This window comes from Tasmannia lanceolata, unplaced genomic scaffold (genome assembly GCF_043159265.1).
Source record: "Tasmannia lanceolata isolate RefF3 unplaced genomic scaffold, GAP_Taslan_0.1 ptg000024l, whole genome shotgun sequence".
In the NCBI taxonomy this organism is placed as follows: domain Eukaryota; kingdom Viridiplantae; phylum Streptophyta; class Magnoliopsida; order Canellales; family Winteraceae; genus Tasmannia; species Tasmannia lanceolata.
Genome location: NW_027518701.1, coordinates 231160 through 341239, shown reverse-complemented (window position 1 = coordinate 341239; position 110080 = coordinate 231160). Strand labels below are relative to the sequence as shown.

General features: G+C 41.8%; 4 protein-coding genes across 8 annotated transcripts; 3 read left to right on the top strand and 1 right to left on the bottom strand.

Moving 5' to 3' along the window:
- The first annotated feature begins 15510 nt into the window (after positions 1-15510).
- LOC143857403 (uncharacterized) lies at positions 15511-22371 on the top strand. Its single transcript, XM_077367831.1, has 2 exons — positions 15511-18520; positions 18689-22371. Exons 1-2 carry the CDS (start codon positions 15511-15513, stop codon positions 22369-22371), a joined length of 6693 nt encoding a protein of 2230 aa, XP_077223946.1.
- A 22951-nt stretch (positions 22372-45322) lies between these two features.
- On the top strand, positions 45323-65038 carry LOC143856930 (Leucine-rich repeat protein kinase family protein). Its single transcript, XM_077367210.1, has 4 exons — positions 45323-47687; positions 53795-53923; positions 63548-63570; positions 64059-65038. Exons 1-4 carry the CDS (start codon positions 45745-45747, stop codon positions 64610-64612), a joined length of 2649 nt encoding a protein of 882 aa, XP_077223325.1. The 5' UTR covers positions 45323-45744; the 3' UTR covers positions 64613-65038.
- A 2481-nt stretch (positions 65039-67519) lies between these two features.
- LOC143857184 (plasma membrane fusion protein) lies at positions 67520-89853 on the top strand. Of its 5 annotated transcripts, XR_013238500.1 has the most exons (8): positions 67521-67808; positions 67894-68001; positions 68079-68209; positions 73360-73460; positions 87646-87705; positions 88464-88540; positions 89484-89579; positions 89685-89853. XR_013238500.1 is itself a non-coding variant. In XM_077367572.1 (7 exons), the coding sequence occupies exons 1-7, from the start codon at positions 67619-67621 to the stop codon at positions 89507-89509; spliced, it is 693 nt and encodes a 230-aa protein (XP_077223687.1). In that variant the 5' UTR covers positions 67521-67618; the 3' UTR covers positions 89510-89683. The 5 variants fall into 5 exon arrangements, 2 of the variants coding, with proteins under 2 accessions (XP_077223687.1, XP_077223688.1); XR_013238501.1 differs by lacking the exons at positions 88464-88540; positions 89685-89853 and adding an exon at positions 86204-86469 and having other exon boundaries at positions 67520-67808; positions 89484-89683; XM_077367572.1 differs by lacking the exon at positions 89685-89853 and having other exon boundaries at positions 89484-89683.
- Positions 89854-91551: 1698 nt separating this feature from the next.
- Positions 91552-93733, bottom strand: LOC143857348 (Leucine carboxyl methyltransferase). Its single transcript, XM_077367778.1, has 2 exons — positions 93142-93733; positions 91552-92254 (listed from the first exon to the last, which is right to left on the bottom strand). The coding sequence occupies exons 1-2, from the start codon at positions 93536-93538 to the stop codon at positions 91629-91631; spliced, it is 1023 nt and encodes a 340-aa protein (XP_077223893.1). The 5' UTR covers positions 93539-93733; the 3' UTR covers positions 91552-91628.
- Positions 93734-110080: the final 16347 nt, after the last annotated feature.

The window sequence follows — 110080 nt, the reverse complement described above, 5'->3', positions numbered from 1 at the left end:
CGTTTGCTTTGGTACAAGCACATAGCAAACACAACCAAACACTTTAAAGTGTCTAACCGATGGCTTCCTACCAGTAAGCTTTTGACAAGGCGACTCATAACCAAGTCGTTGTTGCGGAAGACGATTAGTTACATACACGGCTGTAGACACCTCCATTTTGCTCCGCTTTAATCAATGAAGTGGTTAGTGTCTTTCTATCGGTTTTCTAGTGTTTTTTATTTTCGTGTCCATCTCTTACGATCTTTTCGGTCGTTTCCGTCCTAATATGCATTTTTTCGCTAAGTGTTGAGAAAGATTATTCACAAGAACCTAAACAAGAGAAAATTTGGACTTATTTGGTGGGCCCACATTGGACGGATCGGATCATCCTACAAAGATTGCGAGTCGCGCCGAAGTTACATCGTGACCCACCGAATAAATAGTTTGGATTATCATGTGAAGTTAATTTGAGAGCACAATTAAATTTACCATGGGGTCCCATCAATCGCATGATCCTATGAAAATGGTTTGCGGGTACGAATAATTGCATTGTGGTCCATCAAATGAACGGTTTAGATCCTGATTATGAAATTGGTTTTGGGTGGTGGATCATCAAATTAATGGTCGAGATCATTGTAATAAGAATTAATTTTGAGAGGCACAACCAATTTACATATTGGACCACCATTTCAATGGTACGGATCATTCCACTAAAGCAATTCGGGGGGTGCAACCGGTTTACATAGTCCCCCATCGAATCGATGGTTTGGATCAGCCTATGTAAATAGTTTGGCGGGCACCATCAATTTATGTCAAAGCCCATCAATTGGACCGTTTGGATGATCTCATTGGACTGATTTAAGAAGGGGCGCAACCAACTTATATCGTGGTCCACCAAATGAATGGTTTAGATCATCCAATGGGAAAAATTTAGGAGGCGCAACCAACTTATACTATGGCCCAATCATTTGGACAGTTGGGATCACCTCGAAGAAACCAATTTGAGAGGGCCTTGGTCGAATGTGTCATGAGGGGTAGTTTCGCCATTTAAGGTAAATAAGGTTTTTTTTAATCATGTGAATGTGCTGTTGGTTCGGTTCCTTTCTATACCCAAGTTGATCTCCATATCATTTTTCAAATAAAATAATAGAAAGAAGAAGAATAATATATATTATATAAAGAAAGTTGATGTGAAAGAAGTTGGTCTTTCTCTTTTTGGATTTTAGCAAGGTTCTATTTTTCGATAATAAAAAAAGAGAAGAATAGCAACGATCTTTTTCCATGGACCGGCTCTCTCCACCTAAAAAGCAATATATATTATATAAAGAAAGTTGCTGTAAAAGAAGTTGGTCTTTCTTTTTTTGGATTTTAGCAAGGTTCTATTTTCGATAATAAAAAGAAGAAGAATAGCAATGATTTTTTTTGGGGGGATGGACTGGCTCTCTCCACTTAAAAAGAAAAGGAAAACCAGCAGCCGGAGGGGATAGATGATCCGAACCATCCTTCTTCATAGCCGTTCACCCCATCCATCCTTTTTCTCTTGGTTCACACTCAGACGACTCATTCCCATGACCTACATGCATCATGCTCCATCCCTTTAACTAATCCAATCCCATGGCAATTTGTTCATACCCCACCATCTAATCCTATGGTCATCAGTTACACCCCCATGCACCCCATACATTCATACACTCCATATCATCATGCCCATATTCCTATGCACAACCGACCACTTATCATCATGACCATACCCATATAGATCCCATCAATTCCATTACCTATTTAACTAAATCCAAACCACTTTGTCCCTATTTACCTGGTCTGAATCCTTGGTCCAACTGTCTGGGCCGAGACTCATCCCCTTACTTCATCAATTTGTGGTCAATTTGATCAAAAATCCTAGAAGGGTTCAATTATAACAAGGATCTCATCAAAGCGGCAGGATCGACATCAAATTTTGGAAAGAGGTGCGGCATCAATTGTTACAGGAGAGAATCCTCTCTCATCACTCTCATCACTCGGTTCTTGGATTCGAAGAGATTTTCAAAGCGTCATCAAAGGGGTTTTCTAGAGCATATAAAAGGGTGCGACAAAGCGTATACCTCGGATTTACGCACCCTAGAGACAAAGAGCGCGATCAACGGTAGGTTCCTCCATTTTTATAATATCAAAGGTAAAAAAGCATGTTTATGGCCGTTTCTTCTTTGTTTTCTTCATGATTTTCATAAAAGCTACCATGCATGATCTAATATGATTTTGGTGGGTCAGTTTATTTAATTATCAATTTTGGTGAAAAAAGAAATTGTTATATGAGAAAATTGGGTATTTAACCGATTGAGATATCTAGTGGCTTTTGAATCGTTTTACAAAGTGAGTGTTTTAAAACCAAGGGGTTTTTGCGAAGCTATATTTTCTGAGTCTTAATGTGGTTAAAATAGCACCAAAAATCTAAAAATTCCAGTAGATTTTATTTGTTTTGATGGCTCAAAAATTCATTTAAATATTACCCGGAAATAGGATTTTGATGGTTCTAAAAATCGTTCATATAACAAAACAATTCAACACTAATTGAAATTTGGTCTTTAGTAGATTTGTAATGTTTAAATATCCTACAAAACTTTTCAAAAGATTTGGAGTTTATTTATTATTTTTACTGGAATTGTTTTGATAAAATCACTGATTTTCATTTATATGAAGGACATATCATTAAACAACTCCTTAAAAGCTGAAACTTGGTAGCAAGATGAACTGACCAGTAAGAATCATATTTTGAATTTCTCAGGAATTTTGGGCATATTTTAATTATTTGTTATTGATTTTTAATTTCTCTGAGCAGAACATTAATATATCTGTTAAAAATAGACAATTATCGAAATAATGTCTGAAAGTTTCCTCATAATTTGATATTTGTCCGAGCATATTCTAGTAAAAGTTTGGTTGGATTTGGAATTAATTTGCTATATTTGTTAGTGTAATGTCATCAATCTGACCCGAAAGTGGAAAATCAATTAAAAATTGAATTTCAAATCTAAAATCATGACAAATTTAAGAAGAATATATTTTGAAAGAATACATGATATCCTAAAGTTTCTGGAACAGATAACTTAATTAGCTATAGGCTTCTTTGTAAAATCATTAATCTGATCCAATTGTGATAAATTCATTTAAAAATTCAAATTAATTCAAAGCACCTTGAAAATTTTTAGAGAACTCTAACTTTTCATCATATATTCAAACACTAAGTCATCTGAAACATAAATCTTAGGAGTAATAGATTTTCTTTGTAAAATAACATGCTAGGATAATTGAGATGCTGAGATCGTAACCATAATCGTATACTAATTGCGATCGATCCAGCATAATTGGAGTGCGTAAATTATAGTATGTTATTGGCTCCGAGGTCCCCTGTCCACGGAAATCCTGAGAAATATGCCAGGCAATAAGATACTATAACTTACGTGCTAAATTATACAAGGGTTGAGAGCACGATTCCCTTCCATGGTTGCGATTCGAGGCCGAAACTTGCGAACCATAGAGCCTTTGGTATTCCTTAGATGTTTAGGAATCGAAAATTCTCAAAAATCGAAAATCATTAAGTTCAACTAATCAAATTAACTCGATCTGCGTCTTAGGAGCCGTTGGATTACGGTGTCCTATCGTAGGAACCTTTAAGGCCCCTTAGGAACACTTACGTCACGTTGTGTCCTAAGTTTTAGGGAGTCCTAGAGTTAGGAGTCTAGCCTCATCACGGGCGTTTGCTATGGATAGCAACCGTGCCATAGATCTAGTTACACTAGTCACCTCACTTTTCTCATAGGACAAGCCTAGTTACCTAGGATGTAGGTTCACCTGTATTAGTCTAAAGGGTGTCTTGCACTTAGATAGGACCATATAGCATCTTAGATGAAGTCCTAGGATAATAAAATCTTCAACTTGAATTAAATAATTTCTCTTAAACTGTTAAAACAGTCAATCCAGTCTAGGTCGGTATCCTAGATGAGTTAGGCATAAGTAGCTTAGTTCAGGTCCACCGAACTCTGATTCCAGTGAGGCTGTGATACGTAGGCAACTTGGATACTTGAGTGGCATGCCAAGCCCAAGTCGGCTCCACACATAAGTGGTGGGTTTTGTATATTAATCCTTAAATTAAAAGTAATTAAATCACTTAGGACTTTCCATGAAATTAGAATTTTAGAAGAACTTTCACTTAGATTGAATTCAAACAAATTAAGAAAATCAAGATACATATTTAGGAATTACACTGAAATTAGATCTTATGATGCATGTCATGTAGTTCGCACATTAACATAGAGTTAAATGAGCCATTTAAAAGAAATTCAAAATAGTTAACTTTTGGAATTGAAGACCGATTATCGGGCAGGAATGATGCATGTGGTGGTAACTTCCCATACCTTCCATTCTCGTAACCAGGTAACGAGTCTAGATTTCTGGTCAATTATAGGTCCTAGATCCCTCATCTAGGTGGCGACTCTGTCACTCTCTTTTGCGTGGAATTCGGATTGCCTTAGTGATCCCAAGTTCACGAAAAAGATGAATTAAATCACACCTTGCTAGGCTCGGCGGCTTACCCCTGCCCTTATGGGTACTGGGTTGTACGTTTGATTGCACCATATGGCTTGGGTGCTGCCTGCTTGGTTGGGTAATTAAAATCAATAATAAAAAGCACACGTCATTCGTGTGGGTACGAGAGACCAAGAGAGAGCGTGACGGCTCGCGCCTCATCTCTCTCGCGGGATCAGGTCCCACAACGGCTACGCTTATACACTCTGCCCAATATTGAGGACAAACATTCCTCCCGTGTAACATACTCCGGCAAATCTCAACTAAGTGCCTGTTCTTTCTTTAGGCAACTCCGTTCTGCTTTGGAGTTTCAGGACAAGTGAATTGCCTTTTGATTTTGTGATCCCTCAAATAAGTGGAAAGAATATGAAAAGTGTATTCTCCACCATTATTGGTTCTCAAACAACCGATCTTAAATCTCGTTTCGGTTTCTACACGTGCACGGAAATCTTTGATCTTTTCAAAGACTTCAGATTTCTCCTGTAGAAAATATACCTAAACATATCTCGAAAAATCATCAACTAATATAAGAAAATAACAGTTTCTACTTACAAACTTCTGCTTCATTGGATCGCATACATCGGAGTGAACCAACTCTAATGGTTGTTTTGAGTGAAACTCCGACTGAGGAAAAGGTTGATAGTGTGCTTTTCCAAACTGACATCCAGCACAAACCGTGTCTCCCCCGTTCTCGAGAAGTGGTAAACCTCTGACAAGGTGTCGTTTCACCATAATTTTTAACTTGTCATATGCAACATGAGCAAGGCGCGCATGCCACAATTCTGGAGTTTCATTACGGCGAGCTTTATCAACATAAGTTATTCTTGCTGATAATACATACATCGTCTCCATCCGTTTCCTATGCATGATCGGATTGCCAAAAACATCCACTTTCTCGAACACCTTTACATCATCAGGTCCAAATAGTACATATCTGCCTGCTGATGTGATCTGTGCTACAGATACTAGATTCTTCACCGTACCTGGTACGTGATACACATCTTTGAGGATACTATTTCCCTCACCACACCGTGAGGTAACCGTCACATCGCCCACATTCTTCACAGCATGGATAGAATTATCCGCCGTGACAACTGCATGATTTCTATCATATTTTCGCAACCGCATAAACTTATTTCGATTTCCAGTCATGTGGTGCGAACATCCAGAATCAATCAACCAATCATTCTCGTAGTCAATCGTCTTCTTTCCAGAAGAACTTGTTGCACACGCTTGACTTTTCACACTATGAGATTCTGCAACATTCAGTGCAAAAGAAATATCCCCCTCAAAGTCATATTCCGTAGCAGTATCTTCCACTGCCACATCACCTGCAAAAGAAGCTTGCATGTCCCATCACCATCATCATCCTCCTTGTCTTTGGATTCGATGGCAACATTCCCATCATCGGTCTCAATCCTAGCCCGACAATTTCTTCTAATATGACCAGGCTTGGCACATCAATAACAATAAAAATCACATTTTTCTTATGATTTTTCATTGTTATTAGCCCGATCATCTCTCTTATAACCATCCTTCGGCTTTTTATTTTTCCGCCACTTTCGCTTACTATTCACCGCAAGCTGTAGACACCCCATTTTGACTAAGCCCTAAACCTTTCCGGCTCGTGCCAAATCCATCCGAATCTCAGCATTAGGGTCCCAAGCTTCGCCCTAGGCTGGATTAGGGTCTCTTTTAGCCCCCTGCAAAATTTCATCGAGATCGGGACTCGTTTGCCCAGCAGTCAGGCTGAAATAGTGTGTGTAATGCAAATGAAGGGAAGACCCACTAGGTTTTCATTTTACCCTAAAAACCTTGTATTTTAGGGAAAATTCAAGTTATCCAAAGACCCCAAATATCCATGAATACATTTTTAGAAGCCTTAGGATCTCAGAATTGTCTCGGCAAAATTTCAGAAAAATCCGCCAAGAAAATTCGAAAAAGACAAGTTGAGTTAGTGCCGTTATCAAGTATAGGGGGTGCCTTATCCCAGAGGGGTCGCGCATTTGTGCGCCCATCAATTTTGGTGCCAATATCAATTTCATATTTTTCCTATAAATACTCACTTAAGCTCATTTTTAAGAGGATCTTAGCTTTTTACTAATTTCTAGAGAGAGAGACTCTGAGGAGAGAGAAATTAGATCTGCAACTCGAAACTTCTTTTTTTTCCTTTTTTTTTCCGTCCAATCTCTTCTTCTCCGGCCAAGATTCCGGCCGGGATCAGGCACATCTCTGACCAATAGCAGTGTTGTTCTTGTCTGCTTCCTTTTTCTTCTTAATCTAGCATGTTCTCATTCCTTTTGAAACCCTAACTTTCAATTGAACCATAGATTTTTTTTTCTTCTAAAATCCGAGCCTTAACCTGATCTGATCTTCCTATCATCTTCTCCGATTGAAGCTCCGGCCATTAAAGTTCTACCAGATCTGCCGGATTCTGACCGTGTTTTGATTGGCAAATTTCAAATTGCTGAGAGAAAACAAGAGAGCTTGAGAGGAATTCTCCCAAACCCTAACCATAAATCTTTGCCTCTTCTCCAATAATTCTCCTCCTCCTCTGGCAAGCTCTGAGAAGAATAAAGAGAAGAGATCAAAAGCGGCAAAGCGTGGGTTTCAATCGGCTCTTTTCTGAGCGGATCCAAGATTTGAACCATTTCATTGAAGATCTTTAGTTCTAAGGAAGGAAAGATAAGATCAAGGATCGAATTTCAGGAAAAGATAATAAATTGCTAAGGTAAGTTGATTTCGTTTTCTCTTTATAAATACCTCTGATGATTCTCTTTGAAAAATGTTGAATGAGATGAATGTTTAGCCTCTAATTTTGTGTAGAGATGAATTGATTTGGAATGTGTAAGCCTATGATAAAAAAAAATTTAGCCTTATCAATTATTTTGATTCTTTGATTTTCATTTCAAACAAATTAGAATTTCTTTTTTACTTATTTGTTTCTTTTAATCATGGATCAGTTCATCTGTGTTCAATTCATAAGCACAAATTGGATCATGATGTTAATAGTCACATGAGATTTGGTTGTTGCTCTGTTATTCTTGACAATATGTGTTATAGGCACAAACAGATTTTTGATGAGTCATATATTTTTACATTTTTTTTATGCTTTTCCTTCTTTTAGTCAATACATGAGATTTTTTTTTTTTAAGATGGCAGGAGTGAATGTACATGAATATAAATAGAGCTGTTTGGACAATTTTTTGTATCATCATTCGCTAACCTGAACTGGATTGAAAAGGACTTTGTAACCTTTGCTTCTTGCAATAAAATTGTGACAGGTTGAGGAGAAGTATGATTTAGTTTGGGCGTAGAGTTTCAATTAGAAGGCTAATTCCCGCCAAGTTAAATAGTGATATAACCTTAGAGTTTTGAACCTATATCTAATTCCACTGTAAAATATCTTTTGTCTTCTAGAAAAGATTTCAGAATGATGGGTTTCTCTTTCTTATGGAATGTCTAGTGCCATGAATGTGGGTCATGTGGCTACAGTGGATGAGAGAGTATTTAAGTCAAGAGTAGCGTGTGTGAAGCTCTATGGGATGTTCATGTCAATGTAGAGTCCATAAGGGCACCTTATGCACAGTGAAGAGTTTCACCTTTGGCCTTTATTTTTGAAACACTTTTCTGTAGAGGAGTAAGGAAAGATCATAGGATGCATGGTGCGAAGAGATGAGAGGGAATGTTACATCCACCATTTTAGAGGTTAGGAGTATATGTCTAGTGTGCTGATCATGTTCTGTAATGTATAGATGTAAGCATAAAGGTAATACAACTCTTAGGCATTTTTTTTTTTATAAAAAGTGTGGCTGAAGATGCATACGATCCTTCATGTGATTTAATTTGTTGCTTTGTGTCTTGTATGTTCAGGTTGATCCCCAAAAACTTTATTGTCATTTGCATTTTTTTTTTTTATCTTATATTTATGTATATGGGCAGCCTCCACTTGGTTGTGACATATGTAACTTTACTTTGTTTTGACATGTGTTCCCTCATTTGGCTTGAATCCGTGCAACCTTCACTTGGCTGTAACAGCTAACCCTCTCACTTTGATAATGGCAGCCACACTCTTTTGATCATTACAGCCAACATTCTCTTGATAATTGCAGCCACATACCTTTTTGATAAGAGCAGTCACACGCCATTTGATGATGGCAGCCCCCGCATATATATTTGTTTTTTTTTTTTTAAATGACAGCCACGTTCTCTTGATCATGGCAGCCTACATGTTGTTTCACTATTTATTACATGTGTTTGGTAATTTTATTTTTTATTTTTTCTTTTTTCTTTTTTTTTCTCTTTTCAAATAACTAATGCGCCAGCGCTGGGATATTTATGTAGTTATATAAACTTGCTTGTTTTTTTTTCATTCTCTTAGTTTATTAATCGATGTGCACATTGGAAATATTAATATTCTTCTGAAACTAATTTTTTTTTTACTATATTTCAATTGCCATAATATGTATCTTGTCTGTTAGTATAAGAAGGTTTCTTGTAAGATAAGATAATCGGTTACGATAGAATGTATATATATTATAGAGTATTCTTTTCTATTACTTTGTCAACTGATGCATAGTTAGTGTAAATATTATATGCCCAATTTATATATATATATATATATATATTGTCAAAGGTTTATTTCATAATGAACATATTTTTATCCTCTTTGTATAGAAGCTTTGAACATTAGGGTAGACAACTGATTTTTTTTTTATATAGCAACTCATTTTGAATCACGGGACTGCTGAAATCTTAGCTTTACCAATCCTCATGCTCTTATTAAAATGGTGTTGCTCATTGGGCATGTGTTGAATTGACTTTCACTTTGGTTGGATCGTTATAGGCTTATCATTTTATTTTTTATTTTTTTATCATATTAGAGACATACCAGATCAAGGTAGTACCTTCTATTTTTCTTCTTCCCTCCTCTAGGTAGAAAGTTGCTTAGACTTTTAGATATTAGTATCCCTTCATTGCGAGGGCGATGAAGGAGTTATCCCAAGCCCATCTTTTAGGGTGATGTAAATATCATTTAATGTGTTCCTGTAATCTGTTGGAAATTTATTTTTTCTTTTATCTTAAGTTTTGAGTTAGATTCTGAAGATGAATGGATTGTTCAGGTGAGATTATCTCAAAGCTTATTATATTCATTCCTTATTATTTAAATGAATTGTTAATAGGAAGAAGGAGATCAGATGACTACTCTATTCGATATCATCGACATGAGTACTGTCTGATCTCAAGGCGGGATTAGAAATATTATCATGTGTATATGATATCAGATGATTACTTTGGCATCATCTGATTTCATTGGAGTCCCCGTATTGGGGTTTGTGGTTGGTTTAGAAGTGTTTGATATTGTTTGTTTTTTACTTTATTAGGCTATCCAGCGGCTGGTCTGGACTAATTAATGATGTTTATCATTTTATGATTGCTTTAGATTGTGTATTGTTTTTTTATTGAGAATTCTTCTTTGCTTAGCACTTGATTTATTTTTATAAAAATAGAGTGAAATTTGCAATTATCTGGCAGCTTTTTCTTCTCTCTTTGATAGACTAACACAGTCTTATAGATTGCTGTTAATTCTCTTTAGATATTAGAATCCCCTTTTCTTGTAGGGCGATGAAGGCGCTAGCCCAAGCCCATCCTTAGGGGACTTGCTCAGTCCAAGTTGCATACCTCTCCTTTGTATATAGGAGACTTGCCTAGTCTCATTCTCTTACTAACCCTCCTCTTTGTGCGTCGTTTGGTTTTGGGAGAACACCCTACTCGGCTTGGCTTCATACCCCTATCCTATATGGGTATCTGGTTGCACATTTGTTGCACCCTAGGGCTAGGTAGCTGTCCGGCCCGGCTGGGTGTTTTACCTTTGCCAAATATGCACAAGGTCTCTTTTTCCTTGTTAGTATTTTCTCTATCCTACCTCTGTGTCTAAGAGACTTACCTAGTCTCATTTTCTTGCTAAACCTCCTCTTTGTGTATCATTTGGTTTTGGGAGAACACCCTACTCGGCTTGGCTTCATACCCCTATCCTATATGGGTATTTGGGTTGCACATCTGTTGCACCCTAGGGCTAGGTAGCTGTCCGGCCCGGCTGGATGTTTTACCTTTGCTAAATATGCACAAGGTCTCTTTTTCCCTGGTACTTGTGAGTTTTATCTTAGCTTGATAGTCTCACTAGCACCCTTCTTTATTTCTTTTTCTTTTAGGAGACAGGCTTTGTCTCATTAGCACCTCCTTCTTAGAATCCTATTTTCAGAGTCAGTCCTTAGCCTAGGAGTCTGTCCTTAGCTAGAGAGTCTGTTTTTCTTTCAGGAGTCAGTCCTATCATCATTAGGGGTTAGGATTTTGTCCAACCTCTCATCAAATCTTGTGTTTTCTATCCGCTCCTGCAAGGTATAGGATGCTGTCCAACCCTTGCAGAGCTATGTTTCTGTTCTTTTCCCTCCGCAAAGCATAGGATGCTGTCCAACCTTTGCGGGATATCGGGAGTCTGTCCTCCCCTTATGATGATAGGATTTATTCCCCTCGAGTCAAAAACACTTAAAAATAACAAAAACATCTGAAAAACCAAAAATCTCAAAAATCTTGAGTCATTAGGAGAGTAGTTAGGAATTCTGTTTCGAACTACGTTGGCTTGATCCTCTTCCACGAGGTACGTAGTGCAGCTTGAGATTCTTATCTCAGGTCCAGCCAAACCTTTGTAAATAAATCATTTACCCATTTTAAGAAAAAATACCAAAAATCTTCAAAACCTTGTTTTCAACAAGATCTTCCTCTAGAGTTAGGAGTTTGTCCTAGTTAAAGAGTTTTAGAATTTTGAGTTTGTCTTTGATGTGTTGTGTGGTTTGTTTGTGTTTGTGTTAGAGTTAGGAGTTTGTCCTAGAGTTATAGGAGCGCCTCCGTCCAGTCAGTTGGCGATTCATATCGCCGAATGATGATTAAGTCTTGGATACGCTAGTGATCCCATTGTTTCCCTTAGGGCGTACAGCCTAGCTACACATAGATTATAGGAACCACCTGCATTAGCTTAGGGCTAACCTGCATTTAGTTAAGGCATATAGGGTGTCTTAAAATCTACAATCCATTGGAATTTAAATAATCACACAAGAAGCTTTAAGAACTAGTCCAGTCTTTTAGATCGAGTCTAGGATAGAGGTCTAGATGTCTTAGGCATCATATCTTAGAATAGGTGCGAAGAACTACGTTGCCTTGATTCTCGTGGAGGCGGGGATACGTAGGCTTCTTTGGGTGAACATCAGATCATCTAAAGACTCGGGCCTGGGTATAGATTAGAGTCTTAGGGTTGTATAGTATCGAGTCATTTTTCTATGTTTTGCAGTGTTTTCTTACTTTATTGCGCAGACCTTATACTTTTTTGGTGTGTCGTGCATGTGTTTGTTCATCAGAACTTAGACACCCATTAGGCAATGTCACTTATAACCTAGCTATGCTTAGGTGACACATGTTTCTTTTATTTTATCTTGTGTACCTTTGATTTCATCTCCGAGACATGCATGATTAGATAGACGTCTTCTCGGAGATATTCATTCCCATTCCATATGATTTTCGCCCAAAGCTCTTCAAAATTATTAAGTAAATGGCATAAGAGACCAGGTGTTTGCACTTGGGCGGATGAGGTGCTCTTTAGACCTTCCGAATTCGTAACCAGGCACGAACCTTATTTTATATCTCTGGTTATCCGTTGCAACAGAGCATAGTATGGGATCCAGGGCCCATTTGCCTTTTTCCTTGGATGGCGACTCTTCTTTGTTTAAGGTACGCCTCGAATCTGGGCTAGTCCCCGAATCGAGAGGTATCTCACCTTTGTATCGCCACTCATGCTGTGAGGGGCACTTCTTTCGAGAGTTCCTTGGTAGAACTCTCCATTCACGTGGATGATCCTGAGACTGACTCGTGTGGGGGCACACGTCCTCCACCGCCGCCACTCTCTCGGATCGGGGTCCACAGGCTGGCGACTCTGCTGGGGAGTTCTTGGAACATTGCCTAACTCTGTTAAAATGCCATTTGTTATTAATTTTGAAGAATTTTGAGCTAAAATCATTATAAATGGGAATTTAATCGCTTAGAATCCAGGGGCACCAGATAGGTGTTTAAAACAAGGGATTCACACATTGCACAGCATACATCATTTTGTTCTTTATTTTCTTTTATTGATTTTCTTATTATTGGCTCCACGGGATAGATATAATGCGTGCCTCATGGGATATCACTATCCAGATGGTGCTGTTGTATCTATTACCAAGCTATGCGCCAGTGCTGCAGTCGTAAACACTCGGTGTACTTGTGTTTACAGCAGCCGGTGAGCAATGAAGCATACTGTATATAACACTCGGTGTACTTGTGTTATATACTTAAAGTATGGATCATATGCATAGTACCTGATAGAGTCCGGAGCTCTACTTTCATTTTACATATATTATGTACATGGATATATATGTTGATTTAGTAAAACCCAATTAGGATCTGCATATGCTTATATATATATTGCATTCATATAAGGACGAACATGTGTTACTTACACATGTTGGAGCTTAGATTTAGGAGCCATGTCCTATCCATAGATTATTGCAGTTCACCTTATGTGGCTACAGACGCAGTCCTAATACACTCACATGTCTGTCTTGAGTCAAGCTTCTTGACTCTATGGGATCATCTTTTAGGGCTGGTGCCCCTGGTTAGGATATATATGTATATATCTATATTTTGATTATCAGATTAGAGCCTACTCATTAGTGAGGCTTCCTTATCTAATCAAATTAGTCATATCAGTCTGTTCTTCGGATCTAGACCCGACCAGTGGCTTTTACTTGCCCTCTCATGGTCGTGGCCTATCTTTTGCTCTAGTCATGGAGATTTTGTCCATATATCTTTTGATTATAAGATTAGGACCTACTTTCTAGTAGAGATTCCTAGCTTGAATCAATCAATCGTGTATATTCATTTTCCAGATCTAAACCTAGCTAGTGGCTTCTACCTGTCACACTCATAGCTATGGTTTATTCCTTGACCTAATGATGATAAGTATTACCTGTGTTCATCCTTCAAATGCAAACCTCATTTATCCATTCTTTGTTGTATTGCTCAAATTATTGGTCGTCCTGTCTTAGATATGGTCGATAGCTTGTCTGCTGTCTCTATGACCATAGTCTATCATTATTGATCTTCTTGATCGTACATTTTTATCGTCCACCTTTCAGATTTAGATCCGGTCTATGATCTACTTTTGTCATTTTATGACCGTGGTCTCTTCCCTGAGTTTCTGATCATCTTTGATCATCAATGGAACATTTGATGTCGCCAATTATATCCTTCTTGTGATTATTGGTTAAGTCCATCTTTATTCTTTGTTTATTCCAAGTTATTCTCCATTCCCTAATTATCCCATCCTATTCTTTGTGTTTAGGTTAAATCATGGCGAATAATTTGTTGAAAGGCTGGATAAGCGAGACTATTGGGGCTCTTCCGCTAGAATCCTCGGATAGGAGTATGGCTGATCGGTTCATCTGTGCCTTCAGTCATTTGAGTGTTTCCGATATAAATTGGAAGTTTCTCCAAGCAGCCGCTAGATTCTGGGATCCTAATCTTCATGTTTTTCGATTTGGATCATTCGAGCTTTGTCCTATATTCGAAGACTGGTGTGCTTTATTAGAGCTCCCAACAGATGGACTTTGGGTACAATCTTCGAACATAGATTCCTCTCATTCCATTTTTTGCAAGCTATTCAAAAATCAAACCGTTGATGCACTTTCATGCTTAACGGATACGTGTGTGCAAGTTCAAAACCTCATCACCCTTTTTTCTGAAAACGTCGATCCTACTAACTCTCGTTTTCAGAGTTGTCGACGCAATGCTTTGATTTTTAGTGTCTTTGCGCGATATGTCATTCGGAAAAACCCTCGTGTTGCTCCGTTAACCTTGTTAACTGTGGTAGACCAAATTAACAAAGGGAGGAATCCCATTCCTACCATGTTAGCAGAGACCTTTTTGGGACTAGATCTTATTGCTTCCCAAAATATCAAAGACAATTTCTGTGGGTGTGTGAAGTTGTTGTATGTCTGGCTTGGTGAAAAATTTCAAATTCTTCAGCGACAAAAACAAAATCCGTATACCCTGAAGAATTTCCATACATGGAAACCAATAGCCAACCAACCTCAGTCCATTGATGAATGGCACAATTGGTTACAACATGTAGAGGAGAGCCAATTTCGCTGGGTAAGTCATTCATGTTTCCATGTTTTTACTAGCACTTACCCACATTCATTTGTTTACCTCATGGGTACCGAGAAGTCTTCTTTTTATGCACCCATTCGAATTCTCCATCAGATTACGGGAATTCCATGTCCTCCCGGAATCATAGTCCCTCCTCTTTGTGAAGATCTTACTCCTGATCTCGTCCGATCCATTGTGGCTGCTTGGGGAAACAAAAATATAGAAAGGAGGTTAGGTCTATCTCGCAAATTCCGACGTGGAGAAATATCGGAAGAGCCCGCAAGCCGGAGAGCTCGGATTGAGGAACCTTGAAGATCCATATCATGTTTTGTTATTCCGATTTCTGCATTTTCCATTCTTGTCAGTCTGTTTATCCAGCTGTGATCAGAGATTAATTTTTTTCATCCGTTGTAATCACAATTTGGATTTTATTAATGAAAGTGTGTTTTTGTTTTTTTTGTCATTGTTTGATCAAGATAGTTTATCTCGATTATCAAAATTTTAATCTAGTGATTATACTTCCATTTCAGGATTCTTGATTGAGCAGCCATTGCTCCTAAGAAAATCCTCGTTTCAAAACCAACCTGGTCCCGTCAGACATCTGATTCCAGGCTGAGCCGGCAATCCTTGTCACCTTTTTCTTTTACTTCTCCTTTATCGCCTTCCTTGAATTTTCAAGAAATACTTTCACCAGTCCAACCAACCCCTGAAATGATGGCAGAGAATGGGCAAAATAGTATGGACACCAATGAGATGATGAAAGCTATAATGTTACAATTGAGTACCATTAATGAAGAAATAGCCCGATTAAAGAATGACAGAGAATCTACTACCAAGAATCCTGCACCTCAGCAAACCCCAATCATGCCTCGCCCACCTCCTATGATGGCTCAGCCTCCTGTGTTGCCAGTCTTTGACCATTCTGATGACGAGCAGTATGAAGAAGAGAACTGTCTCCCCCATCTGGATAAAGGCAAGGGGATAGTCGATAGGTTGGATAAGATGGCCCAGGAGATGGAGAGCATGAAAATGCAGGGTCCGAAAAAATTAAACATGGCCGAGTATATGATAATACCGGGAGTTGTGCTACCTCCTAATTTCAAGATGCCGGATCATGATAAGTATGATGGGACAGGATGTCCCAAGAGTCATCTGAAAGCCCTTATTCCTCTCTTACAGCAGCATGGGCTTACTCCAGAGCAGATTGCTCTTCTTTTCCCTAGATCTCTTACTGGAACAGCAAAGAAATGGTTTTTAAGCTTGAAAACCGAAGAGATCAGAACTCTGGAGGATATTGCCAATAGATTTGTTGAGCAATTCTCCATGGAGGAGGGAATAGATGTGACAAAAAGAGATCTGAAGGCGCTGAAACAAGGGCACAATGAAACCTTCACTTCTTTCATTCGCCGATGGAGGCGTAAAGCGGCGCAGATGACACATCGATTATCAGATGCCGATCAAATTAAGATTGTTGTCAAGAACCTATCCCCGCAATACTATCATCACATGGCTATTCAATATTTTCTGGACTTCAATCATCTGATAAAAACAGGGACTCAAATCGAAGATGCTTTGTCCAAGGGACTAAGATCAAGATCTTCGTCTGATGTGAGAGAGGGAAAAAGACCTATTGTGGCACCGAAGGAGGTGCACAATCTTAACTATACCAGGCCTTCCAGTTATGCCAGACCACCGGGTTATGATCAACCACCATCCAGAACGGTGACTGAAGTCAGGAGGCCTATTGAAAAGAAGGTTTTTCGTCAGTTTGACCCCCTCCCTTACTCCTTATCAGTGGCTTTGAAGAAGTTGCTGAGAGATAAAAAGATTACTTTGTTGGAACCTAGAGAGCTTCCTAACCCTTTGCCCAAGTATTGGAGGAAGGACCAATACTGCGATTATCATCAGAATTCAGGGCATTTGACTGACAAATGCATGGCTTTAAGACACAAGATCCAAGACATGATAGAAGCAAAGGATCTTGCCGTTGAAGCACCGAACGTCACTCGAAACCCATTACCTACACATGCAATGCCTCCCCCAAACGTGTATGCCATTTTCACTGAAGAAATTCTCTTAGATCACTCCCGTATTTGTGCGGTTATTTCTGATAGACCGTATGTTCTGAGATGGGATGATGAAGATGAAGCGATCGAAAACAAGAAACCTTATATACTATCCCCTCTAGATGAAGGATTAACAGGATCCTCTGAGTGTTCTTGTTCTTATGTCCTCAAGAGTGAGGAGGAGGAAGAGATGAAAGAAAAGATCCCTTATGTTTTAAGATTGGAAGAAGAAGACTTGTTGCTTCTGGAAGATCAGTGTGACGAGCTCCGCCATGTCACACGAGGTGGTCGTGTCTTCAAACCTGCAGAACTCAGAGCAGAAAATCCTGCCGAAGTTGTAAGAGCTGCGGAGAATCTGAAACAGAAGCAGACTGTGGATGAAGAGGAAGAAAATTTGTTAAAACAACTGAAGAAGACACAAGCTAACGTGTCCATCTGGGGTTTACTAATGGCATCACCGAAACACAGACAGGTTGTGCTTCGAGAATTAAATGCCTCTCAAGTATCAGTTGAAATTACCCCCGATGAGTTGGTCAATCTCGTGGCAATGGCCAGGGTTTCTAGAACATTGTCATTTACTGATGAGGATCTGCCTCAAGAAGGAAGAGATCACACAAGACCTCTCCGTATCACCATACTGTGCAACAAGAAGAGGGTCCCCGAGGTATTAGTGGATAATGGGTCAGCTTTAAATGTATGTCCTTTAAGCACCGCCACTACCCTGGGATTCGGGCCAGCCGATTTTATCCCGTCGGAACAGGGGATATTGGCATATGACGGAACCAGAAGAGATGTCATCGGGACACTCGCCACAGAAGTCGAGATAGGAGGTGAAACTTTCGAGATAGAGTTTCAGGTTCTTGATATCAAAACATCTTTCTTTCTCCTTCTTGGCCGGCCGTGGCTTCATAAAGTTGGAGTCGTTCCTTCCACACTTCACCAGAAATTGAAATTTGTCCGAAACAATCGGGTGATCACAGTGCGAGGCGACCCTGAGCCGGAAATTGGTCAAATAACATCTGAACTGAGCACTGAAAAATCAAGAGATGTTAGTTTAACTGGCTTTTCATTAGAAGTCTCTACTATTTCCTTTGGGGAAGCAATGAATGAAGAAATAATGTTTCTCTCGAGCACGAACACTCAAGTGGTGAAGATAATGCGAAAGTATGGTTATGTCCCGGGAACTGGTCTGGGAAGAAATCTGCAGGGCCCAACTGAGTGGCCGGAATTGAAAGCAGTCGGCGGATTATTCGGGTTAGGGTACGAGCCAACTCCGAAAGAGGTTCAAGAAATGAAGCGTTATATGATGAAGTGGGCTGAATGTCGTCGTCGGGGTACAGAATTTCCGACAGGACCGTACAGCATGATTATGAATGGCCGATTCAGAAGAGAAGGGGCAGACTGTCCGTTCTATGGTTTTCCTGAGACCTGGTGCGATAAGACTGGGAAGAGGCTTCCAGGATTAGAGATCTTCTTCACAGATGAGTTGTCAGAAGATTTCTATAGTGAGCAGTTTGCCTTGGCATCGATAGCAGAAAAACCAGCTGCAGATTGGGCAGAAAATATTGAGCCGCATCTCCTAGACTCCCTATATCAGGTTGAGGCCCCAATCGTCGCTATGATTGGAGGAGATGTGCCCTTCACGAGCCCAAGGGATTGCATTACTCCAGCCACTGGACCTTTAGACAATTGGACCGCACAGGTTATACCCCAAGTAGTCCTCCAGTATAGTCCAGTCCTTTCAAAAGAGTCAGTCATTTCAAAAAATGTGTCAGTTTCTGAGTTCAACCCAGAGTCTGTCATTTCTAACTTTTCTTTTGATGCAGGTACCATAGAGGTCGGAGTAGTTCTCGGAGGTGGTGAAGAGTCGGTTCCTGTCGAGTCTCGGTCAGAAGATGTTTTCACTGATTCTTCATTTGTACATAGTCCTGTCTATGTTGATACTGATGTCAACATGTCATTTCATTTGAATTCAGAGTCTGTAACGCCCGATGTGGGTGAATCATTCGATGTAATCATCAATTCTGCAAAAGAAATAAAAGATTCATTTGTGTACGATCCTGTCTTTATTTCTAATTCTGTTTCTGATTCTGCTTCAAAGCCTGATCAAATAACTAATAATAATAATAATCAAGACTCCCCCTCAAACGAGGAAGCCGACGAAACTCCTTTTGAAATCAAATACATGATTCAACAAGAGGAGATTCGCCGAGCAAAACCACTCGAAGAAGAAATTGAAACCGTAAATATAGGTGATGAAACTTTAATTCGGGAGATTCGGATTGGCAAAACTTTATCTCCTGAGGAGCGCGAAGAATTAATCACTTTGCTAAAAGAGTTTAAGGAGGTTTTTGCTTGGTCTTACGATGACATGCCGGGATTGAGTGAGGACATTGTGCAACACAAATTACCTCTAATTCCGGGCATCAAGCCGAAGAAGCAAAAACTCCGAAAACTCAAGACAGAATGGGAGTTAAAGGTTCATGATGAGGTGAAAAAACTACTTGAGGTAAAATTCATTGAAGTAGTGGAATATCCCGAATGGCTTGCAAATATAGTTCCTGTGCCCAAGAAAGATGGAAAAGTCAGGATGTGCGTTGACTTCAGAGATCTGAACAAGGCCAGTCCGAAAGATGATTTTCCTCTTCCGAACATCGATATCCTGGTAGACAACACTGCTGGACATGCTCTGTTATCTTTCATGGATGGGTTTTCAGGCTACAATCAGATCAAGATGGCGCCTGAGGATATGATGAAGACGGCATTTATTACTCAATGGGGTACGTACTGTTACCGAGTAATGCCGTTTGGCCTCAAAAATGCTGGAGCTACCTATCAGAGGGCTGCGACTACTCTTCTTCATGACATGATTCATAAGGAGGTCGAGGTCTATGTCGATGACATGATTGTCAAAGGCAGGACTCGGCCAGAGCATACAGTCGCTTTGAGAAAGTTCTTTGAGCGAATCCGAAAGTTTCAACTTCGCTTGAACCCAAATAAATGTGTATTTGGGGTCACGTCAGGGAAGTTGCTGGGATTCATGGTCAGTGAAAGAGGAATCGAAGTGGACCCTCAGAAAATCAAGGCTATCCAAGAAATGCAACCACCAAAGACAGAAAAGCAGATTCGTGGATTCCTTGGCAAAGTGCAATACTTGAGGAGATTCATATCCCATTTAACTATGACATGTGAACCCATCTTCAAGTTATTAAAAAAGAATTCCTCCAAGAAATGGAATGAAGAATGTCAGGAAGCATTTGAAAAGGTCAAGCAGTGTTTGTCTTTGCCTCCTGTCTTATCCCCAGTCATTCCTGGTCAACCATTGTTGATGTATTTGTCCATCACAGATACAGCAATGGGTTGTATGCTTGCTCAGCAAGATGTAGGATCTAAGAAGGAGAAGCCTATCTACTACATCAGCAAGAAAATGCTAGAGTACGAGATAAAGTACACTATCTTGGAAAAGACTTGTCTAGCATTAGTCTGGGCGACTCAAAGGCTTAGACATTATCTATTATCGAATAAGGTATTTCTGCTTTCACGGATGGATCCGTTGAAGTACTTATTCGAGAAGCCCGCCCTTACAGGAAGAACTGCAAGATGGTTGCTATTGTTATCTGAGTTTGACATCACATACGTCACTCAGAAATCTGTCAAAGGACGGGTTATTGCTGAGCAGCTAGCTGATGCTCCTGTTGAGGAGAATGCTTTTCTGAAAGTTGAGTTTCCTGATGAAGAGATCATGGAACTTGAAGAAGAAATTCCAAGTACCAGATGGATAATGTACTTTGATGGAGCTGTAAACAATCGAGGACAAGGAATAGGAGCAGTGCTTGTATCTCCCAAGAAAGAATATATCCCGATATCCATCAAGTTACAATTCGAATGTACAAATAACATGGCAGAGTACGAAGCTTGTATCGCAGGACTTGAGGCAGCTTTAATTTTGAAAGTCCAAGAGATTGATGTATTTGGAGATTCAATTCTGATAATTTGTCAAACCAACGGTAATTGGAAGACAAGAGAATCAAAATTGATCCCGTATAATTTCTATCTCGAATCTCTGGCCAAGAAATTCAAGAATATCACATTTACCCATCTGTCAAGAACCAAGAATCATTTTGCAGACGCCTTGGCTACCTTAGCCTCGATGTTGGATATTTCTGAGACAATGGAGGTCCAGCCTTTAGCTGTGAGGTCGCAATGGGCTCCAGCGCATGTAAATGCCATTGAGATATCAGCGCGATGTCCAGATGGAAAACCGTGGTATACTGATATCCGAAATCTCATTTCAGGCAATGGCCATCCCCCTGAAGCTTCCAGCAAAGAGAGAAAAACTCTTCAGAGATTCGCCGCTAACTTCATCATTTGTGGTGAAGAATTGTATAGAAGATCCTTTGATGGGATTCAGCTTCTGTGTGTTGATGAAGATCAGGCTGCGGAGCTCATTGAACAAACACATGAAGGTGTTTGTGGTCCTCACATGAACGGTAAAATGCTATCAAGGAAGATCCTTAGACTCGGTTTCTATTGGCCCTCAATGGAAACAGATTGTTTCGCATTTGTGAAGAAATGTCATAAATGCCAAGTCTATGCGAATCTTATTCATGTGCCTCCGTCAGAGCTGCATTCTATGACCTCGCCATGGCCGTTTTCAGTATGGGGGATTGATATCATTGGCAAAGTCTATCCTAAATCGTCAAGTGGGCACGAGTACATCTTGGTGGCCATTGACTATTTCACGAAGTGGATAGAAGCTGCTTCATATGCTTCCATAACTTCCAATACAGTTGCGAAGTTCATCCGTGCAAACATCATTTGCAGATATGGAGTACCTCATGAGTTGATTTCTGACAATGGATCTCACTTCAAGAAAGAGGTAGTGCACCTGTGCGAAGAATTTAAAATCAAGCATCACAAGTCATCTCCTTACAGACCGCAGACAAATGGTGCTGTAGAGGCGGCAAATAAGAATATCAAAGTCATAATCAGCAAAATGACTGAAACTTATAAAGATTGGTCGAATAAACTCCCGTATGCTTTGTGGGCTTACAGGACGTCGATCAGATCCTCTACAGGTGTAACTCCGTACTCTCTAGTTTACGGAATGGAGGCAGTCCTCCCTGTTGAAGTGAGAATCCCGTCTTTAAGAGTTATGATGGAAACGAATCTGCCAGAGTCTGAGTGGGCCAAAGCCAGACATGATGAATTGCAGATGATTGATGAAAAGAGGCTCAGAGCCTTATACCACATCCAAGGTTATCAGAGAAGAATCGAAAGGGCATTCAATAAGAAAGTCAAGGTTCGAGACCTGAAACCAGGAGATCTCGTCTTGAAGTCTTATCGAGCACCGGTGTTCGATCCCAGAGGAAAATTCAGGCCAAACTGGTCTGGTCCTTACATTGTTGATGAAGTCCTGCCTGGAAAAGCCGTAAGACTCCTCAATGAAAATGGTGAAAAATTAACAGAACCTACAAACCTGGACCAACTAAAGAAGTACTATGCTTAAATACACCAGGAGGCCATCCTTGATCGATCAGAGCCAAAAGCTAACAACCCAAAAGTCAAAATACCGTTTGCAAACCCTTTGGGCCTATAAAAAAAAAATCCCTTTTTCTTGGCAAACACAAACCAGGGGCATCTTTTATGACTTGCGTCATAAAAGATAGTAAGCTTGAACTACGTTCTGACCTGATTCCTTTTTACAGGATACGTAGGCCACCTAATTGATTCGGGTTCGGTCAAATTCTTCAAATCCTTCGAATCTTTCAAATCCTTGAAAATATGAAAGAAAGAACAAAACAAAAAATCCTTGAAACCCAAAAAATGGGCGAACTACGCGGACCTGATTCCCATTTTCTTTGGGGATACGTAGGCAGTCTGGAGGGCCAGATTCGGTTAAATACATAAAACAAACCAAAAGTTTAACCTGTTTGAACCCAAGCCTACCTAAAAGTCTTTCTGGTGTATTTTAGGTCCAGGTTTGTAGAGAAACAGAAAGAAAGAAAAAATGATGGAGTCTTAGACCCGCTAGACTGAAAACCCGAAAGGGCGGTCTAGGCAAAAATTAGGGTCATTCACCTGCTAAGTTGAAAACCTGAAAGGGCGGCTTAGGCAAAATATAAGGCAGGCGGTCCGCCAAATCAAAAACTTGAAAAGGTGATTTGGTCATGGCAGTGACTGCAAAAAGATAAAACCTCTGAATGCCAGCAAGACTTTTATTTCTTCTGAGGCATTACTCTGAAGTCTGAGTAAGCGCCAGTAGAGATTATTCTGACACTCTATAAGCTAAGGAGTTAAGACTAAGCAAACCAAAGGGATAATAACCATGACGGAAAACCTGAAAAGAGGAATGAAACACCTTTAAATACGGTTTTTGAAAGATTCTAAGAAGTGGTAGACTATACCATTTTAAAATACTTATCAGGCTGAAAAGCAGATTCAGTTTCTCTTAGAATCCAAGTCATGGTCGAAGTCCTCCTTTGTTGTTAGCCACAGTTCAGTCTTTGTCAAAGTCAAGGTTAAACTCCAAGGTCTTGTGTGGGGAGTCCTGTGTGGTCAATGTCTCTCCAAGGTTGGAGTGATAGAAAAGTGATGAAGTTGTGGATCCTTGAAAATGATACAGAGCAGAGCAGAGTTCAGAAGGATAGCACTCAGACCATTCGAAGTATTGGCAGCGGACAGAAATAGAAGAAAATTATCGGATTCAGTCTTTTGTATTTGAAAAGATTTGTAACTTCAAAAATTCAGGAAATGAAAACCTTTTCTACAATGCTCCCTATGTTTGTTCTCCTATGAATTTGTCATGGAAGTAAATTCGTACTAGGGGCATCTTTTATAACCTGTTCAGGTTATAAAAGATATCAAGTGAACTCTGATAATTGAGATAATTAATTTCATTAAATGAAGATAAGAAGAGCTTCAGTAGAGTTTTTGGTCAAATTCCTCTGAGAGTCTTTCTTATCATCTTATTGAAAATCTATCTCATAATCCCCAGTGGAGTTTCTATCCACAAAATGTAAATAAACCAAGCATTCAAATTAAATCATCTGCATCTGTACATAAACTATTTAGCCTCCAAGCTAAAAATCAAGCTTTTATGCATAAATTCCTTGCCTCTGAGCATAAATCCCTGCCTCCGAGCATAAAACCTTGCCTCCGAGCATAAACCCTGCCTCTGAGCACAAATCCTTGCCTCCGAGCATAAAATTCTGCCTCTGAGCATAAATTCCTTGCCTCCGAGCATAAAACCCAGCCTCCGAGCATAAAATCTTTGCCTCCGAGCATAAATCATTGCCTCCGAGCATAAATTCCTTGTTTCCAAGCATAAATATTGCCTCCGAGCATAATTCCTTGCCTCCGAGCATAAATTCCTTGCCTCCGAGCATAAAACCTTGCCTCCGAGCATAAATCCTTGCCTCTGAGCATAAAACCTTGCTTCCAAGCATAAATCCTCGCCTCTGAGCATAAAACCATGATTTTGAACATAGAAACGAGCCTCTGTGCAAAAACTCAGGCCTCCGAGTTAAAATTCCCTAGCTTCTAAGCTAAAATCTTTCAACCTCCATGCATAAACCATTTTGCCTCTGAGCATAAAACCATCCGCCTCTGAGCAGAAAACCAACATTCCTAACAAACCAATCCTCTTATAATCCAACTTTCACCAAGTCATTTTCTCCATCCCATTCTCTAAATCAATTTTGGGGCTAGTCAAAATGTGACGTCTGTTCAGCTTTGACATTCGCGCGACAAGCACGCTCTGCCAAAGAGGGGCATCTGTAGACACCCCATTTTGACTAAGCCCTAAACCTTTCCGGCTCGTGCCAAATCCATCCGAATCTCAGCATTAGGGTCCCAAGCTTCGCCCTAGGCTGGATTAGGGTCTCTTTTAGCCCCCTGCAAAATTTCATCGAGATCGGGACTCGTTTGCCCAGCAGTCAGGCTGAAATAGTGTGTGTAATGCAAATGAAGGGAAGACCCACTAGGTTTTCATTTTACCCTAAAAACCTTGTATTTTAGGGAAAATTCAAGTTATCCAAAGACCCCAAATATCCATGAATACATTTTTAGAAGCCTTAGGATCTCAGAATTGTCTCGGCAAAATTTCAGAAAAATCCGCCAAGAAAATTCGAAAAAGACAAGTTGAGTTAGTGCCGTTATCAAGTATAGGGGGTGCCTTATCCCAGAGGGGTCGCGCATTTGTGCGCCCATCAATTTTGGTGCCAATATCAATTTCATATTTTTCCTATAAATACTCACTTAAGCTCATTTTTAAGAGGATCTTAGCTTTTTACTAATTTCTAGAGAGAGAGACTCTGAGGAGAGAGAAATTAGATCTGCAACTCGAAACTTCTTTTTTTTCCTTTTTTTTTCCGTCCAATCTCTTCTTCTCCGGCCAAGATTCCGGCCGGGATCAGGCACATCTCTGACCAATAGCAGTGTTGTTCTTGTCTGCTTCCTTTTTCTTCTTAATCTAGCATGTTCTCATTCCTTTTGAAACCCTAACTTTCAATTGAACCATAGATTTTTTTTTCTTCTAAAATCCGAGCCTTAACCTGATCTGATCTTCCTATCATCTTCTCCGATTGAAGCTCCGGCCATTAAAGTTCTACCAGATCTGCCGGATTCTGACCGTGTTTTGATTGGCAAATTTCAAATTGCAGAGAGAAAACAAGAGAGCTTGAGAGGAATTCTCCCAAACCCTAACCATAAATCTTTGCCTCTTCTCCAATAATTCTCCTCCTCCTCTGGCAAGCTCTGAGAAGAATAAAGAGAAGAGATCAAAAGCGGCAAAGCGTGGGTTTCAATCGGCTCTTTTCTGAGCGGATCCAAGATTTGAACCATTTCATTGAAGATCTTTAGTTCTAAGGAAGGAAAGATAAGATCAAGGATCGAATTTCAGGAAAAGATAATAAATTGCTAAGGTAAGTTGATTTCGTTTTCTCTTTATAAATACCTCTGATGATTCTCTTTGAAAAATGTTGAATGAGATGAATGTTTAGCCTCTAATTTTGTGTAGAGATGAATTGATTTGGAATGTGTAAGCCTATGATAAAAAAAAATTTAGCCTTATCAATTATTTTGATTCTTTGATTTTCATTTCAAACAAATTAGAATTTCTTTTTTACTTATTTGTTTCTTTTAATCATGGATCAGTTCATCTGTGTTCAATTCATAAGCACAAATTGGATCATGATGTTAATAGTCACATGAGATTTGGTTGTTGCTCTGTTATTCTTGACAATATGTGTTATAGGCACAAACAGATTTTTGATGAGTCATATATTTTTACATTTTTTTTATGCTTTTCCTTCTTTTAGTCAATACATGAGATTTTTTTTTTTTAAGATGGCAGGAGTGAATGTACATGAATATAAATAGAGCTGTTTGGACAATTTTTTGTATCATCATTCGCTAACCTGAACTGGATTGAAAAGGACTTTGTAACCTTTGCTTCTTGCAATAAAATTGTGACAGGTTGAGGAGAAGTATGATTTAGTTTGGGCGTAGAGTTTCAATTAGAAGGCTAATTCCCGCCAAGTTAAATAGTGATATAACCTTAGAGTTTTGAACCTATATCTAATTCCACTGTAAAATATCTTTTGTCTTCTAGAAAAGATTTCAGAATGATGGGTTTCTCTTTCTTATGGAATGTCTAGTGCCATGAATGTGGGTCATGTGGCTACAGTGGATGAGAGAGTATTTAAGTCAAGAGTAGCGTGTGTGAAGCTCTATGGGATGTTCATGTCAATGTAGAGTCCATAAGGGCACCTTATGCACAGTGAAGAGTTTCACCTTTGGCCTTTATTTTTGAAACACTTTTCTGTAGAGGAGTAAGGAAAGATCATAGGATGCATGGTGCGAAGAGATGAGAGGGAATGTTACATCCACCATTTTAGAGGTTAGGAGTATATGTCTAGTGTGCTGATCATGTTCTGTAATGTATAGATGTAAGCATAAAGGTAATACAACTCTTAGGCATTTTTTTTTTTATAAAAAGTGTGGCTGAAGATGCATACGATCCTTCATGTGATTTAATTTGTTGCTTTGTGTCTTGTATGTTCAGGTTGATCCCCAAAAACTTTATTGTCATTTGCATTTTTTTTTTTTTATCTTATATTTATGTATATGGGCAGCCTCCACTTGGTTGTGACATATGTAACTTTACTTTGTTTTGACATGTGTTCCCTCATTTGGCTTGAATCCGTGCAACCTTCACTTGGCTGTAACAGCTAACCCTCTCACTTTGATAATGGCAGCCACACTCTTTTGATCATTACAGCCAACATTCTCTTGATAATTGCAGCCACATACCTTTTTGATAAGAGCAGTCACACGCCATTTGATGATGGCAGCCCCCGCATATATATTTGTTTTTTTTTTTTTAAATGACAGCCACGTTCTCTTGATCATGGCAGCCTACATGTTGTTTCACTATTTATTACATGTGTTTGGTAATTTTATTTTTTATTTTTTCTTTTTTCTTTTTTTTTCTCTTTTCAAATAACTAATGCGCCAGCGCTGGGATATTTATGTAGTTATATAAACTTGCTTGTTTTTTTTTCATTCTCTTAGTTTATTAATCGATGTGCACATTGGAAATATTAATATTCTTCTGAAACTAATTTTTTTTTTACTATATTTCAATTGCCATAATATGTATCTTGTCTGTTAGTATAAGAAGGTTTCTTGTAAGATAAGATAATCGGTTACGATAGAATGTATATATATTATAGAGTATTCTTTTCTATTACTTTGTCAACTGATGCATAGTTAGTGTAAATATTATATGCCCAATTTATATATATATATATATATATTGTCAAAGGTTTATTTCATAATGAACATATTTTTATCCTCTTTGTATAGAAGCTTTGAACATTAGGGTAGACAACTGATTTTTTTTTTATATAGCAACTCATTTTGAATCACGGGACTGCTGAAATCTTAGCTTTACCAATCCTCATGCTCTTATTAAAATGGTGTTGCTCATTGGGCATGTGTTGAATTGACTTTCACTTTGGTTGGATCGTTATAGGCTTATCATTTTATTTTTTATTTTTTTATCATATTAGAGACATACCAGATCAAGGTAGTACCTTCTATTTTTCTTCTTCCCTCCTCTAGGTAGAAAGTTGCTTAGACTTTTAGATATTAGTATCCCTTCATTGCGAGGGCGATGAAGGAGTTATCCCAAGCCCATCTTTTAGGGTGATGTAAATATCATTTAATGTGTTCCTGTAATCTGTTGGAAATTTATTTTTTCTTTTATCTTAAGTTTTGAGTTAGATTCTGAAGATGAATGGATTGTTCAGGTGAGATTATCTCAAAGCTTATTATATTCATTCCTTATTATTTAAATGAATTGTTAATAGGAAGAAGGAGATCAGATGACTACTCTATTCGATATCATCGACATGAGTACTGTCTGATCTCAAGGCGGGATTAGAAATATTATCATGTGTATATGATATCAGATGATTACTTTGGCATCATCTGATTTCATTGGAGTCCCCGTATTGGGGTTTGTGGTTGGTTTAGAAGTGTTTGATATTGTTTGTTTTTTACTTTATTAGGCTATCCAGCGGCTGGTCTGGACTAATTAATGATGTTTATCATTTTATGATTGCTTTAGATTGTGTATTGTTTTTTTATTGAGAATTCTTCTTTGCTTAGCACTTGATTTATTTTTATAAAAATAGAGTGAAATTTGCAATTATCTGGCAGCTTTTTCTTCTCTCTTTGATAGACTAACACAGTCTTATAGATTGCTGTTAATTCTCTTTAGATATTAGAATCCCCTTTTCTTGTAGGGCGATGAAGGCGCTAGCCCAAGCCCATCCTTAGGGGACTTGCTCAGTCCAAGTTGCATACCTCTCCTTTGTATATAGGAGACTTGCCTAGTCTCATTCTCTTACTAACCCTCCTCTTTGTGCGTCGTTTGGTTTTGGGAGAACACCCTACTCGGCTTGGCTTCATACCCCTATCCTATATGGGTATCTGGTTGCACATTTGTTGCACCCTAGGGCTAGGTAGCTGTCCGGCCCGGCTGGGTGTTTTACCTTTGCCAAATATGCACAAGGTCTCTTTTTCCTTGTTAGTATTTTCTCTATCCTACCTCTGTGTCTAAGAGACTTACCTAGTCTCATTTTCTTGCTAAACCTCCTCTTTGTGTATCATTTGGTTTTGGGAGAACACCCTACTCGGCTTGGCTTCATACCCCTATCCTATATGGGTATTTGGGTTGCACATCTGTTGCACCCTAGGGCTAGGTAGCTGTCCGGCCCGGCTGGATGTTTTACCTTTGCTAAATATGCACAAGGTCTCTTTTTCCCTGGTACTTGTGAGTTTTATCTTAGCTTGATAGTCTCACTAGCACCCTTCTTTATTTCTTTTTCTTTTAGGAGACAGGCTTTGTCTCATTAGCACCTCCTTCTTAGAATCCTATTTTCAGAGTCAGTCCTTAGCCTAGGAGTCTGTCCTTAGCTAGAGAGTCTGTTTTTCTTTCAGGAGTCAGTCCTATCATCATTAGGGGTTAGGATTTTGTCCAACCTCTCATCAAATCTTGTGTTTTCTATCCGCTCCTGCAAGGTATAGGATGCTGTCCAACCCTTGCAGAGCTATGTTTCTGTTCTTTTCCCTCCGCAAAGCATAGGATGCTGTCCAACCTTTGCGGGATATCGGGAGTCTGTCCTCCCCTTATGATGATAGGATTTATTCCCCTCGAGTCAAAAACACTTAAAAATAACAAAAACATCTGAAAAACCAAAAATCTCAAAAATCTTGAGTCATTAGGAGAGTAGTTAGGAATTCTGTTTCGAACTACGTTGGCTTGATCCTCTTCCACGAGGTACGTAGTGCAGCTTGAGATTCTTATCTCAGGTCCAGCCAAACCTTTGTAAATAAATCATTTACCCATTTTAAGAAAAAATACCAAAAATCTTCAAAACCTTGTTTTCAACAAGATCTTCCTCTAGAGTTAGGAGTTTGTCCTAGTTAAAGAGTTTTAGAATTTTGAGTTTGTCTTTGATGTGTTGTGTGGTTTGTTTGTGTTTGTGTTAGAGTTAGGAGTTTGTCCTAGAGTTATAGGAGCGCCTCCGTCCAGTCAGTTGGCGATTCATATCGCCGAATGATGATTAAGTCTTGGATACGCTAGTGATCCCATTGTTTCCCTTAGGGCGTACAGCCTAGCTACACATAGATTATAGGAACCACCTGCATTAGCTTAGGGCTAACCTGCATTTAGTTAAGGCATATAGGGTGTCTTAAAATCTACAATCCATTGGAATTTAAATAATCACACAAGAAGCTTTAAGAACTAGTCCAGTCTTTTAGATCGAGTCTAGGATAGAGGTCTAGATGTCTTAGGCATCATATCTTAGAATAGGTGCGAAGAACTACGTTGCCTTGATTCTCGTGGAGGCGGGGATACGTAGGCTTCTTTGGGTGAACATCAGATCATCTAAAGACTCGGGCCTGGGTATAGATTAGAGTCTTAGGGTTGTATAGTATCGAGTCATTTTTCTATGTTTTGCAGTGTTTTCTTACTTTATTGCGCAGACCTTATACTTTTTTGGTGTGTCGTGCATGTGTTTGTTCATCAGAACTTAGACACCCATTAGGCAATGTCACTTATAACCTAGCTATGCTTAGGTGACACATGTTTCTTTTATTTTATCTTGTGTACCTTTGATTTCATCTCCGAGACATGCATGATTAGATAGACGTCTTCTCGGAGATATTCATTCCCATTCCATATGATTTTCGCCCAAAGCTCTTCAAAATTATTAAGTAAATGGCATAAGAGACCAGGTGTTTGCACTTGGGCGGATGAGGTGCTCTTTAGACCTTCCGAATTCGTAACCAGGCACGAACCTTATTTTATATCTCTGGTTATCCGTTGCAACAGAGCATAGTATGGGATCCAGGGCCCATTTGCCTTTTTCCTTGGATGGCGACTCTTCTTTGTTTAAGGTACGCCTCGAATCTGGGCTAGTCCCCGAATCGAGAGGTATCTCACCTTTGTATCGCCACTCATGCTGTGAGGGGCACTTCTTTCGAGAGTTCCTTGGTAGAACTCTCCATTCACGTGGATGATCCTGAGACTGACTCGTGTGGGGGCACACGTCCTCCACCGCCGCCACTCTCTCGGATCGGGGTCCACACAAGCGCTTCCTCACTTTCTTTCACAGACAATCCTGCCATCTGCCTTGCCAACATCTCTACGTGGGGGTGCGTAAAGACCTCTTTGTCCTTGGTTTCCATTTGGTAACCTCAGGCCCATGGTCAGACTGGCACCACGTGTCATGCGCTTATAGGTGGACAGATTTTTTCCCCTAACAGTATGTGTTAGATATTGACAGCTTGCCTTATGTTGTATTATTTCTTGCTCATAGGTAATCTACTACATTTGAGGGCCTATTAAAATTGATCATGTAGGTACTGATTGGGTTTTATTCACTAGAATCCATTTTTTTGTCACATGCAGCCAAACGTCATTCTGCTAAAAAAAAAAAAAGAAGAAAAATTGATTCTTGCACGTGAGTTCGCCAAGCGTGATTCTATTGACAAAACTACTAAAAATATGCATTCTGACTGTTGATTCCAGAATGAGAATCAAGAGAATGGTTGCCGAACACAACCTAATTTTCTAAGGTAAGCAAGACTTGAGCACGAGCAGTAAGACTCAAATAGGGAATTCCTAGTGATGGGGTCCGGATTCAGCACTGATGGGTCCGAACTCAGCACTGATGAGGTCCGAACTCAGCAACCAATTGGCTGTTGACACGTGGCCCTCACAGGGACCGCTGCAAAGCCAACACCTGTCCCTGCTAGGTGTGACACCTGGACCAATCAGGGACTTCCACCTACCCTTCCTAGGTATGAGACCTGGTCCATACAGAGGCCACCACCTGTCCTGGACAGGTGGCTCAGAATCACTATAAATAGCCTTCACTTGTGCTAAGGTGAGGGATCTGAAAATCAAAACCCTAAGCTTTTGCTTTGACATTGCTCTGCACTCCTGCTCATACTGACTTGAGTGTCGAAGCGCCCGTCCGGAGCACCACTCCGGGTTGGTCCTCTGACCCTTTATCTTCTTGTCTGTGCCCTTGTGCAGCGCAGGACTCCACCAGCCCTTCAGCTGTGGTGTGTCAGATAAGCCTTTCTGGCCCTACCATAACCTGTTACCAATTTTAGACCTAACAGATTTGGCGCCATCCGTGAGACCCCGCAACAAAAAGCTGTTCGGAACTTCACTTAAGCAATGGTAGGAAAAAACGGAAAGCAGGTGCCAACCTCCCTGACGACCCGGGCTACAGCCCCCCGCGAAGGAAGAAACGAGCGATTGGCCTCGCAGATAGAGGTCGGGGCGCCAGGGGAGCGCAGTCCGACTCGTTCGGACCGTTCAGACCCTACCCCGACCCCGAGGGAGATGCGGGCCCTTTTCCAAGAAATGACTGCTGTGATTGCGCAGTTCAGGAATCCGGCCACCGCACTCCAGCAGCACCCAGCCGAGGCCTCTCAGCCCGCCCAGAGGAGGGGAAGCTCCCGCAGAGAGCACACGCCTCCGCCCCGGGAGCAGACTCGTCACTCTACAAGACGAGATCACCTCTCCCGGGACAAGCATGTGCGCCCCGAGCCTCGCCTACATCACCGGTCACGATCTCCCTCCGTACAAAGGCATGGCAGCAAGAGAGACGCCACGCACGAAGAGGGATCGTGGCACCGGCGAAGGAGTCCGTCCAGTCAGTCCGGATCGGCTATGAGCCCGCCAGCAAGGAGAGAGAGGCCCGTCCACCGGGCGGAGGAAAGAGAGGACCCGGTGTTGCGAAGGATCCAGCAGATCGACCACCGGATCGAAGAGCTCGCCAGAGAGCAGGGCCGGGCTGCCTCCCGGATCTTCACAAGCGCTCAACCATTTTCGGACAGAGTGCTCAGCGCAGAGGCCCCTGCGGGCTGGAAGATGCCGCAGTATGACGGGACCACCGACCCCGTGGACCACTTGGAGACTTTCAGGACCACAATGCTCCTCCACGGGGGGTCGGATGGATTCCTTTGTCGGGCATTCCCCACCACGTTGACCGGAGCAGCGCGGGATTGGTACTCGCGGCTTAAGCCCAGGTCCGTGGACAATTTTGATGATTTTGGGGATGACCTGGCCCGCCATTTCATGAGCAGCAGAAGACCCAGGAAGACGACGGCTTCGCTGATGGCCCTCAGGCAGGGAGATGATGAGGCCTTGAAAGTGTTCGTTGGTCGCTTTAATAGGGAAGCTCTCCAGGTTCCCAACCCGGATCCATCCGCGGCCACGAACGCCCTTCTGGCCGGCGCCCGATCGACTGACTTCAGGCGAGCAGTGGCCCGGCGGAACCCGCAGTCCCTCGCGGACCTGATGGCTGGGGCGGAGGAGTACATCTCGGTGGAGGAAACTCTCGCCGCCCTGGACTCTGCTAGCAAGAGAAGGCCCGATGAGAAGAACCCTACCAAGCAGCGTAGGGATGATAAGTCTCAGAAGAAGGAGAGAAGCCCTTCCCGCAGGGAGAGAAGCCCTTCTCGAAAGGGGAGAAGCCCCCAACCGAGAGAGCATTACACGCGGCTGACCGCGTCCAGAGCACAGATCCTGGCAGCCATTCGGGAAGAGGACTTCATCCGGTGGCCGGAGAGGCAGAACTCATCGACAAAAAGAAACATGTCCCAGTACTGCAGGTTCCACAAGGACCACGGCCACGACACCAACGCGTGCCTTCATTTGAAGGAAGAGATCGAGCAGTTGATCAGCAGAGGGTACCTCGGAAGGTACTTGAAAAATGATGACAACAAAAAAGAGCGCAAGGACAAGCCGAGACCCAGAGGCAGAAGCCCCCGGGGCGCTCAACCTCTAGGCGACCGCATTCAAGCTCCGGCCCCGGCCAGCCCCCCTCCTCAGGTACCTCAACCTCAACCTCATGGTGTTATTGGTACCATTTCAGGAGGGCCGACCGCAGGAGGAACCTCTTCATCAGCCCGCAGGACTTATGCCCGGCAGGTCAACGCCGTCCATACCTGCAGCAAGAAGGCCAGACTAGAGAACGAGATATCCTTTTCAGATGCAGATCTCGACGGCCTGATCCTCCTGCATGATGACGCCCTGGTCATCACCATGCTGGTGGCGAACTGGGAAATGAAGAAGATCTTGGTCGACAACGGGAGCTCCGCAGACATCCTCTATTATCACGCCTTCGAGCGGATGCTGATCGGAACCGACCGTCTGAAGCCGGCCAACGCTGATCTGTTCGGGTTCTCCGGAGAAGTTGTCAAAGTCGAAGGGCAGATCGAGCTTCCAGTTCTTATCGGGGAGCCGCCCTGCCAGTCCGTCGCCATGGTGAACTTCTTGGTGGTAAGGGCCAAGTCGGCCTACAATGCTATCCTGGGTCGCCCCGGTCAGAATCTCCTCCGAGCCGTTCCCTCCGCCTATCATCAGAAGATGAAGTTCAGTACACCAGGGGGCGTAGGAGAGGTCAGAGGGGACCAGCCCCAGTCGAGGCAGTGCTATGCAGCGGCACTGAAAGGGAAGAATGCGTCCGAGTCTCTGCCGATCGAGCTGTTTGATCTAAGGGACGAAGCCCAGATCACAGTAAACGAGCCGGCCGAGGACATTATATCTATCCCGTTGTATAGCGATGACGACCAGAGGGTTGTTCACATCGGCTCTGCCCTGCCAGAGGCCGCGCAGCAGGATCTTGCTCAGTTCCTTAGAGCCAATGCAGATGTCTTTGCCTGGGCTCCTTCAGACATGCCCGGCATCGACCCTGCAATCAGCACCCATGAGCTCGGGGTTGATCAGACCTGCAAGCCCGTGAAGCAGAAGATGAGGCACTTTGCACCGGAGAGACGAAGGGCCATTAGAGAAGAGGTGGAAAGGCTTCTGAAGGCCGACTTCATCCGCGAGATCCAGTACCCGGACTGGCTCGCGAATGTTGTGATGGTGAAGAAGTCTAATGGGAAGTGGAGGACCTGCATAGATTTTACAGACCTAAATAAGGCCTGCCCGAAGGACAGCTACCCGCTCCCAAAGATCGATCAGCTCATCGACGCTACTGCAGGTCACGAGCTGCTAAGCTTTATGGACGCCTTCTCGGGATACAATCAGATCAGAATGCATGAGTCTGACATTCCGAAAACATCATTTGTAACCGATCAGGGGACTTATTGCTATCGAGTTATGCCTTTTGGACTGAAGAACGCAGGGGCCACCTACCAGCGGCTCGTCAACAGGCTGTTCAAAGAGCAGATCGGCCGCAATATGGAAGTATATGTGGACGATATGCTGGTCAAGAGCAGAGCTGCCTGCAATCATGTTGCCGACCTCAAAGAAGCGTTTCAAGTCTTGAGGGAGCACAACATGAAGCTCAATCCGACCAAGTGTACGTTCGGCGTCGGAGCAGGCAAGTTTCTGGGCTTCATGGTAAGCCAGAGAGGGATAGAGGCAAATCCTGAGAAAATCAAGGCGGTGATGGAGCTGACTCCGCCCAGAACTATCAGAGAAGTACAGCGCCTGACCGGATTAGTAGCTGCCCTAGGGCGGGTTATCTCTAAGTCCGCAGAAAGATGTCTTCCGTTCTTCAACGCAGTCAAGGGTATAAAAACCGCGCCCTGGACTTCGGAGTGCCAAGCGGCATTTGAAGAGCTGAAGCAGTACTTATCCTCTCCACCGTTGCTGTCGAAGCCAGAACCAGGAGAAGAGCTGATTATGTATCTCTCAGCGGGACCTTTGGCAGTTGCAGCAGTACTGATCAGAGAGGAGTACCACCAGCAAAAGCCGATCTACTATGTCAGTAAGGTCCTCCATGATGCAGAGACAAGATATCAGCGAGTCGAGAAGCTCGTATACGCCCTCGTTATGGCGGCCAAAAAATTAAGGCCGTATTTCCAGGCGCATACGATCAAAGTCCTGACAGGACAGCCCCTGAGGCAGATCCTCCACCGTCCAGACACTTCAGGCCGACTTGTGAAGTTGGCCGTGGAGCTCAGCGAGTTTGACATCAAATATCTGCCCAGGCCAGCAATCAAAGCTCAGGTTCTTGCAGACTTCATAGCTGAATGTACCATGCCAGATTCAGACCCCGGGTCAGAAGCAGCGCTTCCTTCAGAAGCAGAACCGGTTATATCCGAGCAGCAGATCGAAGCCGAAGCGGTTCCGCTTCCCGGGCTTGAGAGTGCAGCTCCTCCGTCCAGCCTGCTTCCATGTTCTGAAGAGCCGCTCTGGGAGGTATATGTCGACGGGTCTTCAAGTAAAAGTAGCAGCGGTGCCGGACTAGTCCTCACAGGACCAGATGACTTTGTCCTGAATTATGCCCTGAGGTTTGGATTTCGTGCGTCAAATAATGAGGCAGAGTACGAAGCGCTCATCGCCGGAATGAACCTCGCCATTCAGGCCCGCGCTCAGAGACTGAAGGCGTACTGCGATTCACAGCTAGTCGTATGTCAGATCCAAGGAGTATATGAGGCCCGAGAAGAGCGAATGATAAAATATCTGCAAAGGGTCCGTGGCCTGGCCAGCAAGTTCGGAAGTTTTGAGGTCATCAGAGTCCCCCGGACTGAAAATATAAAGGCTGATGTGCTCTAAAAGCTAGCGGCATCAGGCTACACCGCTCTCAGAGAAATCCGTATGGAGTTTCTAAAGACTTCCAGTATTGATGAACAGCCCGTCGTAGTAATGCAGATCGACGATGAGCCGTGCTGGATGGACGAGATCATCAGATATCTACGCAGCAGAGAACTCCCCGGGGAGAAAAAAGAGGCCCGTAAAGTCGTACAGCGGGCAGCAAGGTTTTCACTTGACGGCGAGACTCTGTACAAGAGATCCTACACCCTCCCGTACTTGAAGTGTCTCCGGCCAACCGATGCCCTGTATGCCCTGCGAGAGACCCATGAAGGGATTTGCGGAGAACATCTTGGGGGCAAGGCCCTCGCCATCAAAGTCCTTCTAAGAGGCCTGTACTGGCCTACATTGAGACAAGATGCACTGAGCCTTGTGAAGAAGTGTCAGAAGTGTCAGAAATTTTCTCCCGCCGTTCACCAGCCTGCCGTGCCAATGGCTCCGATCATCAGCCCTCTCCCTTTTGCTCTCTGGGGAATGGACATCTTAGGTCCTTTTCCGCCGGCCTCCGGAGGCCGCGAGTTCGTCGCCATCGACTACTTTACTAAGTGGGTAGAAGCTGAACCTCTGGCCAAGATCACCGAGCAGAACGTCCAGAACTTTTTCTGAAAATCAGTGGTGTGCAGATTCGGGATACCCCGGGTTCTCATAACAGACAATGGTAAACAGTTCGACTCGAAGAACTTCAGAAAGTTTTGTGCAGATCTGAAGATTGAGCAAAGGTTCACTTCCGTGGCACACCCTCAGACGAATGGGCAGACCGAAGTGACGAACAGGACTCTGCTGCAGGGGATAAAGAAGAGACTGGATGATAAGGCCGGACGCTGGGCTGACGAGCTGTACCATGTGCTCTGGGCGTATCGGACTACCCCACGCATTGCAACGGGTGAGTCGCCTTTCAATCTCTCCTTCGGAACTGAAGCTGTGATTCCGGTTGACATCGGCATTCCTTCCCCAAGAATTGTTAACTTCAATGAACAGCTGAATGGGGACGGGCTCCGTGTCAACCTCGACTTGCTTGAGGAAGTCCGTGAGGAGTCACGGATCAGAGCCGCAGCGTATAAGCAGAAGGTGTCTAGATACCATGACACGAAGATCCGACCAAGGGAGTTCCGCACAGGCGACCTAGTTTTGAGGAAAGCGGCCGTCTCCCAGCCAAGAAGGGTGGGCAAACTCTCCCTGACTTGGGAAGGGCCGTACCGAGTCAAAGAGGTCATCCGTCCAGGAAGCTACCGCCTAGAGACACTTGACGAGCAGCTGCTGCCACACGCCTGGAATTCCAGAAACCTTCGAATATACTATCAATAGTCTTTTCCTTTGCCTTTGAAGGCCTGTAAAGAATCTCTGTAATTAAATTTCAAAGAGAAATAAAGTGGAGTTGTCTCTGAACTGTGTCCCTCACTTTTGAGTCACTAGTATATGCCAGCTCCCCCATAAAAAGACTCTAAGTGTCTGCAGACTTAGCTCTCATTCTAAGTGTTTGCAGACTTAGAGAGCGGTAGTGGTGCACTCCGGCGCGTCCAATTTGGTGTAAAGATCAATTCCGACCACATGGACCCGCCCTAGTGGAAACCACCTCAAAGACCTGCCCGGCCTGGCCGCCCTTAGCCGGAGCCGGACAGGATATGGCGCAATCGCTAGACGCCAAAAAGACTCTAAGTGTTTGCAGACTTAGCTCTCATTCTAAGTGTTTGCAGACTTAGAGAGCGGCAGTGGTGCACTCCGGCGCGTCCAATTTGGTGTGAAGATCAGTTCCGACCACATGGACCCGCCCTAGTGGAAACCACCTCAAAGACCTGCCCGGCCTGGCCGCCCTTAGCCGGAGCCGGACAGGATATGGCGCAATCGCTAGACGCCAAAAAGACTCTAAGTGTTTGCAGACTTAGCTCTCATTCTAAGTGTTTGCAGACTTAGAGAGCGGCAGTGGTGCACTCCGGCGCGTCCAATTTGGTGTGAAGATCAGTTCCGACCACATGGACCCGCCCTAGTGGAAACCACCTCAAAGACCTGCCCGGCCTGGCCGCCCTTAGCCGGAGCCGGACAGGATATGGCGCAATCGCTAGACGCCAAAAAGACTCTAAGTGTTTGCAGACTTAGCTCTCATTCTAAGTGTTTGCAGACTTAGAGAGCGGTAGTGGTGCACTCCGGCGCGTCCAATTTGGTGTGAAGATCAGTTCCGACCACATGGACCCGCCCTAGTGGAAACCACCTCAAAGACCTGCCCGGCCTGACCGCCCAGAGCCTTAGCCGGACAGGATATGGCGCAATCGCTAGACGCCAAAAAGACTAAGTGTTTGCAGACGGCAGTGGTGCACTCCGGCGCGTCCAATTTATGTGGAGATCAGTTCCGACCACATGGACCCGCCCTAGTGGAAACCACCTCAAATACTCTAAGTGTTTGCAAACTCGGAGACAGAAGTGGTTCACTCCGGCCAATGACATCCGGTTAACCACTCCGGCTCGGCAGAAAGATAAGGAAGAAGCACAGACGTCATAAATACAAACAACAAGGCAGCAGTACAGACAGTTAGACAAAATTGAATTTGTATTCATATCGCAAAAGTGCTCTTTTCGCCGAGCTGGCTTACAAAGAATGAGCCTCGTGGGCCATTACAAAAATTTACAAACAAAAATTAAGGATAGGAGCAAGAGGGCGGCCACTCAGGCCTCCCCGTCGGCCACCTCGTCGGTGACTGCCTCTGCAGTAAGGGCTGCAGCCTGGCCGACCTCGGCGGTTGGAGGGGTGACCTCGGAAGCCAGAACGACTTCCTGTTCTACCTCGATGGGTTGGGAGGAGTCCAGTTTGCCTTCTTCCTCCTCGTCCTCTTCCTCCTCTGGAGGTGCATACGGGACGTCCAGTCCGTCCAGAGAGATGTCGGGGTGAGCCTTCTTAACCTGCTCGGAGCAAAGAAGGAACCCCGCCTTATAGGCTTGGAGGCCCAGGTTGAAGAACTGTGTGTCCTTCCTCTCTTCGGTCTTCTGCACGGCCTCCCGCACTGCCACTTTCACGGCCGCCTCGATAGCCGCCTTTTCTCTCTGATCGGCTCTCTCCCTCGCAGTTAGGAGATCCTGCACGGCCTGGTTCTTGACCCTCTGCACCTCGTCCTTCAGGTTGTTGCATTCGGCCTCTTTGACCTGGACGGCTTCACTAAGCCCGTCCTTGTCCTTTTGGAGCTCGCCCTTCTCGGACTATATCTGTGTGAGCGTCTCAGAGAAGAGATAACTCTTCTTCGCCATATCCCTAGAGTACACTTGGAGCTGATAGAGGGCGGATGCGATCGCCTCTGCACAGGTCTCCGGCACCTCTTTCTCGACTTCCCGTTGGTCGCGTGGGAGGACGCCCTGGTACATCAATTCAGTGGCCACCCGGCTATCCCCCAGGCCGGTGTCCGTTTTCTGCACCGCCCAGTTTGGGCGGAAGACGTTGTCGCCTCTCGCCGCCGTGGCGGCAGGGATGCCCAGGACTGGCCCGCTGTGTTGGGGCTCTGTCACCCGTGCAAACCCTGAGCTCTGCCTGACGAGATTTGGCCGGCTCGGCTTAACTGCAAGCTTATGTGTCACCCGGCTGCTTTTGAGAGGCTCAGCCAGTGCGACCATTGTCGGAGTTGACTCCGGCACCTTTCTTTTCTTGCCCTTGGGTTGGGGCTGCTCATGCGTTGGGGACGCCTGGGAGCTCTGCCTGATTCTGTCCATCATGGACATCTGCTTCACCATTTCTGAACGTAAAAACAGAACAGAGTTAGAACTATATAAAAGAAAAGAAAAGAAAGGAACAGTTCAAAAAATAAGAGCTGATCTAAAAAAGTCTACGTACGTGCCGGGGTCGCACGACTGATACCGAGCTCTACCAGGACGGCCTCCTCGGAGAACTCCGAGCAGTCTATTTGACGCGCTTCAGCTCTTCTTTGATCAAAACGAAGGTCATGTAGTCATAGCCCTTAAGGGCTGGCTTCCGACTAAGGTTCTTGGTGTCTGGCGTTCTCCACTCCAATGAGAACGGCCAGTGGGAGCCCTGCTCGGTGTCCCTAGCGTAGAAAAACCTGTTCTTCCATGTGTGAATGGAAGTAGGTATGCCAGTGATCATTTTTACTTCGGGCCGTTGGCTGATGTAGATCCAACCGCCGTCCTTGTGCCTCTTCAGATGCGCACACATCCTGAAGACGGGCAGGGTGGGGTTCCTATGGAGCCGAACTCCCAAAAGGTGCAGGAAGCCGACCAGCGTCCTCCAAGAGTTCGGCACGACCTGTGTAACCGCCAGCCCATAATAATTCAGCACGTCGATAAAAAATGGATGCAAGGGAAGCCTGAGCCCGGCCCGTAAGGCTTCTTCGTATAGGCAGAGATCTGCACTATCGTTGCTGGCCCGGTCCCCTTCAACGACCGCCCTCAAAAGGTACCGATCAGGGATACAGTATTTGTCCCTGACAGCCTGAAGTTTGCCCGGCCCCAGATGATTCACCTCGTACAGGGCCCCGACGTTGTACTGTGGGTTGGCCTCCATCCGTGCCTCCGCTATCACCTCCACGGGTGCGCGCGGGAAGCAAGGAACTTCAACGTGTTCTTCGTCGTCGCTGGTTTCTACCCGGTGCGGTCCGTCCCCACGGACCGGGATTGTGTCTAAGTCCACAATCTCTTCCTCTCCGCTCTCCTCGTCTACTACGATTATTATCTCCTCGTCCTCAACACCGGCCTCGTCCTCTCCGACGCCCCGGACCCAGTACTACTAGTCGAACCGGACTCCTTTGAGCCGGAGTCCGACTCGAAACTAGTGCTAGACATTAAAAGGGAAGAAAAGAAAAGCTAAAAGAAATTACCGAACTGAGGTGATGACTGAAGATCTCCGGGCTCACTGATCCGAGGCGGGCAGAAATTTGACTAGCCGAGCAGCAGAGAAGGAGAGGAGAATGTGAAAAGTGAAAAATGAGGAGTAAAAACTCCGGTATATATAGGCTTGGAAGAGCGGGAAAAATCCCGCCCTTTTCCCACCAGCCGGAGTGCGCCACGTCACCTACCGCATTAAATGCGCCGCTCGCATTAAATGCACCGTCCGCATTAAATGCAAGGTACAAGTTCCAAAGTGCAAAGTGATGACGCCAGAAGACAAAAGATCTGCCCGGCGTAGCTGCCCAGAAGGTTTAGCCGAAGCCGGACAGGATATGGCGCAATCGCTACGCGACAAAACACCTGCCCGGCCTAGCCGCCCAGAAGGCTTAGCCGGACAGGATATGACGCGTTCGCTAGAAGACAAAAGATCTGCCCGGCCTGCCCGTCCAACGCCTTAGCCGAAGCCGGACAGGATATGGCGCAATCGCTACGCGACAAAACACCTGCCCGGCCTAGCCGCCCAGAAGGCTTAGCCGGACAGGATATGACGCGTTCGCTAGAAGACAAAAGATCTACCCGGCCTGCCCGTCCAACGCCTTAGCCGAAGCCGGACAGGATATGGCGCAATTGCTACGCGACAAAACACCTGCCCGGCCTAGCCGCCCAGAAGGCTTAGCCGGACAGGATATGACGTGTTCGCTAGGCGACAGAGGACCTGTCCGGCCTAGCCGCCCCGTCCAGGAGACGACGCCCAGGAGGTTTGACCGGCCAGATTTCTGGTTCAAATTTCGACCGGACTGGATTGCACAGGGGCTCCTGCCCGGCCATGCTCCTTCAGGCCAAGTCTCAAGGCCGAACCAGGCCGCCCAGAGGCCCCTGGCCCCTGCGGTTTTTTCTGGCCCCTGCCTGAGGCCGGCCTCAGCCGCCCAGAGGCCTCAAGGCCGGCCAGATACTGCTTTAACCCTCTTTTTGCTTCCCCTAGCCGCTGTCACGACTCGGAGAACCAGGGGGCAACTGATGGGGTCCGGATTCAGCACTGATGGGTCCGAACTCAGCACTGATGGGTCCGAACTCAGCACTGATGAGGTCCGAACTCAGCAACCAATTGGCTGTTGACACGTGGCCCTCACAGAGACCGCTGCAAAGCCAACACCTGTCCCTGCTAGGTGTGACACCTGGACCAAATCAGGGACTTCCACCTACCCTTCCTAGGTATGAGACCTGGTCCATACAGAGGCCACCACCTGTCCTGGACAAGTGGCTCAGAACTACCACCTGTCCTGGACAGGTGGCTCAGAATCACTATAAATAGCCTTCACTTGTGCTAAGGTGAGGGATCTGAAAATCAAAACCCTAAGATTTTGCTCTGACATTGCTCTGCACTCCTGCTCATACTGACTTGAGTGTCGAAGCGCCCGTCCGGAGCACCACTCCGGGTTGGTCCTCTGACCCTTTATCTTCTTGTCTGTGCCCTTGTGCAGCGCAGGACTCCACCAGCCCTTCAGTTGTGGTGTGTCAGATAAGCCTTTCCGGCCCTACCATAACCTGTTACCAATTTTAGACCTAACACCTAGGATGCTAGAGCCCCCCTATTCCTCTATTCACACTTGTAGGCCAAACAACAAGGCTAGAGGTACAAGTAATCTGAAGTGGAAGTTGACGTGGCGATTGGATTTTAGTTTCATTGGGGGTGATGGGCATTCCACGTAAGAAGACGCATGGGTGATGGGTATTCCACGTAAGAAGACGCGTTGTGCCGCGTAAGCTACCACCTTCATTTTCACACAATTTCTCTCTCATGCCTTTTTTTTTTTAGTGTTGGGGATGGACCCCTCCATCCAAAACTTTCTCAAGGATATTTTGTCATTTGCACATCTTCTCTTTTGGATCTTTGTGCATACTGATTGCTCTCTCTCTCTCTCATAATACAATACCCCGTACATTAGTAGTTGATCTAAGGATGAAATTTCAATCTCAAAGGATGGATGCCTCCATCTCTCTACCTCTTCTATTATGCATGTAACCAATACGCCAAAAGCCTTGGACTCATGGAAGGAGTTTTTCTTTGAAAACTACTTAGGCTTGTTACATTTAATCACGTTTAGAAGTAGATGTCATCAATAACCTTCTTTCTGATGGCTTTCACTGTGACTATTCCATAGCCCCTTTTACAAGTCATCCCTCATGTCGGCAGCTCATTTTGACTTTAACTCTAATTGCTGTGGATAGTGCTTTTCACAGGCCACCCAGTGGCCCAGTATGTGACTGAGTTTGGTTGATCTGGGTACCTTATTCAAAGTCAGCCCATCCCTTGGATGACTCAAACTCAAGACTTATGTAAACTCTAATACATAAACTCTAATTTCGGTTTCGGAATGCGTTTCGGTCGTCAGTGACACCGAAATTTCGGCTGAAATCCGGCAATACCAGTGAAATTAATATTTTATTTCATACCAAATTTCAGTCGAAATTTCAGGAAAATATTAAATAAGGGAGCGCGGTATCTGAGCTCAAGCTAAGAATTTCAGCTCAGACAGAATTTCTGAGGTAGAGTTTTTATGTGGAAAATGATACGGAGACCGACAAAAGGACCTAATAGGGGACCTGCAATGAGAAAACGCCATTTGTTGAAAAAAAAATTACTTTTTTCAGATTTGCCTAAAATGAAGGGTTTGCTCACGTCACTTGTGATGTTGTGGCATGAATCAATTTGTTGGGTCCCCTTCTAGGTCATATTCTCGGTTTCCCCAGCATTACTCTTTTTAAATAGGGCATCTCCCATGTTGTTTGACTCATCCAACCCATTCATTCCATAGAACCTGACATAGATAGGTTGTTCCTAAGAAACCATCTCCATAGTATCATCTTAACCGTTCGATCTGCAGAGGCACAAAATGGACTATTTTGTAGACGTCCATTTTAAACCTCCACAGATCAACGCTAACCATGATCCTCTGGAGATGATTTCTTAGGGACACCCTATCTATGTAAGGTTATAGAATCAATATCTAACATAACCTGAACAACATAGGCACCCACGCTATTTAAAAACTCTAGCTCAAAAATTTATCTGAGTTCTCAGAAACTCTATCTTAGCTTGAGCTCAGATACCATATATCTATTAAATAATTTAAAAAAATCGAGATTTTTGGTTGAATTTCCTTAAATTTCGGACGAAATTTTTGAAAAACCACAATCTCGACCGAAACTTCGAAATTTCGGGTGAAATCATGTAACGTTTTGGCTATTATAGATATCGGTTTCGGGGTTGACTGAAATCCAAAATTTTGAAATTTCAGATATTGGTCGAAATTTAAAACCATGCCCTAATATCAAGTGCTAAATTTGAGTTTTTATACTTCTTGTGGCTCTGTATAGGCCAATATTTTTCAAAAAGTACTACTATACAGTCCCAAGCTCCATCTGTTGGGTCACAGCGTTAATGAATGTATAGAGGGACGACGCATTATGAAAACCAGTATAGATGGCGGTAGGGGTGCAACTTTTTTTAAGCTTAAAATCTTGGGTTGGGCCGGGCCGGGTTCGGGTTGAGCAAATGGTTGCTCGGGTCGGGGTCGGGTTGGCCTCAACCCGACCCGAGTTGCACCCCTAGATGGAGGGTTAGGATCATCCTAGGCACATTATGAAAACCAATAAACCAATATAGATGGAGGGTTAGGATCATGAAAATGATTTTTGTGACAGTTGTGGAGTTGTGAGCCAACAGATGGCTAGGAATCAATCTAGTGCATACGAATCCAACTAGTGTCAGGATTAGACATAGTCAATTTGACTCGGGTAGATTCTTTCACCTTCTTCCTGAAAAATTTCTAAAAGATTGATTAGCTTATGGGTCAACAGATGGACGGTTAGGATCATCTATGAGCTGTACAGTGCATTTTGAAGAATACCGGACTAGACGGTGTAATTAAAATACGGTTAAAAATCTAAATCTAGTACACCGTGAGTCATAAGATGACCAGTTTGAATGAATCTTGTGACATGTGCAAGTGCAACAACCATCTCTTCCTAATCCATTCCTTTAGTTCCCGCTCTGTACACAAAATTAAATCCATCTCTATCAAAGCCAGATAAAAAGTTACCTTTTTCACACATTTATTTCTCTCTGAGTCAAAAAATGGAAACTAGAGAGAAAGGTTGAGACAAAGATTTATATAGACTTTTAAACACACCATACTTCATAGTTCATACACTCCTCAAGAAGAAGAAGAAAGAACACAGATCTGCTTATTAGGTAACGTAAAGACTCTCTTCCCTTACTTTTAATTCATTCATAAACCTACAAAAAACAAATCTATGGAATGTATTGTAGAAGAAAACCCTAGCATTTGGAGAAGAAGGAGAAAAAGATGAGAATAAGGTGCCAATATCATCTTTATTGTACTTGATGTACTAAAAATGGTGGATCTACAAAGGGTATTTCTTAGCTTATTTTTCTTGTCTCTATTACTCAAATTCTCATTCATATTAGGGCAACCCTTAAGCTCTAGTACTGAACTTTCTGCCTTATTTGATCTCAGATCCTCATTAGGGCTTAGGAGTAAGGACTGGCCTAGAAAGGCTGACCCTTGTTCAGCCTGGCACGGGGTCCGCTGCCAGTCGGGTCGTGTTGTGGGTCTCAATCTTTCTGGTCTCAGGCGAACCCGGCTTGGACGGATAAACCCTCAGTTCTCAGTTGATGCCCTAGCCAATTTAACTTCCTTAAGTTATTTCAATTCTTCTGGGTTTTTCCTCCCAGGCCCAATCCCTGACTGGTTTGGTAGCAATCTCAGTTCTCTTTCTGTTCTTGATCTGCGTTTTTCATCTATCATTAGCTCCATCCCTTCTTCTTTAGGTAACTTACCCAATTTGACCCATCTTTATCTGTCCAACAATGTACTCACTGGCACCATCCCTGAAACCCTAGGTCAGCTCTCCACCCTTTTGGTATTAGACCTTTCTCAAAATTTGCTAACTGGGTTCATTCCTCCTTCTCTCTCATCTCTCCACAATCTCACATTACTCCACCTCTCTGCGAATTTCCTATCCGGTCCCATTCCGCCTTCACTTGGCTCACTCTTGAATCTGGCATCCTTACACCTCTCCGACAATAGCCTTACTTTATCGATACCCAATGAGCTTGGTAACCTTACTCTCTTGCGCGATCTTGATCTCAGCCTCAATCTCCTGTCAGGGACATTGCCTAATGAATTGGGTGGGTTGAGGAACTTGCGGAGAATCGCTCTAGCAAACAATTCGCTTACGGGTCCTTTGCCACCCAATGTGTTTTCGAATCTCCAAAAACTACAGTCCATAGTCTTGAATCACAACAATTTTAACAGTGCTCTTCCAGATGTATTATGGTTTCGATCTGAATTGCATTTCCTCGATGCATCCTACAATAACCTCACGGGTACCATTCCGAATCGTACCTCAATTGCTAATGCTAGTGATGCCATTTTCAATCTCTCGTACAATCTATTATATGGGTCTCTCACATCTCAGCTTGAGAGGTTCAGTTTTATCGACTTGTCCGGAAACTATTTCCAAGGCCGGGTGCCTGATGGAACTAGTTTGAATGCTTCTGTAAATGACAACTGCCTCCAAAATGTGTCGAATCAGAAGAGTTTGCAGGACTGCCAATCATTCTATGCTGCGAGAGGCTTGAACTTCAATGGCATTGGACCTACCCATGACCCCACTTCACCACCTGCCCAAGGAGACAAGAACAACCAACACTTGAAATTCATATTGCTAGGTGTGTTTGGGGGTATCGTGTTTATTGCCCTCTTGGTATTGCTGGTAGCACTGTTCTTATGTAGGCGTCGGCAAGTGGGCACTGCTGATCAAAGAGAAATAAGTGCAAACCCCGTCCCTTCAGTAGGTGGTTTGCCACCTTATGGGATCTCTATTAACTTTGCCAGCCTGGGTGAAGCCTTTACCTATAGACAGCTACTTGGAGCGACGAAAGATTTTGGAGATTCAAATCTTATCAAGCATGGGCACTCCGGGGATCTCTACAGAGGCATTTTGGAAGGGGGGATACCCATAGTTGTGAAGAGGATCAATGTGAATACCCTTAAGAGGGATGCATATATGAAAGAATTGGATTTGTTCAGCAGCGCTTCACATAGCAGATTAGTTCCACTCTTGGGTCATTGTTTGGAGCATGAAAATGAGAAACTTCTTGTTTACAAGTTCATGCCAAACGGTGACCTATCTAATGCCTTGTTCAGGAAAACCACTCAGGAAGGAGATGGTTTGCAGTCACTGGATTGGATAACGAGGGTGAAAATAGCGATAGGAGCAGCTGAGGCTCTATCCTATCTGCACCATGAATGTAATCCCCCACTTGTTCACAGGTATCATATGACTTGCTCTTTCTTTTTGAAAAAAAAATGTATGCAATAACTGTCACAATGCAATCTATGAATAGGGCTAGCAACGGGACGGGGTGGGGCCAGATGTTGCATTCCCTGTCCCCGCCAGAAGGAAAAATTCCCCGCCCCACCCCCACTTCAGGGATGGCGGGGAATCCTCATCCCCGCTCCGCACACTACCAAAAAAAAATTTGTAATGCCCATGAAGAAGAAAAGTCAAGCTGTGCACTTATCAAAATATTGTAGTGCCAATATCACTGGCCTAAAAGAAATGTTTACTGTTCAAAAAAAAAAAACACTAAAACAGTACTAAAATAAGACGGTACTGATAATGGCTTGCATATTGAAACGGGGCGGGCTGGGCCCAGCACCATCCCCGTTCTGGGGAATTTTTTAAATCCCCATCCACGGCCCAGCCCAAAATCGGGGAATCCCCGCCCCGCGCGGTGCGGATCCCCATTTTCACTTGTGAAACAGCCCTATCTATGACCTTTCAAAAAAATAAATAAATTATTGTCTATGATTGATTTTTAGTTATTTGGTTGTCCTAAATTCATGGAAGTTGTTTGTCTTCCTGAATATTTTTGCATTGAAACATTCAAGGTAGAGGATTACTCATCACCTCTTTTCTTTTTACCAAGAATTTACTAACCCATAAAGTATTGCATATTTTGGGGAGCTCTGTCTCCCCATTCCTTATGAGCTGCCACTGCAATGATTGTTTGATGATATAGTGTTGGAACGATGTGCATGAAATCACATATCGTTCAATATCGATATGTAGCAGAATTCAGGCTATGATATGTGGAGACGGATTCATGTGTCTAGTGCTGACACGGATACGAGGTGTCTGACACGGCAGCCCTTAAAAATCGAGAAACGGGGATACGCTTGCACATACACATGTATAAGTGTATTGATTATCAATCATAATTTGCAACAAATGTGCATTCATTTAAAAAGCTAATAAATCATAGGATCAAGCAACTACAAATGTAAAATATACATTAGATACTCAAATTGCAATGCAATTATCAATCTAATCTAGTTATCTTTTTTCTCCAATATGCAAAGGAAAAGAGACATCAATAGGATACAATGAATATAATATTGGAAGGAAGTTTGTTTAGGCTTGAAAGGGGGCGGGGGGTATAGCAACTGTTAGAAATGAGATTAGGGTTAGAAGAGAGGAAGAAGAAGAGGAGTGAAGGATGGAGAGAGTCTCCACTAGGGAGCTCCTCATGAATATGATGTATATATAGGCCCAAATAGGGCAAGTGAGTACAAAGACTACAATACCCTCTATATTAGAGGTAATGACTAAACTACCCTACAACATGTTATTCAACACTCCCCCTCAAGCTGGAGTGTATATACTAGGGAACTCCAGCTTGGTACAAAGGAGATTACAAAAACAACTAAAAATAACAAAAAATACAATAAGCTCATACATACATCCAGCTTGGTATAACATTCCTCAAGCTGGTATGGTGAATACATAAGGAAAGCATAACAAGAGATAACGACCATCATGAGAGTACGGTCGTTGAGATCAGCGGCCACCAAAAAGTAACAACTCCTCCTGAAGTAGCACTACGGCGAGAGCGGTTGCAACCGGGTCTCCCCCTGAATGAGAAGTTGACAATAAGTCTGGAACCACGAAGGATCGAACTGAGGCACCTCAATAAGGGAATAACAATGATCCATTGAGCAAAAAGGGGTCACACCAAAAGGTGCGCACACAAACAATGACGAAGCACCACGAGCGAGAACATCAGCTAAGTAGTCAATGCCAAGAGAAGAAGATAACTACCGATGGGGAAACCATCGAAGACAAGGTCGACGGGGAAACCGTCGCTTGGAGAGAAGAAGAGATAGAGAAGACAACCAAACAACGATGGGGAAACCATCGTCTGGTGACAAGGTCGACGGCATGATAATCGTCGCCTGAAGATAAGAAGAGGAAGATAACCAACCAATGATGGGGACACCATCGCCTGGAGACAAGGTCGACGGCATGGACATCGTCGCCTGAAAAGAGCCGACCAACGATGGGGAAACTATTGTCCGGAAAAGATAGGTCGACGGGAAAAGATCGTCGCCTGTAAGAGAGCCGACCAATGATGGATATGGAAGCCATCACTCCGAAAAGGAGGGAGAAGATAACCAAGCAACGATGGGGAAACCATCGTCTAGAAAGAAGGTCGACAGCATGAACATCGTCGCCTAATGAAAGGTCGACGAGGAAACCGCCGCCTCAAGATAACAAGATAAAAGGAAGAAGATAACCGAACAACGATAGGGAAACCATCGTCTGGAAAGAAGGTCGTCGGCATGAACATCATCGCCTAATGAGAGGTCGACGGAGAAACAGTTTCCTCGAGATAAGAAGATAACCGACCAATGATGGGGAAACCATTGCCCGGTGAAGATAAGGCATAAAGCCGGACAACATGAAGAGACATGAAAAAGAAGACATGAAAACAAGACAACACTCCCTAAAGAAGACAGACAACACTAACAACACTCCCCCTCAAGCAAAGACAACAAAGTGGACAACACTCCTAAGAAAAGACACAAAGAACTACATGAAAACACTCCCCCTCAAGTTGAAGGTCAAATACCTTCAACTTGCAACGAAAAGAAGACAAACAAGACACTCCACCGCTTTCGGACATTTGATCAAACACTTGGTGTGCGCCGTAGAGAAGAAGAAAAAGGAAAGATGACAAACAAGGCACCACACCTCTCGTAGATATTTTATCAAATACTTGGTGCGCGCCTTGAAGAACTACATAAAATACATAGAAGGTAATAGAAAGAAAGAGATGATAAGAAGATGACAACAAGACAAGCACAAGAGAACAACAAGAAACAATACAAGACAACTCTCCCCCTCAAGTTGAAGCCAAAGGCCTTCAACTTGAAACAAAAAGAACACTTTCAAGGCACAAAACCCCTTTGAGACATTTCATCAAACACTTGGGGTGCACCTTGAAGATGAGATGAGAAAGACAAAGGCCATAGGCCAAAAAAGCTATAGAGAAGAGAAAATAAAGAGAACTTTGGAGTGGAGGAGAACCCAAAATGGGTTTACACAAGAAATACAAACATGATTTTTGTTTTGTTTTGAGATATATGATAGAGGGAAAATGGGTTAAAAACGAAATGGTTTGACGAAATGAAAGAGAAAGAGTAAGATTTCTAGGGTATAGAAATGGTTTTTTTTTTTTTTTAGTTGGGTATTGTAGTGGGTTACTGTAGGAAAGAGAGACACTACGAGAGAGATATTTGAGGGATTTGAGATTTGAGGGAGAAACTATAGAGAGATAAAGAGAGGAAAACGAGATACAAGAGATATACGAGAGAAATGGATGATGGCATGGAGGGAGATAGACTCTTCTTCTTTCCTTCTTGAAGGATCAACCCATTGGCTTTGATACCATGTTAGAAATGAGATTAGGGTTAGAAGAGAGGAAGAAGAAGAGGAGTGAAGGATGGAGAGAGTCTCCACTAGGGAGCTCCTCATGAATATGATGTATATATAGGCCCAAATAGGGCAAGTGAGTACAAAGACTACAATACCCTCTATACTAGAGGTAATGACTAAACTACCCTACAACATGTTATTCAACAGCAACAAATATTAATTAAAGGGCGATGATAAGGAGAAAAGAGGATCTAAACTTAACCCGAAGGCCTGTCGCACTTCTAGGACATTGACGAGAAATAGGAGATACCCACCCTTCAAAGGAGGGTATGTGGCAGACTTTAACGCTTTTTAACGTCAATTCACGTTAAAGGGGTGCAAATTATCCTACAGGGGGTGTGAATTTATCAGTGCCCTAATTAAAGAAGAGTTATTAATAAAATAAGAGTTATTATAAAAAAAACAGTTATAATAAAAAAATAGGTAACAGAATACAGGAAAGTGTTCTTGCGCTGCAGCGCAGGGAGCTCCCTGCACTTTAGTGGCTTATAAAGCCTCCCATTCGTCACTTTTTGTGGACCCGCAAAGGTGGACCCGCTATACGAACCAATGGGAGGCTTTATAAGCCGCTAACATTCAGATCAGAGGGTTAGGATCAACATATGGAAATGATTTTTGGGGCACAACCTATTTAGGCTGTGGCCCATCTAATGGACAGTTTGGATCATCCTATGGTGCGGTCCATACTGTACTTTTAATAAAGTGAGGAGTGCCCTCATCAAAATATAGTAGTGCTGATAACATTTCCCTTTATTTCTTTTAAAATCACGTATCCACGTACCCGCACCCATATTCGTGCTTCATTAGGAATAACCCTTTGATTACATTGGTCTCAAGAACACAAATGATTGTGAGCTTACTGTGATGAATCAGCATTTTAACTGCCTCTCTCTTTACCTTTGAACATAGCCCCCTGACATTCCATGCCCCATTTATATTCATTTGGAGTGATGATTTTTTCTTCTTCCTTTTTTGGGTTTTTTTTTGTTGGGGTGGGGGGGGGGGGGGGGGCGGGCGCGGGCATTAACAATTGAGACCATTAAAGGATTGCCAAATTTTGGGTTGTCTTCGTCATTGCTGGAGTAGTGGTCCATGTCATCTTCCTCGGAGGAAGTGTGAAAAACATGTGTCTTTGTTGTGTACTGATGTACAGGAAGTGGTTTACCGGCCTCTCCCTCTTAAGCTGTCCAGGATAAAGAATCTGTTTTTGATGTTTTTTTTTTTTATACATAAATCTGTTTTTGATGTTAGCCAATTTGTGTGCTTGGGCAGGTTCTCTGGTAAGTCTCTCTCTTTTTGGAGATGCTCTAGTGCCTTTTTGATTTCTGCTCTTCAAGTCTTGTTCTGTTTCTGATGAAAACTTTGTATGTGGTTGTGTCTTGTTGGGTCTCCAATAAGGTATGCTCTAGTGCCTTTCTGATGTCCTAACCGGTCTCCATTCTTCTTGTTGGGTCTTACTTCTTGTTCTTATGGCAACCATCAGCGGGATGACTAAAATATTTGCAATGGGTCCAAGACTTGGGCTTCCAGCCATATTCCACTCTTTGCATCCGAATTTCACTTGGCATAGAGATTTCTATAAAATCCGGTAGTTTTCCTCAAGATTCAGCTCAAACATTCTCCAAAAGAAACCCTAGATTTAGAACGACCGTGCTATGCAAAAAAGTGAAAAACACAGCAAAGCATACCTTAAAATGGTTTTAATTGACTAAAAACCATCTTACTTCTCAAACAAGGTCTCCATGAGATCCACACAAAGGAGATTGATCCACATTTATGTAAAAGATAGCCATATGGCCTATTGAGAAACCGTAAGATCTAACCTTTTCTCAATCAGAAGGTTTGATGTGAACTTCAAGGGGTTCACATCCCACCATTTTATTAAGAAGGGTATGTTATAGAAAATTACAAATATCATGAACACTTCAATATTCCCAGAAATACCCACAAACACCATAAACCAAATAGTCTACAAGTCTGATAGATGCCTTTGATGTCTTAATTTGCATTGCATGGCAGGTAAAAAATAAGATACAATTCTCACACACAATTCAACTAGCCATTCATGCTGGAGTAAGACTGAATGGGGCTTCAGTATCTTAAATGGTTCTAGTGAGCATTCTCACCTCTGCTTGATTGAATCTACTATGGCCCACATGACTTGCATTACTTCCAAATCCTTATGGAACCTTCTCTTTGTCTTGATGTCCATGCATCTGAAAATTTGTTACTATGAAAGTTTATGAGACAGCTCGGATGAGCACCAGCATGTGGATCAAAACATGGGAAGCAAAAACCAACACTTTGTGATTTTGTGCATTTCCATTGTTAGCTTGTAATAGTTATGAGCATCACAATGCTGCTGATTGAACTCGAATCCTGTGCGTTGGATGTTGCATACTCTCATGCAAGTCCTGTTTGGCTTAAGAGGAAAATATTTCATTGTGAGAAATGGCTTGCTTTTATTCATGCTGATGAAAATAGAGTGTTTGATTTAAAAAACAGTTTTGTGGCAGTTAATTCGATTCAGATGTAATTGAGTTTTTTTACTACTTACAATATGTTCTAAACGTTTGATATGATTCTCTTGTCTTTGAAGAGATGTTCAAGCTAGTAGTATCCTTCTCGATGATAAATTTGAAGTACGGTTTGGAAGCTTGAGTGAGTTATGCATCCAAGAAGGGGATGGCCATCAAAATGTCCTCACGAGGTTCCTGCGGCTATCACAGTAAGTGTTCAGGTTGTATTTTGATGTCGGTCTGTCAGCTCATTCTTGTAGTTATTGCTAAGAACCAGGATGTGTTGCGTCTGGCTCTTTGGTTATTCCTTTTTATTTATGTAAATCTGTGTTATATTCATTCTATATTTTTCATATCTTGACTTCATTGTTTAATACAACAGTTGGGTATGCTCGCTTTCTATGTTTGATTTATTTTAAGAAGGGTTGGTGGTTACATTTAAGATTCATATCTGATTTCAGTTACAGGCCGTTGAGTCCTTTTCTGAGACATTTTACAGTTGATTAATTTTAGCATGTAACTATTTTTTTATATTTCCATACCTGAGGTTATTTTCTTGATTCTGATTCAGAACAGTCTTCCCCATTTCTCGATGAGGAACTTTGTTGTGTTCCCCATTTCCTGAAAGAATTTGTTATTGGGCAGTGACCTCTTCTGTTTGAATCCGACTTCCACTGTTTTCTTAAATACTAGCGTGTCTGATATGTAGTGTATGTTCTGCTGTTGAAAATAAACTCCAATTCCTGCTTCACCATTACAACAATGGCATGGCTATGAAACGCCGAAGTCTTCTTTTGATTCTCGTTGGATGCGGTGCACAGTGGATTCTCTCCCACAGCCTTGTGACCTGTCATAACCCGTTCTGTAGTCACAGCGGGAGATGTGGCCAATTGTAGAGGGATCACATCCTTTGAGTGCACTATCTTGCACAAAATCGAACGAACCCTTTGTCATTTCTTAACTTGTTATTTTTTTAGGATTTAGGTGTGGTGTGTTTGTGACCTGGTGGTCACGGGTTCGAGTCACGGAAACAGCCTCTCTGCAAAGCAGGGGTAAGGCTGCGTACATCTAGCCCTCCCCAGACCCCGCAATGGCGGGAGCCTCGTGCACTGGGCTGCCCTTTTTTTAGGTGTGGTGTGTTTGTGTTGGGGGGTGGGGGTATGATGCAGGACGGATCTAGGAGAGGACATGAAAGGCTCATAGATCTGGGAATTTGGCTGTTCGACTACAATGCAGATCTGGACAGGAGGAAGGTTTTCTTCGCTAGGATGGTCCTCCATCATTCTCCCCTGCTCGAAAAGGCTCAACATTGTCGAGTGCCACGACTGATCCACTTCAAACAATGATTCCAGCTGCAGATTATTCGGCTTTCAGATCTCACACTCCCAAGAATTACCTTCTTCATCGTTTATCGTTTCTTCCACATGGTATAACTGCCTACCATGTGTTCGACACTTTACGCAGTACTGTCGGAGTTAAGAAACTCCACAGTTGCTCCACTGTTGGCAGATCATTGTTTTCTTGGGTTGCCTTGGTGTGAACTTGCGCCGCTTTGGAACAGTCTTTTGAACTGTCAGCTGTGTCTTGTCCGTTCCACCATTCTCGCGAACAGCACACCCTGTGGAACTTTTGTAACTCCTCCTGTGGAAACTCTACTGCATTTGGACGATATGATTCCAACCTAAGCCCCAATACCAAATCCAATGCAAGATGGATCTAGCGAAAGAGATGAAAGGTTGATAGATCTGGGAATTAGGTTGTTCGACTTGGTTGCGGATCTGTTAAAATTGAAATTTCAGAATAATCCGACCATTGGATCAGGTTGATCTTTGGATATTGGTTAGAATATATAGATAAGATTGATCTATCCATGCCATTTGAAAAAACAGATTGATCTATCCACGTTGGATGTCGGTCGGACCATCAGATCATCGATCTGGGCAGAAAGTTTAGGACCTACAGGTTTTTTTTTTTTTTTGGAAAATGAACAGCCCAGATCTGATATTTGATTCATATCTAACCATTAGATCACTTTGGATTTCGGATATGCTGTGACAGCTAATGAGTAGAAATTATCTCCAAATTTGGCCAAGATCAGGCCATTGGATAAAAGCTATGAGGTTATGAAGGGACTGGTTTCAAGTACTGTTCTTGAAATCAACGTTTTCCTGCTTCCCTGGATGCTACTTGCAGTGAGAAAGCAATTAATTTGTTTCCACTATTGTTAATTGAGTATCAAGCTTGGTGGCAAATTCTTGAAAATAGTTGGTGTATCCCAATTATGCTAGGGGACTCAAAGCAGCTTATCCAAGACTGAACCAAGCCCAGGATTATTGAGTTTGAATTGGATTTGCAATATCCAATAAATAATAAAGAGAACAGGATTATTGAGTTTGAATTGGATTTGCAATATCCAATAAATAATAAAGAGAACATACTTGTGTTTTTTTTTTGAATGATAACATACTTGCTTTTATACTACAAGAAAGCCTTTGAAAGTTCAAAGGATATGAGAACCCTAATCAAATTGTGGTTCAACCCCCATTAAGATTTTGATAGGAACAATCCTGTCTTAGAGAGACAAACAAACACAGAAATAAACGGGATTCTCCAAGTACTGTATTCCACACAAAGAAGGACGCAAATGCAATCGATGAAGTGGGTATGCATTCAACTATTTGAAAGTAGTGAATGAAGCCAAAGATTCATTTTAGTCTAACTGGGCAAATTTGTACAGGCTAAAGTTTGGTGGTGGGTATGAACCCAAAACTGCTCCTTGTTAAGCATAACACTAGCTCTATTCACTGCAACTGAAGTGGCACAAACACTAGCTCTATTCATAACCGCTCCTTGTTAAGCATAACACTAGCTCTATTCACTGCAACTGAAGTGGCACAAACCTCAAATTGTTGTTCTGATGTGTAGCCTTGGCTAGATTTCTTTTGCACACATATGCAGGCATAGGTCACAGGTCCTCTTCTGGGTTAGCTTTTCTGCTTCTTTCTAAGTAGCTTTCTCTCCTTTATTGATAGAGCTTAAGGCAATGTAACTCGGGTTTTCTTGGGCTGGATCTTATATTGTAGACCCTGCATTGAGGACATGGGTGCACTCAACCCAAAAAGACAGGACTCTCTAAGAGCCAGCATGGATGCATGGGCCACTCTTCACCACTGACCATTCTCTTGGAGTGTGTTCAATTCGGGTTCAGCTTAGTCCATGTTCAGTGCATCTTGGATGGGTGGCTTCTCAGTTAATGGATTGACACACAAAAAAAATCAGAAGTTTGTAGTGTGGCTCAAAGCATTACAGGCGTTCGAAGTTTAAACTGAACCTCATGCGCTCTTATACCCCGCGAAGCACCTCGCCATCATTCCACTTGTGTGGAAGCTCAAGATAGAGAGAAGACGGGGAGCACCTGCCTACAACAGCTCAACAAGATCTCTCATCCCAGGACGTGTATAAAACACCAGATAATCTTTGAACAGAGGGAGGCACATTGCCCATTCTATCACTGCAGAGTGGACTTGCTTTTGAATACAATGCCAACTGCTAGACCTATATCGACCCACACTTACAACACGTGTTAGCAAACTCCTTAGTTTTGACTTCCTCCAAGTTGACACCCATGACCACTGGCCTGGCAAAATTGATACGTTGTTTGTAGCATCTTAAAACTGCCTTAAGTTTTCCAAGCATCCACCTGTCTGGACAGCTAAAAATGAAGCTGTTGTCAGAATATTGAAGGTGGAAAATCTCCACCACAGGACTTCCAATCGAGGATCGCTTGATAAAACCTGTGGCTCCGACTTCATCATTATTCTGCTAAGAGCATCTGCCAAAATGGTAAAAATGGAAGGAGATAGAGGATTGCCTTAACGAAGACCTCTAGAGGTCTTAACGAATCCCTTGGGGTTCCATTCTTCACAAGTATAGAGACTCGGACTGAGGACAAGCAGTTCCTTATCCCATAGTTTTAAAACTTCCCCGTGTCATCATGGACTCTCCCGAGTCGACTCCCTTTTCCCTTGGCCGCGTTCCGTGTTTTGCCCTACAGAGTCAATAAAAACTTCTTTGACTATCCCAAGTTATGACCGTGTCAACCCAAGTACTCAGCTTCGTCAACCGAGTACTCGACCGCGGCGTGCCGAGTCGACTAGGATTTTCTTCGATTGCATTTTGACCCGCTTCCGCATTTTGAAACACTGCCTTATCCACCCAAGACATCTATCTCCAAATCCCATTATGCCTATAAGGCACTCGAGGCATCCCCATTCTACTCTGTCAGACGCTTTGTCATATCAATTTTACATAGAACTCCTTTCCCCCTACTTACATAGCACTCCTTTCCCCCTACTATGATGGTAAAAGTTCATACACTTTTTGGCAATGAAAGCACCATTTAAAATTTGTCTACCATCAGTAAGCACACTTTGCGCTTTAGTGATTATTCCTTCCAACCTATGATTTGCGACACTTCGAATTTATTGCCGACTCATGTGTCTTGCCGTGTCCGACACGACACCCGTGTCCACACGTGTCGATACTCCTTTGGACACTTTTAATTGTATTGCTGGAAGTGTTAGACTTAATGTGGGTGAGTGAACATGTTTTTGTACCATGTCAAGGGTGACATTTTGTTTTTTTATTGAATATTGTGTTTACCTCATTTAGACAACTCGTATCCATGTCAAAACTGGACACACGAATCCATATCCACAAATCATGATTACATATACTTTCTACTTTAGCCGTGTCCCCGTTTCTAAATTTTGGGGCTTTGCCGTGTCCGACACCCCGTGTCCATGTCCTTGTCGACACACGACACTCGTGTCCGTGTCCACAAATCATAGCTTCCATGTAACGACCCGGATTTGGGCAACTTTTTAGACATAATTTTATTTTATTTTTGCCAAATCCCAAAACCCGAATCGCTACCCCAAAAAGGGAAACAAGCTGACTAACCAATTTTATCCCATGAGGAAAATTCACCAAATAAAATGAACAAATCTTATACCATTATGAAATTTATGGTCCATTACAATATTAAAATCCAATACTAAAAATACCATTGAATTTAAAATAAAGCTGAACTGCAACTCAAACTAAAACACCATAACTGAATATAGCTCGACACTCTAACCAACTCCCAAGCTCCCAATCCCGTGACATTTATAGTGTGTATTTCTGCGCGACAGAAGCTCCATCGCTAACACCTAGAGAACCTGTGGGTGGTGACAGAGTCAGCAACAAGCCGAACAAAATCCCTTAATGGCTCGCAAAGTAAAAGCTACTAAATGAGATTGTATTATGAAATTATTTCTTATGATTTAGAGAGTTAGCATAAGCAAAACAACCATTCATTAAGATAAAAAATAGAACTAGAACTAGAAATAGAAATAGGGACCAAACTTAAAAATGCAAAGATGCAAGCATGCAAAAATAAAAATGCATGAGGCTACCCCAAGACCATACGACATTTCAAACCCCCATTTCATTCATTTTCTTTTTCCATTATTTCTCATTTCATGGCATTTCTACGCCGCCGTTGATCTTGACCATCTAGGCCCTCACCCATATTTGGATGTAACCTAGGTAGGATTTCATCGGTCATCCTATTTACCAGGTCCACCTGAATGCATTGCCAGCCCAATGTCGTACGCTCTCCTTGGGGTGGCTTTTGGCATCTCACCCAAGGTTGGCTCCAAGGGGGTCTCCCATGGGCCTCCCTCCCATAGTATCCTATATGTGAATGCATGCTTTTTATACGTACCTCTTTCCCTCTCTGTCATGAGGGGTTTTTCTTTTACTTTCCCCTGCATGGTTAGTGTACTACCATATTTTCAACAATTTATCAAAACAGAGCTTGCTATCCAGTTTAGCCATTTAGAAAAGAATCTAATCAAACAAAATGCAATCATAATAACAAGTCCATTTATGTAATTGTTACCATGAAAGCCACTATCACTTGCCTTGAATTTCCGAGGGTGAATTGAGATGAAAAGCTCTATGAATCCATCACGAAGTGAACCTGTAGATATTATATGTCAAGGTGTCAATTAGATTGGTCAAGGCTAAAAGTTTCTCTTTATTTTAATTCGTTTGTCTCAACCTTTTTGTTTTTACTTGATAAATCTACTTCTAAACTATTCCTAACACTTAAATCTAAGTATAACCTTTTATTTTAAAAGATGCCTTTCTTAATTATATCATATTTATATCTTTTTCCCTATCAAGCTGAACTTTAAATTTATAAATCTTGGGTACTGATTTTTCTAAAGATAAAACATAAAATTCATCATGTGACACATAAGGTTTATTTCTAACAAAAAAAATCTTGATATCATTCATTATCATATATAAATATAATATTCTTATTATAAATAATTATACACTATATATATATCACATATAAAGGGCTGATTTTTAAGAAATCATGTTAAAAATCTGAAACGTATCTACATAGGGCTGTTTTTATAAAAAACGGTAAGTGCATTACATTAAACACATCACAAGCGATGTTTTTCCCTAAAATTCATGCTTTATTATCATCTAAAAACATATGAAGGGCTGTTTTCCTTAAAATCAATTGGTATATGGCATCAAAACACACGTATAGTGCTGATTTTTAATGAAGTAGTTGATATAGCATATAGATTTAATACACATAAATCTGATTTTTCGAAAACCATGATTAAAACAAATATCCACCCCTTTTAGGTGCTGATTTTTAATTAAAAACAGCACTCTAAGGCTTATAAATTGTATATATATACCATATGTCTCATGAACAATAATATATATAAATTATATAACAAGTATATAGAAAAGTTTACACAAAACAGCCCATAAAACCATTCGTTCTTGCTGATTTTCTTGGAAATCAGCACTTTTGGGCTTATTCACACCTCATACATATCATAAACATCATATAAGACTACTTATATAAGTTATATAATATATCTTTAGAAAAATCTACTCAAAACAGCCCTTAAAAGTACTGTTTTTATGCTGATTTTTATTAAAAACAGTGACAAATCTTCACAAACATGACACGCATGGATTAAAGTAACAAAAAACAACTCTCCCACACATTAGATCATACCCAATAATAATTTATATAAGAAAAATATGATTTCTACATTAAAAACCTTAAAAGAAAATTGAAAACTCTTTTCTTGATGCAAAAGAATCATGATCAATCAAGAAACACCACTAAAACCCTTGTTTTGAAAAAACAAGAACAAAGAAAGGCAAACACACACAATTCGATAAGGAATATGAAAAAAGGGTTTTTCGGACACTTACTCGAAGATGAAAATCAAACCGAAGATCGAACCTCTTCTTCTTCTTCTTCTTCTTCTCTCTTTCTCTCTCACGGTCTCTCTCCAAATCGTTTTTGGGGAGAAGGGGGCGTCCATGGGTTTAGAAAACCCATGGTGGGTTGTTTTTATAAACCCACATGTTGGGTTTCCTAATCATAGTCTACTTCTAATAAAGCAAGAGTCCTTCTTTGTTTAAACTATTGTAAAAATGTGTAGTTATCAATCTAAGATCAATTAAAGTTATTTAAAACATGTGGGACCCACTTACTATTTATATTAAAAACGGATTTTACTATTTATAGTAAAAACGAACTTACTATATATAGTAAAAACGGAATTTACTATATATAGTAAAAATCGGAATTTACTATTTATAGTATGCTGAAATCCGGCGGTAAAAAAATTCACACGAATTTTAAAAAGATATAATTATCAATATTAGTAATTAATATTATTATTAAGAATAGTAATAATAATAAAGGGAAATTAAAAAGTGTGGTCATTACATTCCAACACCCTCTGAATCCAATACTTTTGCCAGAATTTTATAAACACTCCCCTCAAGACTAATTGAGCGAAAGGTACCGAGTTTGTCCACCCCCCATCCTTCTTAGGAATCAGGGTAATGAAACTGGCTCTCGTTTGTTTCAGCTTGTCTTTCACTCTGCCAATGGAGAGGTAAAGCAATTGGCCCGTTCAAGTGTGACATGGGTGGAGAGAGATTTTTCAGTCTCTTGTCTTGAGAGGAGCTTTGTTTCTTTCTTTTCTGTATGCTTGTGCTTTTTATTTTTGTCTTGACCATCTTGGTCCCCTAGCCTTATGGCTCTCTTTTACTTTAATAAAATCTTGCCATTCAAAAAATTTACTCCTACCAAAGTTAGTGGAAGCACCACATGAAACTGCGCATATGTTAGGCCTTTTTTTTATGCCTGGATGGTATGCTAACAAGCTACATACAGTGACTAATCTCCTAATGAGGCATCCACATTTCAATCAGTTTCAGTAATGTCTTAAGGCCGTAATCTCTAAATCTATGTTAAGTTGATTTGTCTACTAACAAAATGATGACCATTTTCACTTCATATAGTTTCGCTACCCTTGTTTATTTTCCTTTTAAAATTCTCATGCTGGAGAAGTCATACATGGTTATCACCAGGGATCCACGACTTGTGTAACTTCAAGTTGCTTGAACTTGTTTCCGAAGATGTTAATTATATTGAAATGAAATGGTATATATGGCTCGAAAACTATTACCTGTGGCTGAAACAATGTTACAGGATTATTCTGAATGGGTGAAGTACCCGTGTCAGATTCCAATATTTTCAAAATTTTCTACGACATTTCTGGATCCCTTTTATCTGTTCTTTTAATACCAGTACCACAATTTTACAATTGCCGATTTTTTTATCCATCCTAATAGCAAGTTTTTTTGCATGAATATAAAACATTTTATTTTGTCAAAAATAAATAAAGCATTGTATTTATTTAACCTATTAAAATATTACTCAAAAAAAAAAAACCTATTAAAAATTTTAATACATTACTTATTATAACCATGTTATTATGTAAAAATTTAAAATTTGAAAATTGATTAAAAATAATTTGGCAATCTATGAATCTTTATTTTTTATGTTTGCCGAAATCCGACACTCGGTATCCATGTCGGATTCCGACACTCGCACCCGTACTAATGCAACATGGGATATGACTGTACAACTTGCTTTTATAATGTTAATAATAGTTAAGTATCTTATTTTGGAATCTCCCAATAACATAACTAGAAAATGATGTAAAGAATTTTTGGTGAAGACAATTTGTGGACTCTGTTTTCTGACTTTTGGCATGAGAGGTTTTACTGTTTATAAGAGACAACCATTGATCGTGAATAGGCCATATCTTGTTCAAGAACTGTTAACCAGTCTATGCTGCTTGCTCTTTCATGGAAATTCCCCACTCTTAACATTGCATCCATATCATCTCATTTGGGTTTAACTGTTTTTCATTGGGTTCATATTAATCCAATTGGATGTCATGTAACATTTGAGCCTATATGCATGTGAGTGCATGCATCATCTTGTAAGATTTCCGCATGCTGATTTGCTGCCAAGCACTAAATCCATTGCGAGTTTTTGCAGGTCATGGATTTGTTGTTCAGTTATTATACTTTTATGAATCGTAATGCTCTGAAAACTTGTCCATTGAATCCTTATGGATTAAAAAGTGATGAATGTAACCAGTTACATATACGGTATACCACATTTAAATGTACAAGGTCTGTGGCAGTTTCTTGGAGACTGAATGCACTGGGTCTTCACTATATATCTGGTTTTGTGTGTACACACGCATATCTCTGTGTGTGCGCACGCTTTGTATGCATATTTATGATGATGCCAGGAAACTGAGTTGATATTTAGGTTATAATTTATAATGTTTTGGAGAATTATAGACCACTGGTGGCATTGCATGTCTCCTATGTTCTTACAATATTTACCTCTTGTTGATGATGTGCAGGACCTCTGAACAAGGTCTTACAGGTATGTCCAGTTTACTTTTTTCATTTGGTAATTTCTTAGTGCTTCTTCAGGAAGATCTCTCTAGAAAGCATTTTATCCATTCCAAAGAACATCAAGATAACAGTCTATGTGGCACATAAATCCTTGTTTCTTTTTCTTTATTCTTGGAAAAATAATAAGACAAACGAGAAGATCTTCCTTTCAAAAGATAAAAAAGAGAAGGCAACAAAGATTTATGTGCCACATAGTATGTTATCTTGCTCTTCCTTGAGCTGGCTGCCACCTACAAGGGAGGCTCACTGCCATTTAGCTCATCAATTTCAGACAATAATAAAGAGATCTCTTTCTTCTTCTTTTTTGAAAATTTATAATAAAGAGATCTCTATGTCATAAAATGGGGTGGGGACACTCCCGTCCTAAAATGGGGTGGGGATACCCTATGTCATAAAAAAAAAAAAAAAAAAAGGAGATCTCTGATGCCATTGCCTGTCTCTGCTTAAAATGGCCAGGTCCTCCATCAACATGTGCTTACGATGTTTATTGCTTGGGGAAGGTGTTACTCGAGCTGGTAACTGGTAAGCTAGGCATGAGTGCGTCTAATAATGCCAACACAAATGAATGGTTGGAATATGCATTGCCTTACATCAATATTAATGAGAAAGAATTGATGACAAAGATAGTAGACCCATCTCTGATTCTCGACGAGGATCTGTTTGAGGAGGTTTGGGCAATGGCAATTGTGGCAAAGTCATGTTTGAATCCAAAGCCTTCAAAACGTCCCCTCACCAGATACATTCTCAAAGCATTGGAGAACCCATTGAAGGTCGTTAGAGAAGAGAATTCAGGCTCGGCAAGGCTGAGGACTACATCGTCTAGAGGCTCTTGGAATGCTGCATTCTTTGGCAGCATTAGGGAGGCCACTATTTTAAAACGATCAGGGACGGCCTATTCTCAGGGAAGTTTGCAAGGTGGGGATGTGTCATCTTCCCACAAGAGACTATCCAATGAGATATTCCCTGAACCAGCGGGTGTTCGCGACATCGAGAGACAGGATGGGGATTGAACTGAGTTTGTGATTCTTTGGTAATAAATTTTGGCGGGCGCCCCATTTGAGTGCCTGCTAGTTGAAGTCCTGTGTACATATTTTTTCTTCAGATAGATGTAGAGAAGCAAAATTGGCTGTCTAGGGGCGGGTGGTGGGGCCAGGTTCTAAAGCTAGTTATTGAGACTGATCTTTATATTCTTGTTGCAGAAGAATTTCCATGAAATTTTGTTTTCACAATGTAATTCAGAGATGGGCATATGAACTATGGACAGTAAAGCAGTTTCATAAGGGGTAATGGAGAGGGGACAGGGGGGACTAGGGATGCTATGCTGAATTGTTAATTTTTTGCTTTGCAAGATGGTTTTTTGTAAGCTACTCAGTTTCTGTTCAGGAAAAAGAAGAAACAGAGGAAAATAATAATGAATTTCCCGTGGCTTCACAGTTCATGTTTTTTTTCTTCTTGTAATAGCAAACGGGCAACGTGCATTGATGAACAGAAAGCAATCATCAAATATCTCCTGATATAAGCACAACCGTGTTTTGATATTGGGGTTAACTCACTGTGTCTTTTATTGTATAATCAGCTGTAAAAGGTCATTACAATTCCCTAAGGCTCTGTTCACTTGCGTTCCCGGGAAAGCAAGTCCCTGGAAAACAGCCTCTTTTTTCCTTGACAAGACCTTGACAAGACAGAATTCTGGTGTTCACTTGCTTTCCTGAGAAAGTAACAAGCCTAGGTGGGAAATGTCAAATAATGACATGGAAATTGCCAAAAATGATGTGGAAATGTCTCTTTTCTCAGGAAACCAAATCCCACTATTTTGGTCGGATTTGCTTCCCTGGGAAAACTAGTGAAAAAGGGTGGGCAAGCAGTTTCTCGGGAAACCTTTTCCTGCATAGTTCATGCGCACGTGAACAGGCGCGGGAAACCTTTTCCTACACAGTTTCCCTGGATTTCTTTTCCTAATGCCACGTTAGATTCCCAGGAAATCTTTTCTTTTCCTTTCCTGAGAAAACAAGTGAACAAAGCCTAAGAGCTCACAGCAGATAGAGTCCGGATTTTGAGGCCAACCCTAACTTCACCCAACCTGAACCTTGGACCCAATCGGCCATTCAATCTCTCAACGCTAACTCAACCCATTTAACCCCATTTTTCAAATTGAGCCTGGTTGGGTTTGAGCTGGCCCTGTGAAAATACGAAAAATGTATGCGTGTAAAAATAAAGGCCCCACCCATCAAAACATGAGGTGAAAATTGTGAGAATTTGTTCTAGGGTGGATTGTTTTACGCCGCATACATAGCATGTGTGAGGCCAACATTTTACAGCACATGTTACACATCTTTAGATAAGGTGAGGCCCATCATATTACACCTCCTGTTATCATACGATACGACCTTCCATCTCCACCCAAACCGAGCATATGATAGAGCCCAAGATTTTCCACTTACTAAGTGGACTCACCACATAGAGCGCGCCCACTACTCCATTAAAACATGCATTGGGTGAGCTCATCGTTTTACATCATGTTTTGCTGTGTCTCATGAGTCATGACCCCCGCCAGAGCCCATGCATAAGATGGTACCCACCGTTTTTACACCTCATGTGTTTGATGGGGGTGGCGCCCATTATTTTTACACCCATGCATAGCATGGGCAAAGAATTCTAGGACTCCTACAAGGCCAAAGAATGCTAGCAAGCTTCTAAGTTGTTCATATTATCTAAGATCAAAGTTTGACCCGAAGACACTATAGCAAGTAGGGGTGTAAACGAGCCGAGCTCGGCTAGGCTCAGCTCGTTAAGCTCAAGAGCTCGGCTCGGGCTAGGGTTTGGGCTCGAACCAGGCTCTAGCTCGGCTCGGCTTGGCTAGGCTCGTGAGCAGCTCGCGAGCCTTACTAAGCTTGGGTTATATAAAGCGCAATGATAGATTCACACCCCCTCATCTTCCCTCGACAGCCCTATCTAGTGTAATTTGACTACTTTTTACACTACGGGAGGTGGTCCAAGCGACAAATAGGGTTCTAAAAAACAAGTGACATATTTTGCCTCCTCCTTTCACTCTCTAGACAACCCTTTCAGTGTGATATATATATATATATATATATATATATATATATATATATATATATATATATAAGGATCCGAGCCGAGCCCTTACCGAGCTGAACTTGAGCGAGCTTCCGACCCAAATTGACACCCTTTAGCAAGTCTATTTGAGTATATATATATATATATATATATAGAGAAAACGGTTCCTACACATATGTGTAGATAAGTTATCTACACACTAGCTTAAAATACAGTGGGGGCCACATTATTTGGATGATCCAAACCATTCATTTTTAAGGCCCTCACATAGATAGGGTGTCCACAAAAAATCAGATCCATAGGATCATCCTCACCATTCGAACTGTGGAGGCAAAAAATGGACTAATTTGTGAAGGTTTAAAGACATCCATTTTACCTCCACAAATCGTAGGGTTGGGATGATCCTATGGATCTGATTTTTTGTAGACACCCTATCTATGTGAGGGCCTTTAAAATGGATGGCTTGGATCACCCAAACAATGTGGGCCCCCACTGTATTTCAAGCTAGTGTGTAGAGAACTCTCTACACATATGTGTAGGAACCGTTTTCTCATATATATATATATATATATATATATATATATATATATATATATATATATATATATATATAAAAGGATTCGAGCCGAGCCCTTACCGAGCTGAACTTGAGCGAGCTTCCGACCCAAATTGACACCCTTTAGCAAGTTATTTGAGCATATAATAAGGGAAGTGATATATATTCTGCCCCTTTTATTCCTTGGGCCAGCCCCCTCTAGTATTCTTACAGTTGCAAATTGCAACACCCTATCTTCCACACTATATAAACGCCCTTGATATTCCACTGTGAACAACCCCGAGTGCCGTTATCAAAACAAGTCTAGTGTGACGTGGTGGTATTACTTAGGTGAGTATGACAAAAAGGCTCTGTAAAATACCTCAAAGAAAGCGCGGCAACTATGACCGGTGTCCGCCTTATCTGTAGCTCTCTCGCCGGAATTCCTCCACCGGAGAAACACCGGCCGTCCGGACAACGGGAGCAAAACCTAAAACCTCTACTTAAAACCCCTCGCAGAAATACCATATTCCTCACCATCCTCTCTCTCATTAAACCTCCTCCTCCCTCAAACGCCTTTACTCTCGGCATATGTAATTTCTCCTTCCTCTCTCTTCTCTTTCCCTAATCACCATTAACATCCCTAAATTGAAGCTTTTACTCTCTCTTTTATTGCAGCAGGACCTAAGGAATGGCTCAAAGAGCAGAAGAAGAAGGCTTCTAACTTCCTATTAGCTCCAATTGATGCCTCACGAAAGTCTCTCCGCACTGCTTTTCTCTTACTCTGTACGCTCTTTGTTGATGCCCTAATTTTCCTTCACATGATTTCTTTAGCTTTGATGCTTTTGAGCTGCTTCTTGTAGCGGGATCGGAATCGGAATCGGCGGGTGATGAGTTGGGAGAAGTTCAAAGGTTGGTGAGATCGGCGGCGAGAGACTGTGTTGTGCAGGAGAGGAATTCGTTCGTTGCGTTTCAAGCACGAACGGGAGTTGAGGTTTGGTTTCTTTTGGGGCTTAATGTGGAATGCTTTGTTAATATATTGCAATTGCTTTGTCAATTTTTGTCTGAGCTAGGCCTGTTAAAACTTTACAAGTTAAAAAGGAAGATAACAAAAAAAAATGAAGAAAAAGTTTTATCTTGTAACTTTTTTGGTCTGGGTGAAAGTGATAAATGTAAAAATAAATTTAAATAGTAATGATATTAGTAGGAGGAATGATAGATGCAAGGGCTCTCTTTATGCAAGGGCTAAAGAAGGGCCCTTGAATCGATCCACGTCATTAAGTGCAACCAAATTCACTTTCTCACCCAACTTTAATAATAACGTGGATCTATCATTCCTCTGTTAGTAGTAGTAGTAGTAGTAAAAATGCCCTGAATAATATCTTGGTAGAAGGTGAATATCTGAATGTCATTTGGTGGCTTAGAGGTTCACACCACCACGACCATCATCATCATCATCTGTGGAGATTCGATCATTTCTTTGCTGGGATGAAGGACTGGATGGCTTCCTCTTCGATGGGTTTCTTGCATGTTAAGAGATTTGCAAATGATTTTGCATATAGATTGGCTAGGGATGGGGTCATTAAGGAATCACTGGAAATTTTCTATTCGTTGCCCCCTTGAGTCTGAGTGATGTAGGACGGGAACAACTTCTACAACTCAACCATGAAAATATGATCAAACAATAGATATTTTAAGATTATCCATGAGTAAATCTAATTATGTAATCAATCTACACATATGCATGTAAATATCAAGAATTCCAAGAAGTCACAATTCTAACCAACGGGAAATTTCAGCAACCCCACTAAAGTGAATTCTAATCCAACTTACAAATCTCACAAGGTCTCAAAACAATTGCAATATGCCTATGGGGAAGATTTTGGACCTCAAATAGGACATTTGGGTAGGTTTCGTAGTATGCAGACAAAAGCTGGAAGGTTTTTGAAGGGTGCCGGGATGGTGTAGGTTATGGTGGTAGGAAATATGGGTGATAGGGATGAATAAAAATTAAGGGATTGGGTCCTAAAATAGGTGATTAGGTTAAATAAAAATTCCTACAAGATTTATGATAAGTTTGGATGGGTGTAGACGTATGCGAGAGGTAGTTGAAGGGTGCCGGGAAGGTGTAGAATTAGTTTTGGACAAAATGAAAGGAACACAAAGCATGAATGGGTTGGGATAGTGTTTCTAGGGTTGGAGAATTTTGGCAAGATGGGTTATGGGAGAAAAACTAAAAGAGAAGAGAGAAAAATAGTAAATCAATATATGACAAGTAATAAAAGTATGCTACTCATCTCAAGGCTTCACACTATGAGTTTCTTTGGCATCTCACCAAAGAAGAAGAAGAAGAAGATGAAAACCTTTTTTCCAAGAAGCTCTCCATAGCTGATAGCAAATGAAAATACAAACCCAAAATAAAGTATTTATATTAAACCAATAAAAAAACCCTATGTACCAAAGTCCCCTTTTCTAATGACTTAAAAGACATGCTCCCACTTAAAATCCTGTAATACATGTGTGGGGCCAATTTAAAACAACCATAACTCACATAACTTAAGTTATTTTGATGCAAAAGGCCCTATTACCCCCTATAACTAAAAAAAGACTCATAAAAGACTCTTTTGAGTTTTAACACCTTGAAACTAAAGAAAAAGTAAAAAAAAATGTCTTAAGTCTCAAAAGGGCCCGCATGATATATGAATCATCTCTGAAAATGTTTGTGGACCAATCAACATCTGAAATGTGTCTGCAACATCTGTGAATCATCTGTGCCGTCGGGTCGTCGATCTGAAACATCTGGATCAAACAATCTGGTCGTTCCTCCAGATCTAAGTCAACTCCCTATCCCTGTCTCCGCCGTCGCTGGTATACGTGAAATCCTGTGTCTGGATCCCCATCACTGAGTTTGTTGTTTCTCTTTTTCTGTACTGTGTTTTTGCTTCTTTTTCTTCTGTTGTCCTTCCTTTTCTGTATGGACTATCTCGGTCTCCTTGTTTATCAATAAAATTGTCATCATTCAAAAAAGAAAAAAAGTAGTAGAGTCAATTTTGCTCTTTCTCTTCCGAGTTGCAGCGGCAATTGGTGGTGCAACGAATAAGGTGGAGATCAAAAAACAGAAAAAATAGAGAAAAGGGTAAAATGGTCTTTTGCATTTGGACTATATGCCGTCCTACTTGGGTGAAAAGAATAGAAACTACCAACCATCTGTAAATTCAGACTAAAAATGTAATTTTTTTCATCTTATTCCTTTATTATTATCTATTACTAGTACTCTAATCATTATCATCGTTATTATTTTTAGGGGTGTTGCAGTCCAAATCCGGCTAGGTGCTTGAACAAGTCCTTCCTTGAGGCGCTCCGGGGTTTAGAAGGTCTCCAAAGGGGAAACCTGCGCTCAAATACAAAGGGTTAAGGCCGCCCGGATTTTGGGAACTCCAGGGGAACCCTTCGACACTCAAGTCAGCTCTGGAGGTAACATATAGAACTAAGCTAATAACAATGGCCGTACTTTGGCATCTCCTCCTCTTCCTCACTGAGAGTCGGTTTCCCTTTTTATCGATGGAGTTCCCTTAGGATGTGGGGATGTCATATGATCTTGGCGAGGGCCGGTGTTGGTGCCTTTGCCGGTGCCGCCGGTCTGCACAGCCTTTTTCAGGGTTGCTCTGACCATCGACTGGATGTTTCAAAGAGATGCCATGATTGGCAGTGATGCCGCTACTTCCCTAGGTTCATCGATGGCTCTTGATTGGCTAGTGGGGTGGCGTGTGACCTCTGGAGGTGCCTTGATGGAGAAGATTGTTGTGTTGGCTTGAAGGGATTATCATAGTTGGGGAGAGACGTGTCCCGCCATGCGGCTTCAAGTCTCTTGTGAGCTTAGGGGCCACATGACGCTGTGTGGTTGGTGCTTGATTTCGACCCCAACAAGGGGACTGGTATTCTCATTACATTATTTTGATAATGGAACTAATCCCTTTGTTTTACACTTGGATGTTGATAACATCTTGGCTATCGTATCAGCCATGCCATTATCAAAGTATGGTAGTGTGTTTATCCGTTCCCTATTTTTAGTATTTCACGAAAGGGTGGCTTGGGGTGCTATTCTGTATCTATAGATGGATAAGGCCTGCTTGGTAAGCGCTTTGCTGTAGCCAAGCTACCTTTGTACTGGTTCTCCGGACTTGGGCAAAGGAAAAAAGACCCACAGGTTCATATGAATTCAATGATACGGGAACGACCACGGTTTCATTATTCCATAGGGAACCTAGCCTAAAGTTGATCGGTTCTGGTTGTTCAAACGCAAAAGCCGAACATGAGGGTTGCGAGTCCCTCACCTCAAAACCTAGAAACTAAAAAGCCAGAAACCTCTTAAGAGGATTTGCAGGTGCCTAGCTTACTAGAACTGCTGTTGTGTTTTGCATAGAGTGAGAAAAAAGTGAAACTATCTTCATTTGATCTATAACACAAATGTGAAATGAACATACATTTTGGAGGGGCTAATATTAATAAGGTGTATTAGATCTATTTAGAGCACGCTAGACATCGCAAACTGTAGCTTATGAGGAGCATTGATGATGTTGAAATATCTATGATATTGAGTGTTTGGTAAAGTGGCAGGAAATCAGGGATGTGTTGGCTATAGCTGATGTTGGGTTGGTTTCGTTGATTGATGGGAGTTATAATAAAGCCATTTAGGGCATCTTTGGATAGCACCAAGATTGGCCCTTATTTGCGAATACGATTGTTTGGAGTTGGGCTTGAGCCTCTAGCTCAATGGTCAAGGTTTTGTTCTTCAACATGGAGGTCGGAGGCTCAATCCCAGCTTACCTACCAAAACAAAAGATTGTTTGGAGTTCATCTTATTTGTAAATGACACACTAAGTCCATTTTGGAAGCCATAATCTAAGACAGATATAAAACTATTTATAACCATTATTTGCATATAAGATTATATGCAAATAACTTAGTGGTATCCAAAGAGGCCCTTAGTTAATTGCTTAAGGGTGCATCTTGAAATTTTACTATTCACTGTACAAAATGATTTGTGTTCAAAAATTACAGTATGAGAAATGTTTTCTATAGATCATTGTGGCATTTGAAGTGATCTTAGACAATTGAAAACAGCACTGCTGTATGTGACAAGGGAGAGTGAGTGTTCCTTGAGCTCGTTCTATATACATTTGCCTTAGATGTGTAGGAAGTTGAACTTGCATCATTTGAGTTGTTCTTGTGAACCTAGGAGTGGGGCATTCAATATGCCGATCACAAATACAATAGATCTAATGAAATCAATATTACGGATCTATTTATCTAAATGGATCAAACCATGCAAATAAACTAGAATACAAAAGAAGGGATTATAAACTTATCTCTATCAGCCATGATAGTCATTGACCAGGCTGAATCTTCTATTTCTTCTCTGGTCTGCCTGATCTTTCATGGGGAAGTTCCCCTTTGGTCAGGTTCGATGGCAGCAAAGACCAACCCCTTCTTTTGAGGAAAAGACCCAGTAGAGTTCCACCCACAATAGAATTCTAATTGGCTTAATCCATTTAACCAACTACAATATCCATACCTATCAGATGTAGTTGATTGGGCTACCGATTACCCTTATACCCTTTATTGATCAGTTTGGTCAATGGGTAACTCCAATAATTTCACTCTTAATCTCATTCTTCAATCTAGACTGTCGATCATAGATCAATGATTGCCCACATAAGATCCTATAGTTCTATTGCCAAATTCGTCTCATGGTTCCTTTAATTCCTTTTTTAGCACAAGGAAATGCACATTCTGGAAGAGATTTGACATTCTTTTTTGAACTTGAGAAAAAAAATCAATGTCCAAACTAGTTGAAAAATAATTAGATGGCCTCTTGCAGTTGCAATCTTTGTAAGATTCTTACTATTATATTAATATATTTTTATTAGAGTAAAAATATGTTTTTTTTAATGGTTAGAGTAAAAATATGTTTCCCATTAATGTTTGGTCATTTTTTTTCTCTTTTTCCTTATGTCTCTTTTAAGGCATGTGGATGGGGGCTCAAATAGGTTTTGCTGAACCCTACATCTTTAGCATGCAAAATTGAATGCAATCATCTTGTGACTTAAATTCTATAAACCATATAATTTCTTTGTTTCTCAGGTTTGCACGTTTAGTTTGATTGTGAAGAATGCAGCCTCATTACTTGGTGATAAAGATCCTGTAAAGCTGGAAACCGAAGCTATGCTTGGTGATCTGATAAGGTAGATACTATTATCCTTTCATGCTTGTTTTAATTCAAAACTTTCTAGACTTCATAGTCTATATTGCTCACAGGTGCTTTTTTGCATGGCTAGGTGAATTTACCAAGGTCTGAAATTTCAGTTTTGGTATGCATGGTTGTCATTATATAAAATGAAAACATGTTGCTTTCATTTATAGATTTTAGTGGGAACCCTATAAAATCTCTTAAGTTTGTGGAAATGCATGCAAATGATGAAAATTTAAGATGACACTTCAAAAAATGCTAGAATAAGCACAAGTACACGGTTAGAAACCACACGTATGCAAAGCAATATAATGGTTGAACAAGATCAAATACCAAATGACATGCGTTATGTCTCGGCCTATGATTTGTAGACACGGACACGAGTGTGCGTGTCGGTATGGACATGGAGTGTCAAACACGGTGAACCCCTAAAATTTAGAAACGGGGACACGGCTAAAATAGAAAGTACATATAATCATGATTTGTAGACATAGATTCGTGTGCTGAGTTTTGACATGGACACGAGGTATCTGACATGACAACTCCTAAAAATCTAGAAATAGTGGCACACTCATATACGTACATACATAAAAAGTTACTGACACTTCTAGCAGTACATTTAAAAGTGTCTTAAGGAGTGTCGAAACGTGTGGACACGTCTGACACGACATGTGTGTCAGCAATAAATTCAAAGTGTCGACTAAATCATCGTTCTCCGACTTTCAGTCTGACAACCAGGTCTGTGTCGCACTTGTGGTTGTTATGAGGCAAGGCAAGTCAGCCAAGCAAGGTTGTGAGGCTTAAACTTACTGATGCAATATTTTTATAGGGAAATTGGTGGTCAAGTGTGGAGGCACAGGCTCTGTTCAATAAGTTGGCTTTAGAAAGTGAAAATACATGTAAGTGTGGATCCCGTCCGGAGGTCGTCCCCTTCCGTGACCCATGAGGGTGTGTGTTTCGATAGCGCCTTTGTCCATTGATTTTAAATATGATTGCCTTTCTCGTAAATTTGGGATAAAAATTCCAACTTAACGAAATAAACAACTAACCAGAGTCGCCACCTAGGTTAGGGCCTAGGACCCATGATTAACTCTGTAAAGTTGGTCTGCGATTTTGAGTTGGGTAAGTTATCTGGTTGCAAGAAGGGAAGGTGTTAGGCACCCTTCTTGCCCGGCAAAATCGGCCTTTTCCTTTTAAAAACTTTAATTACTTAAGTCAGAACTAAGAGGGATAAATGTGAGTTTTATTTTAGAAACCTAAAATATTACTAATGATTTGGCCGTTCACAGTTTAGACTCATGCGGGCCAGGAGTTGTTTTCCTAAATGCCTAGCTAGAATGCTTAAGTGCCTATGAGTGTGATTTGACGTTTTATGGAATTGATGATGATTTGGTTTAAGTTGAATTTGATTAATTGATTTGAGGTGAAGTGACCTATCTAATGCATTGGACCTAAGTTGTATTTTTAGTATTTTGTGAAGTTTGGGCTCTAAGAGTTCTATTGGGGAACCTAGAGTGAAATTCCTAAGTTTTAGAACCTAAAGCTTTTATGTTTTTGGAATTTAAAATTTTGAATTAGTGATTTTTCAATGAATGTAAGTTCTTAGGTTCTTTTAGATTTTTGAATTCTTTTAGAGAACTTAAGCACAAATAACTAAACATACAAACACTTATTCTAATCATGAAAGAAATAGAAACAAACAACCTAGCATGCGAATTCTAAGCATAGCAAGCAAGCAACATATTATTTCTAGCATGCACAGAAAAGAACTTACACTAAACATGCAAAAATGACTAAACATGTAATAACAAATAATAAAAGAAAGGGTTTTGGGAAAGGGATTGGGATGGTGACGAGGAAATGAGAAGTATGAAGAAGGGTGTGGGGGAACGAGAAGAAGGGAGAAAGGTGTGACTGAACTTGGTTTTGCCAAGTTGCCTACATACCCTGTGGTGGGGATCAAGCCACACGTAGTTCCGTTAGAGATTGGTGATATGCTTCAAAGGACTGAACATAAAGGAATCATCAATGGATTGAATTTAGGGACTCACAAGATGGGTTCATGAGATTTGATGCAGCTTGGCTAAAGATAGGGGTGCAACTCAGGTTGGAAACTAAAGGGTGCAACTCGGTTGGGATCATAGGGGTGCTACTTGGGTTGGCAAAACGGGGCATGACTCGGGTGAGTCATGGAATGCAACTCGGGTTGGGATTATAGGGGTGCTACTTGGGTTGGCAAAACGGGGGCATGACTCGGGTGAGTCATGGAATGCAATTCGGTTTGGGTTTAGGGTATGACTGGGTTTAAGGAGTAGGGGTGTGACTTGATTGGGTCAAAAGGGATTGACTCGGCTTGGGTTTTGGGTGTGTGTGCGCTGTTGAAATTCAGTGGATGTGCGACAAGTGTGATCAGATTGCACCATGGTATGGCCGGTCGAGTGATCTGTTGGGATGTGATGATGTGGTTATGGAACATGGTCATGGCGATGGCGATGGGTGGGTCATATAGTCATGATAGTAAGGGATGGGAACATGTGCACTGTTTGGCGTGGGGTGAACAAATATGGGATCGATATATTTGGGCTGGGTTATGTAATGTTGAATGATGATGGGATGAGAGAGTTGTCTGATGTGGATGGGTGGGAAGTTGGATGGTGCGGATGATCATGGATGGGGTTTGGGTTACACTAGAATGGCCGAATAGGTTGAACCAATGAGGACTTGAGCTGGATAAATTATGGAATTAGGTTGAGTTTGGGTTAAGCCGGGTTGGGGTTGAGTCGGGTCCAGGTTGATTGAGTTGGGTCAGGTTGGGGTCCGGGCTGACTCAGATTAGGTCCGGGTTGGACTGGGTTGACTTGGATTAGGATCGGGTTGGATTGGGTTGGGGTTGAGTCGGGTTAGGTTCGGGTTGGACCGAGTTGAGTCCAAATTGGATTGATGTGGCTTGGGTTGAACCGGGCGATGTTGAACCGACCGGGTGAACCGGTTGGATCGAGGTCCAAATTGGGTTCATTTGGGTTGGACCAAGTAGGTCCGGGTGGGTTGATTAGGCGAACACACACACAATGCCCGTTAAATCAAATGGGTAGATTGATCATATACACAATGCTTAAGTCAAAGCTTAGCATACATGGGTTTGAATTAGGAGATATGCACATAGTGCAAGGGTCTGGTCACACAACACTCGTATGGGTTTGGGGTTGGGAATAACATGCAAAGCATATTAAAGTGCACAGCACGTGTAAGACAATACATTACAGGCATAGACTTGAAGTTATTCATGAATAGCATGTAATAGGTAAATATAATGCACCGAGTGTATGGGTCTGGTCACACAGTACTTGTGTATTAATAATTCTATGCACAATGGGTTTCACTTTTCAACACATGCACACAGTACATAGGATTATTAGGCTTTGGGGTTTTTGGGTTCCAACACTACGGGTTTGGGGTTGCACCTAAGAAAAAGGCCGAACCGAATCATGGGATACATATGGGTTTGAGGTATTGAACTAAGAGATGTCAATTGAGAGGGGGAAAATAAAAGAAATAGAGGAAACCAAATTCAAACACAAATTTAATATGAACATAAAAACGAATTTTTGGTCTACCTCTTCCGGGGTTTGATGGCGATCCTTGCACTTTTTCTTGCAATCCGATGCGATCCAAGTGAATATTGAGAGGTGCTACCAAGATCAGTGGAAGTTGGCCAATGCTTTGAGAAGAGAATATTGGGTTTTTATCAAGATGGATTAAGGGGAGGGTGGCCAACTCAAGATTTGGATAGCAAGAACTTCGTAAAGTTCAGCTAACAATAGTCGCCGAACTCACAAAATGGGGAAGAAGATGCACGAATTTTGGGGAAGGATGAGAGCTTTAATTTTCGTGAGTATCCCCTCTAGGAAAGAATTGAGAGGTATTTATAGATTTTTGGGCACATTCCTACTCTCAATCGAATTCCTTAGGGAGACAGAATTTGCAAACTAAAAGACTTCTTTGATTGGTTGGAAAGGTTTGGATAGGAAGCAATCAAAATAGAAGGGAGAGATAGAGAGTAACTCACCCCTTGATCTTTGATCTAAGGATCATAAGAAAGTCTTTCTTTTCTTTCTTAAAAGAGATAAAGCTAGATCCCTTTAAAGTAGGCCCACTAGGTGAGAAATTAATGGGGAGAGAGAGAACTAGCCCACAAATCCAAAATGTGGAATGGATCCAAAAAATCTGGTACAATTCCCTACTTTTTGGGCCTAAAAAAAATTAAATACGTGAAATTCCCCTCCCCTTCAAGGTGACCGAATGTTTATTTTCTTTTTTTTATGGCCTCGGATAAGCATGCCCTCTTAGATTAAATTCTAATTGATAACAAGAGTTCAAATGATAAAAGAAGACTACCAGATTGTGTTTACTTTAGGAGAACTTTGAAAGTGTGTTGGTGGGGCCACACAAATAATCGAATGACCTTTCTCATGAATTCTTCTCCACATCAAATTCTCATTAGATAAATAGAATTTAAACAAAGAAATCCCATGGAGTTTTGTCCATATCGAAACTCAAATAGAGCACAAGTGGGTCCCACATATAATAATTGAACTCCAACAGATTCATATTACTTCAAGTCTCCTCTTTTTCAAACTGACCGAGTGAATAGTTTTTTTTTTATTATCAACTTTGCCACATCAATCCTTATCTTATTCAACCACTAATTGATAAAGTATATCTTGAGAGGGAAAATATACTCTCTTTTAGATGAGGATGAGACCCACGTAAGATGATCGAGCAATTAGATTGGAGAGAGAAAGAGAGTAGAGAGAGAGTCGGCTGGGAAGGGTGAAGAGAGAGAGAGAGAGAGAGAGAGAGAGAGAGAGAGAGAGAGAGAGAGAGAGAGAGAGAGAGAGAGAGAGAGAGAGTCGGTTGGGACTCTATTAAATGGATGGTTAGGATCATCCCATGGTATAGGGCTTACTCAAATGATTTCAACAAATTAATCGTTGAATGGTTCTGCTCATTTTATGGTGCGGACTGTTTAGTCCACTTCGAAAATTGTTAGACCCACCAAGTGAATAATTCGGATCATGCCATTGTATTCTCTTCACATGGGTGAGGGTCCACCTTGTTTTAAGGATTTTAACAAGTTAAAAGGTGAGCATACCTTTTGGATGGTTTGGATCATCCCTATAGTGTAGCAGCACCCTTCATTTTGTAAACATGGGTGAGGTCCTACCTTGTTTAATGATTTTAAAAGATGGGGACACAACTAGATGGTTCGGACCATTCTACGGTGTAGGCTGCACAATCTTGTATTTTTTTCAAAAGTACTTGTATGCCCACTTCATTGGGTGATCAAAACCGTCCACTTGCCGGGATAGGTCGTGCCTAGAAAATCATTTCCATGGACTATCTAAACCGCCCAATTGATGGGTTGCAATGTGAATTGGCTATGCCTCGCCAATTATTTTCATAGGATGATCCAAACCGTCCAGTTGATGGGCCACAACCTGAATGGGTGGTGTCCCCCCTTTAATCATTTGCATAGGATGATCTAGACCGTCCGATCAATGGGGCCCAACATAAATTGGTAGCACCTCGAAACCATTTCTATAGGGTGATATGGACTGTCCATTTGGCGAGTCACAATGTAAATTGGTCACGCCCCCTAAATTGCTTCCACGGGATGATCTGAACTGTTCATTTGATGCGTCATAGCATAAATGGGTTGTGCACCCAAATTACGTTCGTAGGATGATCCAAACACTCCAATTGAGGGGACACAACGCAAATTGGCCGCGTCTCGTAAATTGTTTCTGTGGGATGATCCCAACTGTCCATTTGATGGGCCACCTACATGGCTGAATTTTGGAAACATACAAAACGGTCTCCACTCTCTTACCAAATTCCACCCTTTTGGAATCTTGATTTTTCAAGGAAAAACCCCTTGGAAAATGATGGAGATTGGATGAAAAATAAAAGGAAAGCGAGGGAAAGTGAGGGAAAAACTGGGAATTGACTTGGACAATTAAAGTACTCATGAAACCGACCCAATATGATGAAAACTAATGAAATCCTTTGTTGCTCGATCATCTTACGTGGGTCTCATCCTCATCTAAAAGAGATCCTCACCTAAAAGAGAGCATATTTTCCCACTCAAGATATATTTTGTCAATTAGTGGTTGAATAAGATAAGAATTGTTGTGGCAAAGTTGATAAAAAAAAACTATTCACTCGGTCACTTTGAAAAGAGGAGACTTAAAATAATATGAATCTGTTGGAGTTCAATTATTATATGTGAGACCCGCTTGTGCTCTATTTTAGTTTCAGTATGGACGAAACTCCATGAGATTTCTTTTGTTGTTTAAATTCTATTTATCTAGTGAGAATTTGATGTGGAGGAAGATTCGTGAGAAAGGTCATTCGGTTATTTGTGTGGCCCCACCAACATACTTTCAAAGTTATCCTAAAGTAAACACAAAATGGTAGTCTTCTTTTATCATTTGATCTCTTGTTGTCAATTAGAATTTAATCTAAGAGGGCATGCTTATCCAAGGTCATAAAAAAAAGAAAATAAACATTCGGTCACCTTGAAGGGGAGGGAAATTTCACGTTTTTAATATTTTTTAGGCCCAAAAAGTAGGGAATTGTACCGGATTTTTGGGATCCATCGCACTTTTCGGATTTTGTGGGCTAGTTCTCTCTCTCCCTATTAATTTGTCACCTAGTGGGCCTACTTTAAAGGGATATAACTTTATCTCTTTTAAGAAAGAAAAGAAAGACTTTCTTATGATCCTTGGATCAAAGATCAAGGGGTGAGTTACTCTCTATCTCTCCCTCCTTTTTTGATTGCTTCTTATCCAAACCTTTCCAACCAATCAAAGAAGTCTTTTAGTTTGCAAATTCTATCTCCCTAAGGAATTTGATTGAGAGTAAGAATTTGCCAAAAAATCTATAAATACCTCTCAATTATTTCCTAGAGGGGACACTCACGAAAATTGAAGCTCTCATCCTTCCCCAAAATTCGTGCATCTTCTTTCCCTTTTTGTGAGCTCGGCTACCATTGTTAGCCGAACTTTACGAAATTCTTGCTATCCAAATCTTGGGTTGGCCCACCCCCTTCATCCCATCCCATAGCTCAAAGCCCATGAATCTATAGACCTCATCCACATCAGACCACACCATTCCATCTACAACTATGCCCATAGGTTCAATCGACCATATCATCCCTCATACCCTTTACATATCCCATATTCCTATTCAAGCCACCATCAGACCACCTCAACAAAGCCCCAACCGAGTAGCACAACCCAAACCAAACCGAGTTGCACCTTTTCCCTAGCCAAGTTGCATCCTGCAGCTAACCGGGTCACTCTAACCCCTCGCCCAAACCAAGTCGCGTCCCCATTCAATCGAGTCACCCAATCCCCAAACCCGAGCTGCATCCTTATGATTCCAAGCCAAGTAGCACCCCTATTCCCAACCCGAGTTGCACCTTTATGACTCCGACCGAGTCATAACCCCATTCCCAATTCCACACTCTTTCAACAGAACTACGTGTGGCTTGATCCCCACCACCGGGTACGTAGGCAACTTGGCACTCCCAAGTTCAGTCGTACCTTTCTTCTACCTCTTTCCTTTCCCACACCCTTCTTCTCGTTTGAGTTGCACCATTATGACTCCGACCGTGTCATACTCCCATCCCAATTCCACACTCTTTCAACGGAACTACGTGTTGTCTTGATCCCCCCACGGGGTGCGTAGGCAACTTGGCACCCCCAAGTTCAGTCGCACATTTCTTCTACCTCTTTTCTTTTCCACACCCTTCTTTTCGTTTGAGTTTCCTTTTCTAACAATTTCACTAGTTCAGAATTTCTGAACTAGTGTAGTAGAATTTAGAACAGGATTACTTTTTCCGATCAGAATTAAAACTTCTGCAACTGAAGCAGTTAGGTACTTGGGTTATCAGCTCCTTTCACCCACCATGAATTCTCTTTCCAGTGTCAACCACACTTTGATTAGCATTTGGTTTTAAGAAACTGGATATTTGATATACAGTTTGAGCAATGCAATCTTTCGCTATCTTGGTTCAATTCTACATAAGGAATGAGAGATTGAAGAGGATGTTAACCATAGATAAGAGCAGGTTGGTTGAAGTGGAAGCTTGCCTCAGGAGTTCTGTGCGACTGTAAAATCCCTACCAAGTTGATGGGAAAGTTTTATAAGACAGCTGTGAGGCCAGCCATGCTGTACGGCTCAGAATGTTGGGCCACCAAGAAGCAGCATGTGCATAAGATGAGTGTAGCGGAAATGCGAATGCTTAGATGGATGTGCGGCCACACAAGGCTAGATAGAAATAAAAATGAAGACATTCGTAAAAAGGTCGGGGTGGCTCCAATTGAGGAGAAGATGAGAGAGCACCGCTTAAGATGGTTTGGACATATCCAACGTAGGCCTTTGGATGCTCCGGTGAGAAGAGGCGACTCGTGCCAAATTGATGGAGTAAAAAGAGGTAGGGGCAGACCGAAAACAACTTGGGTAGAAACATTGAGGAAAGACTTGATAGCTAGGAACATAACAAAGAACTTGACCTTGGATAGGATAGAATGGAAGAAAATGATCCACGTAGAAGAACCCAACTAGAACCAGGATTAGAGCCGGGTAGATTCCTTTAACCTGCTTCATGAATTTTTTCTAAAGGATTCATTTAGCCGACCCCAACTAGTTTGGGACAAAGGCTTTGTTGAGTTGAGTTGAGTTTTGAGCAATGCACTAGTAGCCTCTGTTGTAGCAAATTCAAATGAGCGGACAATCAATTTTGATTCAACGGAGTAGTGAGTACAATGTTTAAATCTACTACACCTGATCAATAAGTCTCCAACTGATCTTTCTCTGACAGTGCTTGTCTACTAGTAGGCATTCACATCTTCAGCAACCAAACACATTACAGTTTAACACAGAGTAGATCCTCTTGAAAGATTTCAATGGCAATGTACAAGTCCATTCGTTTGCAAGGTTCTAACCCATACCAAGTCTCTGGGCATTAAACCTCATAAAGTTCATGTATAACACCACATGCTCCACCAAGAAACCACAATCTATAGCGGAATTCTGCGTTTAAAAATGTGCAGGATTGATTATTCTCAGTGGATGTAAAAGAACGAAAATCGAGTGACAGAATTTTTGCTCGAGACTTCAAAACCACGGGCTCAGACCCTTTGGAAGTTTTCCAAAAGGACCAAAACAAAATTTTCCATGGCATTCAATGATTTAAACATTCAATATGCAATAAATCCTAATCGCATGTAAACAATCTTCACAATCAGCCTCAATTCTATTAACAAACCATTCGTAATGTGGATTTGAACTCTAGATCCAGAGAACACTGTCCAATGACTGAATGTGAATGGAGATTTCAAACTAACAATCTCAAGCTCACTGGAATGAGTTAAAAAACAAACAATCCTTGAGAATTTTATCGATTCCCATCAATTCATGTTATGAGAGAGCCTGTAAGTAAAATCTGGCCTGGAATCCGGCGTTCAGAGGCTTATTTCGAGATTGAGGATCTGGAAGTTTCCAAGATCTGAATCACAACCTTTTTTTTTATTTTTTGGAAATTGACTTTTATCTATGATTTAGCTGACACTTTGAATTTATTGCTGACACACGTGTCCTGCTGTGTCCACCCCGACACCCATGTCGACACTCCTTTGGACACTTTTAAATGTATTGCTACAAGTGTTCAACTTAATGTGGGTGTGTGGACACATTTTTGTGCCATGTCAAGTGTGACATTCTGTTTTATTAGTGTATGTTGTGTTTACCTCTTTTGTTATAAACTCTTTTCTAGATCTTCTTTAGCTAATAGTTGTTGTTGCATCAAGTATACTTTCTATTTTAGCCGTGTTCCTGTTTCTATACCGTGTTAGACACTCCGTGTCCGTCTCGACACGCGACACTCGTGTCCATGTCCACAAATCAAAGACTTTTATTAATGATGAAAGACCCTAACCGGGGACAAGATGCCCCCCCACGGGCTCAGAAAATCCAACCCGAGAGCATTACAATAATATGAGAATCAATACAGAAGTATCTACCCATCCTCATTACCCATTACATTCCCTGGAATAATAATTCGCATAGAGTCCAATAAGACACCCTGTCTAGCCAACTCATTCGCCGATCGCCTTTTGTGTGTAATTGTGGGTTGAATCCGTCGCACTATGTCCCTGACTTTTGCAATGTAATTTTGCAGACACCAGGGCCCTTTTGAATTATCCGAAGCCCATGCAATCACATTAGACGAATCCCCTTCTACTATAAGGGTTATAGAGGAATAGCTTGAATACCATTTGATGCCGAATAGTAAAGCTCTTATTTACGCTTCCTTTGCATCACAATGACCTGTCGGTCCCGAGTAGGACATCACCATGCTCCCCCGTTCGTCACGTAGTACTCCGCCTATTCCAGCCATTCCTGGATTTTCGGCAGAGCTACCGTCAAAATTCAACTTCATCCAACCCGCCAAGGGGTTCTCCCATTTAGGCGTGATCTTAGTTGGTATCTTCCTTTCCCATATCTCTGCTTTCCAGTTCCTCAATATCTCTCCAATTCCATATGATACCCCTTTGATACTTTTGACCCATGATATAAGTTCAATCTTTACTTCGATTTGAATCACAGCCTTAGATGTCGGGATTCAACGAACAAATAAGATAGTTAAAAAAATATAAGATTTGAAAGAAGAGACTGACGAATTTCTGAACAAATTCATTTTGCTCATTAGCTTTTGCTACACAAGCAAAATGAACACAGCTCGTGTCTGTTCGTTCACTATTCCTGCCATGATTCTCTGAGATGCAATCGATTCTTGCAGAAACTACAAACAACAAGTAAATCACTTACTTGGCTTTAGATCTGGACCAAGATTAAGCAGAAAACTTCAAGAAGCACTCCTTGGATGAGACGTTCTTAAATCCATCCTTGAGAAGAGACGTTCTCTCACTCCTTGGACCCTCCCCTTTTAAGTTATTGGAAGGTTTATTGTTGGCTTCCTTCATTGCATTATCGATGACGGCATGGTCATCCAATCTCTTAGCATCAATATGTGCCACTGGAAGTTCCTGTAGTCGCCTCCTCTGGAGCTCCGCTTGAGCCCAAGTTTTCAATCCCTCCATGAATTGGAAGAGCTTGTCCTCCTTTAATATGCCCTCGATATCTAGCATCAACGTTGAGAACTGCTTCACACACTTTCTAATTGTCCTTGTGTGTTGGAGATGCCTTAGATTCTTCCGAGCAATGGACTCCACATTTTTGGGCAAGAACCGAACCTTCAGTTCTCACTCCAAGCCCTCCCAGGTATCAATCACGCTCTACCTTGCATGTATATCCTCGTAACGAGTTTGCCGCGACAGTTTGGCGTCCCCATGATCGTAGAAGTATTGTTCCATGTCAAACATGAAGTTCTGCAACTCCTTGCCATCACGTGCGCCCCCAAAGCATCGAGATTCTGGTTGTGGCATTATCAATGGCCCTCATGAGTAAATTCACTTGGCCAGTGAGACTTACGATTTGGGCTTGTAGGGCTTCAACTATACCCCTAGTCTCCTCGTTAAGGATCTCAACTGATTCAGGTAGATTGTATTGTTGAGTTGTGTCTTCAGCCGGCTTAGGTTCTCCTTGAACCCGACTGGACTCTGGGGGAAGAGTAGGGTGTGATTCACTCCTGCCATTCTCCATTTTCTTACGTGAGTGGTCGGTTCTGAAAATATTGCATATATAAGGATGAACATAAAGTCAACATTGAAATTGGCTTCTAAGGATATACCATACTAACATTATGCATTTATGGACAAGAGGATTTCAATTTAAGACCCTCAAGACTCTTTTTCAGTCATATCTTTCTTTTTGTTTCTTTCAGCCACTAGTGGCCTCATATTGTTGATTGATAAAAGTGTGTGGCTTTTCCATTAAAAAAAAAGAAGGGAAAATTACATTTACACCCCTCTAGTTTCTGACACATTCAACTCTAACCCTGACTTTCAAAACGTGACAAGTACACCCCCTCCGTCAACTGTCCGTCAGTTTAACCTGATGAAAAGACAGAAACTAACCATGGTTAATATTTTGAGGACAGAAATACCCTCATTTGCAGAGGGATTAGGGTTACGCCATTTCCCACTGCGGCCATCGCACCTCCGGCCACTGCCGCCATCGCCATCTCCGGCCGCCGCCGCCGCCTCCACCACAGACAATGAAACCCCACCCCATGGCCACATCAAACCCACATTTCAAGAAAAAAAACATTGATAAAAAAAAGCCCTAAATTATTAGGGTTTATGTGCAAATCATGATAATGGTGTGAATGAAGACAAATAAAACTCCTAAATCAAGAGTTTATGTTGATAAATAATCAACTAATTTTAATTTTTCAAGTCTGAAAACCCTAATTTTCAGTTGGGGAAGACGAGGGCATTTTGGTCATTTCCGCCTCGCCGTCTACTCCTTCACGTTAAAAAAACTTCAGGGGGTGTACTTGTCACGTTTTGAAAGTCAGGGTTAGTGTTGAATGTGTCAGAAACTAGAGGGGGTGTAAATGTAATTTCCCAAAAAAAATTTATAACCATTCAAAAAAAAAAAGGTGCAAGGGGCTTTGGTTCCTTTCTGCATGTAAGTTTTTTGTTGGATGATGCTAGCCTGAAAACTAGTCATGTGTGATGTGCTTTAAAACTTGGATGGTGAGATCAGCAAGAGTTTTCCATCCCGATCAATTAGAAGAATCCTAGCGAAGCAGATATGGCATTGCTCACTACCCTCTGGATTTCTATAGATTCCTTTGGACCTATTTTGTGGAGGGAGACTCGGCTAGTTCTTCTCCGGGTCCATGGCGGCTTACGAATGCCATCTTGGAGATTGTCAATTTATGCAATTTTCTCCCTCTCATTCATGTTCCCTGAAGCACCAATGAGATGGCAGACTCTAGCCTGGAGAGGGTTGTCAAACTCGAGCTCATGGTATGTTCTTTCTCAGTTTATGTTCTGACAGTTCATGGTTGTGATGTAAATATTTTATATCTGCTCGATGTTGCTGTTTTTTCCTTCTTGAGATTCTGGCTGCTCTGGGGTCTTTCACGTCATTCCAGTGTCTTCGAAATTTTCCAAGATAACCTAATATTTTAGGATTCCAAAATAACCATGCATGGGTATTAACTCTCCTCTGTACACTTGTTTTATGCCGAGAATCCTCCTCAAGTTGGAGTAGAAATTTTACAAGTTCATATAACCTGCCTTAGGGGTATTAAATTTTTAATATATAATGTCTTAGGGTGTATGAAAGTTACACGGGCAAACTGTGCAGATAAGAGAACTTTCCATTTTTGTAGCTTTGGTGAGGAATTGATTATTTGCCATTTCACCCACAGCACTGAAGTGTCAGAGATAGCTATGGTACCTTTGGTAAAATGTCACGAGAGCTACCTCAATGCTTTGATATCTTATGCACATGCTCTCTTTTTCACTTATTTTGATACTCATCTAGTAAACTGTAAATTGCTATCTACCCAGTCCCGGTTGAGGGCGTGGTTTTAAATACCAAAATTTCCACCGAAATTTCAGATTTCTGCCGGGACCGAAACTGAACTGTATACTGAAATTTTAAAAAGATTTACACCGAAATTTCCACCAAAATTTTCGTTTCGGCTGAGGCCGAAACCGAAATTTCAAACCTTGGTCGAGGGTTAGATGTAGACTTCCTCGTATCCAACCAGTCCCTGTCGAGGGTTAGATGTAGACTTCTTCATAGCTTAGTTTATCATTTTGTGTTTGTAGTCATGCGGCTTACATCATTAGACTTAAATCTTTCTAGAGGTTGGATCTCATCCTTGCAGCTTCTTGATTCTGTATTTCTCTCTTTCTTGCATGTGTAGTGAAATGCGCTCTTGAATTAATATGTTGGTTTTTCCACAAAGCTCTACATTTTAAGGAAATCTTGTGCTGTTGGTTGGGATTGTTGATATCAATTTTGTGCCACTTGTTTTTTATTTACTTCACAAAATCTGAAATTGTAGTTTCTAACAATTTCTGTGATTGTTAGTTTTGCATTTTTACTGGGAGTTCATATCTCCAAACCATATTTGGTTATTGGCATCTTTTTTTTATTGATGAGTGATGACTTAATTCTCATCACTGCAGATCATTTACTTTCCTCAATGGCGTGACAGAAAATAACAATCTGCAACTTGCTTCTAATAGGTATGCCTTTTCTCGTCCAATTCCACCTTTTTCTGGTTGACTTATTATCCGGATAACATTATTACTTACTTGACATTATAGATAGTAGTTCTTCATCATCATTATCTTGCTGGGTCCACTACCTCAGCTGAAATTATAATCAAAGGGCAATGATATATTCACCCCCTTTTCTTCCCGGGGCCAGCCCCTTGGTGTGTAAAAAGAGTAGTCATGAATTCATTAGGGGGGGGGGGGGGGGGGGGGGGGTAGTGGCCCAGGGAAGAAGAGGGGGCAAAGGCAAATATATCACTTCCCAACTGAAACGTTACATATGTGATTGTTGCAACAATTTGCTTAATAGTTTCAATTATTAATTCTAATGAATTTTGTTCAAGTTTAGATTTGTGTGGAACTTTCTGAAAGTTAAAAAGAAACGAAACAAAAAAGAAAACTCCCCGAAGGTTGAAGCCACGGTTCCTGTGAGACTGTTATAACTTATAGGCATCTTGATTGAAGCTTGACGGTGCTTGCATGACTATGTTTTCCTTGTGTTATTTAGTTCTGTTGAATGGATATTTCGCTTTGACCTTCATACTATATCCTAGACCATTCTGGGTTTTAAGATCTAGATTTCTACTTGTGGAGGCAGAGATTCCTATTGTGGGATTTATGAATTTAGATTGCAATGGCCAACTTATACTTTCCTTCTGAAATGTCTGTCAGTTCAGGCTACAATATGGCCATCGGCTTATCCGTTAAAACTCTCTTTTGTGCTGCAGACAAAAGGTGGAGGATGGGCTTATGGATACAATATCTTCTCTTGACAAATTTGAGCAGGGTATCAAGGACTGCCTTGGTGTGTGATTATTACTCCTAAACTATTCTGCCATGCATCATGCCTCAAAGGCATCTCAGATGTTGATTGTAGTGTTGGCATTAAGGGCCAACAGAAGTTAAGACTCATCTGTATGTGAGCCTTGTGCTCTCAACCTTTTTCATTCTTTGATTTCTCAAAACACCTGCAGGCCTTTTTTTGGCTTTTCCTGTCCTTTCTGTATGGTGCTTGTAAGATTGTAGTATTGTAAATTATTTACCTTGAAATCGGTTGAAATTTTATTTGTTGTCCATCATACACCCAAGTTATTACTGTGGCTTTTGTCCTTGTTTCAGAGGTTGGCATTTGCTTTGTAGCAATTACTTATTAGAGGGAGAGGGTGGCTGTGATTTGTTTTTCAAGAATACTAGGACCTCTTAAAATATACTGACAAAGTGAAACATCTAATGTGGGTTATATGAGGGTGGATTCTCATGGTCATTTGATATTGTTGCTTCTAGATTGTGATAATCTGAGGTGGAGTGGTGTGGACTATTCAAGAGGCCAGGTTGTAAGCAAGTGGTTTGGACTTTGGAATCTTTTTTGTAATTTTGTTTTTCATTCTATTCATGCTTTCCCACAGTGCTATATTGGTGAATGTTGGAGTTTTATTCACTTTTGTACAACGGGAGCCAGAATAATTTCGTGCATAGGCATTGCAGCCATATTCATAAATCGCGGTGCAATTTATATGGGAACTTTTAGTGATTGTTGAGCAGGTTTTCTTTTCGCACTATTATGGATACGGAAATAATTTAAAAGTTCTTGATAGATGTGTTTATCAAAATCAAATCCAATGAACCGATATATTTTATTTTATCTAAAAGATAAAAGATATATGATGGTTTTACATACTATATTAATGTGGTATAGTTGCAGAAGCTTGATTGCCATGGTTTCATCTTTGATTCTCTATTTGTGGCAGGTAAAGGCATGTTTAGTTCTGGATGAAGTATAACAGAAGCCTGTAGGCCCAATATATATTCCTACAACACACATTCAAACCATTATAGATGCCAACGTAAGGAACCATTCTCTTGGAGACTTGATTACAGGACTTCTTGTAGCATCTATTATTATTTTTTTGAATGGTTCTATTCATTAAATTATTCTCTCTTGTTACTAGTGGGATGACCTGTTTTTACGCTTTCATGCAATCACCAACTTTCGACTTGTTATTTGAAGTAGAGTACAAATCCAGTGCTTCCATGCAAGCACCAACTTACGACTTGTTATTTGAAGTTAGAGGAGTGCAAATCCAGCATAATTGGAAAAGGTAGTCTTAAGTTTTGATATTTTGCTTGGAATTTTGAATCCGGGCTCCCTTTATATTTAAGATACTTGTTTGAGACAGTGAAATGTTTAGCATGGCCATCATCCCCAAATTTGTTTGCCTTTATGTGCATTGTGTTTAGGGGTGGCAACGGCTCGGTTTCGGCTTGGTTTGACGTCCCCCAAACCGAACCATCCTACACTCCAAACCGAAACTGAACCGAATTGCTGAATGGCCAAACTGAACTGATTCATGAATTTCGGTTTCGGTTTCTCTCGGGGTGTAAAATAATTGGCCCCTTTCCACTCAAATCTCTCTTATGTCCTTCGTCATCCCATGACTGTGTATGGTTTCCCTGATTTTTTTCCATGGTTGTTAAGCATGCCTTTAGGCCCTGTTTGATATGTAGGAATTGTTTGAAGAAGTTAAGAAAATATTTTTTTTTATCCAAAATTTCTTTTTTTTTTCCCATTGCAAATAAAAAATACTAACTTGAACACCTGAGGAAGGAGGGCAAGGGCAAAAGCTTCAGAGAGGTGATGAGGGCAAGGGCAAAAGCTTCAGCGAGGTGAACACCCGAGATTCCGAGAAGGAGATGTGGACGAGGGTTTCAGACTTTCAGGCTTTCAAAGAGGAGACAAGAGGAAGAATCACTTTTTTTTCTCTATATCGTTGGGGTTTTCTCCACGACCTAATTTCTTAGAATGTACGATTCAGATCCTAATCTAAGGGCTGAGGCGAAATAGGCGGTACCTAATCACAAGTGTGTAGTCTGTGTAGAGAATCGAATGAAATAGGCACCCCTTCAATTTTCAAATGCCACCCCCATCACTATGTTTTGATACTTTTAGTGTTTCGGTTCGGCAAGGGTTCAAACAGAAACCGAACCGAACATCGGTTTGGTTCTACCGAACCGAAACCGAACCGAAATTTGAATTGGTTTGATTTACCCAAACCGAAACCGAATTTTCGGCCCGGTTCGGCCAATTTTGCCAGGCCTAATTGTGTTGTGAACTTGGATTCCCCTTGAATATTGTGTGTTGTGATTACAGAAAAGAAAATTGTAGTTTTGAATAGAAGTTCTAAATTATTTCTTGCCTTGTGAAACAAAAAACAACAATCTCTTACACATTGTGCCTGTTTTGTTGCCTTTAGTTTCTCTCTCTTAGATGACATCCCGTGCATTTAACAAACTTTATGCTCTTCATCAACCCTGAAAGAGTTGAGTGTAGTAACTAGAATAATATTTTTTTGGACTGATGTTCTTTTGCATGGTGACTTAATACATGTTTACTTTATCAATTCTCTCACTGCTTACCAAGAAAAACACAAACATTACCCGCCATCGGCTTTTCAAGCAGCATGGGGGGCATCTACTCTCTCTCTCTCTCTCTCTCTCTCTCTCTCTCTCTCTTATGTCAGAAGGAAAAGTTCATGAAAAGATTACAAGGAGAAAAGGCCATAGACCACAACTTCAAAAACTGAATAACATTACCACAAGAAAAGAACCCTTATGATCCTCCCCTCCGTTGGCTTAGCTATCAGCGATTGAGTTACCTTCCATATGAACTTTAGATGTACTAAAAGACAGTCCAACATCGAAAATTACAGGGAAGATTTCTGCTACTAGCTCACTTAATTCATCATAACCCTCTAGTATCACGTGGAGTTTTTGTCACTCAGCTGTAGCTTGTATTCGTAATTCGTAAACGCAAAAAAATAACAATAAGAACGCATATCTTTGCAATTATATTTCAGACTCACCTGTATAGTTTATAATTACAGATTGTTGGTCTTTTATGGGATGGTCTGGTTGGGTGAGCCAGAGGCCTCTACCAAATACAGGCGGCGGCAAGGGGTGCCATCCTCTGGGTGATTCTGGACTGATCTTGGCAGCTCTCTGAGCTTGTTGAACAGATTTAGAGGGTCATGAATGAGCCCAAAATTTGCGTCTGGGTCTCCTATCTGTGACAGATTAACATGTGGGAATCCAAGAGAAGGAAGGAGATGGTCAGGCCAATCACTATAAAAATGGAAGGTGGAGTGGGAAAGAGTGGTGGAGGACTTGTTCATGAAGTCTGCCAGGAGGACAGTGTTGGTCAATGCACAATAAGCTGCTATGGACTTCAGGACTTCCATGGCATGGGGGTGAGAAAGGTAATAGAGGATTCCTTCCAGTACCCACACTGTATTTGTCTCGGCCACAAACCCACTTCTGTGAAGCTTTTCGAGCCAGTCATCGTCTCTTATGTCGGCCGCCACTCTGATAAGGGACTTGGCCGTCATTGTCAGGTTTTGGTGTTCATTGGATCCTGTTGCTGCTTGCAGAAGAGCTGCCTTCGTTTGTAAGAGCTTGGGGAAATCTACTTCAAAAACAGTGCTTTCCTTCAGACAACTCAGACGGTATGCCCTTGCATCCATGCCTGCAAATTGAAAGGAATTATTATGGTAGCAGAGTAGGGGCATACTCTTTCTGGATCATCCATATTCATAGTTCAATGATTGACGCAAAACTCAGCCAGCATCTAACTCAGTTGGGCTGGGTTTCTGAGTAGGGGTGCAACTTGGGTTGTGTTGGGTTGGCATTTCCTCGGGTTGGGTCGGGTTAGGGTTGAGACAAGGCAACCCGATTTAATTTTGGGTGTAGTTAGGGTTGAGGCGTTGGGCAAGCCAACTTAAACCTGACACCCATTTCCCTAATTTTGTTGCGATTTTCAATATCTTAGGGTTTTGATTTCATTTTTTTTGTTTCTGCCCCAATCCAACCCAAATTCAATCGTATCCAACCTGGCTAGATTTGAAAAATCGAGTTAGACAGAATGCGAATAGGAAGTCTCAAGTAGTATTTTTGAAGAAAAGGAAGTTGTGATGTTGACCAATCGAAGCCCCAATCCTTTATCGAAGGGGTACAGAAGCTCATCATGGATAGGGGCTCGGCCGGCTCTAGTACCACCGGCAGGCATTGATTGAGGGTTTCGATTATGACTTAGGGTTGACCCTTGTCTACCTGAGGCTTGAGTTGAACCGGGTTAGGATTGAGGTAATGCTACCTCAGGTTGGGTTAACTTGGGCCTCAACTCGACCTGAGTTGCACACCTAATTCTGAGTAGAAGATGGATACACCAAGTTGAAGGCCAAGTTGGTTATTGTGTTTTGTTTAGTCCACTGGTGGTGTTTTTGAAAGTTGGTATCATCAGACTTTGGATCAGTGTAACAAATAGTGCTTTACTTACGTAACATTGTGCTTTGAGTTATGGCCCAAAAGAGATCATAGAAAAAGAAGAAGTAGAAGAGGAAGTGCTAAACTAACCTGCACCAAGGAGAACAACCTGAGCTTCTCTGCCATGAAAGGAGGCGAGCGCAGCTTCGAGCTTAGAATCGAACCAGAGGGTACGAACAGCCAAAATGACCCCCGATACTTCGCGAGCTTTCTTGATCTGATCTTCCCTCATCTTGTCATAAAGGTTTCTAAGATAAGTCTCTCCAGCGAGTATTTCCGCAACTGGGTCATGAATTACATGTTTCCATAGAGCTCTCCCTGCGGCCGTTTGGCAGGCAGTCCTCTGTAGGGGATCCCATTCATGGTCAATGGTAGCATGGAGTGCTCTCACACCGTCTGAGACCAATAATTCCGGCAACTTCAGCTCCGCCCACGCTTCTTCCGGCAACATTTCCGACGATTTTCCGGCCATGTTTCCAAAGTACATTAAGGGGGAGAGAGTGAAGGAGATAAATGGGTGTGGTAAAGAGTGAGAGAAAGAGGTTGGGTTGGGTTGGGTTTGAGAGGAAAGAAAAGAGGAGGGATGGAGAAGATAAGGAAAGAGAGCCACACACCAAAGTCTGAAAGAAAAAAAAAAAAAAAACTACTAACGTTTCTAATTCTCAACGACATGATTCCAAAACACAAGTTCCCCCTTCCTCTGTTTTATTTGAAGCCAGGCACCATCCACGACATTTTTTTTGTAAATTCTTATAAATTAAGGAGGTAAATTACAAGGCAAACTAGTAGTTGGCGCGTGCGACTCATCAAATTTGAGAGAGAGAGAGAGAGAGAGAGAGAGAGAGAGAGAGAGAGAGAGGTCCCACCATATTGTGGTGAGTCGCATTCCCCTTTACAAGTGAGAATGACCAATGGTCTAATTAAAGTTTTGGGCTTTAATGAGCTACATGGGATTTCTGCCAAGTTGCCTAGCAAATCCCATGCTATATTTAGATTCTACTATTTGTCCATTGAGAACACTTATTATACTTTGAGAGCTGCTTCCCGATTTGATGAAAAAATGAGAACATAAAATAGGTACCCATGTATAAAAGGACAGGAAATAACACTAGGTAAGTAAGTGGAGGTTGAATCTTGCATTGAATCAGTGATGAAAATGACCCTCCTGAATGGTTAAATTTTCGATAATTAGCTTAGTCTTGGCCACTAATAATGGCTCTCCAAAACAACAAATGAATTCATGCAGGTAAAGAATCGAGAAATTCCTATAATCCAAGAATTAGCATTTCATTTCGATCAAAAGCAAGTAAGGCCACATTTGGATACCAGCAAGATTTAGATTTGGATTTAGTTGATATTTTGAACTAGATCAGATCCTTAGATTTCCAAATCAGCGACAGCAGTGCAAAAAAATCCGATTTTCAAATCTTTTCTGCAAGACATTATTTGGAAATCAATATCTGTGGCAACTTCTGTCACCATCGCTGCTCCTCGATGTTGCTCCGGCAGCAGCGAGACATCCCTCCCTCCCTCCCTCCCTCCCTCCCTCTCTCTCTCTCTCTCTCTCTCTCTCTCTCTCTCTCTCTCTCTCTCTCTCTCTCTCTCTCTCTCTCGTAAAACATGATCATGAAGATGATTGGTGTGTTTTGTATCCAAAACTCAAATCCAAATCAAAATACAAATGCATGAGGTATCCAAACGGGCCCTAAGCGAATTTCATTGAATTTGTATCCCCCATATTCACCCCGAATAACGAAAGAATTTGTTTGAAAGTGCCAGATTTAAGTTATCCGCCCGGATGATATGAGGGCTGGAGAAAGGTGGTGTACCGGCCACTGGAAAATTGATCCTGCAAGCATTTTGCCGCATCTACAGTATTGGCCTTTGTATTGATGGTATTATTGTGAAAAATTTGACTTGTATAAATGTATTCATGTCATTGTCACTTTCGTTCTTTTCACCGTAATATAATCCTCTCATCGATGAGTTTTAATATTTATTTTGTGGGAATTGCCAGCGTCCATCGCAAAAGGGTTTTCGCGGTTGGTCTATGGCGCATCAGACCAGCCACGTCGTTAATGAAGACAACAAAAGGGTTTTCGCGGCTGGTCTGATGTGCGACAGACCAGCCGCGAAAACCCTTTTGCGATGGACCTTAGCAAATCCCTTATTTTGTAGGCTATAAATAAGTTGTTTTATATTATTAATTACTCCAACTATAAAAAGAAATCTTTGACGTCTTTGTCATCTCAACTAAGCGTTTGTCCCAAACTAGTTGGGGTCTGCTGCATGAAGAAGGTGAAACATCTTGTCATCCTATTTAACAAAAATGGAAAATATGTCTTTTCATCCTATTTAATAAAAACAAGGAATAATTTTAAATGCGCAGTGATATTTTCCCCTCCTCTAATGGATATTCCCCCCAGGCTTTAACGGAAATCGTTAACTTTTAAGCCTTTTGGACTTAACGGGGAGCAATATCCATCAGAGGTGGGGGGATATCACTGCCCTTTTAAATGATAGTAGCATAAGCTACAAAAAACGATGAATGGGGTGAACTTCCCCATTTCAAAAGTTGTCTTCAAGACATTTTTATTACAGCTTTGTCTACAGCCCCATTTTAGGTCTCACTCAATTTTATACTTTTCAGGCCATTAGGAAGAGAGGGCCTAATTCTACGGGTCAAGTAGAGTTGCAACTTGAGTCGGGCTCAACAACTTGATTTTGGCTCGGTTGGGTTGGCTTTTCTTCGGATTGGGTCGGGTTAGGGTTGGGGAAAAACCAACTAGATTTAATTTAGGGTTGGGTTAGTGTTGATGCCTTCGGCAATCCATCCAGACCGACCCCGAACCCATCCCCTAATTTTATCTTGATTTTAGTGTAATTTTCAAAATATGAGGAATTTTATGTTTTTGCTTTTTATTTCCTATCTTTACCTCATGCCACCACAAACCCAACCCAACCCAACCCAACCTAACCTGGCCCGATTTGGAAAATTGAGCTAGAGGGGTTGATTTAGGGCTGACCCTCCTCAAACCGAGGCTCCAGTTGGTTTAGGTTAGGGTTGAAGAAATGCTGGCTCAGGTTGGGCTAGGATTGGCCTCAACCCAACCTAACCTCGCCCAAGTTGCACCCCTACTTGTAATCCAAGATTATAAAATCATGGATTTTACAAGCTAAAACCTGGATTTTATAAGCTAAAATCTGGAATTACATTTTCAGGATTGTAAAATCCATGCATCCAAACAGCCTTCTAGTGTCAAGGTCCGCCTACCTTGTGATGGGCTTATGATTAACTCAAAAAAAAAAAAAAAAAAAAAGAAGGAAAAATTGGGATTTTTGAGGCTAACATATAGTTGGAGAAATCGACGGCACTATTCACATTGAGTGATCAAGATCTCGTCAATCCAGGCTCCAATTGAGTGCCGCGCCGGATCAACTCGATTCGAACAAAAGATTACTTGGACACCAAATCATGTAGAATTTATGAACAAATCACAAATTTTTTATCTCTATTCATGAAGAGAAGCTAATCTGGCCGCGGTAACGGACTCCGGAGAGAGTGTTTTGCCTAGGAGAAAAGTTCTGATTAAATAGATCAAACACGAAAAAAGCTTGATCAAGCACCGAGGTGATGAGTGGACCAGATCAATCGGAAAAGCAATGATCATGATCGATGCAGGAAAATTACAAGCACCCAGTGAGAATCATCTCCATCTAGCTGCACAGAATGAACCGATCAATGAAGAATTCAAGAGAAACACTCCATAGTTGAGCACAATCCATGACAACTACCATGCTAACCCTACCTTTTAGAGGCAAATTGAGTTACCCCATGTTCCCTTTTGAAATAATACAACTTAGGGCATGTTTGGCTACCATGATTTATTTTCCCTAAAATATTAGCTTACGCAATGGTGAGGGAAGGTGGGAGCAATATTAGCAAAACGCTGTTTTAAACGGCATTTAAAAAAAAAAAAAAACTTATTTTAATGGTTTGCCGTTTAATATTCCGCTAAAACTTTTACCGTAAAAAAAATCCTGTTTTTTTTCCTTTTCAGGAAAACATTTGAAAGGTATTATTAAACACATTTTTTAGGCCAACTTTCCAACTTCACCCCACTATATTTCGTAAATTACAAAATTTTAAATGCATTTTTTGTATTTCTGCTTTTTTACTATGATATTTTGAACCTATACCGTATTAAATTCGTTTTTTTCCTTTTTCCGGATCACGTTTTGCTAACTATGAGTGGGAGAGGGGGACAGACACGAGAGGGATCGGGCGAGGAGAGGGTAAGAAATGCCTGAAAAAAGAAGGAAACAAAAAACTCAACTCAAAATTTGATAGATTTTTTTCCTTTTTTTCTAGCCACTTCTCACCCTCTACTTATTCGGCCCCTCTCGAGTCTCATTCTCCCACCCACCCTACTCGTCTAACCACTTGAGAAACTTATCATAAAAGAAAATTTAAGGTTGAGAAACATGACATTAACTCACTCACTTTCCAAAAAAAAAAACCTAACCCAAAGTACATTTAGTGCACTTAGACATGATCTAAACTTTTCATTGGTTGGTTTCCACTTCACTAACATGTGTACCATACAAAAACCAAATAAGGCTAGGTGATTATATGAGGCCCGTTCAATGTGTGGATGCTTAAGTAAGCATGTTCTTAGGCTAAAGTCGAAACATAGACAGGGTCGATGACAGAATGAACAACTAAAACACTACGACAACCTTTTTTGTTTGTACATTTTCACTTGGGAAATGTTATCAGCACTACTGTATTTTGATGAGGGCAATCCTCACTTTATTAAAAGTAAGGTATGGCCCGCACCATAGGATGATCCAAACCGTCAATTAGATGGGCCACAGCCTAAATAGGTTTTGCCCCAAAAATTATTTCCGTAGGTTGATCCTAACCCTCCGATTTGAATGTTAGAGGTTTGATCCTAACCCTCTATAGATCGGAGAGTTAAGCTCAACCAATGGAAATAATTTTTGGGGCACAACCTATTTAGGCTGTGGTCCATCTAATGTACGGTTTGGATCATCTTATGGTGCCGGCCATACTGTACTTTTAATAAAGTGAAGAGTGCCCTCATCAAAATATAGTAGTGCTGATAACATTTCCCTTTCACTTTCTTCAACTTTTTCTTGTGGCGGGGCATGCCCTATTAGTCAGTGGGGAAGGAGGGACAAAAGCGATATGCTTTCTATCAGTCACCACAAAGAGAAAATGAATTGGACCTTTTATTTGATTTGTATGCTGAATTGAAGGGTGCCCTAGCAAAAATCAGCTGCAAGAGCGCTCCCATTGGATCCTTTGATGATTAATTATTTCTTTACTTTTACATGTTCTAATTGGGCAATGATTTTTTCACCCCCCTTAGAACGGATGCGCCCCCCCTTTAACATGGTTTGAAGTCAAAAAGTGTTAAAGTTGCCCACAACTCACATTAAAGGGATTATTCATATTATTCATATTACTCATCCTAAAGATGTTCCTTGTGGAACCTCCCGACCCTGGAAAACCAGTTTCCCGGATTGAGGATTCCTCCGGAAGATCTATCCCTTCGACGGCTCCTTTTTTCCCCATTGACATTGATAACACCCCACCTGAAGTTCGTGCACTTGAGTTGGAGTATGGCTTCAAGATGGCGCCTACCCCTTCTAAAGGAAATGGAACTAGCTCCCATCCCTCCTCTCTCAGACCCCTCTTTCCTGGCCAATCCTCATCCCCAAGAGACCCCCCCAAAACCAGCAATCCTGTTATCGACCCCTCCCTCTTAGCTCAAGAAACTCACGTCAAAAGAGGAACCCGCACCCATAAGATTTTCGATAAACCTTCAAAATCCAAAAAAACCAGCACAGATAGCAAACCTGGAAAAGCCCCCTCTCTCAGGAAAATCAGCCCCCAAAACCTCGCTGCCTCAACTCTGATACCAGATAAAGCGACCCTCGAAAAATTTCGTCCTCCACCTCCTCCTCGGGTCAACCAGTTCCTCCCTCTGGGAACAATGGATTCCTCCCCCCAAACCAGTCTTGCCATTTCCAGCAAATTCTCACCTACCCCAACCCATGGCCCTCTTTTGGAAAACCTACCCTATACCCTACAAGCTAAGACTGGTCCATCCTCACCTAACCCTTCTCTCTTAGAGCCCCGTGCCTTCCCTATCCAAAGCTGCAGAGATGCCTCTTTTCTCCCTTCCTGCCTAGAAAATTCAAATCCAAATCCATATACTCCTCCCGTCGAGACCCGTTCCCCACTTAGCCCAAGCCGCAGAGGTGGCCCTTCTCCTCTTTCTGGACAGGAAATTCCAAATTTAAATGCAGTCTTCCTTTCCACCCAAATTGGGGAGGAAACCCAACCGCTGCAGGAATCTCAAAGCCCAAAAAATTCTCACTTCCCGCCCATCTCTAGCACAGCTCCCAAATCCCCTTTGCTTCCCACCCTGCCCGAAAATCGACAAACCCCACCCTCCCCAAACCCCTGGGTAATTCTATTCCAAAACCCAAAACCAACCCCCCCTGTCAAACTGAATCGGGTCCCTCCCATCTTCAAGGATTCAGAGAAATCTGTCATTAATTTCTCAATGGAGGAAGTCAACAAAGGGAGCCACAAGTGGGATAACTGCTTAGTGGGTTTCTTCCTGGGAAAAAGACCTTTCGTTCTTAATCTGCAGGAAAACCTCCAAAGAAAGTGGAATCTAAAAGGAAGCCTGTAGGTTTCCACTCTCAGCAACGGCTTTTTTCTCTTCAAGCTCAGTTGCGGGGAAGACTGTAACCAAATCCTGGAAATGGAAGCTCATACCTACGCTGGTAGACCTCTAATCATCCGAAAATGGATCCCAGATGTCCCTCTCGAAAAGCCTGAGCTATCATCCATCCCAATATGGATCAGGCTACCAGGGCTCCCCCTACAATACTGGAACCAAGATGGAATCAGCAAAATTGGTAGTGCTGTTGGTAACCCTCTATATATGGACTCAAAAACAGCAGAAGAGACAAGACTGACCTTTGCCAGGCTCTGTGTAGAAATTGAAGCTGGAGAAACCCTCCCAGATTCGATAGAAATTCACTCTCCTTATGGTATAGCTACCCAGATGATTGAATATGAATGGAAACCCCACTCCTGCAGCAAATGCAAGACATTTAATCATTCATCAGAAAGATGTCCCAAAAGAGAAAATCTAGTTCAAAAAAATCATAGAGAATGGAGACCTGTCTCCCGAAAGGAAGCTCAGCCGGAACCGGACCCCTACCATCTGTCACCCCCAGCGCAAATCTCGCAACCTCCACAACCCACGACATCTCTTGCAAAAGAAGCAAACCCCTCAATCATCCTCTCTCAGAATGCATTTTCCATCCTTAGCTCTGTTCATTCCGAGGCAGAAGAATTGACTGCACCTGAGGCCGAAGAGGCCGATAACCCTGAGGCAGATATCCCAGGAGAGACAGATAACCCTGAGGCAGATATCCCAGAAGAGGCAGATAACCCTGATGCAGAGGAGAGAGCCAGAAATTCTCAAGCTTTGCTACTCCCACCTCCCACCTCTCAAGAAAATTTTCCTTCCACTTCACAAAACAGTTCGGAACCTGCTGGCGCAAATACTATTAACCATCGTTTAATTAGTTTCCCCTGTTCTGATCCTTCTGGCACAAATGCTTCTGGTCTTGCCCTCTCAATCCCTAGCGATACAACCAATCCTTCTGTTGTTGAATCAGCCCAACCCACCCTTCCCATCAATTCTAATGATGATAAAACTTGCGATGTGGAACATTAGAGGCATAGGCACCTCCGCAAAGAGAACTGAGGTGAAGCACCTTATCAACATTGAAAATATTGAGTTGCTCTGCCTCATTGAGACCAGGGCAACTGAGAACCTAATGAATTCTTACATTCAGGAATTTGCCCCTGGGTGGAAGTGTGTTCCAAACTATAGTCATGCTGTCAATGGGAGAATTTGGGTCATCTGGAACCCAGCTACCATCCATTTTGCCCCCATAACTGTCTCTGATCAGTTTGTTCATGGTCATGTTCACCTCCTTCAGTCCAGAAAAGAAATCTTACTTACTGCCATTTATGCTCGGAATTATGGGGGAGATAGGAAAAGATTGTGGGACTTCCTTAAAGCTACCCCTAATTCAGATATCCCTTGGATAGCCTGCGGGGACTATAACATTATCAGGTTCATGGATGAGAAGTTTGGGGGGTCCAACCCAGCTAGAGAAGACATGGAGGACTTCAATAACTGCATTGACTTCTGTTCTCTACACGATCTGAAATCTGTTGGTGAAACCTTGTCTTGGTCTAACAACTCGAGAGTCGGGGACTTAAAATTACGGCGTCTTGACAGGGCTCTGGTCAATGATGACTGGATCTCCTCTTTCCCGAACTCCTTTGTCAAATACAAGAGCTCAATTATCTCTGACCATTCTCCCCTAGTAATCCACCTGCAGGACTGTGAACCCAAAGACCCTAAACCCTTCAGATTCTTAAATGCTTGGCTTGATGATCTCTCTTTATATGAGCAAGTGGAAAGGGCGTGGAATGCCCAAATCAGTGGCCCTCCCATGTATAGACTCACTCAGAAACTCAAGTTGGTTAAGACTGCCATCAAAACATGGAACAAAAACATCTTTGGAAGGGTAGATATCTATCTGCCGATTGTGAGAAACGATCTCGAAAATGCCCAGGCTGAAGTTAAAGCAAACCCATCTAGTGTTGTTCTCCGGAACAAAGCTGATGATCTCAAGGATTTATTTCTCCAAACTGCAAAGCAGGAGGAATCGATAATAAGGCAAAAATCTCGAAATTTTTGGCTCACCAAGGGGGATACCAATTCCAGTTTCTTTCATGCTGCTGTTCGTGCCAGAAGGAATAGAAACAACATCTATGGAACCTCTAATGATCAGGGGGAAATCATAACTGATCCTGATAGTATTGCTTCCATTTATGTTGATTATTTTGCTCGCATCCTCAATGCCCAATTTCAAACCCCTGACCCCTCAGACATTCCGGAGCCTTCAAAGAAATTGACTACCATTCAGTCTGAATGGCTAACTCGTCCCATTTTGAAGGAGGAAATAGAAAATGTTATCAGATTCTGTGATGGTGATAAAAGCCCTGGTCCTGATGGATTTAACGGCCAATTTTTCAAATCCTTCTGGTATCTCATCGGGGATGAGGTATGCTCTGCAATTCTTGATTTCTTTAAAAAAGGAAAATTGCTAAAGTCTTTTAACTCCACTTTCATCTGCCTGATTCCGAAAAAATCTGATTCTAACTCCCCGGATCAATATCGCCCAATCTCCCTCTGCAACTTCCTCTACAAAATAATTTCAAAAATTCTCGCCTCTAGGTTGAAAACTATTCTTATTGATATTATCAGCCCCAATCAGTCTGCCTTTGTCCTCGGTAGGCTTATCCAAGAAAATATTTTGCTTACAAATGACCTTATCCATAACTTTCATAAGCAATCTGTTTCCTCCCCCCCGGCAATGTGCCTCAAACTTGATCTCCGTAAGGCCTTTGACAATGTCTGCCGTCAAAGTCTCCTTCTGTTTATGAAAAAAATGGGCTTTAACGTTATCTGGTGTCACTGGATAAGTCAATGCATTTTTGATCCTTGCTTCTCCATTCTCATTAACGGATCTCCTAAAGGATTCTTTTCTTCTGCCAATGGGTTACGTCAAGGCGACCCTCTTTCTCCCTTGCTCTTTTGTATTGTCATGGAGATGTTTTCCTGTATCTTCAATGAAGCTTCCCATTCTAATCTCATTCGTACTCCTTTTGCTAGAGGAGATCTCCACATCAGCCACTTACTCTTTGCCGATGATGTGGTTCTTTTTGCTAGTGCTGATCACTTAACTACCAGTAATATTAACATTTGTCTTGAAAAGTTCTCCAAATGCTCTGGTCTCTCCATTAACTCTCTCAAAAGTGAGGTGTTTTTCTCTGGTGGGGACCAGAATCTCAAGCTTGCCATCTCTCAATCTCTGGGAATTCCGGAAGGAAAATTTCCTGTTAGTTATCTTGGTTTGCCTCTTGTCCCCTCCAGGCTCAGATCTAGCCATTGTCAGCCTATGATCTCGAAAATCAGAAAAAGAATTGCTGCCTGGAACAATAGGCATCTATCCCGGGCAGGGAGGCTGGAGCTGATTCAATCTGTTCTGAATTCCCTGCACCTTTACTGGTCAGCTGCTTTCACTCTTCCGCAAAGTACCATGGACGAAATTGAGCGCATTTTCAGAACTTTTCTTTGGTCTGGTTCTGATTTAAGAAAATGCTACCACCCTATCTCCTGGGAAACTGTTTGTCTAACCAAGGAAGAAGGGGGTATTGGGATTCGGAGGCTGCAAGATCTGAACAAAGCTAGCAAAATGAAACTCTTCTGGAACATTGCTGCTGGTAAAAAATCGTTGTGGGCAGACTGGGTTCGTAAAAAATATATTAGAAGCCGTAATTTATGGCTCATGAAAAATCCTAGCAGACCCTCTTGGGGTTTCAGAGGCATTATTCAAGCCAGAAGCCTCCTTGAGCCTTTTGTCTGCTATTCTATTGGGAAAGGTACTGGGATTGATTTCTGGAACCAACCTTTGCACCCGGATGGGATCATCCGCAACAAAACTTCTATTGTCGCCCTCTCAAATAACACCCCCGCTAACTGCTCTGTTAACGATTTACTCTTCAATGGCGAATGGAGCCAGGTCTTTGACCTTCCAACCCACCATGACCTGAAGAAAATCCTGCAGAACTCTATTCTTAACCATACAGATGAAGACTCGGCCATTTGGATGCCGAACCCTAGTGGCCATTTTTCTCTAAAATCGGCTTGGGAAACCATCAGATTACACTCCAACAGAGTTCCCTGGCACAATTCAGTATGGTTCTCTGGTAATATTCTGAAGCATGCGTTCACCTGCTCGCAAGCCATCATCTCTCGTCTCTTAACCAATGACAGACTAATCCGGCATGGTCTTCGGATATCTCCCAATTGCTTCCTCTGCCTTCATAGTGCTGAATCTGCCAACCACCTCTTCTTCGATTGTGGGTTCTCTAAGTGGATTTGGGGAACAATTCTGAGGAATCTGAACTTCAAAAGGAAAATTCTAAATTTACACCTTGAGGAAGAATGGATTAGATCCAAATTCAAGGGAAATGGACAGCTAAGTACAGCCATTAGGCTCCTCTTCCAGGCCACGATCTACTCTATCTGGTCTGAGAGGAATGAGAGAGCCCATAACAAACCTGGTAAGCACAAGCAACATGTTCTGTCTCATATTCTGTCTCTGGTTAAATCCAAACTCGTTGCATTGCAAAGAAATGATGTCCCAAACCAGAATAGCTCCTGTTGCGCAGCGCTCTTTAACCTCCCCTGCCATCCAAAAGATCCGACCCCAAAACTCGTTTCTTGGGTCAAGCCCCCTCCTGCTTGGGTCAAAATTAACACGGATGCTTCTCTTCTAAATGATTCTGGCGGGTTGGGTGGTCTCATTAGGAACCCAGAAGGCAACTGTCTGAAATTTTTTTCAGTCAGAGTAAAAAATCATCCTATTTACCTGTTAGAGCTCCAGGCCCTGCTCAGGGGAATTCAGCTTGCAGCCAGACACCATTTCCCTCATGTTTGGTTGGAATCTGACTCTTCCTCGGCTGTCAATATGATCAATGGTAATTCCCAATGCACCTGGAAGGCTATCCCTACTCTTGCTATAATAAAAAAGACTCTTCTCAACTTCAATGCGTGGAGGATATCCCATATTTGGCGAGAGGGTAATGCTGCTGCTGATCTACTCTCGAAAATTGACTTTCCCTCCAAAGGGGAAGACTTAGACCTGCTGATCAATGATGGGAGCTCGCCTCGGCCTTCCCCTATCCAAGATTTCCTGGACCAAATTGCTCTAGACTCCTCTGGAGCTATCTTCACCAGACTGTAATGTGGTTTTCTTTATTGTTGTTGCTGGCTCTATGCCTTTGCTGCCCTCGTGGCCCCCCTAATTTGTAATGTTTTTGTTGTTTAATATATCTGGTCGGGGTCCTGCCTAACCCCAGCTTACCTACCAAAAAAAAACTCACATTAAAGGGGGCGCATCCCTCCTACAGGGGAGTGACAAAATGATCTCCCTTCTAATTATTTCTTTTCTTTTACATTTTCTAATGCTATTATAAAGTTACTTTGTTGACATGGATCCAATGGGGGCACCCTTGTGGCTGGGTTTTGCAAGGGTACACTTCAGTTTAGCATTCCACCATTATATTATAGGGAAAATCATTACAAAAATGCAAAGTTTATGCGAAATTGTGAATAAAGGGTAGTGATTTGAAAATTATAAAAAATGTGTTGTCAGGTGAGAGAAGATGGCTTTTAGGACAAATATACCCCTCCTACCTCTTTTTTCCTTCCACTATTTCACCTATCCCTATACACTATTATCTTCTCACCTACCACCGTCTTCCTCAAGGCATTTCTAACGTGGAAAACTCCATGAGAAGGTTTTGAAGGTTGCCATTTACCTACCACATTCTTCTTCCTCAAGGCTTCATGGAAGGTTTTTGAAGCTTGCCATTGCCATTGTAGTTTTGGAAAAAAACTCTATTGCCAACGTTTCCAAGCTCCATTGCCAATGTTTCTAAGCTCTATTACCATTGCCATTGTAGTTTGGAAAAAAGATCTCCATTGCTTATTTGGGTGATAAACATAGCTTCGGTTAGGTTTAACATCTTCTCTTCATGTTTTCATGTTTTTTGTGCTTTGGTTTTTTCACCCTATTTATGAGACTCTTTGTTTGGTTGCAATGTTTATCTTGACCTCTCTCTATCTCTCTCTATGTATACAATCATGTTTGGTTACATGTTAGAATTTAGTGGTTTCGGGGTATAAAATGTGGTTTCGAGGTAGAAAATGTGGTTCCCGAGTGGTTCCGGGGTATAAAATGTGGTTCCCTAGTGGTTCCGGGGTATAAAATGTGGTTCCCTAGTGGTCCGGGGTATAAAATGTGGTTCCCTAATGGTTCCGGGGTATAAAATGTTGTTCCCTAGTGATTCCGGAGTAGAAAATATGGTTCCGTAGTAGTTCCGACGTGTAAAATGTGGTTCCCTAGTGGTTCCGAGGTATAAAATGTGGTTCCGTAGTGGTTCCAGCGTAGAAAATCTGGTTCCCTAGTGGTTCCGGGGTATAAAATGTGGTTCCCTAGTGATTCCGGGGTAGAAATTGTGGGGTTCCGGGGTATAAAATGTGGTTCCCTAGTTGTTCCGAGGTATAAAATGTGGTTCACTAGTGGTTGTTGTGTATAAAATGTGGTTCCCTAATGGTTCCGGGGTATAAAATGTGGTTCCATAATGGTTCCGGGGTATAAAATGTTGTTCCCTAGTGGTTCCGGAGTAGAAAATGTGGTTCCGTAGTGGTTCCGACGTATAAAATGTGGTTCCATAGTGGTTCCGAGGTATAAAATGTGGTTCCGTAGTGATTCCGAGGTATAAAATGTGGTTCCGTAGTGGTTCCAAGGTAGAAAATCTGGTTCCCTAGTAGTTCCGGGGTATAAAATGTGGTTCCCTAGTGGTTCTGGGGTAGAAATTGTGGTTCCCTAGTGGTTCCGCGGTATAAAATGTGGTTCCCTAGTGGTTCCGGGGTATAAAATGTGATTCCCTAGTGGTTCCGGGGTAGAAAATGTGGTTCCGTAGTGGTTGCGGGTTATAAAATGTGGTTTCCTAGTGGTTTCGGAGTAGAAAATGTGGTTCCCTAGTGGTTCCGAGGTATAAAATGTGGTTCCGTAGTGGTTCCGGGGTATAATATGTGGTTCCCTAGTGGTTCTGGGGTATTAAATGTGGTTCCCTAGTGGTTCCAAGGTATAAAATGTGGTTCTCTAGTGATTCCTGGGTAGAAAATGTGGTTCCCTAGTGGTTCCGAGGCATAAAATGTGGTTCGGTAGTGGTTCCAGGGTAGAAAATGTGGTTCCCTAGTGGTTCCGGGGTATAAAATGTGGTTCCCTAGTGGTTATGAAGTATAAAATGTGGTTCCCAAGTGGTTCCGGAGTATAAAATGTGGTTCTGTAGTGGTTTCGGGGTAGAAAATGTGGTTCCCTAGTGGTTCCGGAGTAGAAAATGTGGTTCCCTTGTGGTTCCGAGGTATAAAATGTGGTTCCGTAGTGGTTCCGAGGTATAAAATGTGGTTCCTTAGTGGTTCCAGCATATAAAATGTGGTTCCGTAGTGGTTCCGGGGTATAAAATGTGGTTCCTTAGTGGTTCCGAGGTATAAAATGTGGCTCCCTAGTGGTTCCGGGGTATAAAATATGGTTCCCTAGTGGTTCCGAGGTATAAAATGTGGTTCCCTAGTGGTGCCGGAGAAGAAAATGTGGTTCCTTAGTGGTTCCGAGGTATAAAATGTGTTTCCCTAGTGGTTCCGGAGTAGAAAATGTGGTTTCCTAGTGGTTCTGAGGCATGAAATGTGGTTCGGTAGTGGTTCGAGGGTATAAAATGTGGTTCCCTAGTGGTTCCGAGGTATAAAATGTGGTTCCATAGTGGTTTCGAGGTATAAAATGTGGTTCCGTAATGGTTTCGGGGTATAAAATGTGGTTCTGAGGTATAAAATGTGGTTCCCTAGTGGTTCCGGCGTTAAAAATGTGGTTCTCTAGTGGTTCCGGGATAGAAAATGTGGTTCCATAATGGTTCCGGGGTATAAAATGTGGTTCTCTAGTGGTTCCGAGGTATAAATTTTGGTTCCCTAGTGGTTTCAGGGTAGAAAATGTGGTTCCCACGCTGGGCCCGTACGGGCCGGGTCGACCCGTGTGTCACTCCGATTTTTGCTGTATTTTTTAAGATGTTTTTTGGAAATGTTATCCGCACTACCGTATTTTGATGAGGACACTCCTCACTTTATTAAAAGTACGGTATGGCCCGCACCATAGGATGATCCAAACCGTCCATTAGATGGGCCACAGCCTAAATAGGTTGTGCCCCAAAAAGCATTTCCGTAGGTTCATCCTAACCCTCTGATTAGAATGTTAGAGGGTTGGTCCTAACCCTCTATAGATCGGAGAATTAGGATCAACCTATGGAAATGATTTTTGGGACACAACCAATTTAGGCTGTGGCCCATCTAATTGACGCTTTGGATCATCCTATGGGGGGCCATACCGTACTTTTAATTAAATGAGGAGTGCCCTCATCTAAATACAGTAGTGTGGATAACATTTCCCTTTTTTGTATGGGAATTTGCTAGCCACCTTTGCCGAGGCAACTTCTCGGCTTGTGGCCCATCCTTTGATGCAAAGATTGGCAGAAGTAATATGGGTGCAAAGGTGGCTACCAAAAGCATAATTGCAAAAAATAGTAATCATTACTTGCAAAAAATAGTAATCATTACAGATTTGTGGCTGAAGTGCTAAGTTTTAAATGAAAATTTACGAAAAAATGGAAGCAAAATATTAAAATTACGAAAAAAATACCAAAAGGATGCACTAACATATGACAATTACCGAACTACAAAGTTTGACTGTCTTCCGTCGGAAGTCCGAACAAACCTTCGGACTTCCGAATGGAACCAATATTTTGGTTATGTATACTGGCTTCCATTCTGAAGTCCGAAGTTTTGTTCGGACTTCCGACGGAAGCCAGTAGAATAGGGATAATTCCAAAGATTTTTATTTTCAAATTGAGTAAAAATTCGAAGGATAATAGGGATATACATTGTGATATTAGTGTCATGCAGGCAACCATAAATTGAAGCTTGACTTTGATGTTTTAGAATAAAAAAATACAAATAAAATGAATTTATCTTGAAAATGGGGGAAACAACAAAATTCAGTTTTAAGCTCAAAATTCATTTTCTTGCATTTTGTAACACTGCTTCGATAAGTTTATCATGAATAAACCCTCATGATTACCAAACCCTGTTGTAAATGGCAACCTTCAAAACCCTTCCATGGAGTTTTCCACATTAGAAAAGTCTTGAGGAAGAAGAAGGTGGTAGGTGAGAAGGTAATAAGTGCATAGGGATAGGTGCAAAAAGGTGGAGAGAAAAAAGATGTATGAGGGGTATATTTGTCCTAAAAGCCATCTTCTCTCACCTGACAACACCTTTTTTATAAATTTCAAATCAATACCCTTTGTTCACAATTTCGCATAAACTTTGCATTTTTGTAATGATTTTCCCTATATTATATTATTTAATATTTTTATTGAAAACTGCATATACGTTAACAGACCACATGCCTGGCATACTTGTTTTATTTTAGTCTTGTGTATGTATGACTCAAACTAGGTGAACTAACAGCCATCTAGGGGTTCAGCTCGGGTTGGGTTGAGGCCCGAACCCGAGGAACCATTTACTCAACCTGAACCCGACTCGGCCAGTGTTCGACCCGACCCAACCCGACTGTTTAAGCTTAGTAAAATAAATGATTAAAATGGGTCGGGGTCCAAGCCCTCAACCCGAACCCGACTTGAACTCAACCCGAGTTGGGAAATCTCAACCCGAACCCTACTCGAACTCAACCCAACCTGACCTAACTTTTTTTCGGGTTGAACCCGACCCGAGTTGCACCCCTACATCCATTGCCTAACTAGATATACCAATAGGGGCTATTTGGATACATGCATTTTATAATCTAAGACCGTAAAATCCATGTTTTAGTAGGGGTTCAACTCGAGTCGGATTGAGGCCAACCCGAACCCAACCCGAGGAACCACTTACTCGCCCCGACTCGAATTCCAATCTGATGAGGTTCAACCCGACCCAACCCGTGGAACTCCTTTTTCCAACCCGAGTTCCAACTTCCAACCCAACCCAACCTTGAGTTTTTAAGTTTACTAAAAGCTTAAAAGAAATTATTAAAAAAAATGTTGGGTTTCACTTGGCTAGGGTTGTCCAAGCCCTCAATATGAACCTAACTCGAACTCAACCCGGGTTAGGAAAACCTAACTCGAACCTGAACCCGAACCCAAACCCAAACCCGACCCGAATGGTGCCCAACGACTAGGCTTTTTTCGGGTTGAACCCGACCTGAGTTGCACCTCTAGGTCTTA

Excerpts from the sequence above, each read along its gene's own strand:
- LOC143857403 (XM_077367831.1), top strand. The coding sequence starts at position 15,511 with ATGGCAGAGAATGGGCAAAATAGTATGGACACCAATGAGATGATGAAA. Across the intron at positions 18,521-18,688 it reads CTTCACGAGCCCAAGGGATT|GTACCATAGAGGTCGGAGTA; the intron begins GCATTACTCCAG and ends CTTTTGATGCAG.
- LOC143856930 (XM_077367210.1), top strand. The coding sequence starts at position 45,745 with ATGGTGGATCTACAAAGGGTATTTCTTAGCTTATTTTTCTTGTCTCTA. Across the intron at positions 47,688-53,794 it reads AATCCCCCACTTGTTCACAG|AGATGTTCAAGCTAGTAGTA; the intron begins GTATCATATGAC and ends TTGTCTTTGAAG. Across the intron at positions 53,924-63,547 it reads AGGTTCCTGCGGCTATCACA|GACCTCTGAACAAGGTCTTA; the intron begins GTAAGTGTTCAG and ends GATGATGTGCAG.
- LOC143857184 (XM_077367572.1), top strand. The coding sequence starts at position 67,619 with ATGACCGGTGTCCGCCTTATCTGTAGCTCTCTCGCCGGAATTCCTCCA. Across the intron at positions 68,002-68,078 it reads CACTGCTTTTCTCTTACTCT|CGGGATCGGAATCGGAATCG; the intron begins GTACGCTCTTTG and ends TGCTTCTTGTAG. Across the intron at positions 87,706-88,463 it reads CTGCAACTTGCTTCTAATAG|ACAAAAGGTGGAGGATGGGC; the intron begins GTATGCCTTTTC and ends TTTGTGCTGCAG.
- LOC143857348 (XM_077367778.1), bottom strand. The coding sequence starts at position 93,538 with ATGTACTTTGGAAACATGGCCGGAAAATCGTCGGAAATGTTGCCGGAA. Across the intron at positions 92,255-93,141 it reads GGTTGTTCTCCTTGGTGCAG|GCATGGATGCAAGGGCATAC; the intron begins GTTAGTTTAGCA and ends TTCAATTTGCAG.